Source organism: Mytilus trossulus, chromosome 2, assembly GCF_036588685.1.
Source record: "Mytilus trossulus isolate FHL-02 chromosome 2, PNRI_Mtr1.1.1.hap1, whole genome shotgun sequence".
Taxonomy (NCBI): Eukaryota; Metazoa; Mollusca; class Bivalvia; order Mytilida; family Mytilidae; genus Mytilus; species Mytilus trossulus.
The window spans coordinates 86,818,630-86,951,707 of NC_086374.1; the positions used below are offsets into that span (position 1 = coordinate 86,818,630).

Genomic DNA, 133,078 nt, shown 5'->3' on the forward strand with positions numbered 1-133,078 from the left:
TTATGCACATCAAAAGTATTACTCCTAGATGCCGAAATAAAAAGCACGTACATTTCATACAAACGAAATAATAAGTAAAGTTTACGTGAAATTGACGTGAGAAATTCAAATGAGATTCAATTTACTTGAAATTCATTTGAAATTCACATGTCATATGAGCATAATTTGCCGGTGTAGGTAAAATGATATATAAATTAAATTATTTCGATTGTTCGAACGATAAAATGTATGTTTCGATAATTTCTCAATAACGTGTTAGTGTTTCGATTGTTTTCACGATAAAAATGTAAGAATTTCTATTTTTTCGACGATGAAATGTAGAGTTTGGATTGTTTCCTCGATAAAAATGTATGTATAAGAGTTTCGATTGTTTTCACGCTATTATTCTAAGAAGTTTCGATTGTACGCAGAATATGTAATAGCCTATTGAACACAATTCGCAAAATTAAAATGTCTAAAATGTACAAGTTTTAATTTTTCCACGATAAGAATTCAAACAGAGTTTCTGTTGTTCACTTGTTCTGTTCTGTTGATAGCGTTCCATCTTGTCAGTTTTCTTGGACTACCCCTTTTTGAATTTAGCTTGAAGTTTGTACTTTTGTTTTACTCTTTTCCAATGATAAGAATACTAATTATGTTCCTGAATATCTGTTCCAAATGATGAAAACATTTGTTTGCATAATCGACAGTCAAACATTTAGAATTATAATCGGGGAAATTGACAATCTAGTTAAAACTAAATCATTGATTTGGTCTTGTTTTGATATGTCTGGCACATATCAGAACAAGAGCAATACAAGGATTTGATTTAAAGAAGATTGGGATATTGATGAAGGTTTAACAACTCTCAAATGAAAAAAAAACTACATTGCAAAACTTTATGATTTGTACTCACGCTTCATATGAACCATTGTAAAATCCTGGCGACGTTATAATAGTTGGCTGGAATGATTTCAGTGTAACTGGAAGTCTGTTTCCGCATTGACAATTCCCTGTATCATAAAAAACAATATTGTTACTAGTATTAGAACTCCATTGTGTATTGGATATGAAAAAGTGATATGCGTGGCCGAATAATCAGAAATGATGGAGGCCACCAAACGGCAGAAGACAGAAGACAGAAGAACAGAAGAACCTTCATAAGTTTGTATTTTTTCTTCTAAATAAGAGGGTTTAAATATTTCACACAAACAGCCTTCTGATAAGTAATATATTTTGTTAACGTCAATTTATTTCAAACTACTAAATTTGAAACATTGCTGATGATGATGTATTCATAAACTCATCATAGATACCATGATTAAATTTTGTATTTACGCCAGACGCGCGTTTAGTCTATAAAAGACTCATCAGTGACGCTCGAATGCAAAAAAAAAGATAAAAAAAGGCCAAATAAAGAACAATATAGAAGAGCATTGAGGATCAATATTCTTAAAAGGTTTGCCAAATACAGCTAAGGTTATATATTTCTGAGGTAGAAAATCCTTAGTATTTCAAATATTCCAAAGTTTTTTAAACATTTAATTCATAAATATTACCATCTCAATGATAATTCATGTCAGTTTTTTCGTCTTCAAAATGTCGCTTCTCAAATAGCTTTTAAGCTGACCTCATTAATATGTTTTTCTATCTTTGCAAACTACCAAATTACTGTTTCCGATATCGTACAAAAACAGTAAATTTAAAACATGTATTACAATAAACTATTCGCACATGCTTATATAGATAATCCTACTTGATATTACATATGATATCTTAATTTTTTGCTTTGTCCAGTTTAAATCATTATCTACGGTACTTTTTTCATGGTTTTTGTGAAAAATGTTTGTTATATTTTTGTTTTGTCTTTCTTTGGCGATGTTTGTGGACTTATTTTTCGACTTGTGATTGATGATTGGGAATGCTCCTTGACTTGATATGTTTGGGTTATTGACAACACTTAGATTGTGTTAAAACTATGAGTCGAAATAATAATGTATTGTCGAAATGCGCATCTGGTGCAAGAAAATTGATACCGTTAATTTTATTACTACCACTGGGTCGATAACTCTGCTGGTGGACTATTAGTCCCTGAGGTTATCACCAGCCCAGTAGCCAGTACTTCGGTACTGGCATGAAAATACGGATTTTTTAGTGTGTTATTAAAATTTGCTGTTTCAAAATATTAGAAATTATTATAAATTAAGGAATGTATCTCCCTCATGCAAAGCTCTGATTCCTTTCACGGATTCGGCTATACTTTTTGGACCTTTTGGATTATAGCTCTTCATCTTTTATATAAGCTTTGGATTTCAAATATTTTGGCCACCAGCATCACTGAAAAGACATGTATTGTCAAAATGCGCATCTGGTGCAAGAAAATTGGTACCGTTAATTTTATTAATAGTTATGCATAAATGTATGGATGACTGATGAGAAGGCATCAAAATGAAACTCTTCAACAAAAAATGCTATTTTTTTCTATGCCTTATAAAAATGTCCCTCTGGTATCGTTCGCCTCTCTTTGACAATAATTTATATACAATTTTAATTCACTACATCGAAATCGTCGCTTACAACAGGTCAAAATCACTCCTATTCACTCTATATATATACAATTGTATATGTGAAACATCATGATACTAAAAATTGTCCGAACCTTCACATTAAAGTGAAAATGACATGTAATATGACTAGTTACTTTCGCTATTTGACAATATAGGTCATGGAGAAATCTATTATTTTATGTCATGTAATTAAACGTCAGGTCAATCTTGGTATATCTCGGGTTTAAAACGCTATCTTACTGTTCATTTATCATTGTAGTTCTCATAAACACTTCTTTGACATAAAATATCAAGAAATATGATTTACTTTTGTTTTAGCATTTGAAGGAACAAAACGAGCACCTTTGATCTGAAATAACATATATTTTACATGGGTGAAGCCCTCGATGAAGCTTTACAATTTATCATTTCTGGTCAATCATAATTTTATGAATTACTAGTTTGTTGTTTGTGGCAATTTTTTTGTATATTCAAGACCAGATAAAACTGGTTTTAAGTTATAAAGATATTCTAGAAATTCGTGTTTTTATATTTTAATTAATTGTAGAAAAATAATGAAGGGCCACGTATCATAATATTTATGCAGTTGTCAAAAAAATACTTCCGATAATATTTCAAAGAGATGTATTTTTAATTTTCCTATATTAACTCTGTTATAAAATGTCAAAATGTTGTCGCAAAAATAAAAAAATAAAAACTTGCATTGCAAAGATTGAAAATAGTTGTTCTTACGATGCGACATTATTTATATGAAAATATAATTCATCTTAATGCGTCAATGCGTTTTTCAGAATTTTTAAGGTCTTTCCTCTCCGTGAGGAAAGACCTTATTGTTTTTCGCATGTTTTTTTTTTTTTTTTTTTTTTTTTTTTTTTTCATCCAGCATTTGTTTGACATGGCCTCCCCTCGTTTCTATTGGAGTTATCAAAACCAAATATGGACCATCGGTAGACCTCATTATGAAGTATTACCAGATGAGGCTGTGTAGGATTTCATCATCCCCTTTAGAAGTTATCTCCCTTTTATTGATTTTTTTCAACATGACCCCCCCTCGTTGTTTTTAAAGATATCATGATCTTATTTTTACAATAGGTACATCTCATCATGATGTATTACCATATGAGGCTGCATAGAATTTCATCATCCCCTTTGAGAGTTATTTCCCCTTGAAACAATTTCTTTCCTTTGCTCATTTCTCAAAAAATGTTAGAGATAGAATCGATTTGAAAACGGCAACATGTACAGGAACAGATGGCAATGTTAATGAACATATACAATCATTTTGTTATTAACCCTTATAAGGAGTTATTCCCCTTGAAAAATTGTATACAATTTTAGAAAAAATCTATTGCAAGAACTGGAAGTCGTAGAGACTTGGGACCTTCACCAATAATCTTTAATTCATGTGACCTTCAATATGCACCCAAGGTCAAAGGTCACAGAGTGCAAAAAAAAATTACGCTGCAATTTCAAGCTTACATATTTGGAAAACGATAAGACTTTGCTGCCTACATACAGCGTATAAAATGTTCCTCTCGACGAACTCTACAATTTATGTAATAAGCCCAAAAATGTCCGATCGTCTGTTCAAAAGTTACAACGGGATGATTATTAAAAGTATAGTATTTTGTGTATATCTTTTTAAAGGTAACAGATATCAACCTACTATAAACTTAAAAGATGATCAGTAGTTCAAGACCTTCAATTTGAGGTCAATGTCAGGTCATGATGAAATTTCACCTTGACCTTCACATTATACTATGACCTTGACCTTGTGATATTTAAAAGGTCAAGTGGTCCTGAGTTGAATGGTGATAGTCCCATGTCTTTACGACTTCCGGTTCTCAAGTTTTGTATTGCATCATATATTTGATGATTAATTGTGACCTTAGTGAACTTTAAAATTGTCTTAATTCTTTTTCTATAATGTTGTCCTTTAACTGTAGATCATTTATCATTTAACAGATTTGAGATATCTATTGTCGTTTTAGAGATAATGCAGTTTTAAGTTTTGCGAGCGGAGGCATGTATTTCTGAATCATCAAGAGCTTACCACTTAAAATGTTTAAGAAATTGAAGAGGTTGACATAGTTATATGTTTGACAAAATACCAAAAACATTCCATTTAAAAAAACACTAAAAAATTCAATTTGAAATTTTCGTGTTTTGCATTGACTTTGTAAGTTTCATAATTTCTATTTATATAGTTGATATTGCATCATTATTTGCACTTTGTCAAATGGGGTCATCTGATATATCAAATTGAAGGTCTTAATAAACTCTACTTAAAAATGAAAATTTGAAACCCCCTTTTCATCCAAGGGAGACGGGTGGGGTCATTTAGTGCAAACATTCAAATTTCTCAGATGGTAAGGTTGTCGCATATCAAATGAAAGAACATAAAGCGAACATTTCAAATTTCAAATTGACGTCTCCCAAAAATGAGTTGGATGGGGTCATTGAGTGCAAAAAATAAATGTTCTTTTAAGGTAGGGTTGTTGTATATCAAATGAAAGGTCATTATGTGTACATTTCAAATAGCAAATTCCTGACCTTCAAAAATTAGTAAGATAGGGTTATTGAGTGCAAAAATCAAACTTTCTAGAATATGGCGTTGTCGCATATCAAATGAAAGCTCATCTACTCTATGTTACATATATAATAATTCCGATATCAAAAATGTAGGCGGATGAGGTCATTAAGTGATAAAAGTGAAAAGTTTCAGAAGGTATGCTTGTCGTATATCAAACGAAAGGTCGTACAAAGTACATTATGAAAGCATCACTTTTACAGGAAAGACCTTTCAATTGTTTTACAAACAATTGAGATACTAGTTTTTACCTGGAACTCTAAACCAATGATTTATAAGTAGTTCAATCCGAAAGTAGCTCAATGTCCATAAGAAACAGGAAAATAATAACCACAGCCACCAAAGGCAAGAAAATAATTAAAAAAAATGCAATTTCTTAATTTCGTGCGTTTTACCCCACATTCATCTGATAACCTGATAGAGTATCACTTAGTACATTACGTGAGGATTTTTTTAGCCCACGGCACATAGAAAGAAGCGACAAACCCTCCTGAGGCCAACTTTTCCTCGGGAAGTAAGAACCTTAGTATATAAAAAAAATATTAATTAATCAGCAAATAATTCAAGAAAGGTATGTCATAAATGATAGGAGCCATAATTGAAAATCCTAAAGAAAACCTTGTTATTTGTTCAAAGTTTTTGAAAGAAAAAGTTTGCCAAATGTATGAAAAGTGTAGAGAAAATTCATTTCCCGCCAAATTTTCAATGGCATAACTTACGTCTCAAAAAAAGCAAACGGGCCCATCATTTTATATTTTAGTTCCTCTATTCATATATTAATCTATCAGTTTTTAAATAAAGGTTGTTGTTTGGAAACAGAGTAGCGAACGTCCTTAATAAACAATGTTAGATACTAACAGGCACACATAATCAATAACACTTACACATTAATTATGCATTCTATATTGAAAATATATCAGTATAAGGAAACAAATGTTTGACAGTTTATAATTGCAGAAGTAGTCAGCATATTATTTTATGGTCAGTAAGCCTTGTGTTTGTTTCAGTATATATATGAGGTTTTTTTTCATTTCCGTTGTTCTAAGCAAAAATGTAAGCTAATAAATATGATACTTTAGCAATCAAGCGAAAAAAATCATCGGACTTTTAAGAATCAAAGAAAACTGATTTGTTTTCCTAAATTTATCAGTGTTTCAGTGTTAAATATTAAAAAAATGAACTGATGAGAATATATAAAACTTAAGGATGCGTAACACTCTGTGACAAAGACCAAAAACATGTTGTAAAGCAAGATATAGAAGAGACCGACATGACAAATGTATATAAATAATTCAAATGAGATTTACGTTGGAAACAACACGAAAAACATACATGATGTATAAGATATACATGAACCAACTATAACCGCTGAATTACAGTCTCCTTACTTTAATTAATACAAAAAAGAAGATGTGTTATAATTGCAAATGAGAAAATCTTCCACAAGAGACCAAAATGACACAGAAATAACAACTATAGCTAGGTCATCAAAGACTGGCACATGAAGTATGCGGCCTGGTTAACATACGTGTTCGTGTTCAACCCTCTTCTAATCTGGGATACAGTGGTGAACGTGATAGATCAAAATATGAACATAAATCCGTTTGAATAGATAGGCACTAAGCAGAACAAGTAGAACTAATGATAACACAAAAACGCAAAAAAACTATATTTATTAGAGTAATCTACTACTAATTGGTAGTTCAAGCCAATTGGAACATCGCATTTTTTCTCAGACCAAAATTTCAATCAGTACACAACCAATGGTTTATTTCTGTTATAGTCGGGAATAACGACAACAATACTAGAAATCCCATTAAAATCAAAGACCTTTATTTAAGTCTTTTGTGCAATTTTGAAATGAATTATTCAACTTACCTTTATATACAAATATTCCTAAAATCAAACCGAAAACAAGTGATACTGTAGGCATGATGTTAACACGTACTGATGGTCCAACTGACAGAATCCCAGGTAATATTAGATTCAGTGTCCGTTAGTTTTGTGTGTGTAGGTAAATTATTTTTTGGTTAATAACGGTTATGACAGGTTATTTATTGTACATGTTCGGTATTTGTGTCACTTATATGTATATCATATTTATCTAGATCATTGTCTTCTGTTATAAATAATTTGGTTACTTTTTATCAGATTTTTTTTGGTGGCAAAAACTTATGTGGCTTTTTTTCGGTGTTGATCTCGGCGGTGTGAACAATTATTAATTTTGTGATTATGCTTCTTAGGGTATGACGATACATCAATAATTTTAATCATATGCTTCATAGTTTTGTTCATAAAAAGATTTATACCATAAAAAAAACTACTGTTTTCATTGAAACAGCCCTGGCAATAATCAATCTTGTATTTTGAATTTGCTAACTTGCTTGCTTGGTTGATTTCTTGCTTGCTTGCTTGCTTGTTTGCTTGCTTGCTTGCTTGCTTGATCTCTTTATTTTTTGCTTGGTTACTTGATTTATTGCTTGATTTCTTGTTTGACTGATTAATTCATTAATTAATTTATTTATTAATAATTGGTTGATTGATTGATTGATTGATTGATTGCTTGATTGATTGATTGATTGATTGATTGATTGATTGATTGATTGATTGATTGATTGATTGATTGATTGATAAGTAGCTATAAGAATTGAATGCTTCTTTTTGCTATTTTCACGGTTGGTCAGGCGTTGATCGTGCTTAATGTTTTAACACACTAATTAATTGCAACAGCGACATTCTTTCTGTTCTCCGGCCAAGTTAAAATTCCTATGTTTTTTTTCAGTCCATAAAAGGTGTTACTCGAACATGTTATTGTATCATGCTACTGACAGTTGATAAATTTGTATTTTTATTTATTATTAATTATTAGAAAACTTATGATCTAAACAGGATATTCTTCCAAGTGATTAAATGTGTGATACTTAATATTATAACCTTTAGTCCACGAACCTATTACACGACTTCTCTACATAATGATCTTAATGTTGTTTATCTGACACACAAAAATGTTAGTCGATATAATACATTTTACATGTTCCTAGGTCTTGTTGACAATTATTTTTCAATTAAAGTAAATCCTAAGAATTTTATTTACAAGATCCTGGTAAACATCATCTTTCACTTGTAATAAAATGCTGTCTAGTGATTAATTATTGTTTTTTGACATGCAAAGTCATAATCTTATTTATTAAGTATTTCCTAGCTTTTTTCGTGCTGTTGTGTAATATTATTATCTAGTTAAGGAATACCATTGTGTTTATCCGTAATGGTTCATTCTTTCATATTGTTTGATTGCATATTTGTTATCTTTGGTGATTTTATGAAATTTCAATGCAATCGCGGAGTATTTGCAAATTAAGTGTTTTTTAAAACCAATTAAATTACAGCTGTTTTACTGAGACCTCAGTATGATGCTAGCAACAGCACAGTAAGCCAGTACTCGTCTGACATGTATATGTTGACAATTTATGTGTTTCGTATTTAAGGGACAGTTTTACTGAGACCTCAGTATGATGCTAGCAACAGCACAGTAAGCCAGTACTCGTCTGACATGTATATGTTGACAATTTATGTGTTTCGTATTTAAGGGACAGTTTTACTGAGACCTCAGTATGATGCTAGCAACAGCACAGTAAGCCAGTACTCGTCTGACATGTATATGTTGACAATTTATGTGTTTCGTATTTAAGGGACATACAAGTAGCCAAATCAAAACATTAGTGCTGATTCATCAAAGATTATTGCTCGGTTTGCAAACTTCACCGTCCAGTCTACTCGCAGTCATGAATCCTCATTAAGAAATAAAAGAAAATGTTTGATTTCAGACAGTTGATCATTTGTAGATTTATATCTGTGTCATGTGTTTGGTTTTTTCATTATGTGTTTTTTTTGTGGGTTTTTAAAAAAAAATATATATAATCTAACATTCTACAGATGGGTGCACTCCTAACCTGTACAGCAAGTTAACTTGATAACCAGTCATTTGGACTGGTCAAAGTTAACCTGTGACCGAATATAGGACTGCTCTGACCAGTCCTAGGACCAGAATCTAGTTAACTTGAAAAGCGGACTTGGTCCTAGGACTGTTTTTATGTCTGCCAAAAAGTTAACTTGGAAACAGGTCCGCTATTGATATAAGTTAACTTCTAACCAGTCCTGTCATAAGTTAACATAAGTTAACTTCGGAACCAGTCCTGTCATAAAGTTAACATAAGTTAACTTGGAAACCGGTCCTGCCACAAAGTTAACTTCTGCTTGGACAAATCCGATCAAAACCAGACCTGTTCCCAAGTTAACTTTTGACTGGTCTGCTCAACACTAAGTTAACTTGTAACCAGGACCGCTCTTCGTTGATTTAAAATAAAAAAAATAATATCTAAGCATTCTTTGTTTCGTAGTATAAACATCGAAAATAAAGTAATTTGAAAATTAATACTTCCGTTTTATGAACAGAATTAAATACAAATAGTTTAAAATAAGTACGCACAGAACGTAACACAAATTTATCTGTGATCTGACAATCTATCTATTATAAAAACGATCTCGGTTACAATGATAACATGCACTCAATATATATATATTCCGAGATCAAATTCAATCATGTAATGTATATTTTTGAAAAGAAGTATATTTGATGTTAGGTGTATACGTCCTTCATAGTTATACATCCTTGAACTATGCAGCCACAATCAGCAATAATTTAATTCATTTAAATACAAATTTTTGTTCGCCTAAATTAAGGGTGCCAGCATGTCCTCTTTTTAATAAAAATACTGATACGTAACAATATTTCAGTAGTTTTCATGCCTCCAGTTGACTAGTACAACAAAATTATTTGACCGCATCCACCAAAACTGACCATATGTGCACTTTAATTTGTAAATCTATATACCCGCATAGTTAATCAGACATATTTTTTATGCCAGAATCAATGTATAATACAATCATGACAATGGACAGCAAAATTGCAATATAATAACAAAAAATTTTGGTTCGCATAAATTTAGGATACCAGCATGTCCTCATTTTATTCAAAATATTGATACGTAACAAAATTTCAGTAGTTTTGATACCTCCAGCTGACTTGTACAACAAAATTATTTGACCGCATCCACCAAAACTGACCATATATGCACTTTAATTTGTAAATCTATATACCTGCATAGTAAATCAGCCATATTTTTTATGTCAGGATTTAATGTATAATACAATCATGACAATGGACAGCAATATTGCAATATAATAACAACAAATTTTTGTTCGCATAAATTTAGAATTCCAGCATGTCCTCATTTTATTCAAAATATTGATACGTAACAAAATTTCAGTAGTTTTGATACCTCCAGTTGACTTGTACAAAAAAATTATTTGACCGCATCCACCAAAACTGACCATATATGCACTTTAATTTGTAAATCTATATACCCACATAGTAAATCAGCCATATTTTTTATGTCAGGATTTAATGTGTAATACAATCATGACAATGGACAGCAATATTGCAATATAATAACAACAAATTTTTGTTCGCATAAATTTAGAATTCCAGCATGTCCTCATTTTATTCAAAATATTGATACGTAACAAAATTTCAGTAGTTTTGATACCTTCAGTTGACTTGTACAACAAAATTATTTGACCGCATCCACCAAAACTGACCATATGTGCACTTTAATTTGTAAATCTATATACCCGCATAGTTAATCAGCCATATTTTTTATGCCAGAATCAATATATAATACAATCATGACAATGGACAGCAATATTGCAATATAATAACAACAAATTTTTGTTCACATAAATTTAGGATACCAGCATGTCCTCATTTTATTCAAAATATTGATACGTAACAAAATTTCAGTAGTTTTGATACCTCCAGTTGACTTGTACAATAAAATTATTTGACTGCATCCACCAAAACTGAACATATATGCACTTTAATTTGTAAATCTATATACCCGCATAGTAAATCAGCCATATTTTTATGTCAGGATTCAATGTATAATACAATCATGACAATGGACAGCAATATTGCAATATAATAACAACAAATTTTTGTTCGCATAAATTTAGAATTATAGCATGTCCTCATTTCATTCAAAATATTCATACGTAACAAAATTTCAGTAGTTTTGATACCTCCAGCTAACTTGTACAACAAAATTATTTGACCGCATCCACCAAAACTGACCATATGTTCACTTTAATTTGAAAATCTATATACCCGCATAGTATATCAGCCATATTTTTTATGTCAGGATTTAATGTATAATACAATCATGACAATGGACAGCAAAATTGCAATATAATTACAAAAAATTTTTGTTCGCATAAATTTAGGATACCAGCATGTCCTCTTTTTATTCAAAATATTGATACGTAACAAAATTTCAGTAGTTTTGATACCTCCAGTTGACTTGTACAACAAAATTATTTGACCGCATCCACCAAAACTGACCATATGTGCACTTTAATTTGTAAATCTATATACCCGCATAGTTAATCAGACATATTTTTTATGCCAGAATCAATGTATAATACAATCATGACAATGGACAGCAAAATTGCAATATAATAACAAAAAATTTTGGTTTGCATAAATTTAGGATACCAGCATGTCCTCATTTTATTCAAAATATTGATACGTAACAAAATTTCAGTAGTTTTGATACCTCCAGCTGACTTGTACAACAAAATTATTTGACCGCATCCACCAAAACTGACCATATATGCACTTTAATTTGTAAATCTATATACCTGCATAGTAAATCAGCCATATTTTTTATGTCAGGATTTAATGTATAATACAATCATGACAATGGACAGCAATATTGCAATATAATAACAACAAATTTTTGTTCGCATAAATTTAGAATTCCAGCATGTCCTCATTTTATTCAAAATATTGATACGTAACAAAATTTCAGTAGTTTTGATACCTCCAGTTGACTTGTACAAAAAAATTATTTGACCGCATCCACCAAAACTGACCATATATGCACTTTAATTTGTAAATCTATATACCCACATAGTAAATCAGCCATATTTTTTATGTCAGGATTTAATGTGTAATACAATCATGACAATGGACAGCAATATTGCAATATAATAACAACAAATTTTTGTTCGCATAAATTTAGAATTCCAGCATGTCCTCATTTTATTCAAAATATTGATACGTAACAAAATTTCAGTAGTTTTGATACCTTCAGTTGACTTGTACAACAAAATTATTTGACCGCATCCACCAAAACTGACCATATGTGCACTTTAATTTGTAAATCTATATACCCGCATAGTTAATCAGCCATATTTTTTATGCCAGAATCAATGTATAATACAATCATGACAATGGACAGCAATATTGCAATATAATAACAACAAATTTTTGTTCACATAAATTTAGGATACCAGCATGTCCTCATTTTATTCAAAATATTGATACGTAACAAAATTTCAGTAGTTTTGATACCTCCAGTTGACTTGTACAATAAAATTATTTGACTGCATCCACCAAAACTGAACATATATGCACTTTAATTTGTAAATCTATATACCCGCATAGTAAATCAGCCATATTTTTATGTCAGGATTCAATGTATAATACAATCATGACAATGGACAGCAATATTGCAATATAATAACAACAAATTTTTGTTCGCATAAATTTAGAATTATAGCATGTCCTCATTTCATTCAAAATATTCATACGTAACAAAATTTCAGTAGTTTTGATACCTCCAGCTAACTTGTACAACAAAATTATTTGACCGCATCCACCAAAACTGACCATATGTTCACTTTAATTTGAAAATCTATATACCCGCATAGTATATCAGCCATATTTTTTATGTCAGGATTTAATGTATAATACAATCATGACAATGGACAGCAAAATTGCAATATAATTACAAAAAATTTTGGTTCGCATAAATTTAGGATACCAGCATGTCCTCTTTTTATTCAAAATATTGATACGTAACAAAATTTCAGTAGTTTTGATACCTCCAGTTGACTTGTACAACAAAATTATTTGACCGCATCCACCAAAACTGACCATATGTGCATTTTAATTTGTAAATCTATATACCCGCATAGTTAATCAGACATATTTTTTATGCCAGAATCAATGTATAATACAATCATGACAATGGACAGCAAAATTGCAATATAATAACAAAAAATTTTGGTTCGCATAAATTTAGGATACCAGCATGTCCTCATTTTATTCAAAATATTGATACGTAACAAAATTTCAGTAGTTTTGATACCTCCAGCTGACTTGTACAACAAAATTATTTGACCGCATCCACCAAAACTGACCATATATGCACTTTAATTTGTAAATCTATATACCCACATAGTAAATCAGCCATATTTTTTATGTCAGGATTTAATGTGTAATACAATCATGACAATGGACAGCAATATTGCAATATAATAACAACAAATTTTTGTTCGCATAAATTTAGAATTCCAGCATGTCCTCATTTTATTCAAAATATTGATACGTAACAAAATTTCAGTAGTTTTGATACCTCCAGTTGACTTGTACAAAAAAATTATTTGACCGCATCCACCAAAACTGACCATATATGCACTTTAATTTGTAAATCTATATACCCACATAGTAAATCAGCCATATTTTTTATGTCAGGATTTAATGTGTAATACAATCATGACAATGGACAGCAAAATTGCAATATAATTACAAAAAATTTTGGTTCGCATAAATTTAGGATACCAGCATGTCCTCTTTTTATTCAAAATATTGATACGTAACAAAATTTCAGTAGTTTTGATACCTCCAGTTGACTTGTACAACAAAATTATTTGACCGCATCCACCAAAACTGACCATATGTGCATTTTAATTTGTAAATCTATATACCCGCATAGTTAATCAGACATATTTTTTATGCCAGAATCAATGTATAATACAATCATGACAATGGACAGCAAAATTGCAATATAATAACAAAAAATTTTGGTTCGCATAAATTTAGGATACCAGCATGTCCTCATTTTATTCAAAATATTGATACGTAACAAAATTTCAGTAGTTTTGATACCTCCAGCTGACTTGTACAACAAAATTATTTGACCGCATCCACCAAAACTGACCATATATGCACTTTAATTTGTAAATCTATATACCTGCATAGTAAATCAGCCATATTTTTTATGTCAGGATTTAATGTATAATACAATCATGACAATGGACAGCAATATTGCAATATAATAACAACAAATTTTTGTTCGCATAAATTTAGAATTCCAGCATGTCCTCATTTTATTCAAAATATTGATACGTAACAAAATTTCAGTAGTTTTGATACCTCCAGTTGACTTGTACAAAAAAATTATTTGACCGCATCCACCAAAACTGACCATATATGCACTTTAATTTGTAAATCTATATACCCACATAGTAAATCAGCCATATTTTTTATGTCAGGATTTAATGTGTAATACAATCATGACAATGGACAGCAATATTGCAATATAATAACAACAAATTTTTGTTCGCATAAATTTAGAATTCCAGCATGTCCTCATTTTATTCAAAATATTGATACGTAACAAAATTTCAGTAGTTTTGATACCTTCAGTTGACTTGTACAACAAAATTATTTGACCGCATCCACCAAAACTGACCATATGTGCACTTTAATTTGTAAATCTATATACCCGCATAGTTAATCAGACATATTTTTTATGCCAGAATCAATGTATAATACAATCATGACAATGGACAGCAAAATTGCAATATAATAACAAAAAATTTTGGTTCGCATAAATTTAGGATACCAGCATGTCCTCATTTTATTCAAAATATTGATACGTAACAAAATTTCAGTAGTTTTGATACCTCCAGCTGACTTGTACAACAAAATTATTTGACCGCATCCACCAAAACTGACCATATATGCACTTTAATTTGTAAATCTATATACCTGCATAGTAAATCAGCCATATTTTTTATGTCAGGATTTAATGTATAATACAATCATGACAATGGACAGCAATATTGCAATATAATAACAACAAATTTTTGTTCGCATAAATTTAGAATTCCAGCATGTCCTCATTTTATTCAAAATATTGATACGTAACAAAATTTCAGTAGTTTTGATACCTCCAGTTGACTTGTACAAAAAAATTATTTGACCGCATCCACCAAAACTGACCATATATGCACTTTAATTTGTAAATCTATATACCCACATAGTAAATCAGCCATATTTTTTATGTCAGGATTTAATGTGTAATACAATCATGACAATGGACAGCAATATTGCAATATAATAACAACAAATTTTTGTTCGCATAAATTTAGAATTCCAGCATGTCCTCATTTTATTCAAAATATTGATACGTAACAAAATTTCAGTAGTTTTGATACCTCCAGTTGACTTGTACAATAAAATTATTTGACTGCATCCACCAAAACTGAACATATATGCACTTTAATTTGTAAATCTATATACCCGCATAGTAAATCAGCCATATTTTTATGTCAGGATTCAATGTATAATACAATCATGACAATGGACAGCAATATTGCAATATAATAACAACAAATTTTTGTTCGCATAAATTTAGAATTATAGCATGTCCTCATTTCATTCAAAATATTCATACGTAACAAAATTTCAGTAGTTTTGATACCTCCAGCTAACTTGTACAACAAAATTATTTGACCGCATCCACCAAAACTGACCATATGTTCACTTTAATTTGAAAATCTATATACCCGCATAGTATATCAGCCATATTTTTTATGTCAGGATTTAATGTATAATACAATCATGACAATGGACAGCAAAATTGCAATATAATTACAAAAAATTTTGGTTCGCATAAATTTAGGATACCAGCATGTCCTCTTTTTATTCAAAATATTGATACGTAACAAAATTTCAGTAGTTTTGATACCTCCAGTTGACTTGTACAACAAAATTATTTGACCGCATCCACCAAAACTGACCATATGTGCACTTTAATTTGTAAATCTATATACCCGCATAGTTAATCAGCCATATTTTTTATGCCAGAATCAATGTATAGTACAATCATGACAATGGACAGCAAAATTGCAATATAATAACAAAAAATTTTGGTTCGCATAAATTTAGGATACCAGCATGTCCTCATTTTATTCAAAATATTGATACGTAACAAAATTTCAGTAGTTTTGATACCTCCAGCTGACTTGTACAACAAAATTATTTGACCGCATCCACCAAAACTGACCATATATGCACTTTAATTTGTAAATCTATATACCTGCATAGTAAATCAGCCATATTTTTTATGTCAGGATTTAATGTATAATACAATCATGACAATGGACAGCAATATTGCAATATAATAACAACAAATTTTTGTTCGCATAAATTTAGAATTCCAGCATGTCCTCATTTTATTCAAAATATTGATACGTAACAAAATTTCAGTAGTTTTGATACCTCCAGTTGACTTGTACAAAAAAATTATTTGACCGCATCCACCAAAACTGACCATATATGCACTTTAATTTGTAAATCTATATACCCACATAGTAAATCAGCCATATTTTTTATGTCAGGATTTAATGTGTAATACAATCATGACAATGGACAGCAATATTGCAATATAATAACAACAAATTTTTGTTCGCATAAATTTAGAATTCCAGCATGTCCTCATTTTATTCAAAATATTGATACGTAACAAAATTTCAGTAGTTTTGATACCTTCAGTTGACTTGTACAACAAAATTATTTGACCGCATCCACCAAAACTGACCATATGTGCACTTTAATTTGTAAATCTATATACCCGCATAGTTAATCAGCCATATTTTTTATGCCAAAATCAATGTATAATACAATCATGACAATGGACAGCAATATTGCAATATAATAACAACAAATTTTTGTTCACATAAATTTAGGATACCAGCATGTCCTCATTTTATTCAAAATATTGATACGTAACAAAATTTCAGTAGTTTTGATACCTCCAGTTGACTTGTACAATAAAATTATTTGACTGCATCCACCAAAACTGAACATATATGCACTTTAATTTGTAAATCTATATACCCGCATAGTAAATCAGCCATATTTTTATGTCAGGATTCAATGTATAATACAATCATGACAATGGACAGCAATATTGCAATATAATAACAACAAATTTTTGTTCGCATAAATTTAGAATTATAGCATGTCCTCATTTCATTCAAAATATTCATACGTAACAAAATTTCAGTAGTTTTGATACCTCCAGCTAACTTGTACAACAAAATTATTTGACCGCATCCACCAAAACTGACCATATGTTCACTTTAATTTGAAAATCTATATACCCGCATAGTACATCAGCCATATTTTTTATGTCAGGATTTAATGTATAACACAATCATGACAATGGACAGCAATATTGCAATATAATAACAAAAAATTTGGGTTCGCATAAATTTAGGATACCAGCATGTCCTCATTTTATTCAAAATATTGATACGTAACAAAATTTCAGTAGTTTTGATTCCTCCAGCTGACTTGTACAACAAATTTATTTGACCGCATCCACCAAAACTGACCATATATGCACTTTAATTTGTAAATCTATATACCCACATAGTAAATCAGCCATATTTTTTATGTCAGGATTTAATGTGTAATACAATCATGACAATAGACAGCAATATTGCAATATAATAACAACAAATTTTTGTTCGCATAAATTTAGAATTCCAGCATGTCCTCATTTTATTCAAAATATTGATACGTAACAAAATTTCAGTAGTTTTGATACCTCCAGTTGACTTGTACAACAAAATTATTTGACTGCATCCACCAAAACTGACCATATGTGCACTTCAATTTGTAAATCTATATACCGCATAGTTAATTAGCCATATTTTTTATGCCAGAATCAATGTATAATACAATCACGACAATGGACAGCAATATTGCAATATAATAACAATAAATTTTTGTTCACATAAATTTAGGATACCAGCATGTCCTCGTTTTATTCAAAATATTGATACGTAACAAAATTTCAGTAGTTTTGATACCTCCAGTTGACTTGTACAATAAAATTATTTGACCGCATCCACCAAAAATGAACATATATGCACTTTAATTTGTAAATCTATATACCCGCATAGTAAATCAGCCATATTTTTATGTCAGGATTCAATGTATAATACAATCATGACAATGGACAGCAATATTGCAATATAATAACAACAAATTTCTGTTCGCATAAATTTAGAATTATAGCATGTCCTCATTTCATTCAAAATATTGATACGTAACAAAATTTCAGTAGTTTTGACACCTCCAGCTAACTTGTACAACAAAATTATTTGACCGCATCCACCAAAACTGACCATATATGCACTTTAATTTGTAAATCTATATACCTGCATAGTAAATCAGCCATATTTTTTATGTCAGGATTTAATGTATAATACAATCATGACAATGGACAGCAATATTGCAATATAATAACAACAAATTTTTGTTCGCATGAATTTAGAATTCCAGCATGTCCTCATTTTATTCAAAATATTGATACGTAACAAAATTTCAGTAGTTTTCATACCTCCAGTTGACTTGTACAAAAAAATTATTTGACCGCATCCACCAAAACTGACCATATATGCACTTTAATTTGTAAATCTATATACCCACATAGTAAATCAGCCATATTTTTTATGTCAGGATTTAATGTGTAATACAATCATGACAATGGACAGCAATATTGCAATATAATAACAACAAATTTTTGTTCGCATAAATTTAGAATTCCAGCATGTCCTCATTTTATTCAAAATATTGATACGTAACAAAATTTCAGTAGTTTTGATACCTTCAGTTGACTTGTACAACAAAATTATTTGACCGCATCCACCAAAACTGACCATATGTGCACTTTAATTTGTAAATCTATATACCCGCATAGTTAATCAGCCATATTTTTTATGCCAGAATCAATGTATAATACAATCATGACAATGGACAGCAATATTGCAATATAATAACAACAAATTTTTGTTCACATAAATTTAGGATACCAGCATGTCCTCATTTTATTCAAAATATTGATACGTAACAAAATTTCAGTAGTTTTGATACCTCCAGTTGACTTGTACAATAAAATTATTTGACTGCATCCACCAAAACTGAACATATATGCACTTTAATTTGTAAATCTATATACCCGCATAGTAAATCAGCCATATTTTTATGTCAGGATTCAATGTATAATACAATCATGACAATGGACAGCAATATTGCAATATAATAACAACAAATTTTTGTTCGCATAAATTTAGAATTATAGCATGTCCTCATTTCATTCAAAATATTCATACGTAACAAAATTTCAGTAGTTTTGATACCTTCAGCTAACTTGTACAACAAAATTATTTGACCGCATCCACCAAAACTGACCATATGTTCACTTTAATTTGAAAATCTATATACCCGCATAGTACATCAGCCATATTTTTTATGTCAGGATTTAATGTATAACACAATCATGACAATGGACAGCAATATTGCAATATAATAACAAAAAATTTGGGTTCGCATAAATTTAGGATACCAGCATGTCCTCATTTTATTCAAAATATTGATACGTAACAAAATTTCAGTAGTTTTGATTCCTCCAGCTGACTTGTACAACAAATTTATTTGACCACATCCACCAAAACTGACCATATATGCACTTTTATTTGTAAATCTATATACCCACATAGTAAATCAGCCATATTTTTTATGTCAGGATTTAATGTGTAATACAATCATGACAATAGACAGCAATATTGCAATATAATAACAACAAATTTTTGTTCGCATAAATTTAGAATTCCAGCATGTCCTCATTTTATTCAAAATATTGATACGTAACAAAATTTCAGTAGTTTTGATACCTCCAGTTGACTTGTACAACAAAATTATTTGACCGCATCCACCAAAACTGACCATATGTGCACTTCAATTTGTAAATCTTTATACCCGCATAGTTAATTAGCCATATTTTTTATGCCAGAATCAATGTATAATACAATCACGACAATGGACAGCAATATTGCCATATAATAACAATAAATTTTTGTTCACATAAATTTAGGATACCAGCATGTCCTCGTTTTATTCAAAATATTGATACGTAACAAAATTTCAGTAGTTTTGATACCTCCAGTTGACTTGTACAATAAAATTATTTGACCGCATTCACCAAAAATGAACATATATGCACTTTAATTTGTAAATCTATATACCCGCATAGTAAATCAGCCATATTTTTATGTCAGGATTCAATGTATAATACAATCATGACAATGGACAGCAATATTGCAATATAATAACAACAAATTTCTGTTCGCATAAATTTAGAATTATAGCATGTCCTCATTTCATTCAAAATATTGATACGTAACAAAATTTCAGTAGTTTTGACACCTCCAGCTAACTTGTACAACAAAATTATTTGACCGCATCCACCAAAACTGACCATATGTTCACTTTAATTTGAAAATCTATATACCCGCATAGTAAATCAGCCATATTTTTTATGTCAGGATTTAATGTATAACACAATCATGACAATGGACAGCAATATTGCAATATAATAACAAAAAATTCGGGTTCGCATAAATTTAGGATACCAGCATGTTCTCATTTTATTCAAAATATTGATACGTAACAAAATTTCAGTAGTTTTGATACCTCCAGCTGACTTGTACAACAAAATTATTTGACCGCATCCACCAAAACTGACCATATGTGCACTTTAATTTGAAAATCTATATACCCGGACAGTAAATCAGTCATTTTTTTTATGTCAGGATTTAATGTATAATACAATCATGACAATGGACAGCAAAAAAAAGTAGACGAGGTTCTCTCCTTGGAATCTATTATGTCGGTTGATTGATTTTGTTTATAGTTAAACGTCAAGTGGCAACTATTTCATTAAAGTGCGAATTGAGTATAATTTTAGGATGCCCATATAAATATCGGCAATGACAAATCTCTCGATAAATCTGACGAATTTGACGAGATTGTTGATAGTTTTACCACACCGTATGCCTACGGACACTGTACAATTTCTGTTTGGAATATTCTGCGGGAAATAGAATAGTAAATCCAATGCAAACAAGTTGAATATCAATGAAATATCCATGCAAGTATAAATTTATGCATAAAGTAAAATTTAGGAAGGGACAGGTAAACAACGGGGAACGAAATAACGTAGACAATGTTGCCGATATCCCGTGATATAAGAATATTGTTCCGATGCGTTGGATAACCTTTCTATCCGCCTTCTATTAAAAAAAACTCTGTGTGATCGTATAGCCATTTTTTATTTATATAAGAAAATAAAAGAGAGCATTTGTATAATATCTAGTAGAGTCTAGCGAGTAAATAATAAATGATATCTGTGGAAAAACAATGCGAATGTTGTTTACATATTTTAATGAAAGCTCAGGTCTGATATGAAAACTCTTATAACGATAATCTGTCATAAGCAGACCTGTCCTCAGGTCTGGTCAATAGCAGACTTGTCCACAGGTCTGGTCAAAAGCAGACCTGTCCTCAGGTCTGGTCAGGAGCAGACCTGTCCACAGGTCTGGTCTGAGGCAGACCTGTCCTCAGGACTGGTCAAAAGCAGACTTGTCCACAGGTCTGGTCTGGGGCAGACCTGTCCTCAGGACTGATCAAAAGCAGACTTGTCCACAGGTCTGGTCTGGAGCAGACTTATCGATAGGTCTGCAGCAGTCCTAAAAAAGCAGACCGTAGGTCTGGTCCACCAACGACGAAGTTAACTTGCTTGACTGCTTAAAAATTCTCAAGTTAACTTAGAAAGCAGTCAACAAGTTAACTCTAAGTTAACTTTTGTCAAGGTTAGGACCGCACCCATCTGTATCTTATGCCGTTTCTTAGAAAAGTTGTTATAAAGTTTCAGTTTCTCCCAAAGTGTAGTAAACCAAATTTGCACGCTGTGTTGAAGACCCATTGGTAGCCGTCGGCTGTTTTCTGCTCTTTGGTCGGGTTGTTGTCTCTTTGACACATTCCCCATTTCCATTCTCAATTGTATTGTTAAATATTTCAATTTTGTCGCACTTTCAAGAAAACTAAAGTCCTGAAACACTGACCGGATGAATAAAGCATTATAAGTTTGACTGGCGTTAATGGCTTTACAAGCTGTGCCATCCAGACGTGATACATCAAATCAGGTTGAAGGATAAACAATAAAAATCAACCGACGGGATGTATCGGACACAGACTGACATTTAGGACAAAAATCTTACGGACTGACCTCATAATTTAGCAGGTTTCGGAGCTTTCTTACATCAGTAAAAAAAAACCCACACAAAAGTGGTGTGGAAATGTCATTTTAATCTCAGTGAAAGGTAAAATGATGTGAAATCATTTACACGAATTTTGAAGTTAACGAGTATTTCTGAACAGTCTTCAATATAAGCCCAAGAATTTGCATCAAAATGATGTTGAATAAAAAGTGAACTTATCTCCTGCACCACTTAGAAAACACAATATTTTCAAATTAAACTGTCACATCAATTATATTATGTTAGTTCACAGATGCCACATGCTTTCTTTCTCAATTTATAGGTGACAATTGCAAGAAGAGATTAAAATAAATACACAATACCAATCAAGAAATGTATCTTTTTCTTTCTTATAAATATGTGATTTTGATTTTTTTACAAAATTTAATTTTTTCAATAAATTGCAAGATTAAAATATTAAAAAAAAACATCATTAAAATTAATTGGGTTTTCAAATTAATCTTAAAAGTCAGGATAAACAACATCAAGAACATTTCCAAAAAAACACCAAAAATTAAGAAAAAAGGGGGAGGGTCAACCCCACAAGTGCCTGTGCATTTTCCCTAAACTTTTAAAGTTTAACAATTTTGTGTTTTAAACATCTGTTTGTTGTAATAATATCAGTCGCCTTATCAGTATGAAATGACAGATTTATAGCACTACTTAACCATTTTATAATTGAGAGAAGATATGAAATTTTCACTTTCTTGTGCATGGATGTTGGACTGTGAATGAAATGTAGTTGATGTCAATGTTCTTTATGAAACAAGAAACCATTTACTGGGTTACACCAATAAAACAATGTTAAATGTGTAACTGTTTGCTATGCCGATAACTGTAAACTGTTTACTATTAAAATTCTTTAGAACAATAAATTGCAATTAAATAAAATACCACATGCGTTCAAACCTAAACAAGAATGTGTCCACAGTACACGGATGCCCCACTCGCACTTTCATTTTCTATGTTTACTGGACCGTGAAATTGGAATAAATTCTCCAATTTGGCATTAAAATTAGTATGATCTTATCAAAGGGAACATGCATACTAAGTTTCAAGTTGATTGGACTTCAACTTCATCAAAAACTACCTTGACCAAAAACTTTAACCTGAAGTGTAACAGACGGACGAACGAACAGACGAACGAACGCACAGACCAGAAAACGTAATGCCCCTCTACTAACGTAGGTGGGGCATAAAAAACATTTATTTTTACAGTATAAAACCTGGGACTAGTATACTAACTATTAGTATAATTTTCTCAATTAAAACGTTGCTAATTTTGATACAAATCATGTGAAAACAAAAACAAAATATAAATTTCTGCTATGTCAAATAAGGCCGCTGAGATGCACTCTTACTCAAAATAAGGACAAATTAATGTTTATGGGGTCTTTAAGGATGTACTTAGGTGATCTAAGGTAAAATTAAATAAATAAGAATTCAAAATTGATAGTTTAAGCTGGAAGAGTATTAGTTAAGGATCAAAATAAGCTAAAAATATTGATAGGTTATGGAGCTCCTTTCCAAGATATTTTATTTATAGAATATAGCGGGAAAAGGCGGACTCGGACTTTTACATTATTATTTGCATTGGTATTATTTTGGGTCTCAAATCGAAAATCTGCTTAAATTTGGTCAAATGACCATTTATGAGCTATTAAGTATTATGTTTTAAAAAAAAGATAAATAGGTGTTATGGGGCAAAATATTTTACCTTGTATCGTATGGAAAAACACCAAGGTGTCCGAACATTTGACACTTATTCCAAAACCTCTGTAACCTAAGAACATTCTTAATTCAGTTTGACAACTCTCGAAATAGTTTTTTTTATAGATGATGTCTTGTCACATATCCCCCTGAACTTCCGAGTCAAATTAAGGCTGTGACTATATTAGTATATACAATATGTATACACAGCAGATTCTCAACAAAAATATCTGGCTTAAATTTGGGTTAAAAGTATTAAAAACCTAATAATATAATGAAAGATGTGTTTCATAAAACCAAGGCCATCTACGTCTTGGGGGAAAAAAACTTACATTTCACAAAAATTTAATGTATCTGCTTTATATTCTACCAACTTTATGGCAAGCCGTTTTACTATTTATTCGAATTTCAAGATATCTCCTATAATTTATAAGATATCTTATATAATATATAAGATATCTCCTTTAATATATAAGATATCTTATATAATTTCATTTTTATAAGATATCTCCTAAAGTTTACAAGATATCTTATATACTTTATAAGATATCTTATAAAGTATATGAGATATCTTATAAACAACTTTTATATAAGATATCTTATATAATTTATAAGATATCTTATATAGTTTATAAGATATTTCATATAATATATAAGATATCTTATATAGTTTATAGAAATCTCCTAAAGCTTATAAGATATCTTATATACTTTATAAGATATCTTCTAAAGTTTATAAGATATCTTATAAAGTTTATAAGATATCTTATAAAGTATGTGAGATATTTTATAAACAATTTTTATATAAGATATCTTATATAGTTTATAAGATATCATATATAGTTTATAAGATATCTTATATAGTTTATGAGATATCTTATAAAGACAATTATGTAAGATATCTGATAAACTATATAAGATATCTTATAAACTATATAAGATATCTTATATATTATAGGAGATGTCTTATAAACTTTCGGAGATATCTTATAAACTAAATAAGATATCTCCTATGACATATAAGATATCTCCTATAATATATAAGATATCTTATATAATTTCATTTTTATGAAATATCTTATATATTATATAGGATATCTTATATACTTTATAAGATATCTTATATACTTTATAAGATATCTTCTAAAGTTTATAAGATATCTTATAAAGTATATGAGATATCTTATAAACAATTTTTATATAAGATATCTTATATAATTTTTAAGATATCTTTTATAGTTTATAAGATATCTCATATAGTTTATAAGATATCTTATATAGTTTATGAGATATCTTATTAAGACAATTATATAAGATATCTGATAAATTATATGAGATATCTTCTAAACTATATAAGATATCTTATAAACTATATGAGATATCTTATAAACTATATAAGATATCTTATAAACTATATAAGATATCTTATAAAGTTTATGAGATATGTTGAAGTAAGAATAAATAGCAAAACAGCTTGCCATACAATTTGCTAATTATTGAAATTGTGTCGCAACATACTCAAGAATTAAACTATAAATTGCTTCCATTGTGGGCACATTTGATATCAGAAATTTGTAGTTTATTCTATTCCCTCCAGTTTCTCTATTATCTGTATATTCTAAATGAATATACTACTTTTGGTTACTTCTTAGGCAGTGAGTTTTTTTCAATTTAATTGACGATTTAATCTTTTGATATTTTTGTAATTTTGATTATTTATTATTGATGAATGCATTCTTTTATTCTAGAAAATCCCTTCTGGCATAGGCCCCTGCTAAAGATTTTAGAGTTTTATAATGAACAAATGTGTATGTCAGAAGAAATTTTGAAAAAAGACAGCATAGCTGCTTTGATGCTTTTCAATGTGTTGCATCTCAAATTTAAAAGGGTGTATTTCATTATAATACAATAAATGAAAACGTTTTGTTTTGTTTACAAGTTTAATATTATTAATGTAAAACAGCTCCATAGGAATTTCAACAGACCTTATCTAAGATCTTAGTGTCTTTTTTGTTTTGGGATGTATAAATACCCTGCAACTTTAATTCTGTGTTTTTATGCCCCATTTATGGGAATTATGTTTTCTGGTCTGTGCATCCGTTTCGTTTGTCCGTCTGTCTGCCTGTTCGTCCGTCTGTCCCGCTTCAGGTTAAAGTTTTTGGTCAAGGTAGTTTTTGATGAAGTTGAAGTCCAATCAACTTGAAACTATGTACACATGTTCTTTATGATATGATATTTCTAATTTTAATGCCAAATTAGAGGTTTTACCCCATTTTCACAGTCCACTGAACATAGAAAATGATAATGTGGATGTATTACTGCTTTGAATAAATCTGATAAGTCAGGGCGTCAGGCCCTTTTCATCTGATTTTTATAGACTCTTCTTATGTTGTGCTGTTACACTACTGTCCCAGTTTAGGGGACGGTTGTCTGGCCTTCAAACTAGTTCAACCCTGCCACATTATGTATGCGCTTGTTCCAAGTCAGGAGCCTGTAATTCATTGGTTGTAGTTTGTTGCTTTATATCATATTTGTATTTTTTGTTCATTATTTTTTACAAAAATTGTACTGTTAGTTTTCTACTTTAAATTGTTTCACATTAGTCATTTTGTGCCTTTTATAGCTGACTATGCTGTATAAGTTTTACTCATTGTAGAAGGCTGTACAGTAACCTATAGGTGTTAATATCTATGTCATTTGGTTAAGAGTTGTCTCATTGGCAATCATACCACATCTTCTTTTTATTTTTATAATTCTGTAAATGATAATTCAGCATGATTGCACACATAAATTTAATTTGATCCTTAAACAAATACATGAACAATTCAACTCAATACATTTTAAAAGTATTACAGTGAAAACAGAAGGTATGATATAAGAGATAATATATATGTGGTCCACAAAGTAGCAGGCCTAGCACTTTATACATACAAATCACATGAAAATTGTATTGTTGCTGAAAGGCAAACTAAAGATATAGAATGCAGGCGTGAATCCAGAGGGGGGGGGTTCTGGGGGTTGGAAACCCCCCCCCCCCCATTTTTTGGACGATCAATGCATTTGAATGGGGACATATAATTGGAAGCCCCCTTTGTCCTGGGTTAGGAACCCCCCTTTTTAAAATGGCTGGATCCGCCACTGGAATGAAAACCAATTTCAGGCTGTTCCTATGAATGGACATACAGTTGTATAGACTAAGAGAGGTAACACTGTTAAAATGCCTCTCTACTGTGGTGGGAGCATATAAATGCAAATTATTTTGGTTTTAAGATGATAATTGAAGGCACTGGTCAATTTGTTTTTATTTTTTATTTATTTCAGCATGATGTCATGGACCAAAAACTACAAATGTTTCTGGCTAATATTGAATATATAAAAAAGAAGATGTGGTATGATTGACAATGAGACAACTATCCACAGAAGACCAAAATGACACAGACATTAACTTTAGGTCACTGTGTACTTCTTAACAAAACATTTAGAATTACATTATAACAAAATGTCAATGTTCAATTGTATAATCCCTATGCTGTTGGCAAGAGTATTTGTAATTACTAGATATCTTGACTTTTATCTTTTCAAGTATGATTTTTGATTACAAAAATACTCTCGAAAATAAAACATTTTTGCAAATGTTTTGCAACACTCACTGATAACCTTAAAAACACATTTTTATTGATTTCCAGCACTATGTGTTGTATTCAGCAGCAATTGCTTAGAGCAATATTAAAAGTAAAAACAGTCGTGCATAACAATTGATGAACATTTGAATACAAGACTTAAGATATGAAGATGTTGAGAGGCAAAGTCATAAACCAATAGAATATTATAATAACCCTTATTGTAGTTTAAGGTAGATTATTGATTATGGATTTAAATAATCAATGCTTGCAATGGCTGCAACTGATTTTAATTGAAATATGTGAGTAACACTATGCTGAAATTTATCCAAACTTTTAAAACTAAGTTAAATAAGGAGAGATAATTTAGTCTTTTAAAGGTTTATGTATTGCCTAAAAATATATTTGATTTACAACCCTTTAAATCCTTTATTATTAATTATATGTATAGATATTTCAAATTAAACAATGACTTTTTAATAACATACAAATGCATTTTAAATATTTATTATACAAATCTATGTGATGTTAATTGTTTAACTTTATGGATCTGCATGAACATGAAATGATTCCAAAAATATTATGACAAAGACTTTAAAATGTGCTTCAGATTTTTGATAATTTCTGGAGACAAATCTGTAACTACCGGTACACATGTACCTACTAAATAAATAGAGATGATTCAAACTAAACATTGGTTCTATTGCCAACTCAAAATACGATAAAGAAAGTCAATTTTCAAAGTCACTCCTTTGAGAATTTTGAACTAAATACTCAAGATCACTTTTTCAACAATCTTCAAACTTAATTTGCTTGATCAATACTAAGAAAGCCATGCACTTTATCCTCAATGTCACTTTGAAAATTTGAACCAAGTTAATCCTCTCAGAATACTGACTTCAATCCTTAAGGTTACTACTTTCAGAATCCTGACCTCAATCCTCAAGGTCACTACTTTCAAAATCCTGACCTCAATCTTCAAGGTCACTATTTTCAGAGTCTCCAGGTTCATTACTATTGTCAGGATCGGTGTTGAGGTTTTTGATTATTTTATGAGCTAGTTCCTTTATTTTAACAATTGTTTTGGAATTATGAAGAATTGAAGTTATTCTTTCTTCACCACCTTCTTTCTTTAAAAGTGGACAGTATTTCTGGGCTGTAAAAATAAATAATCATGTGATGATAAATATGGTATTTCTGAGCTGTAAAAATTATTATTATGTGATGATAAATGTGGTATTTCTGGGCTGTAAAAATAAATATTATTTGATGATAAATGTGGTAAAAAAAACTAAATAATGATTTGAATACAAATGTATACATGAAAATATATACAATTTATTTAAGAATTGAATGCTTCTTTTTGTAAATCTATTGGGGTGTAAAAGCATTGACCAAAGTACATTTTGTATGAAGAGCGGAAGTGCTTCATTCTAAAAATGTGTGCACAGTCAACGCTTTTACAACCCTTTTAAGTTACACAAAGAAGTATTCAAAACTTATAGTTACTTTTTTTTTAGCTAGGATCATGAAAACACGATATTATCAAGTTTTTATTTAGTTCACCTGTGTACTTTATTGCAGGTCCCTCGTCTCATCACGAATGATACATTTTATTGTGTAATGCAATTGCTTAAGGAATAACATGTGATGTGCAGTTAGCCAATCAGAATAACGTATTGTAATGAAACATACATCTAAAGTAATTATAATCATTTTTTTTTATCTTTTTACTGCTATATAGAATTGTTGTTCATAAATTAATAATTAAGCAGCATTAGAAGATCAGATATTGTATACATTTTTTTTAATTGAAAGAACTTTACAAATTTTGAAATATGCACCTATGCAGTAACATCATCTCATTTGAGCTGATAAAACATTTTAAAACAAATGTCACAAAATACAGATATTAGACATTGAAATATTGCATTAACAGCTGTATGGTGTTGCCCTCTAGGCATTGTTTTGGTTATTTAATCATTTGTTTGTGGTCTCATGGCAATATACCTCACACTTTCTCCTTTCATACATCTTAAAAAATAAATTGTTTCAATAAATAAATTCTTGCAAAATTTCTTTCTCCAATTTTTGTGCTATTTTCACATTTCTTGATCAGTGTGAGAAAAATATTTTAGCTCACTAGTGAAAAATCTGTTTACAGCAAATAATTGGTTGAAATTTAATTGTGACATTAAATTTTCTTGTTTTTTTCTTAATTTTTCTATTAAGACGTCATGAAAAAAAAGAGACCATGCCTGATGACGTCACATTAAATGAACACAACTTCATTAGAGAAATAGATTCCACTACTATAACTGGTGTATACAATATTTCTCCACTCTCAACAGTTAAATTTCAATTATTTAACAAGCTCGGCAAGCCTTGCGCTTTAAATATTAAAATTTAACTGCTTTAAATATTAAAATTTAACTGTCTCGCGTAAAGAAGTGGAATCAATATTTCTCTATTTAGTGTCTTCAGTCAAGAAATTTCAGCAAAGTTGAAAAACAAGTTAATTTTAATAGATATGTAAAGAAAAGGGATATATAAGGATAATCAGTTTGAAAGAAAAAGAAGAAATATGGTTAATGTACTCACGATAAACTGTTGTCAAATTGCATAAAGCCCATACAGCCCAATACTGCGCACCAAGAGCATGGTAAGCATCTACTATTTTTAAAATAGGTGTAAATGATCTGTATAAAAAAAATATCAAAAAAATATTTACATCATGTATGCAGTTTAGTTTGTTTTTCTGTTTGTCTTTTTCATTTTTAGCCATGGCGTTGTCAGTTTGTTGCAGATTTATGAGTTTGACTGTCCCTTTGGTATCTTTCGTCCCTCTTTTAGAAATTATTGCTTGCATTTATTGTTGGGAGTTTGGCAAAATGGTAAAAATGTGAGATCAATATGTGATTTGTGGCAAAGCTATATACAGATAAATGTCAGATATCAGAATGCAGGTTTTTATTATTGAGATTCTTACCAAGTTGCACTATTCGCAATAAAAACGTATAATATTTTTTTTATTAAGAAATAATTCATGGGGGCTTGAATATATCGTGATTTTACCACGGGTTGGCCCTTTATGACAAATATTTTACCCTGAGCGATAGCGAGGGGTAAAATATCGGCATAAAGGGACAACCCGTGGTAAAATCTAGATATATTCAAGCCCCCATGAATTATTTCGATTCTAATAGGACAAATACGGCAATTATTTTGGATCGAAGCGCTCTAGGTGATGGCATTATTTGCCGTTCCAATATATAAACGCACTATTAAATTGACGTAAAATAACGGAGCAAACTGAATAAATGATGATGCTTAAACTATTTATAATAACATATTTAGATAATTTTAGATGAATCTAATTATTATTGTACTTATATGTCTCATATATATACAAAAACGGCTAATGTAACTCATTTTAGCATCATTTATTAACGTTTCCTTGTTGTGATGATTTTCCGTTTCACAAGCGTGTATTTTCCCGTAAATTGCTTATTGTTCTATGACGTCGAGTCGCTCATTCATTAAAAAACATATGACGTGGGGATACAATGGGAACAGCCCATGAAATATATTCATATTTTACCACGGGTGTGTACTCAAAGCATTTGAAGGACGTCATGTTAGAATTTACAGTATGTTATAGAGTATAACACTGATCGGTTCTTCATTTCGAAATTATAGACTTGTAGAGAAGGAGAGGGAGGTCATGGCAAATGACTGTTCCATTTTTCTTTAGGTCTCCATAAAAGAGTTCATATTTTGAGAACATCTGAAAATGTTTACGATTTTATATGTTAATCGTGTGTCCAGAATATTAAAGAATCTAAACCAGATTACTTCTACGTCTGTGTTAATAAAACATTTCACAAAACAACAATATTTTGAAATAACTGAAAAAGTTTCAGCTAAAGGATTTCAAACAGTAAACTGTTTCATAAGGTATTATTTTTGCATTTATTTCTGGTACTTTATTATTTTCATCATAAAGGGTTCGATTTAGTTAAGAAAATATTTCTATATTGATTGATAAGATAGCAAAAATGAACCTCTTTTAAAAAATTCCCATTTAAAAGTATATATATATATATATTTGTGACAATTTTACCTGTAATTAATATTCCTTGTACTTTTCAGAGGCCATCTCTGTATAGCAGAAATGACTTTTTCTGTGACATGATCTCGACTAGGAGACTGAATTGTCCAGGCAGTAGGACCATCGGCCATCATGTGAGAAAATACACCAGCAGAATTATAACTAACTTCTATTCCATCCTTCTCAGAGTCTAATAACTCACTGAAATAATTAAAATGTAAACCTAACACATTTTGTAAGCAACAAGTCTCAAGGCCACCACTAAAAAAAATAATACTAAAAGCTTTCATTGAGGAACATTATTTTAATTTTTATTTGGATAATGGCCACTTACTAAAACATAAAAAGCAATATTATCATTGCTATGCAGAGTAGTTTCTAAAGGTCTCTGGTAGACAGTTATCTCATTGGCAATCATACCACATCTCCCTTTCTTATATTCTAGTTAAAAGAGGTACTTATACCTAAAAATTCATTGTAATTGTTTACCTAATTGCAACTGTTACGACTGTATCACAGTATTAAAACAAGCAAATATTGATCAAGCAGGACTTAAATTAATTTCTATCCATAATCATTCAATAAGATAGTGAACGAGAGGGTCCTAATCACATTGTAATTTCTAATGTCATATGTCTCTCTTTTTTTTAATCATTTATGCTAATTACCAAAATATCTCAATAAATGATTTTTCCATCAGTTTTGGTCTTAAATATGGTACTTCAGCAATGTTACCCTGAAACATATAAATTTTAAATATTTAAATTAAGTCCTTTACAATTAACAAAATTACAAAAAAACTGTTTGTAATATGGAAATTTAATAAATGCCTGTTTTAAAGATAACCATTTGATGCCATGCTTTCTTTACTTCTATATAAATTGTTCAGTTTTCAGTATGGTAATTGGGAAGTGTTTGCTGTCAGATTTTATCTCCCCATACAATAGAAAAAGGAGCTGCTATTTACTGAGTTATCTCCCATGCAACACAAAGAAATTGGATGTTTACTGAGTTATCTCCCCATACAATAGAAAGAAATATAACTTTTACTGAGTAATCTCCCCTTACAGCACAAAATCTTTGATCTCCCCATACAACACAAAATCTTTGATCTCCCCACTCAATAAAACGGAAATGATTTTTTATCCAGTTTCACCCTACTTTTTTTTTAAATACAATATTTTAAAATCTAATGATCAATGCTTTTTTTTCTTTTGCATAGCATATTCTAATTCAATATACATATATAATGTACAATTATGATCTGTTAGCTGTTCAATTCTCAGAACAACTAAAATATTAAGATATTGTTTGTTAAAGGAAACATACCATAAGTCCCATCATGTTTCTGAGTAATTCAGGTTTTTCTGGGAAAGTCTACAATAAAAATAACAACAGCATTATAGCATTAAATAAAAAAATTCACTGCAATTCAAAGAATGTCTTCATATGTTTGGTTAATTATTGTATCAGAGAAGTAGACTAAAACCTTACACGATTCTAAAATATGTTTTTTCCAAATTAAACATTTTTGATAAATTTGACCCCTATCAAATTTAAAAAATATATATAGATTTCGATTAATTCAATTTTGTTTTTTCAGTTATGATCTTATGATATACTTATGTTCCTATCTTCACATAATAAGAAAGAAAATTTGAATGAGTCAGGTGTAAAGATAAGCAGGGATTAACATGGGTTTTTTTTGCTTAAGGTAATACCAAATATTCGACTAAAATTAATTTAGCTCATGTAATTTTCATAAGATTTCAACAACAATTAACTTTAACCCTTTGACAATAATATAAAAATTTCAAAAAAATTAAACCACACACTTTATTGGAAAAATTTCATTGGATACATAGCAGTTTGACAAACACTGATTTTAATCATTGAGAAGCTTAATATTTCCTAACAATAGAATGTGATTAAAACATTCAGATGATTTTAACAGAGTTATCTCCTTACAGTGTTATGAAAAACCTGAACATTAACAGACAGAACTATTATCCTCTATCTTTTAAGATAAATATCTGACAAGTGGTTAAGCAACATACCTCTAAACATTCTATGAATAAAGACATTCCATTGTGTTCCATAAATCTGTCACAATTTATGGCTGTTTCATCTGAAAAAGTATCATTAAAGTAAAGTCGTAATTCAATTAATTGATAATTGCCATTCAATGCATGGATATGCAGAATTGGGTTAAATGTAAATGACACAGTACCCCAAATACACAAATTCACATAAAACAAACATTAATTGGATCTCAAAATTTCTTATTAAAATTAAATTCATATTGAAAAAAAGATGTTGTTTTGTGATAAAATAAAGGAACTATCTGAATCTAGATCTGGAATAATTTTGACTTCTGGAAAATTGATGAGAAATTCATGATGAAAACTAACCCAGCTAAATAAGGTTAGCCATGCGTAATACATACTTACTTGTGACATTCCAAATTGTACTGCATGCAATTTTCATGACTTATTAAAATCTAAACTAACCTGTGACATTCCACATTGTACTCCACGCCATTTCCATGATTTCATCACAGTTATTTTCATTCAGCCTGTTTTGAATTGTATCCAACATAATCTAAATAAAAGATAAAATAATGTAGACTTTCTTTTTTCCTCTGGCAAACTTCACATCAATCATTGAATATTTGGGAAATAACAGCAATAAGTGTGTTGCAGTATTTCTCCACTCGAGATAGTTAAATCTTAATATCTAAAACATGATGCTTGCCGAGCTTTTTAAATAATCTAAGTTTAGCTGTTGAGAGTTGAGAACTATAGTAATACACAAGTTATAGTGATTGAATCTGTTTCTCTAATAAGTTTTATCCATCCTTTCCAAATATTTGTGGAAAGTTGTTTTCCATATATGTCACGTCATCAGGTATGGTCAACTTTTTTTCACAATTAACATGATTAAGGAAAATTCACAAGAAACCAAGACAATTTATCATCATAATTAAATTTTTACTTATCGTTTGGCAAGAACACATTTTTTCACTATGATGAGAAATATTTTTCTCACATCGATCAAGAAATATGAAATAGCACAAAAATTAGGGAATAACCTTTCTCCTTCCTGCATTAGCGTTTAAAATTTCTCAATCTTTATTTGATTATCTATCACACAAGTGCTATGGACTAGCCAGCCATCTGTTTAAATGAAGAGATGAAAAAAAGAATCAAACCCTGAAAAGAATGGAAGACACCCTTAAAAAAATATTTTTTATATTGTCGGATTCAAATGGTCATGGAATAGAAGTTCCTTCATAACATTATATAAGTTCCAAAAGAAAAATATATTCTGGAATATTATTTCCACAGTAATAAATATTACAGTATTGGTTCCTAACAGAATAAATAGTATAGAATATTTGTTCCAACAGGAATAGATATTATTACAATGTTTATAACAAAGTTTCCATTGGAACTTCTGTTAGGTGGAACAAATATAAGCAATGGGAGGGATTAAAAGCTTTCCCAAATTATATTTTAAGTCTTTCACTCTTTCCTATGCTGAATTCTCAGTTAACATATTTAGAAACAAGAATGTGTCCTAAGTACACGGATGCCCCACTCACACTATCATTTTCCATGTTCAATAGACCATGAAATTGGGTAAAAAATCTAATTTGGCATTAAAATTAGAAAGATCATACCATATGGAACATGTGTACTAAGTTTCAAATTGATTGGACTTCAGCTTCATCAAAAACTACCTCAACCAAAAACTTTAACCTGAAACTCCAACGTTCATTTTCTATGTTCAGTGGACCGTGAAATTGGGGTCAAAAGTCTAATTTGGCTTTAAAATTAGAAAGATCATATCATAAACAACAAGCGTAATAAGTTTCAAGTTGATTGGACTTCAGCTTCATCAAAAACTACCTTGACCAAAAACTCTAACCTGAAACTCACACTTTCATTTTCTATGTTCAGTGGACCGTGAAATTGGGGTAAAATGTCTAGTTTGGCTTTAAAATTAGAAAGATCATATCATAAGCAACAAGTGTACTAAGTTTCAAATTGATTGGGCTTCAGCTTCATCAAAAACTACCTCAACCAAAAACTTTAACCTGGAGCGGGACGAACGAACGGACGAACAAACGGATGAACGAACGGAGGCACAGACCAGAAAACATAATGCCCCTCTACTATCGTAGGTGGGGCATAAAAACGTTTTACCTGAATTGCACCTAGATCTCCAACAACTTTCTTCTCCTCTCCGTCTACTTGACAAGCAAGGTGGTTTATCATATACAGTGTGATTCTTTGAATGAATTCTTCCTGTCCATCTTCATGGTTTAAATTTAGTAATGTAGAAATCATTCTACGGTAACAATGTAACTGAAACAATGTAGATTGTGATATGACATGTTAAAACGCTAGCTTTCTGTTGGTTAATACAGAAGTGCAATCTACTTTAACAATACAACTTAAACAATGTAGATTGTGATATGACATGTTAAAATGCTAGCTTTCTATTGGTTAATACAGAAGTGCAATCTACTTAAAAAAAGTAAATAGAAAAGCAGTGTAAATAGTTTTCAAAGGTACCAGGATTATAATTAAGTACGCCAGACACGCGTTTTGTCTACATAAGACTCATCAGTGACGCTCATATCAAAATATTTATAAAGCCAAACAAGTACAAAATTGAAGAGCATTGGGGATCCAAATTTCCAAAAAGTTGTGCCAAATACGGCTACGGTAATCTATGCCTGGGATAAAAAAATCCTTAGTTTTTCGAAAAATTCAAAGTTTTGTAAACAGGAAATTTATAAAAATGACCATGTTATTGATATTCATGTCAACACCAAAGTGTTGACAACTGGGCTGGTGATACCCTCAGGGACAAAACGTCCACCACCAGTGACATTGACCCAGTGGCGCGCGTTTCATGTAAAGCCAGTAATAAACTATTTTGTCCAGTAACTATAAACTTAAGGAAGTAATGTATGGTGACCTATAAGTACTAAGTTCTACATCATTTGTTCTCTGGTGGAAAGTCATCTCATTGGCAATCGTACCACCTGCACATACTCTTATTTTTATATGTTTATTGTATAAAATTATAGTGAGTGAGATTGTTTAATCCTCATGTTTACAAGTTTATCTCATAGTGGATAGTTGACTCATTGATATATTGATCTCATATCCATTTACTTTTTATGTTTTAAAAAATGACTCATTGATATATTGATCTCATATTCATTTACTTTTTGTGTTGTTAAAATGTCTCATTGATATATTGATCTCATATCCATTTACTTTTTGTGTTTTAAAAAATGACTCATTGATATATTGATCTCATATCCATTTACTTTTTGTGATGTTAAAATGTCTCATTGATATATTGATCTCATATCCATTTACTTTTTGTGTTGTTAAAATGTCTCATTGATATATTGATCTCATATCCATTTACTTTTTGTGTTGTTTAAATGTCTCATTGATATATTTATCTCATATCCATTTACTTTTTATGTTGTTAAAATGTCTCATTAATATATTGATCTCATATCCATTTCATTTTTGGTGTTGTTAAAATGTCTCTGATATATTGATCTCATATCCATTTACTTTTTGTGTTTTAAAAAATGACTCATTGATATATTGATCTCATATCCATTTACTTTTTATGTTGTTAAAATGTCTCATTGATATATTGATCTCATATCCATTTACTTTTTATGTTGTTAAAATGTCTCATTAATATATTGATCTCATATCCATTTCATTTTTGGTGTTGTTAAAATGTCTCTGATATATTGATCTCATATCCATTTACTTTTTGTGATTTAAAAAATGACTCATTGATATATTGATCTCATATCCATTTACTTTTTATGTTGTTAAAATGTCTCTGATATATTGATTGCTTACCAATTTACTTTTTGTGTTGTTAAAATGTCTCATTAATATATTGATCTCATATCCATTTCATTTTTGTGTTTTAAAAAATGACTCATTGATATATTGATCTCATATCCATTTACTTTTTATGTTGTTAAAATGTCTCATTGATATATTGATCTCATATCCATTTACTTTTTGTGTTGTTAAAATGTCTCTGATATATTGATCTCTTATCAATTTACTTTTTGTGTTGTTAAAATGTCTCATTGATATATTGATCTCATATCCATTTACTTTTTATGTTGTTAAAATGTCTCATTAATATATTGATCTCATATTCATTTACTTTTTGTGTTGTTAAAATGTCTCATTGATATATTGATCTCATATCCATTTACTTTTTGTGTTTTAAAAAATGACTCATTGATATATTGATCTCATATCCATTTACTTTTTGTGTTGTTAAAATGTCTCATTGATATATTGATCTCATATCCATTTACTTTTTGTGTTGTTAAAATGTCTCATTGATATATTGATCTCATATCCATTTACTTTTTGTGTTGTTTAAATGTCTCATTGATATATTGATCTCATATCCATTTACTTTTTATGTTGTTAAAATGTCTCATTAATATATTGATCTCATATCCATTTCATTTTTGGTGTTGTTAAAATGTCTCTGATATATTGATCTCATATCCATTTACTTTTTGTGTTTTAAAAAATGACTCATTGATATATTGATCTCATATCCATTTACTTTTTATGTTGTTAAAATGTCTCATTGATATATTGATCTCATATCCATTTACTTTTTATGTTGTTAAAATGTCTCATTAATATATTGATCTCATATCCATTTCATTTTTGGTGTTGTTAAAATGTCTCTGATATATTGATCTCATATCCATTTACTTTTTGTGATTTAAAAAATGACTCATTGATATATTGATCTCATATCCATTTACTTTTTATGTTGTTAAAATGTCTCTGATATATTGATCTCTTATCAATTTACTTTTTGTGTTGTTAAAATGTCTCATTAATATATTGATCTCATATCCATTTCATTTTTGGTGTTGTTAAAATGTCTCTGATATATTGATCTCATATCCATTTACTTTTTGTGTTTAAAAAAATGACTCATTGATATATTGATCTCATATCCATTTACTTTTTATGTTGTTAAAATGTCTCATTGATATATTGATCTGATATCCATTTACTTTTTGTGTTGTTAAAATGTCTCTGATATATTGATCTCTTATCAATTTACTTTTTATGTTGTTAAAATGTCTCATTGATATATTGATCTCATATCCATTTACTTTTTGTGTTGTTAAAATGTCTCTGATATATTGATCTCTTATCAATTTACTTTTTGTGTTGTTAAAATGTCTCATTGATATATTGATCTCATATCCTTTTACTTTTCGTGTTGTTAAAATGTCTCATTACTATATTGATCTCATATAAATCTAATTTAAATTGTAGTAACATAATTAGTAGAAAAAGTGTCAATTCTTCAATTATTTTTCTAATCTATATTTGTATTGAATTTGAATGTACCTACAGAAAAGAGTAATTCCTTTATTTGTGAAAATATTTTCTTACGTTTTCTTGAATTTCTGTTTTTCTCTTGATATCAAGATATACTCACCACATCTTGCGGCATTGTAAGGTGACATAAAGTCAAACAACAATTTCTTATCATCTGAAATGAAAGTAATATAACTTGAAAGTTTTCAAAGTTTGAGAAATATATGATATGATGTATGCTTATAAATTTTTTCTATTTTTTAAAATTTAATGAAAACATCGACTTATGTACACAATTAAATCAAGAAATACAAAAAAAAATAACATTTTTTCTTCAGATCCTATTTCTTAAACATAAAGAAGCTCATTTTCAAATTTTAAAACTTTCCATTAAGTTTTTACAAATTTAGTGAGGACATTAATATGCAATCCCAGACCAAATGTAATTTTTAACTCAAAAACAAACAAGGCCACATATAAATCATTTAAGCAACATCCCAGTGGCACCAGCATATGGAGTATATGTGTCTCAATTGTTACGTTACCCTAGAGCTAGCTCAAAGATTTTGTTGAACGAGGAATACTACTTTCTCAAAAGTTGCTAAGACAGGGCTATGAATCAATCAAATTAAGGTCATCACTCAAGAAATTTTACAGTGGCCATCATGAGCTGATTGGCCATTATGACAAAAGTGTGTCAGAAATCATATCTGATATTCTTCCTCAGTCATAACTAACCTTCCGTCATTACCGAACTGAACAAAGAAATACCACAACGGGTGCCGTATACGATGCAGGATATGCTTACCCTTCCGGAGCACCTGATTTCACCTGGATTTTAGTGGAGTTTGTGTTGTTTCTTATCATTATTTATAACTGTTGATGTAAATGTCCTTTGGTTTTGTGAGTCTTTGTTTACTCCTTGGTTTTGATTGTTATTGTCTTAAATACGGAAAAAAATAAATATTTTCAAAATTTTTATTTAGGCAGTACTCACCAGAGACCAAATGACATAAAAGCTAACAACTATTAAATAATTCATCAAAATAATATGAATAAATGAAAAGATTTTTTTTCTTCAAAATTTCGTAAGGATGCTAGAAAGCAGTTTATTAAGTTGCGGTCACATGTAAACTCATCATACATATATTTACAAATATTTTTTTAGAAAAATACCTATATTGAGAACTTACAACATTATCAGCCTCTGGATCCTCCATGCCCTCCAGTAAACAGTTAATCAACACCCTTAAACATAAAGAATGTTTTTATTTTATCAGAAAATTATAAACACTACATACACAGTGGTGACTTTATCAAAAATTTTGAAATTTTTGAATATGTACGAATATCATTTTCTTAAATAAGAAATTGAGCTCTGAGCTCTTATGCTGAGCTCTAACTAATGATATGAGGAAGAAATCAGTTGAATAGATATTTTATAGCTTGCTGTTCTGTGTGAGCAAAGGCTCTGTGTTGCAGGCCGTACAAAAATGATGTACCTTGAACTATAATGGTTTACTTTAATAGATTGTTACTTGGATGGAGTGTTGTCTCATTGACACTCACACCACATCTTCCTATATCTATCTTCAACTATCAAATCTTAAACATATACATCTCTTCAAATATAGTGCTGTTATTCCTGTTCTAATACAATAATCTTATATTTCTGCAGCAGTCCCTAAAGTGTTGTTGTTATAAGACTCTCTACAATAATCTTATATGTTCAAATATAAAAAAGAAGATGTGGTATGATTGCCAATGAGAAAACTATCCCCAACAGACCAAAATGACACAAACATTAACAATTGTAGGTCACTGTACGGCCTTCAACAATGAGCAAAGCCCATACCGCATATAGTCAGCTATAAAAGGCCCCGATAAGACAATGTAAAACAATTCAAACGAGAAAACTAACGGCCTTATTTATGTAAAAATATGAACGAAAAACAAATATGTCACTCATAAACAAACGACAACCACTGAATTACAGGCTCCTGACTTGGGACAGGCACATACATAAATAATGTGGCGGGGTTAAACATGTTAGCGGGATCCCAACCCTCCCCCTAACCTGGGACAGTGTTTATATTGGTAAGTTTTAAACTGGTCATAAAACAGATCAAGATTAGCCAAAAGAGGGTGCTGAATCTTACTGTATCACTATAACTAATGTATTCGAAAAAGAAGCCTGTTTCGTAACCTTTCATGGATCAAAATTTCTTAGTGAAAGGGTTAACTGTTAAACTTCATTGAAATACTGCATTTGAGGAATGCTTAATCAAATTAACTTAATTTTCATTTACAATCTATAGTCAAGCAAACTCATATTTTAACTCAATGTTGAAAGAATTTTAGAAAGAAAACTGTGTGCACTTTTTCTGACGAGAAACAAAATGACTATACACGATGACCAATAACAGAAAAAGAAAGTGCTTTTAAAAAATATCAGTCTTTTCCAATTCAGTAATATTTTTATAGAATGATTAGCCATACCTTTTTTGCTTCTGAGTGATGTATAACTTCTGTTCACCTTTCATTATATAAAACAATGAGGCACTACAAAATCACAAAATACAAAAATAAACATAATATCAATTTATTATAACTACATTAGATGTAAGTTTCATTATAATATGTTATTCTGATTGGCTAACTGCACATCACATGTTATTCTGTAAACAATTGCATTTGACAATAAAATTTATCATGCATGATGACACGAGGTCCCACAATAAAGTGCACAGGTGAATTAAAATAAAACTGGATAAAAATTGTGTTTTCAGGTACCAGTGATACTAGCTAAAAATGTAATTATAAGTATTGAACGCTTCTTTTTGTAACTTTATAGGGTTGAAAAAGCGTTGACCGTGCGTACATTTTAAAAATGAAGCGCTTCCGCACTTCATACAAATTGTACTTCGGACAACGCTTTTACACCCCAATAAATTTACAAAAAGAAGCATTCAATTCTTAAATATAAAATCAAAATTCATTTGTTTTTGATTTCTTAACTTACGCATGTTTTACTAGGTAATCGTTTTACTACAAGCTATATTATCAATTTTTTTGTTGAAGAAAACTTTAAATGTCTGATGTTGAAGTTTGAAGCTGGAAATATGAGATCATTCTGTAATGTGCAAAAGATGAGATCAACGATTCACAGAATTTTAAAATTAAACACTATAAGAGCGTTGCCCATACAGAAATAGGTGTAACAGCTCTTGAAAATTGAATAACACTTGATATCAACTCTCTTTATTTAATGTACATAGTAACTATAAAATGGCCTTCGGCTTTCTCGTTATGAAACTTATAAATATGCTTACCTCCCTGATATTTGAATGTGCTTATCATCTTTATGTCTTTTCATTGCTGCAAGAATTCCCTGAAAACAGTTAAAAACAATATTTTGGAGTGATGAATTGTTTGATTGATTGTTGTATTTTAATGCCACTTTTAAGTGCCAATTTTGGGCTATTTCAAAGCGGCCAATTTTTATTTGTAGAGGAAGCTAGCTAGAGTGCCCAAATAATACAACTGATACATTTGTGATAGGAAAACTGAGAATCGTAGTCAATTCAGATTGGTGTCACATCGAACTCACAACCTCAGTGCTGACTGGCTAGTAATAACAGTAGTAGAACTACTTAGACCCCTTGGCCACTGAAGCGCCTTTTGGGGTGATGAACACTCTATATCCAATGCTAAGAATAGAAATGTCTCGTTAATAACACATTAATGCACTGGAAGAGTATTTATGTACAATACAAGTGTGACCTATAGTTGTTGATTTCTTGAATTTACCTTTCGAAGTGGTCACTTGTGGAGAGTTATCTCAGTGGCAGTCATACCACATTTGTTTATTTTACATTCAGACTATGCTCAGTGATGATGGTGTTTGTATCAGTTATCTATTACTAGCAGGCTGTCATTGTATGCTGTATGTTGAATGGGATTGTCTTATTAACAATGCTGTCAAAACTGGTTTTAAAATATTGCTTGAAAATCTCTTCAATAGAACATTTTTCCTGACCAGAAAGCATTCCTCTAACACAAGAGGCAGGCAATGTGGGATTTACACCTTGTTGAAGGCTGTATGGTGACCTATATATAGTTGTTAACTTCTATGTCATTGGTCTCTGGTGAACTTCAACTTCATCAAAAAGTACTTGACCAAAACTTGAACCTGATGTGGGACGAACGAAAAGACTACCAGTCAACGGACGCACAGACCAGAAAACATTATGACCCTTCTACTATCGAAGGTGGGTCATAAAATTTAAAAACCATGACATGTTTGTAGGGATAAAATAATCTATATGATAAATACCTCTAAAGCAACTGATTGGTTTATTACTGTTTCTTCCTTAAACAAGGTAAACAGATGGTTCAATACATCATTTAAATCATCACGTCTATCTACATATCTACGTAACGCTAGGAGGAGCTGTTCTTCATTCTTACTTCCTGTTATCTATAATAAGAGCCTCAGAAAATAAATTTATGAACAAATAATCTTGCTTTAAATTTTCAAGTTATTTTCTGATGATTAACTTTTTTACATAAACATGATAAACAATCAATGAAATTAAAAAGAAACAAGAATGTGTCCATAGTACATGGATGCCCCACTCGCACTATCATTTTCTATGTTCAGTGGACCAGGAATTGGGGTCAAAACTTTAATTTGGAATCAAAATTAGAAAAATCATATCATAGGGAACATGTGTACTAAGTTTCAAGTTGATGTAACTTTAACTTCATCAAAAACTACCTTGACCAAAAACTTTAACCTGAAGCGAATGGACGCACAGACGGATGCACAGAAGGACAAACGAAGGAACGAAAACAGACGCACAGACCAGAAAACATAATGCCCCTTTACTATTGTAGGTGGGGCATAAAAATATTGTATAGAACATGTATTAAAAACTAAAAACTTAAGAAGACTTACATTAAAATATCTTTCTTATATCTGGCATACAAAATTTCAAACCTGAATAAACTTATACAATTGACAAATAAAATTTGGATCAACACAGCAAAGCTAAACCTTAAACTTTTTAATGAACCTATTAACTTCACCTGTTTAGCAGGAATATTTTCTCTTCTGTATGATTCAAACGGACAGTTATATAGACCAAGAAATTCAAAATGGCGTCCTTCTAATCCTGGTATGCAACATCTTTCTGAACTGAAAAGCAAAACACATTCATATAGTTTATTTATAATGGTTGTTGCATAACAGCCAAATACCATCCAAAACTAGAGGCTCTAAAGAGCCTGTGTCTCTCACCTTAGTCTATGTGCATATTAAACAAAGGACACGGTCTATGTGCATATTAATCAAAGGACACGGTCTATGTGCATATCAAACAAAGGACACAGTCTATGTGCATATTAAACAAAGGACACAGATGGATTCATGACAAAATTGTGTTTTGGTGATGTTGATGAGTTTGTAGATCTTACAATGCTGAACATTCTTGCTACTTACAATTTTCTCTATCTATAATAAACTTGGCCCTTTAGATACAGAGGAAAACATTTTGTAAAAACTTTCAAAAATTTACCAAATTAATGAAAATTGTTAAAAATTGACTCTAAAGGGCAATAACTCCTTAAGGGGTCAACTGACCATATTGGTCAGGTTGACTTATTTTTAGATTTTAATTTGCTGGACATTATTGCTGTTTACATTTTATCTCTATCTATTATGGTATTCAAGATAATAACCAAAAACAGCAAAATTTCTTTAAAAATTACCAATTGGAGGGGGCAGCAACCTAATAACCAGTTGTCTATTTCATCATCAATTTAACCCCATGTCAGATTTGCTCTAAATGCTTTGGTTTCAGAGTTATAAGCCAAAATCTACATTTTACCCCTATGTTCTTTTTTTAGCCATGGCAGCCATCTTGGTTGATTGGCCCGGTCACCAGACACACTTTCTAAACTAGATACCCTAGTGATGATTGTGGCCAGGTTTGGTTAAATTTGGCCCAGTAGTTTCAAGAGGAGAAGATTTTTGTAAAAATTAACGACGACGGACGCCAAGTGATGGGAGAAGCTCACTTGGCCCTTTGGGCCAGGAGAGCTAAAAATCAATTTTCCATAAAACTATCTTGTGAAACTGAATTTTGACCTCTGCTTACAGCAAAGGTCAAATTTAATTTACTTTATACATAATAAACTTGATCTGAATTTTGTGCTAATATTTGGTTGAGGCAAACTAAAGTTAGAGAACAGAAACCAACTTAGGGACGTAAACAAACCTACAGACTTATGGACTTACCTATTAAGTAAATTAAATGTTTAATAATAATTATACTCTGTACTCAAGAGTTCAAAATTAGGGCTCAATATATGCTAAATAAAGACAACAGGGTTTGAGTTCAATATTGTAGCAGCTACGTAGCGGCTAAGTAGCTGCTATCAATATCTATGTAGCAGCTAGTCTATAGCTACACGTTCAACAGTCAAAATCTATGTAGCACTACGTAGCAGCAACGATATTGAATGCGGCCCATGTGTTTTGAGGAGAAAGCTGTAAACAACATGATGAGCTTTGATAGAATATACTTACTGTTATGTGTTATTATTTATATGATAAACTTACTCTTTGCAGTCCCCAGCTCCTTTGGCCTCTAGTTTGAATGACCTTTGTACTGTATCCCTGCCTGCTAGATTGGTAGCAGATATATCAAGGGATACCAGATGGGGTAGGTGAGATACCAGGGTTGTAAGTATTAGTTCTGGATTGAATGTAGAGCTGTTAGGGTAGTTACACTGCGATAAACCAGCATCAGATGATATATCTAAATGCCTGAAAAGTATATAAAACTGCATAGTTATTTTTTTTATTTAGTAGATTGGTTAATAACAAGAATAAATTATTTTTATTCTCTTTGGTATGTTCATGTACATTAAATTGTAATAATATCTAAACACAATTCACATTATTATGTGGAAATTCAAAAGACAAATGCATTACTTTATGAACATAATCCAAATTTATCACAATTTTGAGCTTTCATTACAGCAAGTAGTACATGTACTAGTACTAATCCTGCACTCTTAAATACCATTTTAATAATTTATGATAAGACAGGAATTATTTGTCTTCAGTGTTATCCAAAGAGCCTTAAATGTATATCATCATTAAACTGTTAGTTTACAAATAGTTTATAATAAGTATGATAAAAAGTTTAATAAATGTACATATATGGTGCTACATGTATATAATAATGTACATGATGTAAGAAAAATAGTTCTATGTAAAATCCAATGATTCACTAGTACTTTGAAAGTACTTGGGAAACTGCTATTGTGTTGTGAGATGTTTTCTAGGCAATTATAATTTTGTTTATTCTACAATGTTCTACTTACAAAATACATGTACAAATGTATACGCTGTAATCTTAAAGTAAAAAACAAACAAAGCTATCAAATTTGCTAATAGTATACATAAGACCACCATGAAGTGTCGTACAGTGTAGAAATAAGCTAAATCATGTAAAGCTTACCTCAGTTTAGTAATTCTGCATATACTCGTAACAAAGTCAGCATGTGATGGAAATTCTACACAGTTTAAATTTAACCAGACAAGATTTTGACATTGCATCATAGATTTTACAGCAGTGCTTGACAAGATACATCTAGAGAGATCCAAATGTGTCAGTTGTGAGAACAAATGTACAATTTCACATCCTGGTAGTAGACCTAAATCGTGTTCTCTCATATCACGCAGAACCAACCTCTGTAAATGTGGACATTCAAGTTTGATATGGGGTATTGTATCACCAGGTTGTAAGTCTAATACTTTGAAATGTTTCTTCAGAGCACTATCAACACTGTCTTCTATACTCAGTGACAGTAATGAATGTCCAGCCTTGGAAGAACTTATCAAATTAAATATATCACATGAGAAGGAGCAGTTTACCAACTCCAATTGTTTAAGTGGGTGATTCAGTACTAGTTCTATTAGATTACTTGGATATATGTTATGAAGAAGACTTTTTCGAAGGTATACTTTGCATAGTCTTGTGTTTTCAGTGTCAGCAAATATTCTTAACCATGGCAGATATGGTGCATTGCTGGTAAACAAGGTTGAAAGATCTCTGGTTTTGTTTTCTGGTTGAGATTCTAATAAATTTTTGAACAGCTTATCACACAGACTGGGAACCAGTAAACAAACTCCTGGTTTCAGTTCATATTGCAATTGTTGATCATCTGTTTTCACAGCTAGAGTTTGTACATTGTTAACACATGCTTGTACACACAGATCTTCCAATGAGTCAGGCTCACTGATTGGCCAGTTGTTAGTCATTCTGTCAATTTCACTAATTTATCAGTTATGTGTCATTCTGTCAGATTCACTGATTTGTCAGCTGTTTGTCATTCTGTATCAGCTTCACTGATTGGTTAGTTGTTCTTCACAGACAGGTTTTCATTCAGATTACTAATCCAGTCCTTTTTGGGTTCTATGGATCTAAAACCATCATTCTGAAATATTGATGAAAAAAAATAATTCAACATTTTGTTGCATGGTCATGATGGTATTTTTTATACATTTGTACTTCAATATCTTAGTCATATCAAACATCTAGTCTAATATATTTTTTGGCAATTATGCATGACAATTTATAGCATGAGTGCAGAGCTCATACATTGTGAGTAAAAGAATCATATACCCCATCCTTTCCTTCCTGTATAAATACATTTACATGACCATTCCTTCTCAAATGAAAGCTTTGTGGTTTACCTATGGATTCAAGAACTAAGAATAAGGAACTAAAAACAAAACCTAAAATTCACTTTATAAGTTGATACACATATGGTACAGTATATTCAACATGTTCAAAGGAGTAAGAATTTTGTCAAAATGTTTGTACAGTATTCTCCCCAGGATTTTTGGATAGCAATGTGGAAAGCGCATAATTTTCGACAATTCTTGCACGGTTTCATTGTAATTGATTTCTTTATTATGCTATTGATGTTTTGTCTTATAATAATGTCCTCATTATGTTCATGGAAGTTACCCCTTTGTTTGTTAATATTAATAAAATAATATTGAGAATGGAAATGGGGAATGTGTCAAAGAGACAACAACCTGACCATAGTTATTGTTTGGATATAGAAGAAGAGTATTTTTTCTCCATTGTAAATTCACATAATCCTCATTTTAACTACATGTATAAAACCCAAGGAGAAGACATTTGATTATCATTTACAGTTTATATAATCAGTATAATGTACCTAGTATAACCTACATGTACATAATATGTACCTAATAAGTTTTTTGGATAACAAAAACTTCTGACATTTAATGGCATTAAATTCTATAACATGTACATGTATTAACTAGCTATATATATCATTATGTACACAGCCATGTATCACCATCATTGATGGCGATCCCATGGATAAATCTGTTGTAGAGTTGTCACTGACTCAGACGTACTTATGAATATAATTATTTTCTGTGATTGTATCTTACATTAATTTGTAGGATCCTTTACTATAGATAATTTAGCTGATTTGTAACAATAACATCTCCATGCCTTATATGTACTGTAGTACGCCGCTAGATTAAAACTGACGTAGAAAGGTAACACATGCCCACCGAAAGCTTTACTTTTTATGAAGCCCAGGTGGTCGTGTGGTCTAGCGGGACGGCTGCTGAGCAGGCGATTTGGTGTCACGATATCACAGTAGCATGGGTTCCAATCCCGGCGAGGGGAAAAACAAAAAATTTGCAAAAGCAAATTTACAGATCTAACATTGTTGGGTTGATGTTTAGACGAGTTGTATATATATATATACATAAGTACGTCTGAGTCAGTGACAACCCTACAACAGATGTATCCATCGGATCGCCATCAATGATGGTGATACATGGCTGTGTACATAATGTATATACAACTCGTCTAAACATCAACCCAATTTACAGATCTAACATTGTTGGGTTGATGTTTAGACCAGTTGTATATATATATATATATCTGAGCCAGTGACAAACTCTACAACAGATTTATCCATCGAATCACCAGCAGTGATGGTGATACATGGCTGTGTACATTATGTATATACAAATCGTCTAAACATCAACCCAACAATGTTAGATTTAAAATTGTTGGGTTGATGTTTAGAAGATTTGTATTAAAATTGAGAATAGAAATGGAGAATATATCAAAGAGACAACAACCCGACCATGATAGAAGATATATATATGTAAATAGTGTGACAATTTGGCAATGTTGCCTTACTTGCAGATCTTATTTTGTTAAAAATTTTCGTTTTTCAAAGTTTCTCTATGACTCCTGTACAAATGTAGAGGTAAATTCTGTAAATAAATATAAATTGATATGGACTGCCCTGTTGGTGGAAACTTTCTGAATGGAACTGCTCCACTGGTGGTTGATAAAGTTTGCGATCAAAACTGGGGTAAATAATATACATGTAAGATGATTTTTTTCTGTTAATACAAAATGTAGATTGCATTGAAACAATTGGAAATCATTTAATGAATTAATATACATGTATTTACCCCCAAAGTTTTGACAAAAAAATCATAAAATGGATAAAATCATTGTTTAGGGGAAATTTACTTTTGTAACTTCTGTAAGGAACTTGTTGACAGGTTGATAATGATGAACTATTTGTAGATTTTATTGCGTTGAACTGTTTTGCTTATTTCTCTTTAAAACCGTTTTTATAGATTTTGCAAAAACTGAAAATATGTTAAAAAAATATATCATATGTCAGGGGCCATATGGCAGATTTTACAGTATTGTGTTCTGTCTCCTACTTTCATGTTGCTAACGTGACGGAGACAAAAATGAGTAACGTTAGCGACATTTGGACATGTCACATGAGCAACAACATCTTTAAAAGTTCAAATGTATGCACACAGTGATGTTTAATATATGCCTGAAGTGATAAAATTGTACAGTCTGGTTTAGAATTTCTAAATATACAGAATGTCATTTGCAGGTGTACTTTATATCAAATGAATACACAAGAAACCAATTCGTAATAGTAACATTAGCAACATCTACTATCATGACATAACGTTTTGTTGCGAACGTCTTTTTGATGGACGGAATACATTTAAGGTCCTCTTGTAAAGATATTACATACAACTTACCTTCTTTGCTACCCCATCATGTGAAGGAACTGACTCCGAATCTATTTCTGCAAAGGGCGATATCGTAACTCCTATACAGGAGAGTTACAGATCTAAATATATGTTGCTCACGTGACACTGATTTGGACGGAAACCTCAAGTAGTAACGTTCGCAAAAAATAAAACAGCCAATGATATTGATTCCTCAAGTCCAAGGTAACACTCTAAAATGGATTCAGGCTTTCTTATCAGACCGTACGCAAACAGTGGTAATAGATGGAATAACTTCTAATACAGCACCAGTAACATCAGGTGTCCCCCAAGGAACTGTCCTTGGGCCTATACTCTTTTTGATATACATTAATGATTTTCCAGAATACCTGGAACACAGCAAACTACGACTCTTCGCTGATGACAGTATTATATACCGAGAAATTACATGTCAACAAGACTGCACAAATTTACAAAAAGATCTTAACGCCGCAGCGAAATGGGAGGCTGATTGGCTCATGGCCTTCCATCCTGGAAAATGCACTATCTTAACCATCACACAGAAAAAACAACCATTTAAACACGATTACATCCTTCATAACCATACTTTAGAACTAGTAACATCTGCAAAATATCTTGGCGTAACCCTACAGTCTAACTTAAAATGGAACATTCACTACAACAACATCGTATCAAATGCAAATAAATCTCTTGGCTTTCTTAGGCGAAACTTAAAAATTTCTAACTCCAGTATCAAATCCCGTGCTTACCAATCAATAGTGAGACCAAAACTTGAATATGCCTGTAGTCTATGGGATCCACACACAGCAGATTATAAAAATAAGCTAGAAATGGTACAGAGGCGTGCGGCCCGATATGTATGTAACAATTACCACAACACCAGTAGTGTTACATCCATGTTAAACGAACTACAATGGCCCTCACTCTGTGAGCGCCGCCTCAAAACCAGACTTATCATGTTCTACAAGGTCATCCATGGACTCATTGCAATCCCATCACTAGTCCTCATACCATCAGATACTAGAACAAGAAAATTACATCCTCAAACGTTTAGGCAAATATCCACCTCTAAAGACAGCTACAAATGGTCATTCTTTCCGCAAACAATCATTCAATGGAACTTGTTGCCACAAGTTGTGGTAGCAAGTCAAACCATTGAAATTTACAGAGATCAGTTGACACCAACTGTTCTCCACAACATAATTTAATTCTATAAATAACAATGTACATATTTTTTAATCACTTGTTGTTTTCTTTCATGTAAATATCACCAAGTATTCTAATAAGTTAAAGATAAATTTTTGTTCATATTTTTTTAATCATATACTCCGCGCATGCAACAGTTCGTAATCTTCAATAATAATGAAGCTGTAACTGTATATCAGAAGAAGAAGAAGACCCCCTTACGTCATCCAAATTTAATATGATTGCTATTTTCAATTATTTATAAAACCCGGGATAAAAATAACTACAATGGCCTGTCTGAGAACCAACAAGAAAATTGCGATCGTGACATACCACAATGGACGGAAAAGACGTGACGTTAGCAACAATATTATTAAATTACCTTTTTTAGCCTTTACCAATAAAAATCTGCCTTAAAGTTATGATTAAAACACAAAAGAAGACTTTTTATTAAAATATAAGTCCATGTTATAAGGCTCAACTTATAAATAATACTTCAAAATTCCACTCCGAATAAGCTGGATGTCAGTAAAGTAGGTCATGATGTCTATTCCATGTCCAATATTTTGAAATTGAAAACCCTCTAATTCTAACAAAAAACACAAAAACAGAGTAATTTTTAATTTTATTTACTCAGAAAGACACATTTTATTCAATAACATAATGCATTACTCCATTACACAGTCTGTTTCACAGTTTCAGCAATTGCTTTTTTGATGGATACAAAAAAACAATAATTCCTTCTTATTGTAAAATCTGCCTTATATTGTAACCATGGTAACAGCAAATTCAGTCTGGTAGTAAAATTTGTCCACCCGACTTTTTTTCTTAGGTGATCAAGCCGGTGAGCATACATTTGTGTAATTGTACAAAGATTATCAGTCCCTGGATAAATTTTCCTAGGAAAGTACATTTTTTAGGTCCATAGGTGATCATGGGTAGTAAAATATGTCTAACTTTATTTTCAAAGGAAATCTTTTGTATATCCTTATTCTTTCATTCTTATCTGAACTATGAAAAAAGTTCCTTCTAAAAAAAATATTTATCAAGACATTCAAGTTAATCAATTATCATATATGATTATCTGCCTTCTGAAAATCATATATGAATTATAAAATACATCGATATTATACTAATATTTGATTATTCAATGTTTTAAAGTCACCAATATGTGGTAATATCAAAATTTAAAGTGTTATTCAGATAATAAAAATGTTATATGGTCATTCGAGGTACCGCACATACATGTATTATATCCATGGCAATCGGGAAAACAAGTGAATTTTCACTCCATCAAATGCTCTATGACATGTATGACATAATTTGTATGAGATCACTAATAAAGAAAGAAAACAATATCCAATTGTGTGGCTAATTTCGAACATAGCATGTGTAATTAACTCTGGTACCAGTGCAATGACGCATTTTGATTTTAATTTAACTGTTTATGTTCGATAGTAACTCAGTCAGACTTGTAGTTGTACTGTTGTATCTGAATTTTTGGCGCATCAACAGAAACAAAAAAACATAAAGGATACAATGTCATTATATGCAATTTATATAATTCATTATTTATACATGACAGTTGCAATCATCACATTTTTATACTTACAAACAAGGATTTGTATAGTGATACTATACAAATCCTTGTTACAAACCAATGTTTTTATTTACCTTTCTTGATTTTACAAAACCGGAAATATAGTAATAATTCTACGTCAACTTCGGAGAACAGTTGACAAATATCCGTCTTAAGGTGGCACGGTAGTATTTCCTAGCCATGAGAGCCTTTTAGAATTTTTACCACTTTCTAACATTGCAAAAAATTCTACATTCACAGTTAACTGCAGTACTTTCATTTTTTTTACTATTCAGAAATGAATTTGAATGTGTGATATGCCCGTTTACCTTTTAGTTATTTTTAAAACCTAAGGCCACTCAGGAACATATTTAAATTAACATACTGTTCGCAGGGCCACTAGATCTTTTAGGTGGTCTTTTATCGTGCAGTGAATACAAAATAAAAAAAAATCTCAAAAATTAATTTACATCACTATGTAAACTTATTTCATATTTTTCTACACCTGGTTTATCATCAGTTTGGCCGAAGGTATGCTCAGTTGATACTGTATTTTTTGTCCATTCACACTGTTCACATATATATTGACTAAGACTGTAACCTTCATTCTGCATACAAAAAATGTTTCAAGTTTATAGTAAAAACGGGATTTTGAAATAATATTTCGTTACATATAAGCAGTCAGAATGGTCCAAATTTGTCAAAAATAATTAGCTCATAAACATCGCTGGTGTACATGTATAAATTGATAGACTCGAATTGAATAATCAGTCAACCTCAATCCAATCCGCATTTATTCACTCATGAACTTTAAATAACATCAAATCAAACAGACCTATAAATATATCCAATTGCACGTAATCGATATCTATCTATCTAATTTTGTTAGTTTCTTAGTTATGTTAGTTGCCATGTGATTATTGACTTTTCGATTGTATTTTCCTCTGAGTTCAGTGTTTTTGTGATTTTACTGAACATTTTGAACATTTTATTACTAATTGTTTGTTTGTCTGCTCCACGTGTGCTTAGGTATAGAAATTTAAATAATTTCCCTACTGTTTGAACTCAATAGCCAATTACATACTTTTATTTCACATTTTTTATATCACATACTTTTATATCACACACTTTTATATCACACACTTTTATATCACATACTACTATGCTTTTCTCTCCTTGGTTTGGGTGAATTTATTTGCATCAACCAGACATCTTAAGACATTTGCAGTACGACAACAACATATTTGAGTCTGTATGTAACAAGAGACAAGTATCAAACCAATGTCACCAATTCAGAATCATGGTTTATTCTTACAGAATAAATGACTTTTGCTACGGACATTGACAAGATTTTTTAAACGACAAAACACACTAAGATATAATCAAGACAACCGTTCACTGAATCGGTAATATAGAAATCGTCATATAACATATAACCGTGTTTTCAAACTAGGTTTGTTAAGTTAAATTGTGTCTGTTATATGGCTTGCTTTGACTGTTGAGTATAGTAAGACTCAGCAGAAAGGATTCCAATCGGGTTATTGTTCGTCTCATTGTAACGTAAACATATCCAAAAGTTGTCAGCTGTGCAGACTTTATTGTAATCAGTGTGTTCAGATATTTAATTGTAAAATTGAGAAAGGAAATGGTGAATATGTCAAAGCGACAACCACCCGACCATAGAGCAAACAACAGCCGAAGGCAACCAATGGGTCTTCAATGCAGCAAGAATTCCCGCACCCGTAGGTGTCCTTCAGCTGGCTCCTAAAATATGCATAATAGTACAGACGGCGTGCACAAAGCTGAGTCTACAAATGTAACGTCTTCAAATTACAAAAACCATTTACGACGTCGGTATTTTCCCTCAGAAAACGTAAGCGTAACAAAAACACTGGACACTTAGTTTACCACATAATCCTAAACATTCACGTTCAACATATTTCTTTTTTTTTTCGAACAAGAAAGTGCAGCAAATGCACATTTTGAAAATATAAATAAATATTTGCTACGAGCAGTATAATGGAAATAATTAGCGACGATGTCGTGGATCCTTTTCAGAAAACAGCGTCAAAACGCCATTTCTTTAGATTGTAACATAATAGCTGGACATTTAAAAAAAATCAGGTGTTCAGTCTGGACTATCGAATCATTCATATGTTGCAGATTTTATTAAACCTCTGGTTTTGCACATTTCGAATACCAAGTTATTTTGGAAATAAAAAGATAGCAATAACATATTTTTTCTTACCGATTCTTCCATTTTGATTATTAGTCCTTCCAAATTACTACTTCTTACACATAACGAAGATCATTCCAAACTTATCTACTATGGTCGTTTTTGATTTTTTTGCGGTAAATTTCATATAATGTCAGAGTCCGAATCTGAACAATTCTATTATACGAAAATGTGGGATACAATGTTAAATTTGTATAAGTTTTAGGTCAAAAACTCTATTTTATGCTAATTTAATGTTACAAGTTACACCGATTTTTTGCCGTTTTCTATATGTCCGTTTCATGCTTTATAGATTAAATATTAATTTACCTTACTAGTAATGTGGATTCTTATGGCATGCATTCATCATTTTATCATGAAAAAAAATTCTTCTTCAAAAAATATTAAAAATACATATAAATATTATATGTTTAAAGCTATTGAAAAAGCGCATTTTACAGTTGCCGTCAACTTTGTGCACGCCGTCACAGTGATAATGGACGTCATACTAAACTCCGAATTATACACAAGAAACTAAAATTTAAAATCATACAAGACTAACAAAGGCCAGAGGCTCCTGACTTAGGACAGGCGCAAAATTGCGGCGGGGTTAAACATGTTTATGAGATGTCAACCCTCCCCCTGTTTGTGCTTTCCAAAAAAAAATGTTGGAAAAAGACAAAATATGTCCTTTCTTACTACTTTTCCAAATCATTTCACATACGGCATATAAAGGGATGTCCTTGCAACTACAAATAACACACGATCAAAAGCCTTCCATATTCGATTCTTATTTATTTACAAACCTGTACCAAAACTGGAATATGACATTTGTTATTCATTCGTTTGAAGTGTTTAAGCTTTAGATTTTGCCATTTGAAATGGGAATTTCCATTTTGAATTTTCCTCGGAGTTCGGTAATTTTGTGATTTTACTTTTTAATGATCAATTAGCTAAAAAAAAATATGCATCTAAAAATATACATATTTCTACAAATGCAGTGATAGTTGCAATTAGTAATCAAAGGTACCCGTACCAGGATTATAATTTAAAATTTTAAAATTGTTTGTATATACATTGAACGACTAATATATGTGAATTATAAAATGTTCCGACGTCAGACACGCGAATCAATGAATGTTTTTTTGTTCTTTCAAATTGTTCCTTTTAAAATTGATGACTGCTGTACCCATATTGTGACTATTTTATCTATTATGTCTGTTTAGTTCACACATCATTGTAAATATAACGGAATTTGACGAGACTGTCATCAAAGTGAGAGGTTTAACAATTTAAAACCAGGTTTAATCCACCATTTTTTATATTTCAAAATGCCTGTACCAATTCAGGAATATGACAGTTCTTGTTCATTCGTTTTTGATGTGTTTTGGCATTTGATTTTGCCATGTAATTATTGACTTTCCGATTAGATTTTCCCCTGAGTTAGTATTTGTGATTTTACTTTTTAATACGCCAAACGCGCGTTTCGTCTACATAAGACTTATCAGTGACGCTCAGTTCAAAATAGTTATAAAGCCAAACAAGTACAAAGTTGAAGAGCATTAAAGAACAAAAAATCCTAAAAGTTTTGACAAATACGACAAAGGTAATCTATGCCTGGGATATGAAAGTCCTTAGGTTTTAAAAAATTCAATGTTTTGTAAACAGGAAATCTATAAAAATGACCATATATTGATATTCATGTCAATACCGAAGTGCTGACTACTGGGCTGGTGATACCCTCGAGGACGAAACGTCCACCAGCAGTGGCATCGACCCAGTTGTTGTAAAAAGTTATCAAAAGTACCAGGGTTATAATTTAATACGCCAGACGCACGTTTCGTCTACATAAGACGCATCAGTGATGCTCATATCAAAATATTTAGAAAGCCAAAAGATGTACAACGTTGAAGAGCAATGAGGATCCAAAATTCAAAAAAGTTGTGCCAAATACGGCTAAGGTAATCTATGCCTGGGGTAAATAAGACTGATCAGTGAAGCTCAGTTGGAAATAGTTATAAAGCCAAACAAGTACAAAGTTGAAGAGCATTACAGACTATATAACGAATGATATGATACAGCTTTTTGGTTTTATTACAGTATACAAGCTATGTGTATGCCAAACTGTTCTACTGATTTAATACATTTGTACTATTTAGTGCTTAATTTGATGTGAACATCTTACATAAATACAAATACCCATATCAGAATCTGACAATATAATAAGTTCCCTATATATATGATATGGAAAAAAATAATAAACATATTTGAGAAAAATTTGATAATTATAGGTTGAGTTTCAACTGGGCAAATATTTTCAAACTTCAATAGGGCATAACTCTAGAAACCTCAATCGACTAGAATATCCCACTTCATAAGCATACATAACAATGTCCCAACTGTCATATGGATAATGATAAAACATAACATTTGATTGGCGATGACAAGTTATGATCTAGACATAACAAAAGCTTACAGAGGCAAGCTTCAGTCATAACTCTAAAACAATCAACCGAATGGAACATACTAGAAGTACCCCACCGCACATCTGCATATCAAGATCTCACAATGCACCAAGCTTTATGTAGATACAATAAATCATATAGGAGGAGTTGTGATGACAAGGCCGGCTCTGAAAAGGCTTAATATTCCTAAGTGAAATGGGCATTGGACACTTTAGTATTATTCTAGATAAACTCAACAGAATCATCAAACCTTCACACGGAGATGTTTGCAAAGCATTATTAATTATATCTACAAAGTTCCAAGCTAATAAATAAAAAAATAACTAATAAGCAAAGTGTGTTTTTATTTATATTTTAATATACCACAGAAAACAGTAAACTTGAAATTCAAGGTTATTTTGGAAAAAGCGAATGTTCCTTGCGTTATAAGTCAAATATTTAAATATTATTAAATTAGAAACAAGATTTTTGTTACGCTGTTTCATAACAAGACGAATATCATAATCCGTTTTATTTTCTAGGTTAATTACCACTCAGTAGGTACTAAATAAAGTCTTTTTGTAAGAGTGCTCCATGTACAAGGCATTTGTACATGCCTTTTTGTCTTGTCTGCAGAGCCTAGTGCAAGTGCTGCTTTGACATCAATCATCATTTCTTCTAGATGCGTCTTAGTATATTGTTCTTTAAACTTCTGTATACATTCATAGATAAACATAGACCCAAAGTTCTTGTGTCGAAAAGCTTTATAACCTGAAAATATATGAAAAAAGAAGAAATTCTGAGAAAGCTGTAACAAACTTAGCTATGATAAACGGGACGATTTCAACTTCCCAATTATCAATTTCCCATTTCTCAGCGGTAACATACCCTCTGCCCCTTAGTATGGTGTTTACATATCACAATTTATACGTTATTCTCGTACTTGTTCACACTATACGGACTTCATATACAGGAGTGTGCTCCTTACGCAGAAACTGCTCCAACAAAGTTATGAGGAGGACAGATTAAAATTGACACTCCGTAAATTTTATGGACACCACCACGAATTGATGAATCCATACAATGTGTCTTTGACCAAACTAGCTAAGGACATTTTACCACATGGTAAATTGTGGTTTGTCATTACGTCGTCCAATCTTTTAATTACCGAACGTGACTTATTCCCGATTGTGACTGTTTTGTTGAGTGTGAATTCACATTACTTTAAGACGTGTTAGTGTACTTATATCTTTTTCAAATTACTTATATCTATCCCAAATTCATGCATTAAGTTAAATGTTTAATGTTATATTTGTAATTCTCATCGGATTTTGTCAAATGTGTTCACGTCTTCTTTATTATATTCATGTGTTATGGTAAAGAAAATTAATCACCACCTTCATTTATTCGATTTCATTTTGTTCAACGTAACCTGTACGATGTTTTACGTTTGAAGTTAGATTCAAAACAAACCGGACATAGCTATATACATATAGTTAATTGCTACTACCTTAGTTTGCTATTAATAAGTATTGAAATGTGCATTGTTATTAAATGTAATATAAGTATTTAGTTCAAATATAATCTTAAATCAATCCTAATTCTATCTTATTCATTCTAATGTGACGTCATTTTTCATTTTTTGATGATCTGTTTTACAATTCAAATAAGACGTAATTTTTTTGTCATTTTTTACAATTTCAAATATGACGACACTTGGCTTGAGGTTTGAATTTATTCGGATGTGTTGCATTTCGTCGGGTTATGTAATGTATTTCGGTTGTTTCCTGTAATTAGTTAATACTTCAGTTTTATCATACATCTTTTGTATTGTCATTTTATAAAATTTACTGTTTGCAGTAGCATAAATTATTCTAAATAATAGGGATGTTCTGGTATCTAACAGAAAACCCTGGCCGTTTTTGGCACAACGTTTTTGAATTTTTGATCCTCGATGCTGTTCAACTTTGTACTTGTTTCGGCTTTCAAACTTTTGTATCTGGGCGTCACTAGTAAGTCTTGTGTGGACAAAATTCACTTCTGGCGTATTAAAATTTTAAACTTGTTGCCTTTTGTTAGCTATTAGTCGTGTGTTTCTTTGTCAATTGTGTTCGCCTATTTAATTAGATTGTAGTCCTGTAATGTTGTGTTGTCATTTTAATGTTATATTTCACATGGCCTTAAAAGAGGGAGGTTTGGCATGCCACAAAACCAGGTTCAACCCACCATTTTTTCCTTTAAAAATGTCCTGTACCAAGTCAGAATATGGCCATTGTTATATAATAGTTCTTTTTTGTATGTGTTACATTTTAACGTTGTGTTTCCGTTGTGTCGTTTGTTTTCTGTTATTTTTAAGTGTGAATTCACATTGCTATAAGACGTTTCGTGGTACTTATCTATCCCAAATTAATGTATTTGGTTTAGATGTTATATTTGTTATTCTCATAATGCTTAGTCCGTTTCTGTGTGTGTTAAATTTTAATGTTGTGTCGTTGTACTCCTCTTATATATAATGCGTTTCCCTCAGTTTTAGTCTGTTACCCCTATTTTATTTTTTGTCCATGGATTTATAAGTTTTGAACAGCGTTATACCACTGTTGCCTTTATTTAGCGTCATAAGCTTTAAAAGCTTTGTATCCGAATTAAATATATTTCCAACATAGAAATTAGCTCATGCACTCACATTAGTTTGAATATGTACATGTGAATATGACAAAAACAGCAGCTAAAATTTGAATCCATTGCACAATTTCCTTGTGCAACATGCATTGTTATCTTGTGTCTTCAAAATGATTAAGAAAAACAGTCAACCCGCATATCCATAAGATGACATAATAGAGAATCAAGATTAATGATTTTATATTTCATTGCACGGTAGAACATGACCAGAAGACCCGAGTTCACCCCATGCATATTATAGCGTTTGTGTTGCATTTGCTTTTGATTGTGTGTTGTGTTTTGGGATATTTTGAAATGAATGTGGTATTTCATTTGTAAAAGAGGGACGAAAGACACCAAAGGGACAGTCAAACTCGTAAATCTAAAACAAACTGACAACGCCATGGCTAAAAATGAAAAAGACAAACAGAAAAACAATAGTACACATGACACAACATAGAAAACTAAAGAATAAACATCACGAACCCCACCAAACACTAGGGGTGATCTCAACATGCGTGTTATGATTAGATTAATGAAAAAAGTTTTCATTCATATGTTTTTTCGGTCTATTGGCATCTTTGTATTTTCTTGCGAAGTAAGAGTGACAGAATATATAATTATGCAATAAGCTTTGTACCTTCAGTAGTTGCATACGCAATTAGAATGTCTGCATCAGTAGGTGCTGATATTCTCTCTAAAGTGTCATCGTCGTCATCGTCTGGCTGAACAAAAGTATCTTGGATTGAGTTCCCTCTACAGCTTTGGATAAAAAACATTTTAGGCTTACCTATAAAAACATAGTACATGTAATACTTGAATTGCAATTTTTCTGGTGGAATTGAGTTCCTGGTTAAAAAATATCATCCTATGTAACCAGTATATAAAATAAAGACGTGTTGTATGAGTGCAAAATAGATCATTATCCACTGAATTACAAACCCCCAACTTGTTCCTGATATCTTTGATAACTTTTGGAACAGACGCACATATAAAGTGTGACAAACTTCCTCCTACCTAGCACAATAGTGCTACAGGCAATTGGACAATTTGTACAAATCAGTTTGACACAAAGCAGAAAAATATTAAACAAAATACAAATGGTATTCATCGATTTAAAAACTCTAATATTTATACACGTTTGAACAAAAACATAAATTTTGAACGATAGTTGTATATTTATTTCCAAATCTTTAGAGCGATTTAAAAATGAATACTTAACAATGGTTAAAACGATGAAAATTATGTTTACTGCAATTTAGAAAATATATTTGTAAGACTCGAGCGGAATTAGACGTTGGCATCTTATATAAGCTCTTCATGAATGATTACCTTAGCATGTCAAATGGTATTTGTATCACTGTGGTGTTATTTAAAGTGAGATTGCTAATCAGGATTTCACTATATATATATTTCATACTTCGACTACTTTTGTCAGAACTGAACCAGCACCATTAGTTATAAAGTGTTAGTGACCATAAACGATATATATGGAATTTACTGAGCCAATATCGTAGTTGGTCATTAGCACACTATGTAACGAATTTATCTTACCGATTATCTTAACATGTGATATTTAGACCAGTGGTCTATCAAAGAAATCAAGTCGTCACTGTCATTAGTCACAGTACTCAGAAACTACTTCCATTGGTCTATACAAAAACATATGCCCATATGTAAGTTTTAAATGGATTTAATTAATCTATTTCAATCGTTCATCACCAATTTCTTCGTCTATTCATTTTTTTCTCAACAGAGTGCTGTTTTTATAAAGGGACGTATAACTAACCCAATATGGAATATACCCGCTTTCCATGTGGTTGCTTTTAACCAATCATATTCCTTGAAATCTATAGGAGGTAAATATATATATATTATATATATATATATAATATGTCAGTGAATGAAATAAAAACCAAATTAAAAGAAAAAGAAAATATGCCACTCAATTATTCATACAATCGAGGAGTCTAGTCCAATAGCGGTGTTACGGTCTTATTACAAAATTTAGAAATATAGTTTTTTTTTCATACTCACCTACAAAATTTGGTATTTTATCATTTTTAAACAATTCCATTATTTCATCCACGGAAATGGTTATCTTCTTTTTACCTTTATCAGCAGTTATGACTCCAAACTGATGCAAATTAATGATATTGATATTAGTTAACAGAGACGGTAACATCTGATTTACTACATTTCAGACGAAATATGCTTCTTCCTATATCACGAGAGAGGTAGATTGTACTAAAATTGTAACAAAACTACAACTGCCATACACATTAAGTTAGTTCCTGTTCTGCTAGTGACATCCATTGAAATTCGGAATAATTGGAACATATTTGAACAGCGGTATAATTCTGATGTCTTTATTCATCCAACATTGTTCTAAGGTTTTGTTTTTAACCGAAGTTCATTGTTATAGTATAATGTTATATCCTGTTGTTAGATTAAATGGGATATTTCCGATAAACATTAACACTTAACTGTGAATTATTCCTTTAAGGTGGTACCCAACACTTTCACTAAAATTAATTTGGCCCCTTTAATTTCCATAAATTTTTAACAAAGTACTTACTTTGACCCTTTGACAAAAATAAAAAAAAAATAAAAAAATTTGAACCAATCGTTTTATCAGAAAAATTACACAGGTTATAGAGCAGTTTGACAAACAATTATTTTGATCATTGGGAAGCTTAATATTCCTTTAAAACACAACGTAATTAAAACGTTTAGCTGATTTTACAAAGATATCTATCTGTAGTGCTAGGTACCGCCTTAATAGACATATTTTTTTTTTATAGATGATGATAGTTGTGTCCAAACACCTCATATAAGACGTCCTATGATATGAGTACTGTAACTGCGATTTTTCTTTGTATATCATGCCAACACATTATAAGAGCTATCTTGTCATTTCTTAATTTTTAATTCTATCATTTTGTTTTCTCTTTGTTTACACACTAGTACTTTCTGCATGTATATATTTTTCAAAATCTAATAATTTTACACAACCTTTAACTTAAAACGAAGCTATGTTGTATGATATTTTTTTTCATACAGCATGCTAAAGTATAACCGATTTTTGTTTTTAAATCAGATCCCTATCTTCCTTATACCAATGCTATTCTCATTTTGTCGTATAAAAATGTACATGTATATGTTGGTAAATGTAAATTTTAATCAAGGAAAAAAGTTAACCACATACCTGACTTCCATGAGCCATTAAAAATACCATAAAACAATGATACGATTTATAATTCTCATTCAAATTGCTTGAAATATTTTCTAGAATTTCAACCAGCTCCGCTTTTGTTGGGTCTACCACAACCGAATATTCAAATTTTAATATACCACTCATTAATTCAATTATATTTTCTTCGTCTTTTTCTGCCCCTAAAAACACAAAAAAAGCCAAACTAACATTAACATTTAAGGTTAAAAGAAATTGTTTGCTTGAAATCTGTTTTGAAAACATGGTGGTTATTTCCATACATACAACGTCATATACTGCATATATAATGTAGTACATAGGTCACTTCAATATAGCTGTTGAACAAGTCGATGCCACATTACGATCAGTAGAGATACTACCTTAAAACATTGGTTTAAAAATAGAAGACTGAACGCAAACACATATTTTGGTGTTTTATATTATGTGATTTTTAACCTATAGTTACGACTGTTTTAAGAAATAAAGAATATCATTTATTAAAATCGATTTTTTTCAGCATGATAGAAACAACGCTTTTCTAAATGATTATAAATTTGTATTTTTGTGTTAACCCCCATACTGACTTAACTTACAGTCTCTCTCTTTCCTAAAGTTAATGATAAGAACATAACCAGTCTGATTTCCTATACATGCATATGATCCATCCGCAGAAGCTATATCTGAAACAAAAACATTTGAAAGACATCTTAAACCAATGATATATAGTAATCAAAATCGATATAGTCAGAAAAAGTAGAAATATTTATGGATGGAAATAAAACGAGATTTGAAGGTGAATGTAAATCTGAAGATAACAGTGCATCATATAGATGTAGCAAGACATCTGCAGGGAAACGCATGGTCAAAATAAAAAACGAATAAGAAAAAATATACCAATTGGCTTTTTCAAATTACATAAGTTAATAAAGACAACAGTAGTATACCGCTGTTAAAAAACATACAATGCTATAAGACCAAAATGTCTTTTTTTGTTCGTAAAAAAATATGCTATTAATTATTAAATGATTTTCCGTCGTTCAGTTTATTTTAGAATTATCCACAGCGGTAAAGTCAGTACTGTGCAAATGATTAGATTGTAGTCAATTGAGATCTGTTAAGCCTTTTCTCAGACTGTCAATATATTTACATGGACATATGAAAAACATGGTTAATTGTATAAAAGACCTACCATGACTAAATAATGTATTGTTCAGACGTTTTAGAAGTTGTCAAGATCATAATAGCAGTTTAAGACTGGAATCATTTATTTGTGAAATGACAAAAAGAAGAAATAGTAAAAACGAAAAACACTCTAGTTCACAGAAAATTACAGATCGAACAACACGAAACACTAAAACAACTGGAGTTAAAAGAGATAACAGTTCTTTTCTTTATAATGGGACTCTATTTTGCTAATGGTAATAAAGAACATTGACGATAAGTCGGGTTGCAGACTTTTCAATCGATGAAAAACGTAGTTTACGTAGTAACGACAAGTGTAACTAATCTATGTTCATCTGTTACACAGTTAAATGTGAACGTTTAACAAGATCTGCTTACCCTTCCGGAGCACCTGAGATCACCCCTAGTTTTTGGTGGGGTTCGTGTTGTTTATTCTTTAGTTTTCTATGTTGTGTCATGTGTCCTATTGTTTTCTGTTTGTCTTTTTCATTTTTAGCCATGGCGTTGTCAGTTTGTTTTAGATTTACGAGTTTGACTGTCCCTTAGGTATCTTTCGTCCCTCTTTTATCTATTTTGAGAGGATTTGAACATTACGATTTTCAACAATTGCTACCAACATGATAGTAGTTGTTCATTCGTCCCGTTGGTTGATGTAGTTCATCATTCAATTGTATCAGATCTTTTTTGAAATAACCTATATGTTCGTTATTATTGTTAATACTTTTTTCGAAAGACATCTTCCTTCGTTCACAAATAAAACATACCCGAAAATGGATAGAGAACATACAATTATTTCCCCCATTCATTAATAATTATTATGAAATTATCTTCCTGTTAAAAGTAATACATATATCAAAGAGAGGAAAGAAACCAAAGGTACATTTAAATTTAAATGTCGAAAATATAGTGACAACGCCATGGCTAAAAAAGAAAAATACCAATAAACACACTACAGCACAAAAAACACAGAATAGAAAACTAAAGACTGAGCAACACGCCTCCCAACAAAAACTTGTGTTGCTCCGGAAACGTAAACATATTCCTGTATATAAGATCAGCTACCTTTGGAAGAAGATTTATGAAGAATGGTACTTTTTCTAAGAGCTCGGGAAGCAGCATCATGCTTTGCATCTTTCTTTGATTTTGCCCTTCCTACATGCTCTTCCTCTTTGACAATACCATTATTACCATGAGTAATTATCAATCTACAGACGAATTCATCTTCCTCTTTGTAAATTTCTTCATAGCTATGGTTTATCTGCAATATGAAAAGATTGATACAAAGATTAATCAAATTGTGCATTCAATCAGTATCTCCTTTGTATATTTAGTTCAGTTTTAATCCCCAATAATCTACTTTAGCCTTATAACTAGTGACATGGATTCGTTGACATGCATCTATTCTTTAACAACGTTCCTTGAAAAATCAATGATCGCAGTTATCCTCTTATATTTGATGTGTTACCCTATGTTTAAGTTTGTAATCCGAGTTTGTTTTTTCTAAAGCGACTCAATTAAATCTAGTGTAACTCTTTGACATAAACTAAATGTTTTAAAGGAAATCATGTCTTGATACTTTTGTTCTACAAATTAATAATACATTTTTTTAGGTAAAGATTGCATGAAATGCAATGCAATCAAAACCTTATGGGACTGACTTGATATCTTAATCTTCCAAGACTTATCACTACCTTTTTGCTACAGTAACAGTACACATATAGTGCATTGATTTTAATATTCTTTACATCCTGTCTATGAGCATTTCCAGTAATTTATCAATGCTCAGATATTTAAGGCACAAAATGATAATACACATATCAAGAAAATTTCATAATGTTTGCAAGGTGCAGGAATCTAATATATGTTCTAAAAATATAAATGAAGTCATTGTTAAAGCTATCTTCCTTTGTCTAGAATTAACAAACTACCTATAGATAAGAACTCACTGCATAAATTCCCGTGTTATCCAGTGATAAATTCACAGGATACTCGGCCAACTGCTGTAGGTCAAGCAATTTGTCAAAACAGTAAATAAAAGTGCAATAAAGAAATTATTTTAGAGACAAATAAAATAATTGCTGTTTAATCAACAAATACCAATGCAATATTTGATTTCCTCGCTGATAAATTGAAGCAATCTTTATCCTCAGTGCTTACATGCACTTTGATTACCTTTCTGTTTCTAAAAATGATAAATACGTTTATCGATATAGAAATGATATAAAAAAAATCATGGAAATGGAAAACAATATACTACAGATGCAATATCATTCAAAATGATAAATGTTTGTATTTTTAATATATGCTGATCTGTTTAAAAAATTCTTACCTGCATGTTATTTTGACAAAATTCGCTTAACTTAGAAACTGGTGTTTTATCAATATTTGTTGTTTTGCAATCATTATGGTATTTTGTATTCATTAAGGCATCATAAGAGGCATTATCTCTTGCAGTTTTCTTATTTGCCCCACATCCAGAGTATTCTTCATCTTCAAGGATAAGCTTGGCAACATATTCATCTTTTTGTAGATTGATGTCCCACTGCATCTGAACAGTTATAAGAATCAATATAGGGAAATCAGCCAAATGTATGTTGATAATTTATATGATTAGACACAAAACAAGTATCACACGACAGCCATGTTCTCTCTTCCTTTGTCGAAATGAAAATAACGTTTTATAAATGTTGTGCCTTCGAAGAGTTTTCTACATTCTAATCAACGTTCAAATCTAATCATTGAAAGAACAAGGTGGACAACTAGCTGAATATTTAAATGGCTGTAATTAAATAGAATTTAAACAGAATTTAACTAAAATATAATAGCTTATTTTATTCAATGTCTACTTTGCCTGAGAGTATTTTAGCTGATATTTCCAATAATTTTTACCAATGGATAATTTAAGATAAGCATGTCACAAATCATGTCAACACCTAAGTACTGAATACTGAGCAAATGAAATAACTGTATCAAAAATAGTAAATATTTTCATGGGTGCAGGACGGGTGCAACTAGTGTAAAGAACAGCAACAGTGTGAACCTGACCTGTCGCCTTTTATCGAACCCAGTGTACATGGATAATCATTTGTTATTTTATCAAATAGAAACTATCTTTTGCTTAAATTCCTTTTTTGTACTTCAGACAGCTTATGGAAGACAGAATAATTGATTGAATCTTATAATGTTAAATTATTGTAGTAAGTTATTTATAATAGATTTTAACGTCGAATTATGGTCATTTATATGTATATTTGTTGATATCAAGCAATTGTAAGTCTTCGAAAAAGACGAAAATATCGGCTACAAAAATAAAGTATTAACATGAAATAAAGCGGCAATCAAATTTGCCTCTTTAAAGCGTCGGGACAAATCAGTCAAAAGTAAATTAAAAAAAAAACCACCGAACTCCGAAAAAAATGCAAAGCTGGAAGTCCCTAATCAAATGGCAAGGGCAAAAGCTCAAGCACATCAAACGAATGCATAGGACCTAGTCTGAACAGCCAAAAAATTTAAGTCAAAATCTAACATTTACACTTGATTTTGATATGTGATCTTGTAAGCATCCTTGGTATTTTGCGACGAAATGAAGCACTATTTACGTTTACTAATTCGTATTTAAAATTGCATGGTTTGCATAGTTTTATTTACCTTTAAGCCATTTTTAGCAACAAGTTCCTCTAGTAGTTTGTAAGGTCCTTTCGGTGATTTAGTGAAAACTGTTGAATTATCTGCCATCTGCATGAAATAAAAACATTGTGGTAAACCTACCTAAGGTTTTTTTTCTATTTCCGAGAGCTTATGAATAAAGTTATCAATGAACTTGTTTGTATTTTATTTTAATTATGAACTATACTGAATGTAGAGTTTTTTATCGAGTGTTTTTATTCTGTTCGTCTTTTTCTTCTATGTTTCATTTGAGAACTTTACATTATTATGTGGCAGCATTCTCACAGTACAAGTATCACCAAGTTGATAAATAAAGGCAACAGTAGTACACCGCTGTTCAAAACTCCTAATTCCATGGACAAAAACAAAATCGGGTTAACAACTAAAACTGAGGGAAACGTATAAGATATTAGAGAACAACGACACAACATTAAAATGTAACACACACAGAAACGGACAAAGCATTAGACAAAATCCTATGAGAATAACAAATATAACATCAAAACCAAATACATGAATTTGGGATAGATAAGTACCATGACACGTCTTGTAGTAATGTGAATTCTCACTCAAAAATAACAGAAAACAAACGACACAACGGAAACACAACGTTAAAATGTAACACATACAGAAACGAACTATTATATAACAATGGCCATATTCCTGACTTGGCACAGGACATTTTAAAAGGAAAAAATGGTGGGTTGAACCTGGTTTTGTGGCATGCCAAACCTACCTCTTTTATGGCCATGTGAAATATAACATTAAATTGACACAACAACCTTACAGGACTAGAATATAAATAATAGGAGAACACAATTGACAAAGAAACACATGAATAATTGCTAACAAAAGACAACAAGTTAAAAATTTAATACGTGTATTTTGTCCACACAAGACTAACTAGTGACGCCCAGATACAAAAGTTTGGAAGCCGAAACAAGTACAAAGTTGAAAAGTTGTGCCAAAATCGGCCAGGGTTTTCTGTTATATATGTCTTTCCATATATCAATTTCTTAGATAAGGCGACGCTGCTCAAACCGCAGCTACTATACTACTAAACCAAGGTTCTTTATTATAAAGTTGAAGTCGTATATAGGATTTTTTATGAAAGCCGTCAAGAATCCTTTTACTTCAATTTTGATGAATAATTATTATATTCCATAGGCACGTACACATCCTTCTGTCCTTTTCCTATTTAATTACACAAATTTAATACTTAACATGCAAAGAACAATATGTTCCCATTTTGAAATAGGAAGCGCTAGTCATTTCTCCTATGCAGCACATAGTTTCGATGGGGTTCCGCTGTTGTTTCATTTTAAAATTGCTATTTTATGTTATCTGGCCACCGTTTCACAAAGCCTTCGTAAGTCTACGTGTCATCGTAAGTCCATCGTAAATAAATCGTAGGATTTACAGCCGTTTCACAAAGCCGTCGTAAGTTAAGATGATCGTAAATAAAGCGTAAATTCTGGCGTAACTTACTACAGCTATACCCAGTCGTAACTCCATCGTAGCTTTTCTACGAAAATGACTTATAGTCGCCGTCAGCTGAAATTCGTAGCGGTTATCGGTAAAAATAATCTTAACTATCAACCGCGTTCTCTCGAGATATAGTTTTTCTCATTCCATTCATAAATCGCGAAAAGAAAAACCACTACTGACCTACCTTTTAAGTGATCGCACTGTAATAATCCTGACCTTCACATTTTCCAGAATGTTTTCCATTGTAATTCCGCCATATTCGTTTCTATGAGGATCATTTGTTTACATGTGAAATTCGTCATTTACGCAGTTTCCTGAAATGTTCTTTTCATTGATGTGATACGGTTTCCCGCGCTTTATGCAAATGTTATGAAATTGAACTCCAGGGGAACACTTCCGGAAAAAACAATGGCGGATTCCACCATTCAAAATAGTCTTTGGAAAATGTGAAGGTCAGGATTATCACAGTGCAATCACTTAAAAGGTAGGTCAGTAGTGGTTTTTCTTTTTGCGATTTGTGAATGGAATGTGAAAAACTATATCTCGAGTGAACGTGGTTGATAGTTTAGATTATTTTAATTGATAACCGCTACGAATTTCAGGTGACGGCGACTATAATCCATCTTCCATGGCTGCAGCGTTCTTTATTCTTGGTCAAGATGCCTCAAATGTTAGAAGACGAAGAAGAATCTTCAATATTATAGAACTACATTTAATAAAAGTCTTAAGTTTGATTATTTGTATATGCAGGCAACTTACATGAGGCAAAGTCTAGGTGTTAATCACTTTTTATTCATCTTATTTCCTACCGGCGTCCGTCTTAAACTATTTTTATATAAATAAAGAATATAAATAGGCTTTCTATCACGTCCGCGTTCTGGAATCTATTTATAATTATATCACTGAAGGCACAGTGGTAATCGAAAAAACGTTTAAAGAAGTATATTTTATTTATTCCCAATTAAATAGAACACAATGAACATAAAATGTGATTTGGAATTATAGTTTTGTGGTGAATGGAATTTATTGTAACTATTTAGATATACATGTAATGCCTTTCTAGTGACTATTTTGGGATCGAATTTCATTTGGATAGTATATACCAAAGACATGTCTTCAAATATTAATACAGTAGAACTAAAATTGGAAGGCAGAGGGGAAGTTAAAGATTGAAAAGTGTTCAAAGCATTTTTTTTCTCTGTTTACTTAATGTTTTTTAATTTGGGGACATCGGCACAGGCAGCTGTTTCTATCTGTGGGAAGGTCGACTTTCCATATGTTATAAATAGATAGAAACAAGTGCCTGCATGTATACATCTCTCATCTGTTCATCTTCCTTCAAGCATATTATTGTGGGAAAGAATTACATAATAGTTCTCGAAAAACTGGTCACTATCGTGATATATGGATCGACTGTCCTACGGGCAATAATAACTTATATGTTTGTTTCATTGAGAAACCATGTTTTTGAAAATTCTCATAAATTCAAAATGTCCAAAGCAAACTCCAGTAGTTGTACGATTTCTATGGCAAAGAGTGAAGATCAGTCGTAGTAATACTACCATTCATTTTAGTGCATTTTTTCAGTATATGAATACTAAATCAAGTTCTCTATAATTTTATAATTTACGAAAAAACAATTCTACAACTTAAATATAATATTGAAACAGGAAAATATTTTCTTAAAGGGACATCTTTCTAAACAGAGAAACTACGTCCCACCGGTCATTTACAGAGAAACCACGCCTCACCAGTCATTAAGAGAGAAACAACGCCCCAACGGTCATTAACAAACATAAACCACGCCACATTGGTCATTATCATGTACAAGTTTGTTAACGACCGGTTGTCTGATCCGTCTTGTTCTATTATAAATGACCGATGGAATTTATTACTGAAGAATAATGAATGCCATGAGGCCCCTTTTTATCCAATAAGAGAAGCTATTTCTCAACCGATATGAAATGAAGACAATTATTTCATACACAATAACCGTTTATGTATAAAAAAAACTGTTGGAGATGTAGGTTAAATGCGGAAATAAGACAGCAATCAAATGACAAAGACATACTAAGGACATCTAGAGGGCAACATATATAGTAAAGTTTTAAACAATATAGATAGGTGTCTATGTTCCAGACCATATGAGTATTTGGACCGTACGCGTACTGTCCGGACCGTATGCGTACTTTTTCAAAATACGCACACGGTTGGACTATATTTATTTGAAATAACTCGATATATGAGGGAATATGAAGCAAAGTTGATTAACAAAATAACTGAACTCTGCGTTTTCTGCATATCAAATATTTTACTGGTCCTTATCAGAACTGGTTCATTGATTTTGATGTTCATTCACAAGCATTGGTATTATATATCCTCCAAAATCACAATCTTGCACACGAGTTGACATATCTTGACTTCCCATTTCGTCCACTATTGCAGACAAAGTTATCTTTACATTCTTCTCCTACATTATGTCAGAAATTATTACAACACTGATAACACAGTTCGTGATAGATCTAGACATAAGAGTTCAGAACAAAATAACCTCTGAAAACAAAAAGCTCTGCAATAACTGAAGGCCATAAAACAAATTTTCAACTAAAAGAGCTATATTCAATTTATCAATTACACTTAACAGCGCGAATATTTGGAACCAAGGATGCAAAAAGAACAGAAACAACTGAAGAACTATCTGACAAAAAAGGACATAACAAATAACTAAATAAGTCGAAGGCCAACTTTGCCTGATGGTGTTATCGGGACCTTTTATAACTGACTATACGGTATGGGCTTTGCTCATTGTTGAAGGCCGTGCGGTGACCTATAGTTGTTAATTTTTGTATCATTTTGGTCTTTTGTGGATAGTTGTCTTATTGGCAATCATACCACATCTTCTTTTTTTTATATTAAAACTTTAGTTTCTTCATAATGTTAAAATTTATCGACAATTAACATGATTAACCTAGGTCTTCAGTTTCATATTTGTAAGATCCACAAATCATTCCAATCTAAAAACAAAAATGTATTGCTAAGGTCTCATGGAAGACGAATGCTGAGGACGGATGACATTGTTTGGTGTTTTTTTTTTGGTTTTTTTTAAAATGGGGACGGTAAACACGTTTTTTACTACATATAAATGTCAAATATAGTACGTTATTATTTCTAAAAAAAAATTGAGTGTTTGGATTTTTTTTCTATATTAATTTTGTTGGACGTTGGACAGTAGGGCTATAAATGATAAAATTTAGTTCTGGTGATCAAATTTTACAGATTCCAAATTCCAGATTACTATTAATGTTGGATAACTAAAGCTGCTGCATGTATATCATAAAATAAATGCTCAGCTTCGAATTCTCAGTACTATTACCTCCTATCAAAAAAGGGATAAATAATTCAAAGATAAGAATAAACATCTTACTGAATAGATAAGAATGGCAAAAAAACAAAACAAATACAGAACAGAGAATTAATTTAATCCCCCCTCCCCTACCAAAAAAAAATAATATCCACTTGACCCTTACTGTGACAGATACTTTGGTTAAATACATTGCACTGTGTTTTCTTTTCTTCAAAGTGGGTCTAATTGGGGTCTAAGCGTGACGCGGGATTATCGATTTTTTGTAAGAGTCAAGCGGGACACGGGAAATGACAAAATACTGAGAATTGCTTACGTGCATACTTGTAAGCCGGATACGGGAATCTGACAAAACAGTAAGCGGGATCCGGGAACCCCCCAATGAGACCCCCTTCAAATGTAATGGACAATATATACCATGTCCTCTCAGCCATCGTAACAATTTAATTTCAATGAAAGAAAGTATTTGTCGGCTTCCCCCCTGTGCAATATGTATTAAACTCGTTAGTCAGAATAATGTTCAGGAATAATACTTGCATAATTCTTTAATCGTACTAAATTCTGTATTAATTTTATATCTATAATAAACGTGTCTTATTTTTATTATTTAAAAAGGGGCTCAAATTCTTTACTTGCCGATCAATATTGATGTAAACACATCGTCCTAATTCGCTATCCGTAATAATTATTTAAAATGTTAACTTGGCATGCCATACTCGTAAAAAGTGCGGACGTGAAAGAAAGCACTCTTCTCGGTTTACGATACACTTAAATAATTAAAAGAATAAGCATATTTTTAATGCTGAAAAGATAATAATGCCAAAAACATTACAGAACAAAGAAATGCAACCCCCCCCCCCCTTTTCCCACTCGTTGCCCTTAATCTAGACCATCACTGTGTCGATAGTTTCGTTGAATATATTTGACTGTTTTTGTCTCCAAAAAGAATATTGGTCAGGGGCGGATCCAGGATTTTGGAAAGGTATCGATTTTTTAAAAGATCAGCGAGCAGAGCGAGGCGAAAAAAAATTGGGACCTTTTTTGGGTGTTAAAAAACATAAATTAAGTGTAATATATGCACTTTTTAAACGATTCCCGTCGTTGGTTGCAGTCAGGTCTTAAAAAAAGGATTCAATATTCAGTTATGCGAACCAGACATATATAAATATTCCAGACTGCCTCCTCAAATCAAATGGTTCGTACATTAGACTTTAAATCTATCTTGAGGTTATAAATACTGTCTGGGGATCATTATTCAGCTGTAATTTTAAAATAGGATGGGGGGGGGGGGGGGGTTAAACATGTTTTCGTAGGTAAATAATATTGCTGTTGAACTTTTTTCCATGAGAGTGTAATAGTCTATAGACGTTTATATTACAATCTGTTTGGTGGAATATTGAAATAGAAGTCAATACGCTCTTGTTCAATCCTGTGTCGCTTTGAAGGTGTCATGATTGTAATCCTCAGCCTTAGCCATGTGTTACTGTAATTTGAATTTCAAAATGACTGAGTGACGTTATTTTGTACGCACTGGTCAACTCCACCGCAGCGAATCACATGACTTTGACAATCAGTAAATACCAGCGAAAAATATCTTTAATGGTAAAGAATTGACGCATAAAAATTAAATACACTGCAAATGGCAAAGTTCACGAAGTCTAGTCTGATAAATCATTTTACAAAAACAAAAAAAAGTCCTAGCAAAAAAGGGGGGGGGGGCGTACGCCCTCTACGCCCCCTCTGGATCCGCCACTGTTGGTACAAAGTGTTATTAATATATGTATTTTAAATTACCGACGAGGTGAACACAAAGAAAACTATTGCTTGACTCACGGCAAAGTTTGCTATGTATTCTAACCAAATTAAAATCGTAAAAAAAATCATTTGTGTTTAACCTATTCAATAATGAAAAAGAACCTCACTAAAAATATGGCCAAATAAACAATTAAACTTCAGACATTTCTGCATCTTATGGTATCTATTTGATTAAAATCACTCATAGACTTACTTGGTAATATTTTTTTGAAAAATATCGAAATATTACCCACTGCCTTGACGTAGACGGAATACCAAGGAATCAATTTAAGTTGTAATGATCGAACATTTTTTGAGTGGAAACTCACTTTTGTCCTATGACTGTAAGCGTCATATATATTGAATTAATATTGAAAACGGACTAAAATTATTTAGTTGTATTAATGTTGATAAAAAAGTATCGCCATAATTCGCCATCCATAATAACTATTTTTAAAAATGTTTATTTGGCATGCCATACTCGATAAAAGTGCGGACGTGAAAGAAAGCACTCTTCTCGGTTTACGATACACTTACGATGATACACACGACGTAACTTGCGATCAACTTAGTAGTTCTTTACGACGCCTTTGTGAAACACACGTAACGGGAACGTAGAACCACACGTAAACCGATCGTAAACTGATACGATCATCGTAAGTTAAGAAGGCTTTGTGAAACGGTGGCCAGCTGGCCTGTAGGGTTTTTTCTTAATATTTATTGGGATATATGGACAATTGGAAGATAAAAAGAATACACAAATCATTTATCTTACGTCAACTTTGGCTTTGAGAGTTGTTAACTTTGTCTAGATGTTATTTCTGAATTTGTGAACAGAAAATTTAAGCATGGTTATTTTATCCTTTGTATCAGTACCAACGCAACCACGATAATAATGTCCTCGGAGACCTACATTTCTACCAGCAGTGGTAAAAAAAAACTCTATGCCACAGTGAGAAAATAAAGATTACATTTGGTTTGAAACGTATAGTAACAGGTTGTGACAGACGGGGATACCATAAAACATGCTTTATTCTGCATTTGACTATGCAAAACTGGGCGAATACTCCATCAACTAATATAGGAGTGTTTACATTATTGATACAGGTTTTTTTTTAAAGTGTGAATATGGTCGCTTTTATCAGTGGACATTTTGTTAGTTTATGCATTCTTTTTTTGGAATTTTAGTTGCTTGAAGGCTTGAAGCAACATGAAAGGCTAACTTAAATTTACATAATGATATATATCAAGTTAAGACTAATATCTGAACGGTATTAATTGGCAGATTTATTTTAATTTTCTAGATAATTGTATTGGACAAAAATGGCCTTCTCATACCTTATCTATTAACAAAGATATGGTTGACTGTATAAATGAAGTGATTAATAAGTTACCAGTTCAGCGAAAAAGATAAAATCTATTAATAGAAAAGGTATTTTCCTTGATACAATAGGGCTCTTCACGGTTAGTTCGGCCATGTTGGATAGGGGGCAGATTTTTTAGAAAGAGGTGGAAATAGTATGAAAGTATGGGAAATCCTATGTGTGTTTCCAAGCAACTGCTCTGTTTCTACGATGTTTTCCCGTATTTTTGCCCCCTATCCAATATGGCCGAACTAACCGTGAAGAGCCCTATTCTGATTGCAGGTTAAAAATATCACTGAAAATGAAGTATAAATATTGTACTTGATGATCTATGACGTGAATCTTTTGATCCTTGGTATGATAAAACAAATGCAGTGTGTTGGTGTAATACATGTTATAAGAATCAATGTACAATGTACTTAAAATGAATGTACTCGTCAGGTGAATATAACATGTATAAGTAACACGTTCTCATCTAAAATTAGAAATTCTCACTAACGGTAATTTGTCATAATTCGTACTCAAATAGGTCGAATTATTGCTCATAAGACAAACGTATGCAAAAAAAAGAGAAAACAAGAGGAAATCAATATTTTTTTTTATACAACACTTGAAAAATGTGAATATGGCATATTGCAAATCTGGTGTATATGAAACTCATTTAAATTACATTTCTCAGGTCTACGTCTCTGCCTACCAACCTGGTGTATGCATACTCTTCAATTTTATTTCTTATTTTTTTTTTCCAGGTCTGTATGCCAGCATACCAACCTGCTGTATGCCGAATCTCCAATTTTATTTCTTAAATTTATTTTTCAGGTGTGTATGCTAGCATACCAACCTGGTGTATGCTGAACCTCCATTTTTTTTATTAATTTTATTTTTCAGGTGTGTATGCTAGCATACCAACCTGGTGTATGCTGAACCTACATTTTTTTATTACTTTTATTTTTCAGGTGTGTATGCTAGCATACCAACCTGGTGTATGCTGAACCTCCATTATTTTTCAGGTGTGTATGCTAGCATACCAACCTGGTGTATGCTGAACCTTCATTTTTTAATTATTTTTCCCCCATGTTTGTATGCTGGCATAACTACCTAGTGTATGCTGAACCTCCCTATTTATTCTGGGTTTTATTTTTCAGTAATGTATGACTGCAGACCAACCTGGTGTGTTAAACCTCCAATTATATTTTTGTTATTTTTATTTTTAAGATCTGTATACCATCCCGCTGTATGGAGAACCTTCAGCTTTATTTTTCAAGTCTATATAAATGCATACGGACATAGGTGGACGAGTCGTCTTAGTAGTTACTACTGTCATCACTAGACTCGACATTGAGGTTGCCACTGTTATCTTAATTGACTAGGATTAGTTTTTCTTTCGAAGATCCGAGGTTTTTCTTTGGCCACTCCGGCCATAAAAAAATAAAGAAAATGCCGCCACCAAAAATCCATTTCTAGCAACTGCATACAGACATAAAATGGATGAAGAATTATGAGATTACTCCATGGTCTATTATTTACAGTTTTGGCATAATTCTTAGTGTGCAGGAAGAATTCAGTGAAGCCAGTGATCAATATGGACCGCCTTCAACTGGCAGTGATTTTAGATAAGGTTTGGTTCTGTGTTGGATGCATAGGTGTCACATTCACTGCCAATAAATAAAATGAAACTTGCGGCACCATTTATTTGCTTTTTCTTATGTTAATGACTTGATTTTGTATCATTGATAGATATACACTTTCCATTAGCCTCTGTTCTTTTCTTAAATTTTGTTTACATTGGTATTTTGATCTGTAGTGCAAAGATTTTTATATTGAACATATGTGATCACTTCAATATAATAACATGCAGATACAAAAAATTCGGATTCTTCTTCATTTCTTTAACCGGTTTGCCTGGTGTGTTTAGATAACACAATGTATTCTTAAATCAAGAATGTGTCTGAAGTTCACAGATGCACGACTCGCAGTATCAATTTCAATGTTCAATGGACCGTGAAAATGAGGTTAAAACTCTTATTGGACATTAAAATCAGACAGACCATATCATAGGGAACAGATGTACTAAGTTTCAAGTTGATTGGAATTCAACTTCATAAAAAACTACCTTGACCAAAAACTCCAACCTGAGACAGGACGAACGAACGAACGAGTCCACAGACCAGAAAACATGCTGCCCCTCTACTTTCGTAGGTGGGGCATGAAGATAAAAGAGTGCATTAACATCTCATTGAAATGGTGTCTTTGGTTAATCTGTTAAAAACAGGATTTACGCGTATTGTGAAAACAATATGTATATTGATAAAAAGATGTGGTTTGATTGCATTTGAAAAACTCTTTACCGGTGCTAACTGACATATAATATGACATACACATATAACAATATATGAATGCTTTTGGCCAAATGTATTTTAGGGGGGTTGAGATCTACGCCGCATTTTTCGCCTGTCCCAAGTTATGAGCCATCGGCCTTTATTACTCTTGTATGATTTTTTATTTCATTTTCTTGTGTGTATTTCGGAGTTTATTAGGACGTCTTTTATTACTGTGTACTAGTGTACATTTTTGTTTAGGGAAAAGCAGGAGCACGTTCTTGGTGCTGGAGTATCTGGATGCATTGAAAACTCATTAGTGGTAGTTTGTTATTGTCTGCTTTATGGTAGGGTTGTTGTCTCTCTGACACAGTCCCCTTTCCATTCTCAATGTTATTCGGATCCTTAACTGTAACAACCCAATAAATAAGGAGTTTGGGTTTGTTATAGTAAAAACAAACAAAATAAAAATATTTGTACAGTATGTGTCATGTGTCTTTAGTCATGCAATGCTACAAATTTTGTTGCTCTTCTTCCACTCTTGGTCACCACTGGAAATCGGCCTTCTGAAAGTAATAAAATAATTTGTATTAAATGTAAGGTTTATGACATCCTTCTGTAGCCTTTGAATCACTTCATGGTTGAGCTATTAACAAGGAAGCTAACCAAAGAATCTACCTGTAGCTTCATACTCGTTGGAATCTGCTGTTATACTTAGTATATAAAAGGGTTTTAAATTAACACTTGATATTACAGGTTTAGTTTACATGAATTAACCAAAGGCTGGCAGATGTGATGTAAAATTTGTTTATGATTATTATTCAAACTATACTAATAGTAATGTATAGATTCAGATTAACCACATAAAAAGAAATCCACAGACATATATTTAGACCCTTAAAAAGTTTGCATTGCATGAAACAAATTTAAAAAGATTTATGAGATACTAATAAGATTTATATAGAAACATATTTTTACACATTTTTAATTAAAATTCACAATATACATGTATACTAAGTAAGAGTAATACATTTGTTTCTTATAAATATCAAGTGAAATAAATACTATTTATTCTTAATAAATATTGTTGCAGGTTTTGGTAACTATTGCAGCAACATTATTTCATTACTAAACACAAATATTTTTTTTTTCATTATCTTGTTATAGTTTTAAATGTTCATGAAAATGTAAAATTTCATGTATCTTCATTTGTCTTAGATCTACATACAATGTATCTGTGATTGAAATTTGTCCACTGTGATAAACAATTTATTTTTTGATTTACTATACGGGGTATATGAATTTTACATAGTATGGCTGATTTTGTACTGCATATATGTCATGTTGATTAAAAAAATGATCAATTTCAATGCAATGAGTTATGATTTTCTGAATGCAAGTACTGAATCCTAAAATACATTTAACTACAATTGAGATAGGTCATAAGGTGAAGTCCATGTGCAAAATTTAGAGTTTAATGTTGTCATATTTCAGGTATATGTAATTCATGCGAAAACTGCATCTTCATCCTGGTTTTCATTCAAAGTATTAAAACTGAAAAAAAAGGAAAATGATAAAGATATAAATACATGCCATAATAATATTGTGTTCACTAGATAACTTTATAACCCATTTTTGGTGTTATAACAATAGACATAAGAAATCATACAGTCATTTCTTATAATTTATATCTAAGTTCAGTAATCATGGAGAATTTCATTAAAAAAACGGAAATGCTGCCACGGTGATGTCTATAAGGTGATATAAGACCAAATCTCACGCAATCATTTAGCACGTGTTGCATTCAATTTCAATTAATATTTATGATCAATTTAATTTAATTCAACCAAGATTGACATGGCAATACATGACAATAAATATTATATCGAGTCAGTTTAACTTACATAAAGGTTATAAGAACACACGCATCACAACCATACTTACTGTGAGAAAATGTGTACGTATGCATCAGTCTGATATACAGATTAGAGATGGGCAAAATGTTATCGTATATAAAGTTATGGAAGTTGGTCTGAAACAAAGTCGTCGTGTCGAAGAGTGCTGCAATTAAAAGAAACAGTAATAAAAACCAGGTTGGTATGCTAGCATACAGACCTGAAAAACTAAAATTAAATAAAAAAATAATCTAGGTTCAGCATACACCAGGTTGGTATGCTAGCATACAGACCTGAAAAATAATGGAGGTTCAGCATACACCAGGTTGGTATGCTAGCATACAGACCTGAAAAATAATGGAGGTTCAGCATACACCAGGTTGGTATGCTAGCATACAGACCTGGAATTTATATTTTATGAGAAAAATTATGTTCAGCATACACCAGGTTGGTATGCTAGCATACAGACCTGGTAAAAAAAATAATCAAAAAGAATTGGAGGTTTTGCATACACAAGGTTGGTATGCTAGCATACTGACCTGAGATATATCATTAATTAGATAGAGTGACATTTCAGCATACACCAGAAGAATGCTGACCTGACATATGGAAATTAATCGATAAAATGACAATTCAAAATACTCTTTGTCGGTATGCAAAAAAAGAGACCTGACAAATAGAAGTATGAGAAAAAAGACTGATGTTAGCATACTATTCACTGACGCATTTCAAATAAAGATTGGTAAATGCTATGTAATATATATGTTAGGGAAATGGCATAAAAGTCTAACAAAAATGTAGATTGAGTAATTTATGAAGGTTTAATCGCCTCAACTATTTCCAGAGTTTTAAAATAGATCATTCTAGCATCCTATAAAAACAGGTTATGCTAAAATAATGCAGTTTGCATTTTGCAGTTACACAAAAAGAACAACAATCTTGCAAAAAAATAACAGACAAATATAAATTATGCTATACAGTGACTTTTTAACGCAAATTATATCAGTCATGTCAAACGATGTAGCTTTTACACACAAAAATAAGTGAAGTGGCATATGAGAATTTCTAATTTTAGATGAGAACGTGTTAAGTGTATGCACGTATACATGTTATGTTTAGAGACACTATCAACATGTCATTTTTGGAACATGAATGTATAAACCATAGTATCATGAGTATCTTATAATAAAATGTGTTTATCAATTGAGGAATATACATACCTCTGTACAATACCATTTAAACTTTTACAAGTTAAAATCTTCCGGTCAATAAAAAAAAATTCCTGAATTTTCTAAAATTATATGACTGCTTCCTCTTCCGGTTTATAACGTTTTAGTGTTTTTAGTGTTTTAGTGTTTGGAAAATTTTGTGGTGTATGACAGATCATGACAATATATAAAAAATATAAACTTCAAGCATTTTTTCATAAATAATTTTAAAAAGTTACTTCAACTTATAACGATTACGATGTTAATTAATACGCAAAGCTGAAAGCGAAAACTTCTGTCATAACGGTCAGAATAAAATTTCGAAGTTTAAAAAAAAAGTCATAAAGTTGTCTTCATTTTTTATCTTGTGAAATTAACGTTCATTAACAAGGATGCGCTCTTGACACAAAAACTACTGCTCTAACAGAAATATGGTTACAAACGAACTGGTTAATCGACACAATGTGAATGTTAAGTGAGGGGGTCTGTAGTAACTAGCGGTTTGCTTTCAAATTTCTTAGATCTTAAGATTCTGGTTACGTCCTATTCCCAATTGGGGTTTTTTGGGGGTTTTTTTCCCCCAATTGTTCCATTTTTTAGTACTGATGGACATGCAAATCAGAAAATGTTGAAACTCTTGACGTATCTTGTATGTGCCCTTTACAAGTGTGTGCGATAACCTGGGTTTTTGTTTTTAACATTGTGTATATCTTTAAATGAGAAAGGAAATGGGGAATACGTCAAATTTACTCATTAAATTTGAATTTCGGTAAAATAATGCTGCCTTATTTTCATGTAAACAAAACCTCTTTAAGGAAAAACAAATCTACAGCAACCATTAAACTACTTTCCACAAAAAAACAAATATTATAAATTAACTGTTTACAAAACTTTGACTTTTTAAAATACTTAGACATTTCTACCTCAGGTATAAATTATCTTAACTGTATTTTGCAAAACTTTTAGCAATATTTGGTCCTCAATGCTATTACACTTGGGAATTTATTTGGCCTTTTTCACAATGTTTTTTTTATTCGATTGTCACTGATGAGTCTTCTGTAGACGAAACGCGCGTCTGGCGTAAATACAAAATTTAATCCTGGTATCTATGATGAGTTTATATTAAAGACAAAACCAATGTCTTGTGCAAATAAAAACAACAACTCTGGTATGTACTATGAGTTTCTTTAAATCAAAATAAAAGCAATTTATCCTCTACCGCTCATTCAAACATCAATAACAGCTTCATCGCATAGATTTCTTTATAAAAGAGAACAATATGAACCTGGCATGGCTTTATTTGTTATCGATACATTTTTAGTTAACAATCACTAAATAATCTACGATTAGCTCGTTCAGGAAAATGAAATTGGAGATCTCTTTTTCAACAAATTTGATTTATAAACTGATTGACTTAAAAACACAACACAACAATACTCTCTTCTTAATTTTAATTTTCTGCTTTCCTAACTAGAATTGTCTAGAATAATAGGACGGTTACATATTCATGATATTCCTGTCTGTAATTTCTTGCTCAGTCTCGGGTAATATCAAGATGCAACATATTTCTACTAATTTAAATATTGGAGGGGATAAAAAAAATGTTTACCGAGAGAACAAAAACTGTAAATCATTCATAGGTTTCAAATATTGCTTTAGAGGTTTAGAACAAACCTATTTGATTCATATGAAATGTCTCGAAAAAACTAACATTATCAAGACATTTTGATTTTTATTAACAACAAATTTGTTACGGGTTTGTCAATTATTTTTTTTTCAACATTCCTGCCAATTTGCAACAAGTTCAAAAGTTTTAAAAAGCAAATTGTTTCGGCGTAATTATTTCATTTAGTGATAAACTACATTGATAAAGATAACTTTAAAACAGTGTCTATTAGTTTTATATTTTTGAAGAGTTTATTATTTATTATTTCAAAATACATTGTTTAAAAATTAATATTCAATTTTACAAATTTACAAATACAAATTATCATACTCTCATTAAATAACACAATCTAAAATATAAGTTCAATGTTACAACGTTATTTTTTCGTGGTTGCTTCTTGTTGCTCTTTCGTTAGGCTTGGACGACTAGTTTGGGATTGACTTGGATGCACAAAACCCATCTGTGAAAGATCAAGAGTGTAATTCTCACATTCTTTGATTGCAGCATCTGGAACCTGTAGATAAATTAGTTTCTAGATGTTTATTCAAAGGAACGCGTTGTCACATATAATCAAATTTAAATGGAAATTAAGTCATAACAAAATATTCTTCTAGTCTTTTATTATAAAATTATAAATTTACTTTTCCCGTTCACATAAATGAAAGTATCTCAATTTGATTACTAGTAAGATACACGTTACGTCATTTTACACTATGTTTAAGAATTGGAACAATTACACTACCTTGGTTAGTGGTGTATAACATGGATGGTGATGCTCCTTGGTCGGATTGTTTGACCTTGTATTGAAAGCCGTCAGGAGAGCCCATCTTCTGTTTGGACTACTGTTTTGACCGCTTGTATGCATCATGTTCGAGTGAAAAAATAAAGCATCACCTATTGAATATGTGCATTCATTAATGTACATGCTATAAAATGTTTGTATACATGTATCATTGAAAAACAAGATCAGTTCGTAAAATACATTTCGAACATAAAGACTTCATTAACGGATATTAGTGTTAAAGAGTAACATTTCAATGACGTATAACCACTATCTTCCTGCATTTATTCTATTTTGTCATTGTGTGATTGTGTTAAAGATCTAATGGTAAAATCGATTTACGCATTTTATATGAATAATAAGAAGGTGCCACTTGAAATATAATATAATTACCCTTGACATCTTACCTTTCCGAAGCATTCGAGTTCAAAATGATGTTTGATATTCAATCTTTATTTTTATACACGTTGTAAAACATTATCTTTCTGTCTTTTTATTTTGTGCAACTATATTCATGTTATTTTCAGTGGGCATACATGTTGAATGCCTTCGTAATAGCTCATTACACCTTGACACATATTAGATCTATAGAGATTAAGATTATAACTCAATGCTGACTGCTGTACTGTAATGTTTGACATTTTGCTATTGTTTGTATTGCTCCTACATTTATGTCAATATGATATAATTTTATGCTTCTGTCATACAAGTGAGAGTTTAGCTAGCTTTGCAACCAGGTTTAATCTACCATAAATAAATGCATGAACAAACTCAGGAAAGTGACAGTTGTATAATCGGGTGATGTGTTTGAGCTTTTGCATCTAATGATACTAGTTGTTCGAAAATGACATATCATATTTACTGAATACTAAGTTATCGAACCTGGATTCATTTCACACCATACCAGCGGACAACGTTCTTTTATCTGTTCAACTCTTTTTATATCTGGTATCGCTTGTTGTCCATGCATCAATTCATGATCGAGTCTGCCACATGTGTGCGAACTTTCCAATATCTTTAAGATAGCAAATTGTCATATTCAATATAATGAACCAGCAAATTAAGATATACACCAAAATATAAAACTATATGACGTTTTTACATTGAAGAAAATATTTTTTTTACATTCGAAGTATCCTGCGTGAACAGTCAATAAAAAAACATCTTGAAGTTTATGAACAAGATATATTTGGAAACAATAGTTACGGATGGTTTTTCATATGATATCATATTTGAAATTTCAGTTGATTAATTTTCATCAAATCGATGATTTAATTAGAAAGATGCCCTTCGACATTTTCAGGATTTATGAACACCCAAATCTACAAAATGAGTAAAACAATATACCATTTGCCTCTTTGAATATAAGTAAAACAAATGTTCTACATTAACCATTTTGTCAAGATGTGAGCATCAAGTAACATTTGTTGTTTTTTCAAACTCCCTTGAGGTCTTTATAAAACAATATGTTACATTTTTGTTTTTGTTTTGACTATGTCTATTTCTAAAGTTTGATTCGAGTAAACACAATTATAACTAAGATCTTAATTACAAAGTTTTATAACTTAATTTGAGTGGATGCATATAAAAAAAAATTATTTTACCTGCAGGCAACCATTTTCTTTTGTGCATTTATCAAGAGCAATAAAAACGGTCATCATATTAGGCAGTAGGCAACCATTCTTATACCAATAACTAAAATATGAAAATAACATAATTGTTCGTTTGCGTTTGAAGAACGGAATACATTGATTTGTCCGTTTTTGATTATCTAAAGGTCAGACAAGGTTACTCAGCGCAATAGTAAATAAAAGGAATAGGGATGGTATCATATCTTAAATAATACTAGTAGAGCAGATTCTGCTTACTATTCCAGAGTTCACATGATCACCCCTATATTTAAGTGAAGGTTTTTTTGCTTTGTTTTTAAATTTCTATGTAGTGTTGTATGGCCATGTTTGTCTTTTCGTCATCTTTTATGGGTTTTTTTTGTTGCGTTATCAATTTATCTAAACTTATCTGTTTTGAATTTCCTCTTGGTCTCCTTGTTACATCTGTTAAATTAAAATGTGTTTTACTGTTTAGATTTTGGTAATATTACCCGTAATCCTGATGCCACAAATGAGAGCCACCAGTAAAAGCCTCTTTGCTCACTAATTTTCCATGATAATGGTATACCTCCTCCCCCATGAGCTGAAATGAGGAAGTATACTTGTTAAGTTAATGAATCGACTTTGAGTAAAAAAAATTCAACAAGTTGTTTTAATAGAATGACATGGGCTGTGCGTTAATGAAACACGTCTTTCCACAATAAAATAGTGTAAGCATTTGGATATTGATGGTAATGGCCTTAGTGATAGATGTTTAGATTGCTAAATTATTGTTTAGCTGTATGTACTTACACCTAAAAAAATAATATAGCTGTAAGTACATAAATCAAACTTACCTTTTCACATGTTCCTGCTACTTTTTGTGATCTACTAACCATTCCACTGACATCATTTCCAGGGTGTGACCATACAATTAACTTGGCCTCTCTTCCTTGGCCATCAGAAACCTTCAAGGATAGATAAATATTGATGATATTTTTAAGTTTAGTTACCAATTCAAACATGAGAAAAGCTTGTAAACATGTCAAACATTTATGTGGAGTGAATAAGTTATCGCCAGGATTGTAAAACGTGAAAGAACAATGGTGACTATTCTCCTTCTGAACGTGAAATCATTCTACGTTGATGAATTTTCTACAGAAATGAAAACTTTCAATTTCGAGCTTTCTTTAATTCATATTCCAAATTTCTAAAGGCTTACGAGAATTGGTGCTATTTTTTGTATGCACAGTATACATATTCTTCAATTAGGTAACTGAGACACAAAGAAATTATCATCAATACGGGTATCACGTATTACAAAGTGATGCTATCAAGCCAATTGAGGAATGTATATGAATGGCCACAAGGATTTTTTTCTAAGAAAAGAATTCATATAGTAACGAATAAAGGAACGGCTTTAAGGATTTACAAAATTTTATGTTTTTTCAAAACTTGTATTATTCTAAATGATATTTCATATTTAAACCATGTTTTATCACCAATATTATACATAAGAACATGCATGTATCAAGCTATGGTTATTATGACGGTTGTTGTCCATTCGTTTGATGTGTTTAAGATTTTGATTTTGCCAATTGATAAGGAACTTTCCGTTTTCAATTGTCCTTGTATATCAATATTTTTGTTATTTTACTTTTTACATCCCATCACCCCTCTATACAATTAACAAGATGCCAAAAAAAATCTGTGAAACGTTTTAAAAGAAAAATAACAATACAATATTTATATTAAGCAGATAGAGAGGTCTTGTTATATATTTTAAGTATTCAATACTTAAAGGCACAAAATATAATAGATAATGAACAATGTAGACAATTAAAGCCTAGTTGCTTAGTCTTCAGTTTTCTATGTTTTGTCTTCTGTACTATTATTTGTCGTTTTCCTTTTTAGCCATGGCGTTGTCTGTTTATTTTCGATCTATGAGTTTGAATGTCCCTTTGGTATCTTTCATGCCTTTTTTTCTACACCATAGTCAACATAAATTTGCTATCAATGTTCTTTTAATTTGATTTCTAATATTAGTTTATTACCCTCATTTTATTGTCTTCCAGGATCTGTTCAGATGTGGCATTTTCAAATACTTTCTTTACTTTTTCAACCTCTTCATTGTCAAGTAATCCCCTACAAATCAAAAATATATTCTAATGAATTTAAACAAAAAATTACCTTTTCACTATTGATATAACATAACTGTATCAATTTTACTGTACTAGATGTTCATTCCAACAAGTTTCTACTTCATGAGAATTCTTGCAAAAATGATTTATTTTTCATTTTCTTGCGCCCGATTTGCTTTCTGGAAAAATTCTTGGTTTTGGTGTTTATCATTTGTAACAACTTTTGAATGCACCAACATAATTAATTGAAATTGAATATTTGAATGTTATCATTGTAGTTCTGTGTTTTGTTACTTATTATGTTATTTATTCATTATTCATGCTTTTAATTCCCTTCTCGCCTATATCTTTTCGTTCATAAAACACTTACCTCACTAAAATGTAACCATATTTATCAAAGCTTTGTTTCATCTTTGGTGTGACCTTGAAGTCATCACGGTGAAAAGGGTATTCTACAAAATGAATATAAATTTTCTAGTTTCTGATGAGAAATACAAACAGGATCATAATTCGTCCGATTACTAAAGAATGAGCCCACCTTGAATTGAATATGTAAGCAAAACTATACTTGAGCTATTTCCATGATTTTAAGATTACTTATGTTATGAGAGTCATGATCATTGCAACATTGATTTTTGTTATAAAGTTTTGTTATATGTATTTTTAAGTCACTTTAAATGGACACGATTATGATATTGAATTACGGTGGTTGTCTGGTATGCAGGAATTGTTCATCCTGCAGATGTCAATATTTAACTCTTATAAAGTCAGTGTTAAATAAAACTAGTTGTAAGATTGAAATTACAGTTCGATCAATAAAACTGACACAATCAAACGTTTTTGCTTATCGGAAAGAGTGAAAAAAAACTGCCATACTCCTTAACACAGGCATTTTCCAATGAAAACGATGGATGAAGCCTGTATTAATTGCTTAACTTTCAAAGTTGTATCATACATACTGTGAATTCATTATTATTCGTTGGATACCAATTTTCGTGGATTTCGTGGGAACAGGTGAACCACCAAATTAAATGTTCAACGAATGACACATTTTCTATAGGTTTGTATGCAAACTTCCGCAAAACCATGAAATTGAATATCCACGAACATATGATATTTCTTTCATCCACGAAAATTGGTACCCACGAAAATAAATGAATCCACAGTATATACATATATAGAATATGTATATCAAATACCGTTATTATACTGTTTAACTCAACGTTCAGTAGCTAATATTTCAATTTGATTCGGGGCGATGGATCATAAGTCATAAGTCACATAATCAGTTACAATAAATTAAATCAAGTAGCTCTTTGAATATAGCCACATGTAACCACACCTTTATTTCATGTATATAGATGTCCTTAGTATATCTTAAGTGTATTATATCAGTTTTAATGGAGTTTGATTGCATTCTGGGTTTGATTTTTTTTTCTGTATTGCATTCAGTTACAAAATCGATCTGTTTAACATTGAGATATGCCATCAATACTATATATCTCAGAAATACGTTTTGCGAATTGTTATGCATCAATTGTAAATTGCATTTAAAAAACAAAAATGGAATTGGGCATATCGTTTATGCAAATATAAATACTATATTTAAGGACACAAACCTGAGTTTATTGTTGAGCTTTCTGTAGCCATTGCTTTAATATCACACTCCTAAATGAATCACACTCAATAACTTAAGACAAAAATTATAAAATCTGTTGTTAAAAGACTATTGCAATGTACAAATACAGCTACTTTCATTCCCTTTCCTGAGGTGCAAACTCCTTAGGAGATGCAAACACAATAGAACTGTTTTAGAACATTTGAGAACAGTTAAATGATAGATAATCTGAGAGTTCTAAAGGAATTTAGAACAGATACTAGCTGTTAGATTTTCGAGTTCATGTTATCCTGTCTGTTTTCACTCCTAGATTTTACATATCTAAACTGATCATATAAAAACTATATAACTCCAAGGCAATCAAAACGGGGTAAGACCTTTGATATCTTAGTAGCGACATACACAATGCATGATTTCATATGGGTCGTTAGGAAGTAAACATGCGCAATGTTGAACTAAATTGATATCATTGGCTTTCAAGTAAACGGCTTTGAGAGTTCCTGATGAAGATAAATCCGGAAAAGAGCTACGAACACATGAAATTTATGAAAGATGTATTCGTTTTTGATACCTCTTTGAAATGTAAAGTAATGATGTTTTTGTAGAAGGATAATAGCAAACACTATTTTAGAGACAGGATAATGCTTACCTTTAAATGTTGTAAATTTTGTTTACTTTGATTAATATAATAAATTCACATACATGTTCGTATCAGTCCGATAATCTATTAACGTTTGATGATAACGTATCTCTGTCAAATAGGATGCAAATACGTCGCAAACTTTTTTCTCATTCTAATAAACATCGTTATGCGTTTACTTTTCTACATTGGCTAGAGGTATAGGGGAGGGTTGAGATCTCATAAACATGTTTAACCTCGCCGCATTTTTGCGCCTGTCCCAAGTCAGTAAAGTCTGGTATCTGTTAGTCTTGTATTATTTTAATTTTAGTTTCTTGTGTACAATTTGGAAATTAGTGTGGCGTTCATTATCACTGAACTAGTATATATTTGTTTCGGGGCCAGCTGAAGGACGCCTCCGGGTGCGGGAATTTCTCGTTACATTGAAGACCTGTTGGTGACCTTCTACTGTTGTTTCTTCTATTGTCGGGTTGTTGTCTCTTTGATACATTCCGCTTTTCCATTCTAAATTTATCTTTTTTTGTTTATATTACGTGCGTTATATGAATACAAATATTAAAAATACTTTAACAATGCGAAAAAGTATGATTTATATCAATCCTAAATAACTTGTTTATCCTAAATGGATTTAACACCATGACTATTATCAATGTCAACGCGCGTCTGGCATATTATATTATAAGCCTGGTACTTTTGATAACTATTTAGGTACGCTTTTAGGAAATTTTTTGAAGATTTATCACCAACTATATAACTCCCATGTTAGTATTTATGTCGCTTGCAATTGAATATATCATAAAAAAAAATTAAAATAAATTCGTCTGGCGTATTATACATAATCCTGGTACTGTTGACACTATTGGGTCGATGCCACTGCTGGTGGACGTTTCGTACCTGAGGGTATCACCAGTTGTCAACACTTCGGCGTTGACGTAAATAGGTAATTTTTATACACATCATGTTTACAAAAGTATTAATTTTTCAAAATACTTAGGATTTTCTCATTTCAGGAATAGATTACCTTTGTCGTATTTGGCACAACTTTTTGGAATTAGTGGTCCTTACTTAATGCTCTTCAACTTTGTACTTGTTTTGCGTTATAGCTGTTTTGATCTGAGCATCACTGGTGAGTCTATTGTAGACGAAAGGCGTGTCTGGCGTATTAAATTATAAGTCGTGTACATTTGATAACTAACACCTCTGGTTCGATTCCACTGCTGGTGGACGTTTCTTTCCCGAGGGTATCACCATCCCAGTAGTTCACACTTCGATGTTGACACAAATATCAATTGTATGGTCCTTTTCATAAATATCCTGTTTACAAGAGTATGATTTTTCGAAATACTTAGGATGTTCTCATCCTAGGCATAGATTACCTGTGCCGTATTGTGCACAACTTTTTTGAATTTTTGGTCCTCAATGCTCTTCAACGTTTTAACTTTGTGGGTAAAATATATTTTGATCTGAACGTCACTGGTGAGTCTTACGTAGACGAAATGCACGTCTGACGTATTGAATAATAATCCTGGTACGTTTCATAACTATTGAATAATTAGGTAAAGGTATTAAGTAATATTTGATTGCCAATGAAACAAATCTCCACCAGAGAAAAAATGACGTAAAGCTAACAAATATAAGTCATCCTTCAACATCGAAGAAAACTCATACAGCATGGTGAACTAAAAAAATTGAACCGAATATTTTTGAAATAAATGATTAGTTCACTTGCTTTATATAAAAGATATGAATTATATCAACATAATAGGCAACGGGAAAAGGCTCCCAAACATAAATTCAGTATAGAAACAAACGTGCATATTCCCATGCGAAGTTTGTATAACATTTGTATATAATATTTTACAGCGTTTTTTATACATAATCCCTAATTATATACAGTTACTGTAACACATACAAGTATATATTTATATATATGACAGACATTCTGCATCGGACAACATGTGGTTATGCAGGGCTACCAAGTAATACACTATGTTTCACAAGAGAAACTTGGAACGTCGAAAGGGTAAGCGTCTTTCGTTGTGAATATAAAAAATACATGTACCAGGCTTATAATTTGGTACGAGAGACACGTATTCCGTCTTCAAAATTCGCATCCGTGCCGTTCAAATCAAAAAGATTAAAGTATTAAATTAAGTTCATAATTGAAGGGCATCGATCAGCCATATGCATGCATCATCCACCATGCGAAACCACCATCAGTTACATGGAGAATAGGAAACAATCTCTAAAATAAGACGACGAGTATTCTGGTACATTTAAAAGTAAAACAACATATCGCTACCGACTTGTAATTTACACATATCGATGGTGATCATACCTTCGTTTTGTTGATTTTATCCATTTTCCCGTACACTGTTGGACGACTTTGTAAGAGCAAAACCCCTGTTAATGAAATCCGTATATAAGTAACATGTGCAAATTGTAACGTATAATTGATAAATGTTTGCACTATACATACGATGGAACAGCTAGCATGTTACATGCTGATAAATGGGGAGTTAACAATGAGAAAGTTGAAATCATCACGTTTGTTAAAGTTGTAGTTTGAACTCGCCCGCATGTGTAAATATCTCATATAAGTTATATGGTTCGCTACTGACCCCATACGGATCCATAGAGGGTTAGTAAAATCCTAAGGGGGTGAGGCCGGAGGCCGAGTCCCCTATGAATTTTATTCACCCTCTATGGATCCGTAGGGGTCAGTAGTTAACCGTATATCGAATTTATCGAATGCTGAACTTTTTCAGCGGCGTTTTGTTGAAAAATAAACAATGAAAAACAACAACATTAATAGATGACGTCGCCATTAACGCGTCACGAACCCCATATGAAACTTACTAACCCCATACGGTCTCATAGGGGGTCACCACGTGACGGCGTTTAACCAATCAAAAAGTGATAATTCATCTGTGGTCCGATAATATATGATATGAATAATACTTTTTAGTTTCGAGGGTATCCTTTATTATTTTATACAAATAGATAATCAGATTCAAACATTCACTGAAGTATTAGTAAGATAACGCAATAAATCAAAATTATATCTTTGTAATGACAAGTATATTTTGTTTTAACTTCTTTTTAAACTGAACTGAGCAGGTATACAGTTCAGTCAGAAAATGTTAACTTCTCGAAGCTGTTTCTTGCTGCTCTTTGGACAGATTCGGACGAACAGTTTGTGATTTACTTGGATGTAAAAATTCCATCTTTGAAAGATCAAGTGTGTGGTTCTCGCATTCTTTTATAGCAGCGTCTGGAACCTGTATGTAGATTTTTTGTAGATATTTATTTATGCATGTAAGATATAATGAAGAAGGTTTAATGATGTATATCAAGTCATTGATATAAAGAAATCATGTAAATACATGTTCGAATAACATACACCAAGATGCATTGTTTTTTTTCATTTGAAGGAGATACCTCAAATCATTAAATTAATCATTAATTTTTTAAATGTCCTTACTTTGACATTTAGACGATTTTGGTTTGGTAGCACTTTATGAAGTTTGTGAAAGGTAAAGTCACAAAAATACTGAACTCCGAGGAAAATTTCAAACGAAAAGTCCCTAATCAAATGGAAAATTCAAATGATAAAACCCATCAAACGAATGGACAACAACTGTCAAATTCCTGACTTGGTACAAGCATTTTCGAATGTAAAAAATGGTGGATCAAACCAGGTTTTATAGAGCTAATCCTCTCACTTGTTTGACAGTATCTAATTTGTCAATTTGATTTAATTCCATCATATAAAATCAATACCTTTACAGGCAGATAATCTGTATTTTGATTTGGTTTCCATTGATTTGTTTTCTTTAATGTGTACGAATAATCTTTCTGGCTGGAACAAACTGCAAAATACACGAATACCGGATCCACGATCAATAATAATCACATAGTCATTATGAACATGTGTACTACATGTACATAGAAAGATGTGGTATGAGACAACTCTCCACCCAAGTAGATTTATAAAAGTAACCCATTATTGGTACATGTACATTTTTGAAAATAGTACAAAGATGTATTGGTACAGTCCTGTAGTCCGTAAATATGTGTTTTTCTGAATAAACAAATATTGTTCAATATAAGGACAATATATACCTATGAATGTTTCATATAGTTAGTCCATGCATAATTTGATATAATTGTAATATGCTGTCTCGGTGACTTATCGCATACTTCTCCAAAATATATTTTTATTCATATTTCCATTTTGTACTGAAATGTTAACTGACTTGCATTTTACCTTGGTCAGTGGTGTATAACATGGATGATGATGCTCCTTGGTTGGATTGTTTGACTTCGTATTGAAAGCCGTCAGGAGAGCCCATCTTCTGTTTGGACTACTGTTCTGCGCACTTGTATGCATCATATTGGAGTGAAAGAATAACGCATCACCTATAGATTAAAAAAACCGTCTTGTAGTAAATTTGATGCATTGAAATTTCAACTAACTGAAATCAAGGGTCTCGTATTATTTCACTGTTTTTGGCTGATGGCCATTTAAGTAACTCTGTCTGTGCGTACTTACGCCTTGAAATTGTTCAAGTAATCTAACTTTAATTCCCCTCAATCAAACGTTACGAAACTTGAACACGATGCTCATTACAGCAAAACTCAGTCAAAGTATGAATTCGGGTAGAGTAACTTTTACTGAACTAGTGTCATTCCCTTTATAACGTCATATGCAAGCGAGGCATTCTCAGTGTCTCGGGGACAAATCTTTCATTTTTTTATTGGTAGGTATTTGTTACAACTTCGTACGTTATTTGGCTTAACTTTTTTATTCGAGCGTCACTGGTGAGTCTTTTGTAGACGAAGCATGGCGATAATACAAAATTTAACCCTTGTATCTATGATTTATTTATTTAATTGCATAATAATTAACTGCTTTCTATCATTATTATAAAAAAAAATTGTTTCGCTGATAAAAATATCTAGCAGTCAATGGTGAATGTACCAATTGATGAAAGTACTCTGCTAAGAACAAGACTACGGGTTCAGTATATTTTTTAACTACGGCATGTTTTCTAGGCACTTAGAGTTCAATCCTAATATTTTAGATGATGCCTGTTTATCAATCATTAGTTTTAAAAGTTTTATCGAGAAGCGGTCTTTAAGTTTAAACTTCGATCATTGCGTGGTCAATCCTAAATTTTGAATGTCTCCTTAGTGTATTTTTCTGAGTTGTGTATTTTTGTTATTTTACTTTTACCTTGAAATATTTAAGTTTTATACATATGGTTATCATATTGACGTTAGACAGTGGTATATTATGTAACTCCAGCAACTGAGTAATCTAACCTGGATTCATTTCACACCATATCAGCGGACACCGCTCTTTTATTTGGCCTACTCTTCCAGTGTCTGGTATCGTTTGTTGTCCATGTACCAGTTCATGATCGAGTCTACCACATTTGTGTGAACCTTCCAATATCTACTTAAGCAAAATACATAAACCATTTAAATATAATAATGTAACAATTTTCAGTTTTCGTAATTGTTTGGTCGTGGAATGATATTCAATGTAATGCTTTTAATTTGATTGTATAAGAACATCTCACAAACGATGGCGTCTGCATCTTAACTTAAAAGATTGCAAAAAAGGCTCACAAAACATCCATTTAATATGACGTCCTAGTTACGCTTTGTGACCAATGCCGTGTTCTTATCAGCTGAAAATATGTTTGACACATTCATTGTTTATGGAAAAACATATATTTACCCTGTTTTTAATTTGTTTTTTTAACTTATTAGATATGAAAATGTAATATTCAGACTCCATGTGGAGGACACGGGAACAGCCAAACATTATTAAGGTATTTTTGTACGCTGCAGGCTAGAAAAATACTTTATTTGTCCTATTTAAGGAGATAGACCTGGTATATGGGAGACAACTCTTATACATATATTGAAAGTGAGTTTGAACCTATCAGTAAATTAAACAGTGATCACGCATTTATGTTGTTTACATTTGGCTGTGAGGATGATGCAGACAGATCCATTAAGCTGTACATGTTTGACACTACCAAACATTAAACTTACATGATATGCTTAACAAAACACCAATTAAATAAGTCTGGTGAATTCTGGAGCAACTTTACTGGCGAAAGGACCCTATGAAAGGCCGTTCATGTCAAAAACCCGATAAAGTAACGCGTTAACATTTAACGCGATAAAACCACATTTAACGCGATAAATGTAGTTTAAACGCGTTAAAATTATTTTTAACGCGTTAATTGATAATTTAACGCGTTAGGCAATTCACTACAAAAAATGACAGAAAAACTTTCTACTTTCGCCTAAACTAAGTTTTAAGACGTCAGGTTTTACTCGAAACCTAATAAATGAAATGGCCGGATGTGTCATATCTACGTCTATTAACGCGATAATGTTGAGATTAGCAGAACATTACGTAAACGCAACTTTAACGCGTTGAAAGAAACTTTCATGCGTTAAAAGCAACTTTAACGAGTTAAATGCAACTTTAACGCGTTAAATGTTATCTTAACGCGTAAAAAGCAACTTTAACGCGTTAAAAGCAACTTTAACGCGTTAAAAGCAAGTTTACCGCGTTAAACGCAACTTTACTTTAACGAGTTAAATGCAACTTCAACGCGTTAAATGTTATCTTAACGCGTTAAAAGCAAGTTTACCGCGTTAAAAGCAACTTTAATGCGTTAAAAGCAACTTCAACGAGTTAAATGCAACTTTAACGCGTTAAATGCAACGTTAACGCGTTAAATGCAACTTGAACGCGTTGAATGTTAATGTTATGCGTTAAAAGCAAGTTTAATGCGTTAAAAGCAAGTTTAACGCGTGAAAAGCAATTTTAACGCGTAAAATGCAGTTTTAACGCGTTAATTGTTATTTTAACGCGTTAAATGCATCTTTAACGCGTAAAATGCTACTTTAACGCGTAAAATGCAGTTTTAACGCGTTAAATGTTATTTTAACGACTTAAATGCATCTTTAACGCGTTGAATGCAATTTTAACGCGTTAAATATAACTGTAACGCGTTAAAGCAACGTTTACTCGTTTAATGCAACTTCAACACGTCAAAGCAACTTTACCGCGTTAAAAGCAACTTTAACGCGTTAAATGCAACTTTAACGCGTTGAATGCAACTTTAACGCGTTGAATGCAACTTTAACGCGTTAAATGCAACTTAAACGCGTTAAATGTTATTTTAACACGTTAAAAACAACTTTAGATTTACATTTGTCAACCTGTCTTTACGCTTTAAATTTTGTTTATATGTCCAGTTGTTCAGATACTTTACTTCGTCTTTTTGCATCATGTGATGTCTGTATCTAACATTATGGTTTACCATTAACTGGTAGTTTGACGTATACTTACATAAGTCTCTACAGGTGAATTTTGTAAAATAAATTTTAAAACAAGAGGCCTTTAAGAGCGTACATCGAGCATCTAGTAAACCATGCCCAATAATGTAACGAATCTGTGCCAAAAGAAAGAGGATGACCATTTGATATCCATTGGGGAAGGAGGATGTTATTCTTTGTTTTTACTACTTACTAAGTCGGATTTTTTTTCGCCGCGCAATCATTCATTTTCGACATTTTGACCTCTAAATACTGCGTTGTTTTGTAATATGGCATGTACGGAGAACAGATTATTTATCCCCCTCTCTAAAATGGGCGCTATTATCAATGCCCTACCTGTAAAGCTGAAAGACACTGTCTCTCTGTCCGTCCGAATTTTGTTCAAGGTTATGATTTTCTTTCTGATATTGTTTGACTCTTACCCCATTGTTTTATTTTTTATTTACATTGAGTCATAGATCACATTTGTTCGGTCAGTGTTTCATCATTAGTTCTTTTAATACTAGTATGTCATTTGATTGAGTAAAACCATTTCAGTTAATATTTTAGTATACCGCTGTTCAAAACTCGTAAATCCATGGACAAAAAACAAAATCGGGGTAACAAACTAAAAGTAGAATTGATGGATAATTATAAAAAAAAACAAGTCAGGAATATGATAGTTGTTATCCATTTGTTTGATGTGTTTGAACCTTTGATTTGTTATTTGCGTTAGGATTTTTTCTCGGAGTTAAAGGTGCATTTCAGAATGTGACTGTTTGTTGTTGTTTGTGCATAAACTAAAAACGAAAATCCACATTATTTGAAATTGTAAGAAATAAAATGAAGTAATGGATATGCTTATTTAATTATTTCTAACATATTGTCCTCAAGAAAATATAGCAACTCTTTAACTCACCTGATAGTAAAGTGGTAAAGGGTCGTTTTAGGATTGCGCCACATCCAGTAGGGCAGTAGTCACCATTTAATACATAACCACCTCTTTGATCTCAAATAATCCTAGCGTTTAATATCTGATCAGCTGCAGTTGTTGTGTGTTTTCATGTGTTCTCAGTTTGAAAAATTTAAATAGATCATTAAACTAAACCAAGAATCAATTGTCTTTCCTTGAAGATATCCGATGGTCAAGGACGAGAGGCCAAATTAATAGTATGGTCGCACCCTGGTAATGATGTCAGTGGTATGGTTAGCAGGTCACAAAAAGTAGCAGGAACATGTGAAAAGGTAAGTTTGATTTGCTGTATTTGTTAAAATGTTTCATTTTGGTCCTCAATGCTCTTCAATTTTGTACTCAATTTTGCTTTTTTACTTTTTTGGATTCGAGCGTCACTGATGAGTCGTTTGTAGACGAAACGCGCGTCTGGCGTATATACAAAATTAGTCATGAGTAAATTGAATACTTGTTGTTATTACAACGTCAAAATAAGACAATAGAATTCTTTTAAAAACAATCCCATAGCCAATGATTATATTTGTTAACAGTTGAAAGTCTAATTTGGGTAACACAAAAAACCTAATTTCTGTTGTAGCAATGACAAAAACAATTTAATACTCGACGTGAAGTCTTCTAAAAATGAATAAATCCATTTAAAAGATTGATGTTTTAAGAGCGCAACTCATGTGTCATGAAAACATTCGTGAATTACAATTTTATTTGTTCGTGTAGTCATAGTTAGCGAATTCGTCAAAAAAGAATTAGTAAAAAATTAACTAAAATTACACTTTTCAGCTGATGGGAGAAGAGGTATATCACTATCATGGTAAATTAGTGAGCAAAGAGGCCAACACTGGTGGCTCATTCTTATGGCATCAGGATTACGGGTAACATTATCATGATGATAAAACGCATTTAAAGTGGTATGGGAGTCTAAAATAAAAATGATAGAACTTGTTCATACTTTGCCAAAACGTAGTATCTATTGATACATGTCGAAAAATACAATGAAATTGATAGGTCACTGCGCATTTTCTCAAGCTACAGGACGGGACAAAATAGCACATTTTGTATAGATTATATAGAAAAAAACACCATTTTGTGATTTAAAACTAAATAAAATGATAGAATTGTTAAATTCTTCAGGAAAAGATAGCTATCGGACACTGCTTTGAGAATATCAAAAGAAAAGATAGGGTCACCGTACGTTTTTTCCGGCTACAATACAAAATAGGAAAATTCCATGTAGAATCCGTCAGCAAATGCACTGTTTTAGAGTTACCTCCCCTTAAAATGCCAATTTAAAAAAAATGAAAACAACCAAAAATAGTTAACATATGCAAAAATATTAATATTTATAAGTTATATTCTTATAAATTGGCTCTTATGAATGAAAATTCACATTAAATATCTGCATTCCTGCATAAAATATTGCTAACTTGATGGAAAATCTGGACCTTTGGTTCTCTGTTTTTTACAATCCAAGATGGAGGAAGACACCCATACCACCATAGATACAACAGATGTTAATAAACCCGTTATAGATACCAGGATTGAAAATTTGTGTTTGCGCTAGACGCTCGTTTCGTCTACAAAAGTCTTATCTGTGACGCTCGAAAGAAAAAGGAAAAAGAAGTAAGAAAAACAACAAATAAAGTACGAAGTTAAGATACAGGCATATTGCCAAAAACTATTGTTAACAGTTTTTTGTCCTCTTAAATTGAACGACTTTATCTCGCTACTAAACATCCAATAAGGAACTTAGGGGAGGGTTGGGATCCCGTTAAAATGTTAAACCCCGCCACATTATGTTTGTATTTGCCTGTCCCAAGTCAGGAGCCTTTAACTCAGTGGTTGTCGTTTTTTTATGTGTTGCATATTTGTTTTTCGTTATTTATTTTTTTTATAAATAAGGCCGTTAGTTTTCTCGTTCGAATTGTTTTACATTGTCACTTCGGGGCCTTTTATAGCTGACAATGCGGTATGGGCTGTGCTCATTATTTTTCTGTGTAATTTTGGTCTCTTGTGGAGAGTTGGCAATCATACCACATCTTTTTTTAAATAGAAAAAGTAACATATTTGCAAGTGAGTCAGTTCAAAATTAAAATATCAAGAATTCAAACTTTATAAATATTAACAAAAATTACGCAGTCATCGTGTGTTTAATCTAAAGACGCCTATTTCCTAGTATCATTTTATATAATATGCATGGAATGAAGTACACAATGTAATTACGTTAATGGATGGCAAACAATCAGAAAAAAATCATTCCCCTCTTCACTATCTCAGATATCTTTTCATTTTTCAGATATTGGTATAAAAATGGCTGCTTGCTACCTAATATGATGACAGTCTTTATTGCTCTTGATAAATGCACGAAAGAAAATGGTTGCCTTCAGGTAAATTTATCCTAATGCCAATGGTTTTAAATGCATCATACATTTTAAAGAAGCTTGCGGAATATTAAAGGGGGAACGGTGTAGTAATTCTTACAGCGGTGTTATTTCTTTCTTAAGAAACTATACCGTTTGTCTCAGATGTGTCATTTGCTTATGACCTTAATTAAATAAAAAAAAACTTGACTAAATTCAAGTATACTTTATCTATGTTGTTTACTATTTGTTTTAGCTATGGCATTGTAAGTTTATTATTGACTTATTTATCTTTTGACTCTCTTTTTTCAATATATGTATTCATCATTGATATCAGTTGCTATTTTATAAGAACCAGGCAGTGTGCCATATACATGTGATACATGGGGGGTTTCAGATTTTATCTATATTTGGCCTAGTAGAAGCAATAAATAAAAAATGCTCCAAAAATAATTTTGAGTGGGAAAATATGAGTCGTTGCCATGGTAACCGACACACAATTTTTTGGTTGTTAAGCGTTGTAAAATCTTTCAAAAATCAGCCCCCTAAAAACTGCATAAATAGAAATATATTTAAAAAATATATAAATAAAGGGTTCAAATTGGAATATGACTTCATTCTTTGCTTCACTCACAGTCTTGTCTGGGATTTTTTTTCTTCAGATTGTTGAATAAATGTAATATGTCATGAAACATTAGGGTTGGGGGGGGGGGGGGTAGGGGTCTTGGAAAAAGTGGGAGGGGGTTAGTTGATTTTTTTAAATGTTGCATACAAGTAGATACTTGAAAAGATGATTGCGTTTCGTCGTCCGAAAAAACATTTGTTTTCGCACTTTAACTTAAGTGTTAGTTAATAGAAATCTATAAAATTTAAACACACGGTTATTTACCACAAAAAGAAGGTTGGGATTGATTTTTAGAGTTTTGGTCCCTATATTTTAGGAATTATGGGCCAAAAAAGGGCCCATTTAGACATTTTTCTTGGTTTTCACACAATAACTTCAGTATAAGTAAATAGAAATCTATAAAATTCAAACATAATGTTAAAGAACACAAAAGAAAGGTTGGGATTGATTTCGGGAGTTTTGGTCCCAAAAGTTTAGGGATTAGGGACCAAACAGGCTTAAATTTTGTTTGAATTCATCAAAAATTTAATAATTGGGGTTCTATAATATGCCGAATCTTAACTGTGAATGTAGACTCTTAATTTTTGGTCCCGTTTTCAAATTGGTCTACATTAAGATCCAAAGGGTCCAAACTTAACCTTAGTTTGATTTTAACAAAAAATGAATTCCCGGGGGTTCTTTGATATTCTGAATCTAACCATGTATTTAGATTTTGGATATTGGACCATAATAGGTAAATGTACAATTTTTAAGTTTTTAAGTTCAAGTTCTTAGACCACATTCGTTCTGTGTCACAAAACTATGTTGTGTCAACTATTTAATAGCAATCCAAATTCAGAGCTGTATCAAGCTTGAATGTTGTGTCCATACTTGCCCCAACTGTTCTTGGTTCGAACTCTGCGGTCGTATAAAGCTGTGCCCTGTGAAGCATCTGGTTTAAGGTTGACAAATGATGAACTTCATGGGATTGCAATAGCCGGGTCAACCTGGCTTATGGAAAGGCAAGATATATATAGCCCTAACAAATGTAGGAAAATTCTTATTTTCTCATGGCACACGTCCGTCTGAGATGTTATTCCACCAGCATAAATCACTAAATTGATCCGTAACATAATATTAACAAACCAATAATAGAATCATTTGGTCAAAGCATTTCTAAACTGAAACTGAAGTGTGATGGACGGGTGGATATAGACGGACAGGCAAATTGAACACATTTTAAGTTGGTGGTGATTTTAAAAATAATAATAGGCAATAGGTGATAGCTAATATCGGAAGTCCAGTATAATGGAATCCTCTTAATATATACATGTAGTTATTAACATATAATTAATAACTGCTTTGTTGTACTACTATCCCGCAATTGAAATTCAGGATCTCCGAGATAGACAAATAGAATACATCTGCTAAGTTGGAATTGTGCTAATCCAGGTAAAATAGTTACCGTCAAAACTATCAAATCAGAATTATCAAGCAATATAATTGAATCAATAAGGAATAATTCCTTACTACATATATCGTAGTCGTTCTACATATATCTCACAATTCTAGATTCCGATAACATAATATCTTGTTGTGTGTGTGTGTTTTGGGGAGGGGGATTCAGCTGAAACACACTTCTTATCCTTCTGAAATCCCCCTCCTCTCCTTTAAGATAGTAAACCGGTAAATAGAGGTATCATTTTTTTAGGATGAATCTTCAAAAAAATAGTTTTGCTATGCTCAAAGTTTTTTTTTAACCTTTACATGAATTACGCCCTTATTTTCTGTATCTGTCTCTGTAACCTTTACAAAAGACTGCATTAATCCCGAGATTTGGAAAGGAACCATTAAGCTGAAAATGTCTGTATAAATACAAGATTAATAACAGTAATAATTTGAAGACAAATTCCACACTTTCAATTAACTGCAACACTAGAAACAGCGCAGTACATACCAATCTTATTTTTCTTTGTAATTATCAATGTTTTCTAGTCCCAACAAGTTGTAAACATTCATGAATACAAGACTTCAGTGTCCCATGTGGAATAAAAAAAAGTAAATTTCCAATGTCCCACTCCTTGTGCACACATTTTATCGATTCAAGGTACAAGGGTAAAAACTAAAATAAACACTTTCGTGCCGCAATTTTATAATTTTTGTTTGCCTCAATCAAATCTTATGAAACATGTATACACAGAGATCAAGTTTGAATTGTATTGGTGTCACTGTTAACTGTATAATTTGCCTTATATGGCCTGGTTAACTTAAGAAATTTCTAAAAGTTACCATTTGATCTTAGGAGAACCTTTCTGGAGCCCTCTTTTCGTCATACATACACTACTATATTTTTCGACTTTCATGTAGATTTTTTTATTTTTTCGGAATAATGGCATGTAACCGTCTCATTAACAATTATACCACATCTTCTTTTATAAATTTACAGAAAAGATAAAAAAAAATATCTACATGAAAGTCGAAAAATATAGTAGTGTACTGAAAACTTATCACACGATATAGCCGACTTCAATAAACCTTTCAGAAATCATTGTAATGTAGTTCATGAAAAAAATCAACAAAAATATCCATGGGACGGAGGGATGAACTGGACGGTTGGAAGGACGGACAGACAGACAGAGGCAAAACAGTATACCCCACTTTTTTGAAGCAGCGGTATAATGATTGGAACAACATAAAGACTTTATAACAATATTGATATAATATAATTATCTTTATAGCACCATAAGCCTCAGTCACAATTGGAGCCAAAACAAAATAGAAAAAAACCACTATATTTATCAAATAACAGTCAGTATCAAGACATGTACTACATAATTCAAAAGAACTATTTTTTAACAATACAATCGTCAGTATCCCCATAATAGTTTTCTTGTGTTAACATCGAGATGTGCTAGAAATGTGCTGAAAGAGTTCCTCCCTTAAATTGTTATGAAGATAGCATTCGATTGAAAAATGACACTCATCTTCGACTCTATCAGGTGTGCATTACGATTTTTCAATTCTTAATGTAATGGGTGAGCACTGATTCTTAAGTAACATAAGCACTACCTTTCTTAAAATCTACAGAAGCGTATTAGCGCCACATATTTTTTAGCTCACCTGGCCCGAAGGGCCAAGTGAGCTTTTCCCATCACTTTGCGTCCGGCGTCCGTCGTCGTCCGTCGTCCGTCGTCGTTGTTAACTTTTACAAAAATCTTCTCATCTGAAACTACTGGGCCAAATTAAACCAAACTTGGCCACTATCATTATTGGGGTATCTAGTTTAAAAAATGTGTCCGGTGACCCGGCCAACTAACCAAGATGGCCGCCATGGCTAAAAATAGAACATAGGGGTAAAATGCAGTTTTTGGCTTATAACTCAAAAACCAAAGCATTTAGAGCAAATCTGACATGGGGTAAAAATGTTAATCAGGTCAAGATCTATCTGCCCTGAAATTTTCAGATGAATCGGTCAACCTGTTGTTGGGTTGCTGCCCCTGAATTGGTAATTTTGTGGAAATTTTGCAGTTTTTGGTTATTATCTTGAATATTATTATAGATAGAGATAAACTGTAAACAGCAATAATGTTTAGCAAAGTAGGATTTACAAATAAGTCAACATGACCGAAATGGTCAGTTGACCCATTTAGGAGTTATTGCCCTTTATAGTCAATTTTTAACCATTTTTCGTAAATCTTAGTTATCTTTTACAAAAATCTTCTCCTCTGAAACTACTGGGCCAAATTAATCCAGACTTGGCAATAATCATCTTTGGGGTATCTAGTTTTAAAAATGTGTCCAGAGACCCGACCATCAAATCAAGATGGCCGCCACAGCTAAAAATAGAACATAGGGGTAAAATGCAGTTTTTGGCTTATAACTAAAAAACAAAAGCATTTAGAGCAAATCCAACACGGGGTAAAATTATTAATCAGATCAAGATCTATCTGCCCTATAATTTTCAGATGAATCTGACAACCCATTGTTGGGTTGCTGCCCCTGAATCGGTAATTTTAAGGAAATTTTGCTGTTTTTGGTTATTATCTTAAATTTTATTATAGATAGAGATAAACTGTAAACAGCAATTATGTTCAGCAAAGTAAGATTTACAAATAAGTTAACATGACCGAAATGGTCAATTGACCCCCTAAGGAGTTATTGTCCTTTATAGTCAATTTTTAACAATTTTCATAAAATTTCTAAATTTTTATTAACATTTTCCACTGAAACTACTGGGCCAAGTTCATTATAGATAGAGATAAATGTAAGCAGCAAGACTAGTAAAGTAAGATTTACAAACACATCACCATCACCAAAACACAATTTTGTCATGAATCCATCTGCTTCCTTTGTTTAATATTCACATAGACCAAGGTGAGCGACACAGGCTCTTTGGAGCCTCTAGTTAATTTTTTTCCTCCAATGTTTGCGTTACAACGCAAACCTTTGCGAAATAATGCCAACCTTTGTTTTATCTTATTTCTTATTTAAGATTCGAAGGAAACAGTTGTTATTAATAGAGGAGGCTGTATATATTAAAATGTATCACTATTGTAGTCATTGTAAAGTAAAATCCTTGAATAATTAGATGATATCATTGACTTCAATAATGAGCAGAATAATATAAGAACATGTGGTATGAATTCCAATAAGAAAACTCTTTATCTAAGTCACTATTCCTAAAAGTAAATCACCAAAGGCCAAAATACGGTTTTCAACACGGAGTATTAGCTTAAACTGCATGAACAACAAACTATAAAGCCCCCCCCCCCCCCCCCCCCCGAAACGATATCCTTGTTACTACTAGTATATATATTACAAAGAAAATTGAGTAAATTGCGGTTATACGGAAAAACAAAAATCAACCCTGCTAATATAGATATAACCGAATATAAATATACTATAATATTATTGTTTACTGCTCACAAGGAAGCTATCAAACGTTCCAAATGGTGAAGTTTAAATCATCACCAGTTGGTTAACCGTTATGGAATAACCGTTTCTCAGATGATATCGGATATGTTTCTTACGCCGTAACTAAAATCCATTTCCCTTTTCATGAATGTGACCGAATTATACTTTTTACCGGGTTTGTAATAACTTGAGCAACACGATGGGTACCAAATGTGGAGCAGGATCTGCTTACCTTTCCGGAGCACCTGCTATCACCCCAGTTTTTTTGTAGGTTCGTGATACTCAGTCTTTAGTCTATCAGAATTCATTGTTTTGACAATATGTATCTAAGTTTTATCTTCGTGTTAATGTATATTATCGCTATTTTGTGCATTTTTCCTTTGATCTTTTTTTGTGATAATTTTCATATCATGCTTCTCGCTTGAGATGGAAAAATTATCGCTAGAAACTAAGGATGCCACGTGGCGTTGCTAACGAAATTAACATTGAAATTGACAACGTCGTCATAGGTAAAATAGCGATAAACAGATTATCATTGGTCATCTCAACTCGATTGCTTTTCTCACTTTCGCTGTACCAGCTCAAGCGAGAAAATCAATCTCGTTGAGATAATCAACGATAATCTATAATTATCTATTAGCATAAGCTTGTGCAGGGTCCTATGAGAGGCCGATCATGTCAAAAACCCGATAAAGTAACGCGTTAAAATTAAACGCGATAAAATCACATTTAACGCGATAAATACAGTTTTAACGCGTTAAAACAAGACTTTAACGCGAAAAGAAATCAATATTTTTAACGCGTTAAACTTTGCAATTATCAAGTTTGGGATTTATCCCGTAGGTGCAAATTGACGTTTATCGCGATAATATATCCGTCGCACTGGCCACATGTGTCATAATAAATCACATTAACACGTTAAATTCAACACAAAAACGTTGCTACGATACATTATTTGAACGCGTTAAAACATCATTTAACGCGTTAAAACTACATTTAACGCGTTAAAACTTCATTTAACGCGTTAAAACTTCATTTAACGCGTTAAAACTTCATTTAACGCGTTAAAACTTCATTTAACGCGTTAAAACATTGTTTAACGCGATAAAACATCGTTGGTTGGAGTTATAGAATAATGTTGCTAACGAATACTATGATCTGTTCAAATTTTTTGGAGTAGCGTGTTGTGAAGGCATAAAACTTTGCTCAGTGCTCGGAGCACAAAATTCATGCTCGAAACATGAAATCAAGCCATTTGATTTTCGAGTCTGAGTACAAAAATCATGCTCAAAAGTTTAATGACCGTGAGGTCTGGCCTTGCGAGTCAGTTTTTGTACTCGTACTCGTAAATCAACAAATGAAAATGCTGGATTTCATGTTTCGAGCACGATTTTTGTGCTCCGAGCACTGAGCAAAGTTTTATGACTTCAACCCCAGGACATTTTAGACGAGGAGGATAATGAAGATATTACATTTTGTCTTCCTCTCACGATTAAACCATTCTCCTTATCAAACCAGATTTCAAAATAGGAAACTCGGTTTGTTAACTAAAAACTATACAAGTTCTAATGTCCTATTTGTAACAGGTATCTTGAACAACATACTACCAAAAACAAGTGCTGCAAATGAAAACATACCACCATAAAAACAAGAAGATGACACCAATGAAGACGATAACATTTTGGCACACTCGGGAATAAATTACAGTCTTCACTGTAACGGCATGCACGCTGTTCCTACATTACAACCCCTATGTTTTAAAACAGAATCTTCGAAATTACCGCCGCAAAACAAAATAAAATGTTAACAAACACTAACCATTATAAAAACTAATTCAGTATATATATATATATATATATATATACAACTCGTCTAAAAATCAACCCAACAATGTTAGATCTGTAAATTTGCTTACGCAAATTTTTGGTTCTTCCCTCGCCGGGATTCGAACCCATGCTACTGTGATATCGTGACACCAAATGTGTTACCTTTCCACGTCAGTTTTAATCTAGCGGCGTACTACAGTACATGATATATAAGGCATGAAGATGTTATTGTTGCAGATCAGCTAAATTATATATAGTAAAGGATCCTACAAATTAATGTAAGATACAGTCACAGAAAATAATTATATTCATAAGTACGTCTGAGTCAGTGACAACCCTACAACAGATGTATCCATCGGATCGCCATCAATGATGGTGATACATGGCTTTTTTTACAGATCTAACATTTTTGGGTTGATGTTTAGGCGAGTTGTATATACATTATGTACACAGCCATGTATCACCATCATTGATGGCGATCCGATGGATACATCTGTTGTAGGGTTGTCACTGACTCAGACGTACTTATGTGTATATATATATATATATATATATGTTTTCCTTTATTTTCTTATAGCTCTTGGTCATATGCTTAGTAATATCTAGTATATTTGAGGATTAATACAACAAAACTTTGTGAAAAAAACGGATGTCCAACGTTACATTTTTAAACAACTGTTTTATTTCTTATGTATAGTGATTCTATTCTTTTTTTCTCAAGGCCCTAAACAAATTTTTGTTTTCACCAAAAACTGGAAACAAACTTTTTTTTCCAAAAAAAACCATAGCCCCCCCTCCAGAAAATCAAATGGTTGCTGCCTTATCGGAAACGGCGACAAAAACAGTTTCATTGAAGTAATGCATCCCCGTATTATACGGACGATTCAGGAGAAGATTAGTACATTTTAAAAGCAAGAAACTTCAAATGACTTGGAAAATAATTTTCAAGATCGGGTTATAATAATTTCATTCGATGATAATGTGTCAAGTAAATTTTTAATACAATTCAATTCAAATTAATCAAGGGTAAATATGTTTTTATTTACTTGCAGAGTGTCGGATATATTTGTATTAGGGTTGAATCAAGACATGAAAAATTTACAATGACAGATGATATGCATCCATGCATTTTTAGCAGCCTGCGATTAAAATTTTGTCGTAATTTATTTATAGAAAACCGTATACTTCTGTCCCATTTTTCCTTCCTTCAAGTTCATTACTTACGACAATACAACATTTTAAATGTGAATTAAGGGTAAAAATTATTTAATCGATTTCCACAACTTTGGGTAAATAAATTCTTGGTAAATAGACATCACAAAATTAATAGAGACAGATTTAGAATCAACCAACTACATAAAAAAAAGCAAATGAAACTTGCAAATTGAATAAAATTAATGTACGTCAAACGTTTCAGAAATCTCTCTTTGACGTCGTGGTGGTGTAACGTAGGAACATCGTGCGCAAAGTTTGTATAGTCTTGGCTCACACTGAACAGCATGGTACAAAGGGCCTTAAAAAGACTAGTGTAAAAACAGGAAAGCCAACGGTATAATCTATAAAAACAAATGGAAACACTTATGAAGCACATACAAAAACCGACATTTTGATACGGTACCAGGTACCCGACTTAGGACAGGTGCAAACAAATTGGATTTAAATGTATAGATAGGCACTAACACCTATCCAACTTGAAACAATAATGTAAAATCACAACATAGAAAGACACGCTTTGAAATATTAACTGAAATGGTTTTACTCAATCAAATGACATACTAGTATTAAAAGAACTAATGATGAAACACTGACCGAACAAATGTGATCTATGACTCAATGTAAATAAAAAATAAAACAATGGGGTAAGAGTCAAACAATATCAGAAAGAAAATCATAACCTTGAACAAAATTCGGACGGACAGAGAGACAGTGTCTTTCAGCTTTACAGGTAGGGCATTGATAATAGCGCCCATTTTAGAGAGGGGGATAAATAATCTGTTCTCCGTACATGCCATATTACAAAACAACGCAGTATTTAGAGGTCAAAATGTCGAAAATGAATGATTGCGCGGCGAAAAAAAACCCGACTTAGTAAGTAGTAAAAACAAAGAATAACATCCTCCTTCCCCAATGGATATCAAATGGTCATCCTCTTTCTTTTGGCACAGATTCGTTACATTATTGGGCATGGTTTACTAGATGCTCGATGTACGCTCTTAAAGGCCTCTTGTTTTAAAATTTATTTTACAAAATTCACCTGTAGAGACTTATGTAAGTATACGTCAAACTACCAGTTAATGGTAAACCATAATGTTAGATACAGACATCACATGATGCAAAAAGACGAAGTAAAGTATCTGAACAACTGGACATATAAACAAAATTTAAAGCGTAAAGACAGGTTGACAAATGTAAATCTAAAGTTGTTTTTAACGTGTTAAAATAACATTTAACGCGTTTAAGTTGCATTTAACGCGTTTAAGTTGCATTCAACGCGTTAAAGTTGCATTCAACGCGTTAAAGTTGCATTTAACGCGTTAAAGTTGCTTTTAACGCGGTAAAGTTGCTTTGACGTGTTGAAGTTGCATTAAACGAGTAAACGTTGCTTTAACGCGTTACAGTTATATTTAACGCGTTAAAATTGCATTCAACGCGTTAAAGATGCATTTAAGTCGTTAAAATAACATTTAACGCGTTAAAACTGCATTTTACGCGTTAAAGTAGCATTTAACGCGTTAAAGATGCATTTAACGCGTTAAAATAACAATTAACGCGTTAAAACTGCATTTTACGCGTTAAAATTGCTTTTAACGCGTTAAACTTGCTTTTAGCGCATTAAACTTGCTTTTAACGCATAACATCAACATTCAACGCGTTCAAGTTGCATTTAACGCGTTAACGTTGCATTTAACGCGTTAAAGTTGCATTTAACTCGTTGAAGTTGCTTTTAACGCATTAAAGTTGCTTTTAACGCGGTAAACTTGCTTTTAACGCGTTAAGATAACATTTAACGCGTTGAAGTTGCATTTAACTCGTTAAAGTAAAGTTGCGTTTAACGCGGTAAACTTGCTTTTAACGCGTTAAAGTTGCTTTTAACGCGTTAAAGTTGCTTTTTACGCGTTAAGATAACATTTAACGCGTTAAAGTTGCATTTAACTCGTTAAAGTTGCTTTTAACGCATTAAAGTTTCTTTCAACGCGTTAAAGTTGCGTTTACGTAATGTTCTGCTAATCTCAACATTATCGCGTTAATAGACGTAGATATGACACATCCGGCCATTTCATTTATTAGGTTTCGAGTAAAACCTGACGTCTTAAAACTTAGTTTAGGCGAAAGTAGAAAGTTTTTCTGTCATTTTTTGTAGTGAATTGCCTAACGCGTTAAATTATCAATTAACGCGTTAAAAATAATTTTAACGCGTTTAAACTACATTTATCGCGTTAAATGTGGTTTTATCGCGTTAAATGTTAACGCGTTACTTTATCGGGTTTTTGACATGAACGGCCTTTCATATACTACTGTTGCCTTTATCTATATTGATACATACCCAAATATTTGTTTTTGAATCGATTTTGAAGGGAAAACGATGATATTCTTATCAAGTAGATAAAGGTGGTTCAATTACAAATTCTAACATTCAAACCTTCAAGGCCCAAAATAGTTAGTAGAACCTATTACTTACACAAAAAACTAGAAATATTTCCACTGTTTTTTTTCATCTAATTTTTTAATTAATTTTACCCTCATTTTATTGTCCTCGAGAACCTGTTCTGATGTAACATTTTCAAATACTTTCTTTACTTTTTCAACCTCTTCGTTATCAAGAAGTCTCCTGCAAAGCAAATCGTTGAAAATATAAGGGATAGTGATAGCCTTTTCAGAATTTTCACCACTTTCTAACATTGCAAAAAAATCTTCATTCACAGTTAACTGAAGTACTTTTATTTTACTATTCAGAAATGATTTTGAATATGTATCATGACCGTCTACTTTTTTTGCTTTTTTTTTTTAAATCTAAGGCCACTAGCACTTTTAGATCTTTTATGGTGCAATGAATACAAAATTTAAAAAAATTCTCAAAAATAATTTTCATCTGTATGTAAAATTATTTCATAATTTTTCTACACCTGGTTCATTCCTCAGTTTGGGAAAGTATATTCAGTTGATACTGTATTTTTTTGTCCAATCACACTGTTTAGATACATTAATCTAAGTATCTGGAATGCAAATACCACCGTTTCACCTTCACGATTACATAAAAACCTCTTGGATTGCACTAAGGAATGAAATTGAATATCTAATATTGTGTTTGAAGTTTTGTGTTCCGAAAACGTTTAATTTATTATGTTTATAATCCCCTGTTCCCATATATGTATTCGCTCATAAAAAAAATACCTCACTAAAATGTAACCATATTTGTCGAAGCTTTGTTGAATATTTGGTGTAACTTGGAAGTCGTCACGATGAAAAAGATATTCTGCAAAATAAAAGTTTGATGTTATGCAAAGTACAGCAATACAGACAGAATAGCAATTTTTGAATATAGCAAAAAATCATAACTCCAAGAACCGTTCAAAACGGAAAAACCTTTTTCAAATGGCGAAAAGTTTAAACACATCAAACAAATGAGAAACAACTGTCATATTCCTGACTTGGTACAGTCATTTCAGCCAAAATAATAAATAAGCGTCTCTTTATTCAAATTGATCGGCAAAACCAACATTTGTGATTTTTAAACACTTAATTTCGTTGCAAGTTCTTGTCATATTCTGTGACACTTAACCACTAGACACAAGACTGAAATTGAAAAACGATGGGTGCGTGCTTAGCAAAAGGACATTTACTGTTGGTCTTTTTTTCTTTTTTAGCCATGGTTTTGTGATTTCATTTTCGACTAATTTGGAGTGTTCATCTGTGATCTTTCGCCGCTTCTTTATTGTATAAATGTGCAAAATTAAACCTTGTAACATAATCTAGATACAAAGATAAATTTCCTAAAACATAGGATTTCAGATATACATTTTGCGTTTGAAAATGTAATATAACTAATTACATTCAAGAAGAAAAAATATTTGAATTCGAAATATGTTTAACAAAAACACTAACACTATGATTAAGGACACAAACCCGAATTTAGTTTGAAACTTCCTGTAGTCATTGCTGCAGTAATAAGACACTCCTGTAATACAGTAAAAAAACTTTTGTGAAATTTTACAAAATATCTAATTCACAGGAAACTCTTATTCAAAAGCATTAAAAAATATTGCGTCAAGCTCATTCTAATAGATTTCGTTTGTTAAAAATCTTCCTGTTGACTTTTGTACATTTTTACTTGCTATGACAATGCTACTGAGTATAACGTTAGTAAGACTTAGGGAGCGATGCATGCACAATACGATACACTTATATATATTTGAGCGGCTGCGGTGTTCGAGTGGTCTGAACAGTTAATATTGTAATCACTATCCAACCAAAACTGAGGTTGTAAGTTCGAAACCCGCTAGTGCGGTGCCATCGACTGCAATCGTAATTGACTTGGAATGTCAGTTTTCCTGCTGAAGGTCGGTGCTTTTCTCCGGGCACTCCGGCTTCCTCTCCCAGTAAAAACTGGCCGCCACGAAACAGCCTAAATGCGGTATTAAAAGTGGCGCTTAAACACCAAAACTCAAAATCAATCATTTATTTTAGAACATTAAAAGAACTGTTTTATGGTAGATATTTTGACAGTTCTACACGGGGTTAGGACTGAATCCGAATGTACATGATTATATTATGTTGTAGGTCATGTTATCACTTCAATATATTATCACCCTAATACTTATGATATCTATGGTTTGATGACGTCAGGAGGTAATTAACTCATCACTGATATCAACAATAGATAAACATGCGCAATAAAGTTTGAGATCGAAGTATCATTTTTCTCAAATTTACTTTTAGAACCAGATTTAATCCACCATTTTCTACATTTGAAAATGCCTGTACCAAGTCAGGAAAATGACAGTTCTTGTCCATTCGTTTTTTATGCGTTTTGTTATTTGATTTTGCCATGTGATTATGGACTTTCCGAATTGATTTTTCCCTAGTTCAGTTTTTTTGTGATTTTACTTTTTATTAAACCATGGGTTTAAAGGCAAAAGGATAAACATCATTTGTAAATTATTTCTTTTATTATTTAGTCTATTTTTTGTAATGTCCGTTTGACGTTACTTGGTATTTATACATCCCGTCATTGAATTATTGTACTATGGTTAAATGTTGTATTCTTGTCTTTCGCTAATATGGTTTTCCTATATGCCTTTTTGGTTGTTTTTTTGTTAACACATTTGTTAGTTTTTTTAAGTTTATAGCACAATCTTGCTTGCTGTACCCCTTTTGACATTAGTAACTTATATAAAATTGAGAATGGAAGTGGGGAATGTGTCAAAGAGACAACAACCCAACCATAGAAAAAAAAACAGCAGAAGGTCACCAATAGGTCTTCAATGTAGCGAGAAATTCCCGCACCCGGAGGCGTCCTTCAGTCGTCCCCTAAACAAATATATACTAGTTCAGTGATAATGAACGCCATACTAATTTCAAAATTGTACTATTAAAATATTGTCTGTTTAAGTTTGTTCGCACATCTTTGTCAATATAATAGAATTATATGCGACTGGCATACAAGTGAAATGTTTAGCTAGCTATTAAACTAGATTTAATCCAGCATTTTCTACAAATGAAAATGTCTGTACCAAGTAAGGAATATGACAGTTGTTAACCATTCGTTTGATGTGTTCGTGCTTTTGATTATTTCATTTGCATTTTATTTTTTTTTAAATAATTTTCTTCGGAGTTTATTATTTTTGTTCATTTACTTTAAGAGATTGAAGAATCCTTACCTTTTAATGTTATATATATTGTTTACTTATGTACTGTTATAAATTCACGTACACATTTGTATTTGTGCGATAATCTTTTAACATTATGATAACGACCTATCACAGTCAAAATAAAACGAACGCAACTACATAGCAAACTCTTTTATCATTCGTATAAAAATTCAAGTTGCTGTATGCGAAGTACACAGTGACAACCTAAAAGAAATATTTCACAAATTATGATTTTTAAATTATAACTCTAGAAATATTTTGTTATCGTCGATATTAAAGTTTATCTTGAATAAAAAATTAAGGAATATGATTGTTCTGTATATGAGTAATCTAAAAGTAAAATTACAAAAATACTGAACTCCGACAATAATTCACTAATCAAATGGCAAAACGACATGATATTTTAAAATGCTCTTTTAAGTAGTTTGTTTATCGCCTTGGATTTAATATTGGGATTGTTGTCGTGAATCTTGAAGTATGACTACAGGTGAAAAAAACACACCAAGAAGTTTTAAAATCATACTGCGTTTTTAATATTTTGCCTTGAAATACATATTATCTTTCATTAATGGTTTTGTTTAATGATCAATGTCCAATCCAAAACACAGTTGTCACGGGACTTTTGAACACACTGCATCAAGTCAGAAGCAAGCTTGTTAGCTGTCCCAAGCAGACGTCTGCACCATGTCAGAAGTATGACTTATAAACGGTGGTAGTTATATCAGAAAAACGTGTGTTCAAAGTCAGAGGTATGACTTATAAGCGTTGGTAGCTTTATCAGAAAAAACATGTGTACCAAATCAGAGGTATGACTTATAAAGAGGTATGACTTACCCTTCTGAAGCATCGATCTGAGATCACCCTTAGTTTTAGGTGGGGTTCGTGTTGCTTATTCTTTAGTTTTCTATGTTGTGTCATGTGTACTATAGTTTGTCTGTTTGTCATTTTAATTTTTAGCCATGGCGTTGTCAGTTTATATTCGATTTCTGAGTTTGACTGTCCCTCTGGTATCTTTCGTCCCTCTTTTATACACATTGGTAGTTAAATCAGAAGTCGTGTGTACCAAGTCAGAGATATGGCTTATAAACATTGGTAGTTATACCAGAAAGAACGTGTGTACCAAGTCAGAGGTTTTAATTAATAAGATTTTTCTACTACCTATGTCTTAGAAAACTATCTGAACCATCTGAACCAATTCAAAAGTATGACTTGTGAAGATTGGTAGCTGTCTCTTAACACTGTTAGTACCAATATCATAGGACCGTTGACAGTAAGTCGTAACTGTTTCAAGAAACCGTTTGTATAATGTCAGGAGATTGACATAAACGTGTCATAACTACTAAGTCCAAAATTGACTTAAAGATAAATAGTTGTCTAAAGGAGTAAATGGACCAAGTGAAGATTGTTAGGAAATCCTGGACAATCATAGGTCTGTTCTATGTTTCTTTGGAATTTCAACCAAAGATGAAGCACTGGATCTTCTATCACTGTATTGCATACCTAAACTACATAAGTGTCCTTACAAACAATGGTATATTGCTGGGTCTTCCAAGTGATCCATGAAACCTCTTTCTAAATTATCAACATCTATTTTATCAGCAATCAAAGACGGGCTTCAAAGTTATTGTGAAACTGCCTATTCAAGAGGTGGCGTGAATCAGATGTGGATACTTAAAGATTCCAAAGATCTTTTAGAGTACATACAATCTAACTCTCTTTCATCTTGTAACAGTATTAAAACATTAGACTTTTCTACTCTTTACACAAATATTCCACATTCCAAACTAAAAGACAAATTGAAAGAGTTGGTATTACTTTGCTTCATAAAAAAGAATGGCCAACGTAGATACAAGTATCTTGTCTTAGGGAGGGATATATCCTACTTTGTAAGGAGTCACTCTGATTCAAACAAAAAATACTCTGAAACTGATATTATCAAGATGCTTGATTTCTTGATTGACAACATATTTGTTCCGTTCGGAGGACGTGTTTTTCAACAGACTGTCGGCATTTCAATGGGAACAAACTGTGCCCCTCTACTTGCCAACTTGTTTCTTTATTATTATGAGGCTGACTTCATGCAGGAACTTCTTAGGAAGAAAGATAAGAAGTTAGCAATATCCTTTAACTCTACTTTCCGCTATATAGATGATGTTCTTTCACTAAAAAATTCAAAATTTGGTGACTATGTGGAACGCATCTGTCCCATCGAACAAGAGATAAAGGATACTACAGATACAGTTAAGTCGGCTTAATATCTTGACTTACATCTAGAAATTGACAATGAGGGTCGGTTGAAAACAAAACTTTACGACAAAAGAGATGATTTCAGCTTTCCAATTGTGAATTTTCCATCTCTAAGTAGCAACATTCCAGCAGCACCTGCATAAGGGATGTATATCTCCCAATTGATACAATATTCCTGTGCTTGCATTTCCTATCATGATTTTCTTGATAGAGTGTTGTTGCTGACAAGAAAGCTATTAAACCAAGAGTTCCAAATGGTGAAGTTAAAATCATCACTTCGTAAATTGTACGGACGCCATCACGAGTTTGTTGACAGTTATGGAATAACCGTTTCACAAATGATATCGGATATGTTCCTTACGTCGTAACTACAATCCCCTTCCCTTTCATGAATGTGACCTACTGAATTAGACTATTTACCGGATTTGAAATCACATAAGCAACACGACGGGTGCCACATGTGGAGCAGGATCTGCTTAGCCTTCCGGAGCACCTTAGATCACCCTTAGTTTTTAGTGGGGTTCGTGTTGTTTATTGTTTAGTTTTCTATGTTGTGTCATGTGTACTATTGTTTTTCTGTTTGCCTTTTTCACTTTTAGACATGGCGTTGTCAGTTTGTTTTAGATTTATGAGTTTGACTGTCCCTTTGGTATCTTTCGTCCCTTTTTTATTAGCAGTGATTTGCTTTCAAATTAAATCACACATTCGGGTTCAACCGATTTTTTTAAAATTGTATATTTTTGCAATCATAAAATTAGATATAGTTCAAGGGAACACAATGTGTATATTTAGAGTGAATAAAAACTACATATGAACGATTCTTTTTCACGTGGAAATGAATCAACACCGGTTATGGCCATATGAAATAAATGGCTTGTTTAGAAGTCTCGATAAAATTGATACCTGTGTGACGTTATTCAGATTCATAACATATCAAATCTTACACACAATACCTCTGATTAGGATATTAGACCAATGTAGATATGTTACATGTGTTATCAGCATGTTGCTTATCTTAATTTACCTAACAGGGTCAAACGTATTCGGTTTAAATGCACACGTGATTAAAGACATCTATGTATTTACATCATAGTGAATGTATATTTGTTCATTGAAATTTGTATTTATGTAGGTAAGATAAATCTATATAACTTCTTGCTTTTAAGAGTGCGTTCATTGCTGTCTAATCATAAAAATGATCTTTTCCTTTCTTAATAACAAAACATCTTTAAAAAAAAGAGGCTAAAACCAGATTAAGTGTTCGTGTTGCCACAATTACCATTTTAGGAGTAAATGTAACATAATTCCAGTCTTCTGTTATAAGATTTATATGATTTAAAATGTCTTTGCTTTGACATGCCAATTACAGTAGAAAACAATATGCATTCAATGTCCAACTGAAAACTAGACAAGCAAACAAAATAATGATTTATACAAAACGACTTTGAGATATCAAAACGAAACAAGCAAACGGACAAATAGAATGTATCATACATTAGCATGTTGTTTTATAGTTGCTATAATTTACGACATGGGTGTGCCCACCGACTGACAAAGAGATAAGACTAAAACCCATTCCTTGAAAATCTGCTTAAAGCTAAAAATAACGATAAAAAAGATACCGACCTTTCAACCCAAATTCAAACTAATGAAATCAAACGTTGTTTTTTTTTGTAATTATTGTATTTTTGACGAAGAAACAAGTGAAATTACATACTGCAGTTATCAAACGTTATCAATTAACGAAATAAGTGAAAAACGAGTACCATATTCCAAACTTAGTACATGCATTTTCGAAAAATAAAATGCTGGGTTAAACTAGATTTTGGCAAGCAAAATCTCCAACTTGTATGCCATGTTAATAAATCCGTTATATTGACACACTTGTGTAAGCAACTCGTACAGACATAATAGGTTAATGTGACAATAATATAGATTCAGCAGCCAGAATTGTTTTAACATACATCAAATACAACATTGGATAACATCAATAATGGAGAATGGTATGATATGTTACTGAATGGTTAGGTTTGAGTTAAATTTTCAAAAAAAGCTTCGTATTCTCAAAACTTTAAAAGTTAATTGCATTACTGCAACGTCCGCCAAGTAGTAATAAGTTATTCCAAAAAAAAACCGTTACTAAAGAAAAGAGAGGCGGAAGATACCAAAGGACATTCAAATTGATTGGTCAATAATTAAGAGAGGCGGAAGATACCAAAGGAAATTCGAACTGATTGGTAAATAATAAAGAGAGGCGGAAGATACCAAAGGACATTCTAACTGATTGGTCAATACTGACAATAACATGACTTAAAACAAAAACAACCCAAAGACAAACAAAATATAACAAAACGAATCATAGAAAACTAAAGACTGAGTAACAGGAACCCCACCAAACAGATGCCCGAGAATGTTAAGAAGATTCTGCTCCAGATGTGACACCAATTGTGTTGCTTCTGTAAGTAGATAAGGAAATGTTCAGATAACAAAAGTATTTACACAATTTCCATTTATTAGTGATACATAATTATATTTACATATATTTTTTTCAGACTAATTTGAAAAAGCACTATGGAAAAACAGACATTACGATTGCCAACTGTTGACATTTCTAAAGCTAGAACACACAGGTCAGAAGTTGCTCAAACCGTTGTTGATGGTTTGGAAAACACTGGATTTTTGTTTATAGAGAATGTGCAGGGATTGAACTATGATAAACTTTATAAGTGCTGTCAATGGTTCTTTGGTTTACCAATGGATACAAAGAAAACACTGCTTAGAAATATATGGAACTCAGAAAGTAGCAATGTTTACCGAGGGTATTTCCCAGTAGGTGAAAATGAGCCAAGTCGAAAAGAAGGATTTGAATTCGGACGAGATGTTGATCCAAATGACAAAACAATTGCTCCTGGAAACTGGTTTTATGAAAAATCTGTATGGCCCAACGAAGATGGAACATTTCCTTTTAAAACATTTTTGCTTGAGACTTACGAATATATGCACGATACTGCTCTAGAGATTCTACGACTTGCAGCAATAGGTTTAGGTATAGACGAACATGCCTTCGAACCTATATTTTCTACCAGGCCTATGTCAACGTTTAGGTTGATCCATTATCCACCTTGGGATAAAACCCCACCAGAAAATGCAGTGATTGAGGACGGTAAGGTAGTGACTACTCCGGATCACACGGACTCCAATTTTCTAACTTTATTGACTACTTTTAATTATAAAGGACTTGAGATTTTGGCGCCGGACGGTAGATGGGTAGAACTTAAACCAAGGCCAAACACACTGGTAATGAATATTGGAGATGTCTTTTCAAGAATGATGGGGGGTCGTTTTAAGGCTACCCGACATCGAGTTATAGACATTGGAATTGATCGATATTCTGTGCCATTTTTCCTCGAACCATCATTTGATGGTGACATTGGAATCAACTTTATGTCAAAGTACGGTTCGGAGGGACCTGGCCATGTTGTTGAAAAATATGGACCTTGGGTTGTGAATACTATGAAACATGTTAAGAAATACTTTGAGTATAGGCACCTTCCAGAATTTTGAATTCTGAATAAATAAATGCAACCTTTCTTTACTAGGCAGTATCGATACCATGTATGTTTAGATGTGTTTGTAATAAAAGAGGGACGAAAGATACCAAAGGGACAGTTCAACTTATAAATCGAAAATAAACTGACAACGCCATGGATAAAAATGAAAAGGACAAACAGACAAACAATTATAGTACACACGACACAACATAGAAAATTAAAGAATAATCAAATGAATCCCACCAAAAACTAGGGGTTATCTCAGGCGCACCGAAAGGGTAAGCAGATCCTGATCCACATGTGGCACCCGTGGCTTATGATATACCAAATCCGGTAATTAGTCTAATTCGGTATGTCACATTTATGAAAGGGAAGGGGATTGTAGTTGCGACGTAAGGATCATATCCGATATTATTTTGTGAAACGGTTATTCCACAACGGTCAACCAGCTCGTGATGGCGTCCGTAAAAGATGATTTCAACTTCACCATTTGGAACTCTTGATTTAATAGCTACCTTGTGAGCAAAAACTCTCTATCAAGAAAATCTTGATAGGAAATGTAAGCCCGGGAATATCGTATCAATTGGTAGATATATTCACCGTATGCAGGTGCTGCTGGAATGTTGCTACATATAAATGGAAAGTTTAAAATTGGAAAGTTGAAATCATCTCTTTTGTCGTAATTTTTTCTTTTCAATCGACCCTCATTGTCAATTCCTATCAAATAGTTAGTGTCTATATGTGTTGCATTAGCGTTTGTTTTTGTTACACTTTAGTGTTTCTGTTTTTTCCCCGTTGTTTTCCTCTTATAGTTGATGTGTTTCTCACGATTTTAGTTTGTAACCCGGATGTTTCTCTCAAACGATTTATGACTTTTGAATCTGTATTTGCTGTATCAATTTTGTTTATTAAGAATGATTATTACTATTCATCTTCCATTGAACGTTTATTTACAATCTTTCGTCCCGATTTTCACCTCGCACTTGCGCTGTGCGAGGTCGGAGATTTAACGGTTGGTTTTGTAGTTGAGGTCGTTGCATACTGGACAAATTTGACGAATTTGAGTACGGATAGACAATAGTTCAATAACAGTACATTTCTGAAGATTTATGATAAGATAAAAGATAGTCGTTGGAAACTTGTTTACTAACAATGACCACTGCCCTTTCCTCGATCTTGATATCTATACACTGTTATACAGTGAAGTTTAGCAATTGATAGTTCATTGATAACATTCTGGCGTATCATAAACAAACAACTTGTAACGTCTCATTTCATTGGCCGAAAGATTTAAATACAACAGCAATGTAGTCAGTCTAGTCAGTGTGCACGTAAATTGACACAGGTGACCGACAATGGAATTTACTATGTTACTACGAACGTAAAAACAATGATTTGTATAGTTTACAAACCTTTGGCCAAAAGATTTAAATAAATGTTTTGCTAACTTCAAATAGTGGGGTCGAAAAAGTATACTGATATTCTAAGTTATTTATGCATGCAGCAACTCAATTATCTTGTACCCGGCATGATGAGAAATATAAGGATAAAATAAAATACATGTACCGCTTTTATACGGATGAATAAATGAACCACTTTTAATTTCTTTCATACCTACGATAGGTTATAATCCTTACAATGTCGTAGTCACTTATAAAGTATTTCATAATACTGATCCTGCTTTACAATAATTAATGATGGGTTGCACTGACATTCCTCCTTTATTATTTTCATGCTAAAACATACACACAGTAGCTACCACAAAGATAGAAACAAAATAACTAATCGTATCATTTGTGCACCTGAATGAATTCAGTGAAGATTATTTCTTTCGCATGTTTGGAACTAAATGAATATTAATACTTGTGAGAAATGTCGTAGTTTATAAGGAACAACTCCCGTTTGAATTGTTTTTACATTGTCATTTCGGGGCCTTTTATAGCTGCTGAATATGCGGTATGGGCTTTGCTCATTATTGAAAGCCGTACGGTGACCTTTAGTTGTTAATTTCTGTGTCATTGTGGTCTCTTGTGGAGAGTTGTGGCATTGGCAATCATACCACATCTTCTTTATTACATATAAATGTACTGTTTTCGATTATGAATGGGTGAATATTTATTTTTCAAATTTATACTGTAACAATAGAGTTGCATAACATTGTTGAACAATCCGCTAAAGTATATGTAGTGTGTATTTGTATTTGAAATAAAATACATAACGAAACGTGAATGATAAACTGACAAAAAAATATCAAGAAATTAAGGATGACTAAATGTATGTACAAGATGAAACTCACCTTTTTATAAATACATTTAAATGATTTAATGAATACAGACATTGTTTGTTCCTATTTACATAGATATAGGAAGATGTGGTGTGAGTGCCAATAAGACAACTCTCCATCCAAATAACAATTTATAAAAGTAAACCATTATAGGTCAATGTAAGGCCTTCAATGCGGAGCCTTGGCTCACACTGAACAACAAGCTATAAAGGGCCCCAAAATTACTAGTGTAAAACCATTCAAACGGGAAAACCAACAGTTTAATATTTACAATAGATAATTTACGTTCGTTTTTTCAACCGAGAATAGCAAAACCTCATGAATTATATCGTTTGTATAAACTTCATTTAATTATCCGCTGTGCCATGATTGCCATCTCCATTTTTTCTTAACAAAGCGTGTTACATGTTATGAATTTACTTACAATTTCGGAATTCATTTTTTTCCTTCAAGTTAATGGAATCAGAAAAAAATCACTATTCTATGAAGAATATCTAAAACTTGGCAAACAATATGAAAAGTGTTTGTAGTAACCTATACAGTTTCATTTTTTCAAGTACAACGTTAATTTATCGAGTCCATTGAGTAAAAGAGAAGGCAGGATAAGCAACTTGAGTGTGTCAATGAAAAAAAATATGTGAATTGAGTTTTTTTTTTATCCTACATTAAACTTTTGATGTCGTCCCTTGATTTAGAGGAGATATTTAAATTGAACATTTTAACTGTTAAGATTTTAAAGTTTAAACTTTACTACCAATTAATTGCAGAAAATTATAACACAAATGAATTTCACATGCACATTAAGCTAGAATTGTGATTAGAATCATGTATGCGAATACGACGATGGAATTTTTAGACGACCTTGACCAGCTACGTGAATATTAATCAGTCCATTCAACGTTAAAGTACGTGTGTTCTATTTTTGCAGGTGTGAGGTCGAAGGTTTGAATTGACCAATGAAAACGATCGTTCCTTAGAGAGTTAATCTAATAAAGTTTGTTTGTCTGATTATGTCGCACGACCTATCGCGAATCTTGGTCGCAGTTGGGTATATCATAAACGGGAAGCTTAATACAAAAATTTATGATAAAAGAGATGATTTTTCATTTCCTATTGTTAATTATCCATTTTTAGATGGTGACGTTCCCTTGTCACCATCTTAGGGTGTTTATATATCTCAACTTGTACGATTCGCTCGTGTATGTAACAACGTATTAGATTTTAGCGAGAGAAATTTATGTATTACTGAAAAATTATTACACCAGGGTTTTCGATATCACAAACTGGTCAAAACATTTACTAAATTGTATCACCGGTATAAGGAAATAATTCGTAAATATAACTCAACATGCAGACATCTTATACGTTCAGGTATTTCATATCCAAAATTTTATGGAAATATTCTTTATAAAGCACAAAAATGTCAGTATTCTCCTCAGAAACTAACAAAACCTTTAAATAGACTTATTAAAAGGGGATATAGTTACGATACTGTTGTCAGGTCTTTAAAGATTGCATATTTTGGCTTTAACATTGATTCACTGATAGGGTCTTTGCATCGGAACTAAACACATTTATTTCTAAAAAAAACAGTTGTTGGCATGACACGGGTTATGTTCTTCTCATATATGTTATGATAGTATGATACTAAACCCCTAACGGGAGGGATTGTACCTGATATTCATATGATGAAGACATAATCTTTCAATCAGTTTAATTGAGGTCTGGAGCTGGCATGTCAGTTAACTGCTAGTAGTCTGTTGTTATTTATGTATTATTGTCATTTTATTTATTTTCTTTTGTTACATCTTTTGACATCGGACTCGGACTTCTCTTGAACTGAATTTTAATGTGCGTATTGTTATTCTTTTACTTTTCTACATTGGCTAGAGGTATAGGGGGAGGGTTGAGATCTCATAAACATGTTTAACCCCGCCGCAATTTTGCACCTGTCCCAAGTCAGGAGCCTCTGGCCTTTGTAAGTCTTTTATGATTTTAAATTTTAGTTTCTTGTGTATAATTCGGAGTTTAGTATGACGTCCATTATCACTGTACTATTATGCATAGTTTAGGGGCCAGCTGAAGGACACCTACGGGTGCGGGAATTCTCGCTACATTGAAGACCCATTGGTTGCCTTCGGCTGTTGTTTGCTCTATGGTCGGGTGGTTGTCGCTTTGACATATTCACCATTTCCTTTCTCAATTTTACTAGTGAAACTTGTCATTTAAGTAAAATTATCACATTTTCAAGACAACTTATTTTTTTAATTTGAAGTATTATATGACTTTAAAACATCTTCAAACGCGCATACCGATAAGACCATTCTCAATACTATTTTTAGGGTGATTGGGGAATAGAAATATGGTCACTTGGTCTTCTCCCGACCGGCAGTAAAAAAAAGTGGGGCGTCCGTTTTGGCTTTGCGGGATGTATTAAGTCCGCAGTAATGTCCGGTCAGAATGAAGACGTTAAATCTGATGTCTCGTGTAAAGATAGTGCCACGCTCTTTGCTCGTTAAGAACCCTTGCAACAACTCTTTGAGGACCCGTAGTTGGCCTGTTGCAAGGCAAAATTTCTTTCCCTATCCAATATACCCTCATTATCCTGTGGCAGTCCAAACTCCGACCATCATCCCAAATGGCCTCTATTATGACAAGACCTACCCATTGTATTTATTGTGAATTTGTTCTCGTCCTGAATATGATTGAAATATTTGCCACTGGACGTTAAGCAACTAACAATCAATCAATCAATACTATTTTTAAAATTGTCTTTTTTAGTATTGAAATATACTAACCAATTTAAGGGGAAATGTTGGACCTTTAATATTGTTTTTAAACGTACAATTAAAACGGGAAAACATAATATATATAGCAGAGTTTATTATAGTCTTGTTCACATGAACACTTAAAATGAGTGATCACAAAATGACACAATACGGCTGTCAATTATGACAGTAATCTATTAATTTTCGTTTTACAAAAAATATCTAATTTATTAACCTATAAGAAAGAACGGATATTGTGAATAAATAGAGGCCTCGAAATTACAAATGTAAAACAATTCAAACGAGGAAACTAACGGCCTAATTAATGTACAAAAAATGTTGATCCTTGAGGAATCTGGCTATTAGTTTTATATTATTTTTGGTTAATTAGCTCTTCAACTGTTTCGGTTCTTGTGATATGATCTTCGGCTTTCAAATATGCTGATTTTAGCGTTCCTGATGAGGATAAAACCAGAGAAGTGCTTATAATGCTTGAAATTTATAAAGTTTAGTTGGTTTTTTTTACATGGACTATAGTCAAGGTATAACCCATTACTCTTTAGCGGAAGGCATCTTTTTTATTTATATCAATTGGTTGATTCAAAACTTATTGAGAGAAAAAACAAATGTTTCAGAATATATGTAGAAAATAGTGTATCTGAATGAAGTTGAAAAAACTTTGTTTTTTAATAAGTCGAGAAAAATCTAACAAAAAGGAATAGTCGAATCTAAACATCGCATGAATCACAAATTTAACTTGTCTTGTTCTTCAGATTTTTTTTAGCTTTTGGTAAAGTTTGATATTTCTGTGGTGTCTGTTTTGTTATCTCTATATACATATATAGGTACGTAAACATGTAATTACTTCATTTGGTGTACATTTCTGAATTACACAAGAACGCTTTGATCAATTTACCCTTTGAGCAAGCTTTAATAAGATGTTATAATCATTTTTATCAATTGAACCAAAGGAGGCAAAAAAATATAAAATATCACAAAAAAATCTTTTAATTTTTTAATGTCTTGACTAAGATATGAATATGGATTTCCCACTTCTGTTGGTTTTTCATCTGTTTATACAATAGCTATAACCGGTTATACTTATTACCGGGAAACATCTAAAGTATCATACTATTATCAAAATCAAACAACTTTGCATGGAGCACCATCTGCATGGTTTTCTCATAGATGTCCATTTAAAGGTAATAACCGGTAAACCACATTGTTCAGCATATACCTAGTTATCATTTCTCTTTTTCTAAATGCAGCTAGCTATGTGGTGCCTTTTATCTAAAATGTATGACTTTGAACTAAAATAAAAGACTGTCCCATGTCACAGCAAGGAAAACTGAATTAAAACCTTAAGATGTACGGAAAAATATCAAGACGAAGACCAGTTTTGTGGTATACGTGATATATGTAGTAATATAGACACTTGCATAACATTGAAGACCGTCTGTTGATCTATTATACATATCTTCTCGTCTGGTTTTGTTGTATTTGGGTTTCCTGTTTCATTAACGAAAACCCCATATATCATGTTAGTCTTATCAGGCTAACACGAAAACTAATTAGTACAGTGGCATCTTCACATGTAACATGGATACAAGTAAATGCATAAAACAACACACTTTAAATATAAGTACATTAATATACTACAATCCAGTTACAACAAACATGACTAATAGAGAGAGTACACTTCGATATACTCTTCTCCAGCTATGTATACAGTTTCTTCATCTACATCTAGCCACATATCCATTGGATTTTCAATCTTCTCAAACTTTTCTAGCAATGTTCTATGCTTTGTACCACCAGCAGATAGTACATGTAACGAACCGTTGTTAAGTCTATCAATGAATAGGACCAATCCAGATGGTAACACAGCCAGACACTCCGGTGTCACAATTTTTTCGTTTTTATAGCAATATACAGTTTTACCTTCTAATGTCGCACGTTTGATTTCTTTGTCTTTTGTTGTAAAAATGATGTTATCGTCAAGTATATTCATACCGTTTAACCCGCTTTCAGTGTTCGTTGAAAAACAATGTGTCAGTTTTCCTAAATTGTTTGGATTAAATGTTTTAGCAAATTTTCTAACTGCATTGTCCCCAACCAGGAATATAGAGTGGTTATGAGAAAATAATGCTCCAACAAATTCCTTTTCAAACGCGATTTTCTGTGGCGTTTTAATTGTATTTCCATGTATTGTGGCAACAACAAGTCTTTGCCCATAGCAAGAAATAAAAACTTGATTGAACTCGAAATCATAACACAAACGTTTCACGTTACCAGTTAACACCTTCGAATCTATAATGGTGCCGGTATGTTTATCAAGCATGTGCAATTTTTTCTCATTCGTTCTATCTCCAACTACTATGTATTCATCACCAATAGATATGCCACACCCAATATCTGAGCCTTTTAAATAAAATGTGTTGACCTTCCTTAAACTGAGCTCTTCAAATGTATAGCAGGTAAATACACCCAATTCTTTACACAATTTGAAAATATCACTAGTCTGATCCACTAGGAGTTCTTTTGTTTGTTCTAATGTGGTTAGTATCTCTGCAGTTTGTAACTGTTCAACTATTTCACTGCGTTTAAGATTGAGAGTGATAAGATTCTCATTCTGAAATGTTTTACGAAGTTTCACGATACTCGATTTAATTTGGCTTCTCATTGTCTCTACATGAGCGAACAACTGTGTGTTGGACCCTTCGTCCTTCACAACCTTCGTTACCCTCATCCAGTGTTCGAGACTTTTAACAAATTGTTCCAATAAACGTAGACGAACATTATGATTAGTGTTCTGTTCGTCACGAAATATATGTAATTGCTTTTTGAACATTTCAAATAAATTATCTATACTACATTTCATCATTTCAGCAATTTTTGCTGCTTCTTCTTCAACGGTCTCTGTACTTCTAATAAAATCGGACTTATGTTGTTCTTTCTCCGCCATAAGTTTTTTTGTCGCGTCTTTCATTTTTCCTAGTTTTTCTGGAAAAGCTTCAAAATCATTGTTCTCACCAAAACCGTCTGCAATTGATTTTAGTTCTTTACATTCTATATGTTTGGTGATTAGACACAAAACACAACATAGTTTCTTATGACCACAACAGAATATTTCAAGTTCCTTTGAAGGATGCATGTGACAGTGTTGTGAAATACCATTTAAATCTATACCATTTGTACTTTGGCCATATTCTTCAATCTTGACGACAGCATGTGTGTATGACAGTTTCATTCTGCTGTGCATTTGATTGCACTTGTTGCATAGAGCTTCTTCGCATATCTTACACCAAAATGTAGCATCAGATTTTTCATTCGATCGTTTACAAGCATGACACTCCTGTGTTTTATCTCCTGTTGATAATGCAATCATTGTTGCTATTGTAGCATTGTCCTGCAATTTACTCGTCCATTTGTCAATGGACTCTTCGGGATTTAATGGTATCACTATTGTCCTACATATTGGACATGCAAACTCTGATATTTTGTTGTCCTTTTTGCGTCCTATAGATAGAATAAACTCGTGTATGCATGGTTCACAAAATGTATGTAAGCATGGAAGTATTTTCGGTGACTTGAATGTTTCAGAGCAAATTGGACAAGATAACATTTCTGAGTTCTCGTGTAATGGTTTAGACACAGCCATAACTGTTTTAACTTTCTTTTTCACTTCCTGTAATATATAATTTAAGTCATGTGATCAACGTACTTTATATTTAGATAAGCAATATTAGTAAAATGTATACATGAATACTTTTTTGTGCGTGATTCAATGCCACCTGATTATTTGTGTACGTGTTTCAAGTTATACCTTATGAAATACAAGATGTAAGTCTTTATGTTAAATGAGTTACCATCGTTAAGTAAATAATTTACTATTATTATGATTATTTTTCAGATAAGGCCAGATTTCTGAATTTGATGTCGATTTAGAATGAATGTGGAAAAATTGTTTAAGACATATATTTAATCCGATATGTATGTATGCCAAATATGATTATCATTACTTATTTGTTGAGTTTTGTTTTAATACATCGATATGGGAGTTGAGGGAATTATTTTAAACTTGTATTAAAATACCTGTCGACATTGCTAAACTTTCAAATGGGTTCTTTATTTAGTTTTACGCTGCTATCCAGAATTCTTCCAGTTCTTTTGAAATCGGCGTGATTTTACTTTTAAATTTTGTTATAAATGATCATAAATAACCAATGGATTTAACTGTAAGCTGAAGTGACACGATAGCCCACCCATACTTCCAACTGATAATTTCTACCTTTGAACCTATCGACCTTGGTTAGTATTTGTTTGTTGTTATTTTATATTCCTTCTCGGGTTTGCTTTGTTATCCGTGCCATTATATATATTTAGTTTTACTATGTAAAGCTGGTTGCGCTAAAAGCAATTAGAGTCGGACACATTTTTGTTTTCTGGTTCTAATAAAAATGTATGGAAGTCCGTTTTGAACTATAGGGGATGTCTGTATTTAGCTAGATGTCTTTACCCTTTTATCCCTACTTTTACGTGGATAATCTGCAATTAACGAAAAGTTGCATAATTCAGCAACGATGAACAACTGTACGTGTGTACGTCAACCAGCATACACAGGGTTAAATACAGACAATAAAATATAACCCAAATAAAATTGAGAAAGAAAATGGGGAATGGGTCAAAGCGACAACAACTTGACCATAGAGCAGAAAACAGCCGAAGGCCACCAATGGGTCTTCAATGTAGCGAGAAACTCCCGCACCCGTAGTCTATTTGGGTTATATTACTATTACCAATAGCAAAAACTGTAAAACTCGCATTCACTAAAAGCAACATAGCCATTTAAAACAAACAAAATACATGTGTATAAGACTAGAGTATCAATCAATACACACCCAACATTCTATGGATTAAGTGTAAAGATGTCATTAAATAACAGTAAGAGAAAAACACGAACTTTCGGAAAATAAAAATTAAAGCATAAACCAAATAGAGATGTTATAAAATCCTAAATCGAAGACAGACATGACAATTAAATACCATTGCAAATTATCGAACAGACAAACAACTATAAACAATCCACAAAACGCAAAACAGGAAACTAACGCTTGAGCAACACGAACTTCAATGAAAAACGTAATAAAAAAACACTTACCAAAGACACCAGGCTTGCCATTTGATTCATCGGACGCGCGTTATGTCTACATTAATCATCAGTGACGCCTGCATCCATACCTTTTCCAGTAGCTTTAAATCATAGCTACAAGCATCAGTGTCATGTATCGTTGCTGTTTTATTCTAATTCCATAAACAAAAAACTCATTAATTTGGTTAGAAAAACAAATAAAGCTCATGTAAAGACTGCTCAGAAGAGCTGGTTTCCACAACAGATAGCGTAGCATTCGCTCAACCAATACTTTCTATTTACAGTTTCAACATGATTTTAAAAATTATTGACCATATATTTAAACATCATACAAAGTCAAAACGCCTCGGGTCTTTCAGCATACGGGATAACTACCGAACAAAAGACACGAAAGAAGTCGTTAAATGATGTTATTTAATTTACATGTAACAACTTAATAATAAATAAGTTGCTACATAAATTGAATGCCTATGAATTTGTGTAATTAGAATATTTTATTCATGCATCGCAATGATGACTTTAATTTGTTTAATTTCAGAGAGGCCAAAGATGAGTGGATATGCAAGCTATGATGAGGCACTTGATCCTAAATACGGGGATCCCTATCAAGTTTCATTGGTGGTTGCAGACGAGAATACCTTAAAAGGTTACGGGACAATTGTTACAGATTTTGAAAAGGAGGAAGTTGAAATAACCCCCTGGCCTGTGAGTGGATGGCGGAAGTTATATCCAGGAACTGGTGCTATGGGTGGCATAGTGAGCGGGGATTTTGTTTATGAATGGGAGGGAGATGTTTGTAAAGCAATAAATAATGCTGTAGGCGGCAATTACGTCACTGGTCGTCTGCCAACTGGTGTTTCTTTTGATAACCGAACCCACGTGCTGGTGAGGGAAGCAAATTATCACCCAGATGGCGGTCAGATATTTTTTCCACGAGACAAAGAACCATTCATTGCTTTATTAGCCTTACCGTCTGACGATATTAAACCAGAAGATTTTAAGGCATTTTATTTTGATGGATCTTTTGGTGTACAGATCCATGCCAACATCTGGCACCAGCCTGTTTATCCAATTAAAGATCGAGCTGTGTTTCTAGGGAAACAGGGAGCAGTTCATGCATGTGTTTGTATGGATTCTGTTGATGAGTGGGGCAAATATTTGTCCGTTCCACTAAAACTGCAGCCTTAATGTGATTTAATTTTGTCAACGATTTCAAATAAAGATTATTCTAGTCAAAACTGACATTAATATTGTGTTATCAATGTCTCTCCGCTCGTCCGAAACAACTAGATCTATATATAACTCAAAAGAAGCATATTTAAAAAAAAAAAGGAAAGGCAACATCATCCACTTGTGTGACGAAACTGTAAGTCATATGTGTGTCGAAGTCATTTGTTTCCGCGTCAAATAGCAGCAAATTCTATACACATGAAGAGCAAAGTGTTTAAATGAATAAATTTCGAGAAAAAATACACGGAATGAACACATCTTTTGTCCGGAAAAGTGACAACCAAAATTTACTTTTTCATCTTTACAGTATTAACATCTTTTTTGGGGGGAAATCGGAACAAATTCATTCAGGACAAATATTGGTTTCACAATTGAATGCTTCTTTTTTGTAAATTTATTGGGGTTTAAAGGCAGATATACATTTTGTACATTCTAAAATAATATA

General features: G+C 31.9%; 9 protein-coding genes and 1 long non-coding RNA gene across 12 annotated transcripts in view; 3 read left to right on the forward strand and 7 right to left on the reverse strand.

Annotated features, from left to right (window-relative positions):
* LOC134705485 (tolloid-like protein 2) overlaps positions 1–7,194 on the reverse strand; it is a 12,745-nt gene extending 5,551 nt beyond the window's left edge. The window contains exons 1-2 of the mRNA XM_063564205.1: positions 7,015–7,194; positions 896–992 (exon numbers count right to left, since the gene is read on the reverse strand). Of these exons, the coding sequence (XP_063420275.1) occupies positions 896–992; positions 7,015–7,069 (152 nt within the window). The 5' untranslated portion in view covers positions 7,070–7,194. The remainder of the gene's footprint in view (positions 1–895; positions 993–7,014) is intronic.
* A 21,065-nt stretch (positions 7,195–28,259) lies between these two features.
* Positions 28,260–53,386, reverse strand: LOC134708230 (protein zer-1 homolog). The gene is made up of 17 exons (XM_063568612.1): positions 53,365–53,386; positions 46,892–47,870; positions 45,985–46,191; positions 44,451–44,559; positions 43,696–43,839; positions 42,692–42,750; positions 41,859–41,921; positions 40,553–40,607; positions 39,481–39,534; positions 36,144–36,305; positions 34,446–34,536; positions 33,993–34,063; positions 33,265–33,312; positions 32,604–32,671; positions 31,948–32,136; positions 30,426–30,523; positions 28,260–28,980 (listed from the first exon to the last, which is right to left on the reverse strand). Exons 2-17 carry the CDS (start codon positions 47,692–47,694, stop codon positions 28,796–28,798), a joined length of 2,406 nt encoding a protein of 801 aa, XP_063424682.1. The 5' UTR covers positions 47,695–47,870; positions 53,365–53,386; the 3' UTR covers positions 28,260–28,795.
* Positions 53,387–58,276: 4,890 nt separating this feature from the next.
* Positions 58,277–82,181, reverse strand: LOC134708232 (caspase-14-like). 2 transcript variants are annotated; one of them, XM_063568613.1, is made up of 9 exons: positions 82,089–82,181; positions 68,631–68,717; positions 67,312–67,530; positions 66,045–66,240; positions 64,394–64,480; positions 63,795–63,982; positions 62,624–62,723; positions 61,227–61,376; positions 58,277–58,699 (listed from the first exon to the last, which is right to left on the reverse strand). In XM_063568613.1, the coding sequence occupies exons 2-9, from the start codon at positions 68,715–68,717 to the stop codon at positions 58,476–58,478; spliced, it is 1,251 nt and encodes a 416-aa protein (XP_063424683.1). In that variant the 5' UTR covers positions 82,089–82,181; the 3' UTR covers positions 58,277–58,475. The 2 variants fall into 2 exon arrangements, with proteins under 2 accessions (XP_063424683.1, XP_063424684.1); XM_063568614.1 differs by lacking the exon at positions 68,631–68,717 and having other exon boundaries at positions 82,089–82,135.
* Positions 82,182–83,981: 1,800 nt separating this feature from the next.
* Positions 83,982–86,213, reverse strand: LOC134705486 (probable phytanoyl-CoA dioxygenase). Its single transcript, XM_063564206.1, has 4 exons — positions 86,128–86,213; positions 85,406–85,538; positions 84,485–84,636; positions 83,982–84,256 (listed from the first exon to the last, which is right to left on the reverse strand). Exons 1-4 carry the CDS (start codon positions 86,182–86,184, stop codon positions 84,119–84,121), a joined length of 480 nt encoding a protein of 159 aa, XP_063420276.1. The 5' UTR covers positions 86,185–86,213; the 3' UTR covers positions 83,982–84,118.
* A 407-nt stretch (positions 86,214–86,620) lies between these two features.
* Positions 86,621–90,615, reverse strand: LOC134706069 (ectoine dioxygenase-like). Its single transcript, XM_063564779.1, has 6 exons — positions 90,521–90,615; positions 89,873–89,921; positions 88,624–88,705; positions 88,167–88,257; positions 86,970–87,080; positions 86,621–86,716 (listed from the first exon to the last, which is right to left on the reverse strand). Exons 2-6 carry the CDS (start codon positions 89,901–89,903, stop codon positions 86,621–86,623), a joined length of 411 nt encoding a protein of 136 aa, XP_063420849.1. The 5' UTR covers positions 89,904–89,921; positions 90,521–90,615.
* A 3,039-nt stretch (positions 90,616–93,654) lies between these two features.
* Positions 93,655–96,552, reverse strand: LOC134706070 (uncharacterized). Its single transcript, XM_063564780.1, has 4 exons — positions 96,508–96,552; positions 95,840–95,972; positions 94,782–94,933; positions 93,655–93,792 (listed from the first exon to the last, which is right to left on the reverse strand). Exons 1-4 carry the CDS (start codon positions 96,550–96,552, stop codon positions 93,655–93,657), a joined length of 468 nt encoding a protein of 155 aa, XP_063420850.1.
* Positions 96,553–98,990: 2,438 nt separating this feature from the next.
* On the forward strand, positions 98,991–101,218 carry LOC134705487 (uncharacterized). The gene is made up of 3 exons (XR_010105582.1): positions 98,991–99,106; positions 99,612–99,703; positions 101,125–101,218. It is a non-coding gene; the product is annotated as an uncharacterized LOC134705487 (long non-coding RNA).
* A 17,462-nt stretch (positions 101,219–118,680) lies between these two features.
* Positions 118,681–121,291, forward strand: LOC134705489 (uncharacterized). The gene is made up of 2 exons (XM_063564207.1): positions 118,681–118,780; positions 120,201–121,291. Exon 2 carries the CDS (start codon positions 120,220–120,222, stop codon positions 121,210–121,212), a length of 993 nt encoding a protein of 330 aa, XP_063420277.1. The 5' UTR covers positions 118,681–118,780; positions 120,201–120,219; the 3' UTR covers positions 121,213–121,291.
* A 5,559-nt stretch (positions 121,292–126,850) lies between these two features.
* LOC134705490 (uncharacterized) lies at positions 126,851–129,928 on the reverse strand. Its single transcript, XM_063564208.1, has one exon. The coding sequence runs from the start codon at positions 129,910–129,912 to the stop codon at positions 127,933–127,935; it is 1,980 nt and encodes a 659-aa protein (XP_063420278.1). The 5' UTR covers positions 129,913–129,928; the 3' UTR covers positions 126,851–127,932.
* Positions 129,929–129,970: 42 nt separating this feature from the next.
* LOC134705491 (uncharacterized) lies at positions 129,971–132,647 on the forward strand. Of its 2 annotated transcripts, none has more exons than XM_063564209.1 (2): positions 129,971–130,094; positions 131,942–132,647. In XM_063564209.1, the coding sequence occupies exon 2, from the start codon at positions 131,953–131,955 to the stop codon at positions 132,589–132,591; it is 639 nt and encodes a 212-aa protein (XP_063420279.1). In that variant the 5' UTR covers positions 129,971–130,094; positions 131,942–131,952; the 3' UTR covers positions 132,592–132,647. The 2 variants fall into 2 exon arrangements, with proteins under 2 accessions (XP_063420279.1, XP_063420281.1); XM_063564211.1 differs by lacking the exon at positions 129,971–130,094 and adding an exon at positions 130,512–130,562.
* Positions 132,648–133,078: the final 431 nt, after the last annotated feature.

Coding starts and splice junctions, on each gene's coding strand:
- LOC134705489 (XM_063564207.1), top strand. CDS start 120,220: ATGGAAAAACAGACATTACGATTGCCAACTGTTGACATTTCTAAAGCT.
- LOC134706070 (XM_063564780.1), bottom strand. CDS start 96,552: ATGTACAGCTTAATGGATCTGTCTGCATCATCCTCACAGCCAAAT. Junction 95,973..96,507: donor CATCATCCTCACAGCCAAAT/GTAAACAACATA, acceptor TTGCTTAAGTAG/ATATTGGAAGGTTCACACAA. Junction 93,793..94,781: donor GTTATACACCACTGACCAAG/GTAAAATGCAAG, acceptor ATCTACATACAG/GTTCCAGACGCTGCTATAAA.
- LOC134706069 (XM_063564779.1), bottom strand. CDS start 89,903: ATGGCTACAGAAAGCTCAACAATAAACTCAG. Junction 88,706..89,872: donor AAGCTCAACAATAAACTCAG/GTTTGTGTCCTT, acceptor TTCATTTTGTAG/AATACCCTTTTCACCGTGAT. Junction 88,258..88,623: donor TATGGTTACATTTTAGTGAG/GTAAGTGTTTTA, acceptor TTTGATTTGTAG/GGGATTACTTGACAATGAAG.
- LOC134708230 (XM_063568612.1), bottom strand. CDS start 47,694: ATGACTAACAACTGGCCAATCAGTGAGCCTGACTCATTGGAAGATCTG. Junction 42,751..43,695: donor ACCAATCAGTTGCTTTAGAG/GTATTTATCATA, acceptor AACTGTTTTCAG/GGAATTCTTGCAGCAATGAA. Junction 40,608..41,858: donor ATCACTCAGAAGCAAAAAAG/GTATGGCTAATC, acceptor TTTATGTTTAAG/GGTGTTGATTAACTGTTTAC.
- LOC134705490 (XM_063564208.1), bottom strand. CDS start 129,912: ATGGCTGTGTCTAAACCATTACACGAGAACTCAGAAATGTTATCTTGT.
- LOC134705491 (XM_063564209.1), top strand. CDS start 131,953: ATGAGTGGATATGCAAGCTATGATGAGGCACTTGATCCTAAATACGGG.
- LOC134708232 (XM_063568613.1), bottom strand. CDS start 68,717: ATGGCAGATAATTCAACAGTTTTCACTAAATCACCGAAAGGACCTTAC. Junction 66,241..67,311: donor TTTGTCAAAATAACATGCAG/GTAAGAATTTTT, acceptor TTCATATTGCAG/ATAAACCATAGCTATGAAGA. Junction 58,700..61,226: donor TGCGTATGCAACTACTGAAG/GTACAAAGCTTA, acceptor ATATATTTTCAG/GTTATAAAGCTTTTCGACAC.
- LOC134705486 (XM_063564206.1), bottom strand. CDS start 86,184: ATGATGACCGTTTTTATTGCTCTTGATAAATGCACAAAAGAAAATGGT. Junction 84,637..85,405: donor ATGGTGTGAAATGAATCCAG/GTTCGATAACTT, acceptor CATATTCAATAG/GTGATGCTTTATTTTTTCAC. Junction 84,257..84,484: donor GTTATACACCACTAACCAAG/GTAGTGTAATTG, acceptor ATTTATCTACAG/GTTCCAGATGCTGCAATCAA.